General features: G+C 40.3%; 3 protein-coding genes and 1 long non-coding RNA gene across 9 annotated transcripts; 1 reads left to right on the top strand and 3 right to left on the bottom strand.

The window, feature by feature from the left end:
* Positions 1-42,137: 42,137 nt before the first annotated feature.
* LOC110342149 lies at positions 42,138-43,567 on the bottom strand. 2 transcript variants are annotated; one of them, XR_002384158.2, is made up of 2 exons: positions 43,469-43,567; positions 42,138-43,068 (listed from the first exon to the last, which is right to left on the bottom strand). It is a non-coding gene; the product is annotated as an uncharacterized LOC110342149 (long non-coding RNA). The 2 variants fall into 2 exon arrangements; XR_005878894.1 differs by lacking the exon at positions 43,469-43,567 and adding an exon at positions 43,280-43,399.
* Positions 43,541-75,201, top strand: Tomm70 (translocase of outer mitochondrial membrane 70). Its single transcript, XM_040750639.1, has 12 exons — positions 43,541-44,023; positions 57,690-57,863; positions 58,656-58,782; positions 60,496-60,605; positions 61,711-61,859; positions 64,529-64,736; positions 66,276-66,410; positions 67,420-67,527; positions 68,553-68,669; positions 71,149-71,246; positions 72,130-72,252; positions 73,221-75,201. The coding sequence occupies exons 1-12, from the start codon at positions 43,691-43,693 to the stop codon at positions 73,372-73,374; spliced, it is 1,836 nt and encodes a 611-aa protein (XP_040606573.1). The 5' UTR covers positions 43,541-43,690; the 3' UTR covers positions 73,375-75,201.
* A 2,403-nt stretch (positions 75,202-77,604) lies between these two features.
* Positions 77,605-91,759, bottom strand: Nit2 (nitrilase family member 2). Its single transcript, XM_040750371.1, has 11 exons — positions 91,688-91,759; positions 89,548-89,689; positions 88,338-88,456; positions 86,964-87,084; positions 85,967-86,055; positions 83,975-84,068; positions 83,433-83,507; positions 82,157-82,235; positions 80,391-80,489; positions 78,145-78,200; positions 77,605-77,837 (listed from the first exon to the last, which is right to left on the bottom strand). Exons 1-11 carry the CDS (start codon positions 91,757-91,759, stop codon positions 77,746-77,748), a joined length of 1,038 nt encoding a protein of 345 aa, XP_040606305.1. The 3' UTR covers positions 77,605-77,745.
* On the bottom strand, positions 90,756-143,946 carry Tbc1d23 (TBC1 domain family member 23). Of its 5 annotated transcripts, XM_040750634.1 has the most exons (19): positions 143,755-143,946; positions 128,852-128,963; positions 126,670-126,775; positions 124,935-125,139; positions 120,701-120,824; positions 119,073-119,197; positions 118,938-118,984; positions 118,346-118,449; positions 114,183-114,305; positions 112,983-113,075; positions 110,625-110,795; positions 107,421-107,463; positions 105,765-105,871; positions 103,194-103,333; positions 101,868-101,912; positions 98,884-98,972; positions 96,166-96,301; positions 94,582-94,776; positions 90,756-92,352 (listed from the first exon to the last, which is right to left on the bottom strand). In XM_040750634.1, the coding sequence occupies exons 1-19, from the start codon at positions 143,805-143,807 to the stop codon at positions 92,271-92,273; spliced, it is 2,100 nt and encodes a 699-aa protein (XP_040606568.1). In that variant the 5' UTR covers positions 143,808-143,946; the 3' UTR covers positions 90,756-92,270. The 5 variants fall into 5 exon arrangements, with proteins under 5 accessions (XP_040606568.1, XP_040606569.1, XP_040606570.1 ...); XM_040750635.1 differs by lacking the exon at positions 101,868-101,912; XM_040750636.1 differs by lacking the exons at positions 128,852-128,963; positions 143,755-143,946 and having other exon boundaries at positions 124,935-125,134.
* Positions 143,947-144,179: the final 233 nt, after the last annotated feature.

Raw genomic sequence — 144,179 nt, 5'->3', positions numbered from 1 at the left:
AAAATATCCAGGAAATATGGGACACCGTGAAGAAGCCAAACCTGAGAATAATAGGTATAGAGAAAGGAAAAGAAATTAAGCTCAAAGGTACAGAAAACATATTCAACAAAATCATAGAAGAAAACTGCCCTAACCTAAAGAAGGATATGCCTATGAAAATACAAGAATCTTACAGAACACCAAATAGGCTGGACCAGAAAAAGAAGTCACCTCACCACATAATAATCAAAACATCAAACCTTCAGAATAAAGAGAAAATATTAAGAGCAGCTAAAGAAAAGGGCCAAGTAACATATAAAGGCAGATCTATCTGAATTATACCTGACTTCTCAATGGAAACTATGAAATCCAGAAGATCCTGGACAGATGTCCTACAAATGCTAAGGGAAAAAGGATGCAGCCCAGACTACTATGTCCAGCAAAGCTTTCAATTACCATAGATGCAGAAAACAAAATATTCCATGACAACACCAGATTTAAACAATATGTATCCATTCCTGGTAGTGGTGGCACACGCCTTTAATCCCAGCACTTGGGAGGCAGAGGCAGGCAGATCTCTGTGAGTTTGAGGCTGGGCTGGACCAACGGCCTCCAAAACAATACAGAGAAACCCTGTCTCATAAAAACCAAAAAAAAAAAAAAAGGAGAGGAGGCTGGGAGTCCAGGGAAGCGGCGGTTCTTCCAGCAGCATCAGGTAAACAGGCCAGCTTCCCGGCCTGTGCTCCAGTGCCTGCAGATCGCCTGGGACCTGCACAGAGCTCCCAATCCCGGCGGGAGCCAAGCACCCCAGACTCCGGATCTTCGCTCCCACCAACGAGACCAGGAAAGGAGAGGAGGCTGGGAGTCCAGGAAAGCGGTGGTTCTTCCAGCAGCATCAGGTAAACAGGCCGGCTTCCCAGCCTGTGCTCCAGTGCCTACAGATCACCTGGGACCTGCACAGAGCTCCCAATCCCGGCAGGAGCCAAGCACCCAGACCCCAGGTCTTCTCTCCCACCAACGAGACCAGGAAACCAGAGGATCCAAGGAGACCAGGGGAGTAGCTGTTCTGGATCAAGTACAACAGGACCCAGCAGAGGGTCCAGGGGACCAGGTAAGAGGATAAGCGCCCCAGATTCCTGTTCTTCTTCTCCACCCACGGGACCACCATTCGGACAAGGAATAGAAGAACCACCAGATTATTGGACTTGCTAGCACCCACCAAAAGGGAACTCTGGTCCCCAGACCAGTAAGGGGCTCTTTCTGCACCCACTAGAAGAAGAGATGGGAAAGAGACAATACAAAAACACAGTCAGCAACAGAAAAACAAATATGACACCGCCAGATTCTAGAGACTCCACACCAGCAAGACCCCAACATTCCAATGCGGACGAAGCAGAAGAAAACGACCTTAAAAGCACTTTCATGAAAATGATAGAGGCCCTAAAAGAGGATATTGGAAAAATCCCTCAAAGAAATGGAAGAAAAAACAAACCAAAAAATGCAAGAATTGGAAGAAAAAACAAACCAAAAAAGGCAGAAAATGGAAGAAGAGATGAAGCAAAAAATGCAAGAAATGGAAGAAAAAACAAAGCAAAAAATGCAAGAATTGGAAGAAGAATCATACCAAAAAAGGCAGGAAATGGAAGAAGAAACAAAGCAAAAAATGCAAGAAATGGTAGAAAAAACAAAGGAAAAAATGAAAAAAATGCAAGAAGAAACAAACCAAAAAAGGCAGGAAATGGAAGAAGAAACAAAGCACAAAATGCGAGAAATGGAACAAAGAACAAACCAAAAAAATGCAAGAAATGGAAGAAAGAACAAACCAAAAAATTCATAAAAGGCAACAAACGGACGAACAGATAAACAAAAAATTGCAAGAAGCAATGCAAACACTGCAAGGGTTGAAAACTGAAATAGAGTCATTAAAAAAAACACAATATGAAGAAAGGCAGAAAATAGAAAAGCTGGACAAACAGACAGGCACTACCAATACAAGCATTACCAACAGAATAGAAGAGATGGAAGACAGAATCTCAAGTGTTGAAGATACGCTAGGAGAAATGGATTTATCAACCAAAGAAAACCTTAAATCCAACAAATCCTTAACACAAAACATCCAGGAAATATGGGACACCATGAAAAGACCAAACCTAAGAATAATAGGTATAGAAGAAGGAGAAGAAATCCAGCTCAAAGGGGCAGAAGGCATATTCAACAAAATCATAGAAGAAAACTTTCCCAACCTTAAGAAAGACATGCCAATGAAGGTACAAGAAGCCTACAGAACACCAAATAGAGTGGACCACAAAAAAAATCCCTCGCCACATAATAATCAAGACCCCAAACATACAGAATAAAGAAAGAATATTAAGAGCAGCTAAGGAAAAAGGTCAAGTAACATATAAAGGCAGACCTATCAGAATTACACCTGATTTCTCCATGGAAACGCTGAAAGCCAGAAGGTCCTGGATAGATATTCTACCTACACTAAGAGACCACGGATGCCAGCCCAGACTACTATACCCGGCAAAGCTCTCAATCACTATAGACGGAGAAAACAAGATATTCCATGACAAAACTAGATTCAAGCAATATGTGTCCACTGACCCAGCCCTACAGAAAATTTTGGAAGGAAAACTCCAACCCAAGGAAGCTAACTACAACCAGAAACACATAAGCATTAGAGAATCTCTCTCTACCAACAGCCAAAAGAACAAAGGGGTGAAACTCCACACATAATTCCACCAACAACAACCATCACAAATCGAAGAAGGATGAGCAATCATTGGTCATTAATATCCCTCAATATTAATGGCCTTAACTCACCCATAAAAAGACACAGACTAGCAGATTGGATTCGAAGACAGAACCCTTCCTTCTGCTGCATACAGGTAACACACCTCACCCTTAAAGACAGACATTACCTGAGAATTAAAGGTTGGGAAAAAATTTTTCAATCGAATGGGCCCAAGAAACAAGCCGGGGTAGCAATCCTAATATCTAACAAACTAGACTTTAAAATAAAATCAATCAAAAGAGATGAAGGAGGTCATTACATACTCATCACAGGTGAAACCCACCAAGAGGAAGTGTCTATCCTGAACATCTATGCCCCAAATACAAAGGCATCCACATTCGTTAAAAAAACATTATTAGAACTTAAATCTCATCTAAAGCCCCACACAGTTATAGTGGGAGATTTCAACACACCACTCTCACCACTAGACAGGAATACCAAACAGAAACTCAACAAAGAAGCAAAAGGGCTAATAGAAGTAATGACCCAACTGGGATTAACAGATATCTATAGAACATTTCATCCACATAAAAAAGAATATACCTTCTTCTCACCACCACATGGAACCTTCTCAAAAATCGACCACATACTTGGCAACATATCAAACCTCAGCAGCTACAAAAAAATTGGAATAACTCCATGCATCTTATCAGACCACCATGCTTTAAAATTAGAATTCAACAACAACACAAATTGCAGAAAACCTACAAACTCATGGAAATTGAATAATGCTCAACTGCACCATCCCTGGGTCAAAGAGGAAATAAAAAAAGAAATTAAAGACTTCCTCGAATTCAATGAGAATGAAGACACAGCATACCCAAACCTATGGGACACTTTGAAAGCAGTGCTACGGGGGAAGTTCATAGCGCTAAATGCTCACATGAAGAAACAGGAGAACAGTTACACCAGAGAATTAACATCACAGCTGAAAGCTCTAGAACACAAAGAAGCACACTCCCCCAGGAGGAGTAGACGCCAGGAAATAATCAAATTGAGGGCTGAAATCAATAAAGTAGAAACCAGGAAAACAATACAAAGAATCAACGCAACGAAGAGTTGGTTCTTTGAGAAAATCAACAAGATAGACAAACCTTTGTCCAAACTTACCAAACAGCAGAGAGTGAACACGCAAATTAACAAAATTAGAAATGAAAAGGGGGACATAACAACAGACTCTGAGGAAATCCAGAGAATCATTAGGTCATACTTTGAAAACCTGTACTCCACAAAATTTGAAAATTTAAAGGAAATGGATGACTTCCTGGACAGCTATCAATTGCCAAAACTAAATCAAGAACAGATAAGCAATTTAAATAGACCTATAACCCCTATGGAAATAGAAGCTGTCATCAAAAGTCTCCCAACCAAAAAAAGCCCAGGTCCAGATGGCCTCAGTGCAGAATTCTACCAGAAATTCAAAGAACAGCTTATACCAATTCTTCTCAAAGTGTTCCACACAATAGAAGCAGAAGGGTCTTTGCCAAACTCTTTCTATGAGGCTTCAATAACCTTGATCCCCAAGCCACACAAAGATACAACTAAGAAAGAGAACTTCAGACCAATATCCCTCATGAACATTGATGCAAAAATACTCAATAAAATACTGGCAAATCGGATCCAAGAACACATCAAAACAATCATTCACCACGATCAAGTAGGTTTCATCCCAGGAATGCAGGGATGGTTCAACATACGAAAATCCATCAACGTAATCCACCATATAAACAAGCTGAAAAACAAAAATCACATGATCATCTCACTAGATGCTGAAAAAGCCTTTGACAAAATCCAACACCCCTTCATGATAAAGGTCTTGGAGAGATCTGGGATAACAGGGACATACTTAAACATAATAAAAGCTATATACAGTAAACCAACAGCCAACATCAAACTAAATGGACAGAAACTCAACGCAATTCCTCTAAAATCAGGAACAAGACAAGGCTGTCCACTCTCTCCATACCTTTTCAACATGGTACTTGAAGTTCTAGCTATTGCCATACGACAACAAAGGGGGATCAAGGGGATACAAATTGGGAAGGAAGAGGTCAAACTTTCACTGTTTGCAGACGATATGATAGTTTACATCAATGACCCAAAGAACTCTACCAGGGAACTCTTACAGCTGATTAACACCTTCAGCAAAGTGGCAGGCTACAAGATCAACTCAAGAAAATCAGTAGCCCTACTATATACAGATGATAAAAGGGCTGAAAGAGAAATCAGAGAAACATCACCCTTTACAATTGCCACAAACAACATAAAATACCTTGGGGTAACGCTAACCAAACAAGTGAAAGACCTGTATCGTAAGAACTTTGAATCTTTAAAGAAAGAAATTAAAGAAGCCCTCAGAAAATGGAAAGATCTCCCATGCTCTTGGATAGGTAGGATCAATGTAGTAAAAATGGCAATCCTGCCAAAAGCAATCTACAGATTCAATGCAATCCCCATTAAAATCCCAGCACAGTTCTTCACAGACCTTGAAAGAACAATGGTCAATTTTGTATGGAAAAAACAAAAGACCCAGGATAGCCAAAACAACCCTGTTCAACAAGGCAACGTCCGGAGGCATCACCATCCCTGACCTCAAGCTCTATTATAGAGCTATAGTCCTGAAAACAGCTTGGTATTGGCACAAAAATAGACAGGTAGACCAATGGAATCGAATTGAAAACCCGGGTATTAACCCACACACGTACGAACATCTGATCTTTGACAAAGAAGCTAAAAATATACAATGGAATAAAGAAAGCATCTTCAACAAATGGTGCTGGCATAATTGGAGACTGGCATGTAGAAGAATGCAGATCGATCCATGTCTATCGCCATGCACAAAACTGAAGTCCAAATGGATCAAAGACCTCAACATAAATCCAGCCACACTGAACCTCTTAGAAGAGAAAGTGGGTGGTACCCTTGAACGAATTGGTACAGGAGACAGCTTCCTGAACATAACACCAGTAGCACAGGCAGTAAGATCAACAATTAATAAATGGGACCTACTGAAACTGAGAAGCTTCTGTAAGGCAAAGGACACAGTCAGCAAGACAAAAAGGCAGCCCACAGAATGGGAAAAAATATTCACTAATCCCACATCTGACAGAGGGTTGATCTCCAAAATTTACAAAGAACTCAAGAAGCAAGTCTCCAAAACACCAAAGGACCCTATTAAAAATTGGGCTGCAGAACTAAATAGAGAGTTTTCAATAGAGGAGTCTAAAATGGCTGAGAGGCACTTGAGAAAGTGCTCAACATCCTTAGCCATCCGGGAAATGCAAATCAAAACAACTCTGAGATACCATCTCACCCCTGTCAGAATGGCTAAAATCAAAAACACCAATGACAATTTATGCTGGAGAGGATGTGGTGAAAGGGGGACACTCCTCCATTGCTGGTGGGAGTGCCAACTGGTTCAGCCACTTTGGAAATCAGTGTGGAGATTCCTCAGAAAAATGGGAATAAACCTACCACAAGACCCAGCAACTCCACTCTTAGGCATATATCCAAAAGATGCCCATTCATACAACAAAGATGTCTGTTCCACTATGTTCATAGCAGCTTTATTTGTAATTGCCAGAACGTGGAAGCAACCTAGATGTCCCTCACCTGAAGAGTGGATAGAGAAAATGTGGTACATCTACACAATGGAGGACTATTCAGCAGAAAAAAATAATGGAATCATGAGATTCGCAGGCAAATGGATGACACTAGAAGAAACCATCCTGAGTGAGGTAACCCAGTCACAAAAAGAGAAACATGGCATGTACTCTCTCACATATGGATTTTAGACATAGATCTGGGGAGTGCCAGCCTACAATCCTATGGCCAGAGAGTCTGGGAAACAGAAACTTTATTTAGTGGCTGATCGAAGAAGAGGCAGACTCCCTTGGTTAAGTACTGAGCTGAACTCAAGAAAGCCAGTAACAGAGAGGGAGGACTGATGATCAAAGGGATTAAAACTGGGCTGGTTTAACCCCCAGAAACAGCTGACCAGACAAAGGTTAACTCTTGAATCCCAGGCATTAGCCTGGGAAGCCAGCATGGGACTGATCAAGACCCCCTGAATCTGGGTGTCAGTGAAGAGGCCTAGGGAATCTACTGAGCCTTGGGCAGCAGATCAGTACCCATCCCAAGTATACACACGGACTTTGGACTCCCATAGAACAATGTGAGGTGCACTCTCACCCTGAACTCTTGGGGAAGGGTCTAGGCCCTGCCCTATATGAAATGACAGACTATGGACACCCCCATGGAGGGCCTCACCCTCCCTGGAGAAATGAGGGGATAACGGGGGGGAGGGTACGGGAGGAAGGGAGGGAATGGGAGAGGGACCTGGAACTGACTTGTGAAGCAACCTTGTTTCTTATCTAAATTTAAACTGGAAAATAAAATAAAAAAAAACCCCCAAAAAAATTAAAAAAATAAAAAAGATATGTATCCATGAATCCAGCTCTACAGAAAGTGCTGGAAGGAAAACCTAGACCCAACAAAGATCAAGCACAAACAAGAACCATCAATCAATGGTCATTAACATCCCTCAATGTCAACGGTCTCAACTTGCCTATAAAAAGACATAGACTAGCAGAATGGATATAATGACAGAACCCATCCTTCTGCTGCATACAAGAAACACATCTCGGCTGGGCATTGGTGGCGCACGCCTTTAATCCCAGCACTCGGGAGGCAGAGGCAGGCGGATCTCTGTGAGTTCGAGACCAGCCTGGACTACCAAGTGAGTTCCAGGACAGCCTCCAAAGCCACAGAGAAACCCTGTCTCAAAAAACCAAAAAAAAGAAAAAAAAAGAAAAAAAGAAAAAAAAAGAAACACATCTCAACATCAAAGACAGACGTCACCTCAGAGTAAAGGGTTGGGAAAAGATTTTCCAATCAAACGGCTCCAAGAAACAAGCTGGTGTAGCAATCCTAATATCTAACAAATTAGACTTCAAACTAAAATCAATCAAAAGAGATGAAGAAGAATATTTCATATTCATCAAAGGAAAAGTCCATCAAGATGAAGTCTCAATTCTGAACATCTAGGCCCTGAACACAAAGGCACCCACATTCCTGAAAGAAATATTACTAAAGCTCAAATCGCACAAAAAAATCTCACACACTAGTAGTAGGAGATTTCAACACTCTGCTCTCACTGCTATACAGGACCTCCAGACAGAAACTTAACAAAGAAACAAAAGAACTAATAGAAGTTATTAACCAACTGGGTTTAACAGACATCTATAGAACATTCCACCTAAACACAAAGGGATATGCCTTCTTCTCGGTGCTACGTGGAACATTCTCTAAAATTGACCACATAATAGGAAACATAGCAAACCTCCACAGATACAAAAAAAATGGAATAACTCCCTGTAACTTATCAGACCACCATACATTAAAATTAGAATTCAACAATAACACAAATCGCAGAAATCCTACAAACTCATGGAATTTGAACAATGCACAACTGCACCATCCCTGGGAAGAAATAAAAAAAGAAATTAAAGGCTTCCTGGAATTCAATGAGAATAAAGACACAACATACCCAAACTTATGGAACACTCTGAAAGCAGTGCTGAGAGGAAAGTTCATAGCACTAAGTGCCCACATGAAAAAACTGGAGAACAGTCACACTAGAGAATTAATAGTACAGCTGAATGTTCTAGAACAAAAAGAAGCAAACTCCCCCAGGAGGAGCAGACGCCAGGATATAATCAAATTGAGGGCTGAAATCAATCAAGTAGAAACCAGGAAAACACTGAGAAGAATCAATGAAACAAAGAGTTGGTTCTTTGAGAAAATCAACAAAATAGACAAACCTCTGTCCAAAATAACCAAAAGACAGAGAGAGAGCATGCTAATTAACAAAATCAGAAATGAACAGGGGGACATAACAACTGACACTGAGAAAATCCAGAGAATCATCAGGGCATACTTTGAAAATCTATACTCCACATAATTTGAAAATTTAAAGGAAATGGACAATTTCCTGGATAGATATCACTTGCCAAAACTCAATCAAGAACAGATAAACAATCTAAACAGACCTATAACCCTTAATGAAATAGAAGAAGTCACCAAAAGTCTCCCAACCAAAAAAAAAAGCCCAGGCCCAGATGGTTTCAGTGCAGAATTTTACCAGAAATTCAAAGAAGAGCTCATTCCAATACTCCTCAATGTATTCCATACAATAGAAGTGAGAGGTTCACTAACAAACTCTTTTTATGAGGCTACAATTACCTTGATACCCAAGCCACACAAAGACACAACTAAGAAAGAGAACTATAGACCACTTTCCCTCATGAACATCGATGCAAAAATACTCAATAAAATACTAGCAAATCGGATTCAAGAACACATCAGAAAACTCATCCACCATGATGAAGTAGGTTTCATCCCTGGAATGCAGGGATGGTTCAACATTAGAAAATCTATCAATGTAATCCACCATATAAACAAACTGCAAAATAAAAACCACATGATCATCTCACTAGATGCTGAAAAAGCCTTTGACAAAATCCAGCACCCCTTCATGATTAAGGTCCTAGAGAGATCAGGGATAACAGGAACATACCTGAACATAATAAAAGCACTATACAGTAAACAAACAGCTAACATCAAACTAAATGGAGAGAAACTCAACGCAATTCCTCTAAAATCAGGAACAAGACAAAGCTGTCCACTCCATATCTCTTCAATATTGTACTTGAAGTTCTAGCTAGAGCAATTAGACAACAAAAGGAGATCAAAGGGATATAAATAGGAAAAGAAGAAGGCAAGCCTTCATTATTTGCAGATGATATGATAGTTTACATAAGTGACCCAAAAAACTCTGCAAGGGAACTCCTAGAGCTGATAAACACCTTCAGCAAAGTAGCAGGATACAAGGTTAACTCAAAAAATCAGTGGCCCTATTATATACAGATGATAAAGTGCCTGAGAAAGAAATCAGAGAAACATCACCCTTTACAATAGCCAAAAACAGCGTCAAATATCTGGAGATAATGTTAACCAAAGAAGTGAAAGACCTGTATATCAAGAACTTTGAGTATCTAAAGAAAGAAATCAAAGAGGATACCAGAAAATGGAAAGATCTCCCATGCTCTTGGATTGGTAGGATCAACATAATAAAAAAAATATCTTGCCAAAAGCAGTCTACAGATTCAATGCAATCCCATCAAAATTCTGGCACAATTCTTCACAGACCTTGAAAGAACAATAATGAACTTTATATGGAAAAACAAAAGGCCCAGGATAGCCAAAACATCCCTATACAATAAAGGAACTTCAGGAGGCATCACCATACCTGACTTCAAGCTCTATTACAGAGCTATAGCCCTGAAAACAGCTTGGTATTGTCACAAAAATAGACAGGTAGACCAATGGAACCAAATTGAAAACCCTGATTTTAACCCACACACCTATGAACACTTGATTTTCGACAAAGAAGCTAAAACTATACAATAGAAAAAAGAAAGCATCTTCAACAAATGGTGCTGGCATAACTGGGTATTGGCATGCAGAAGACTGCAGATAGATTCATGTCTATCACCTTGTACAAAACTTAAATCCAAATGGATCAAAGACCTCAACATAAATCTAACCACACTGAAACTCTTAGAAGAGAAAGTGGGAGATAGTCTTCAACGAATTGGTACAGGTGACTGCTTCCTGAACATAACACAGACACTAAGATTGACAAGTAACAAATGGGACCTCCTGAAACTAAGATGCTTCTGTAAGGCAAAGCACACAGTCAACAAGACAAAAAGGCAGTCCACAGAATTGGAAAAGATATTCACTAACCCCACATCTGACAGAGGGCTGATCTCCAAAATTGAAAAAGAACTCAACAGGCAAGTCTCCACAACACCAAAGGATCCAATTAAAAACTGGGGTACAGAACTAAATAGAGAATTCTCAATAGAGGAGACTAAAATGGCTGAGAGACACTTGAGAAAGTGCTCAATATCCTTAGCCATCAGGGAAATGCAAATCAAAACAACTCTGAGATACCATCTCAATCCTGTCAGAATAGCTAAAATCAAAAACACCTAAAACAATTTATGCTGGAGAGGATGTGGAGAGAGGGGAATACTCCTCCTCTGCTGGTGAGAGTGCCAACTCGTACAGCCACTTTGGAAATCAATATGGCGATTCCTCAGGAAAATGGGACTCAATCTACCACAAGACCCAGCAATTCCACTCTTAGGCATGTATCCAAAAGATGCAAATTCATACAACTAGGACATCTGCTCCACTATGCTCATAGCAGCATTATTTGTAGTAGCCAGAACCTGGAAGCAACCTAGATGCCCCTCAACTGAACAGTGGATAGAGAAAAATGTGGTACATTTACACAATGGAGTACTACTCAGCAGAAAAAAAAAACATTGGAATCTTGAAATTCGCAGGTAAATGGATGGCACTAGAAGAAACCATACTGAGTGAGGTAACCCAGTCACAAAAAGACAAACATGATATGTACTCACTCATGTATGGATTTTATACATGGATCAGGATAGAGCTAGTCTGCACTTCCACTGGCAGAAAGTCTGGGAAACAGGAAAGAACCTAAGAGAGATATGCATGGTACCCCAGAGTAGAAGAATGAGGCAGATCTTCTGAACAGATTGGGAACATGGCGAGAGGTGGGGGGAGGGTGGGAGCTGGGAAGAAGAGAGGGGAAGAAGAGGAAGACAGAGTAGGTCATGGGGGAACAGGAAGGTTGAGTTGGGGGTAGGATAGGGGGAGAACAGGATGAGAAATACCATAATAGAGGGAGTCATAGGTTAGAAGAGAGATCTGGCACCAGTGATACCTCTAGCGATCTAAAGGGATGACACCAACTGGCAAGCTAAGCAATAGTGGAGAGACTACCTTAAATGCCCATTCCTGATAATGAACTTGACGTCTACCCTATATGCCATCCTAGAACCTTCATCCAGTGACTGATGAAAGCAGAGGCAAACACCCACAGTTAAACACTGAACTGAACCCATGGAAGCCAATGACAGAGAGAAAGGAACAATGAGCAAATTAGCAAAGAATGGGCTGGCAAAACCAGCAGAGACAGCTGATCTGAACAAGGGGGAGTTCTTGGACCCCAGACTGACAGCTGTGAGGCCAGCATGGGACTGATCCAGACCTCCTGAGTGTGAGAGTCAATGAGGAGGCCTGGACAACCTATGGGGCCCTGGGCAGTGGATCAGTGTTTATCCCTGGCATGCAAACGGACTTCATGTGTCCATAACACAAAGATGGATGCTCTCTCAGCCTGGACTCTTAGGGGAGTGCCTGGACCCTGCCCTGAGCGAAATTACAGACTCTGAATATCCCCTATGTGGAAGGAAGTGGGGATAGGGTGGGAGGTTGGGGGGGATGGTGGAGGGTGCGGGAGGAGAGGTGGGAGAGGGAACTGGGATTGACATGTGAAGCAAGCTATTTAAAATTAAAGTAACAAAACCCTGTCTCGTAAAACCAAATAAATAAATAAACAAATAAATAAATAAAACCAAAACAATTCTTTCAAATAACTTATAAACAGACTGGATAAAATTAAATAAAGAAATTGTTATATCCATAAAAACTTTTAAAAGACTTATATTTAAATGAAATTGCCTATCTTCTTCATCAATAAGAACTTCCCTTTACAGAGTAATTGGTTAAAATATTTAACGGAACATTTCAAAACTAGTTTTTTTTTTATTGTTTCCCCATAATAGCACAGTAAAAAGAAAGGCTCCAACCCTTCAATTGATATGTCAAAATTAACTCTAATATAACTGTTTTCATTTAGTTAAACAACAAATATTTAAGAAGCAACCTAAAGATGAAATTTTGTTTTTTGTGAAGATGTATTTTTTTACGCGTATATGTATGTATGAATAAGCACCATGTGCATGCAGTTGCCCTCGGTGGCCAGAAGAGGGCATTAGGCTCCCTGGAACTAGAGTTATAGGGAGTCATGAGCCAGCTGATGTTGATGCTGGGAACCAAATCTGGGTCCCCTGAAACAACAGCAAATGTCCTTAACTGTTAAGTAGGCTCTCCAACCCTATCTAGTTTCCTTAAAAAGAGTAAAGGAAGAAGTTGTATGGAAAATTAATTTTACATAAAAAACGCATATCAAAAGAAACATATGGGCTGGGAAGACAATTCTCTTAGCAAGGTTTTTCCCTTTACAAGAACAAACACCTGAGTTCAATTCCCAGAACCCACATTTTAAAAAATCTTAAACTCTGCATAGTACATTTTAATGCCAGCTCTGGGAAGGTAGACACAACTACATTTCTGAGGCTCACTGATCAGCAGCCTAGCATACTTGGTAAGTTCCACACCTGTGAGAGCCCTTGTCCCTCACAAAAGTCGGGAGGGGTAGCAAGATAGCTCAGTGGGTAAAGCCACTTGCCACCAAGATTGATGTCATCATTCTACAGTCCAAGAAGGGAAGGAGGGTAGAACAAGGATTGGTGATTCCCAGTTTCTTGATGACCCTGCTGTGCCTACTTCCCAGACCTCTATGAGTTTTAACTATTCTGGGTCTGGCCAAGAACTGAATGTTTGACCGTTTATCCACATCACATCTTAGGACATAGAACTCATTTTTGCCAGATGAAACTCATTTCTGCTGTTAAAATAGAAAGCCTAAAAAACAGGTGCCTTAGAGACTTCCCTTCTATGGGAAAGAAACCCATTGGGACAATCAAACACGACTGTGGAGACAATGTGTAGCTAAAGCGTCTTTCCAGTACAGTGTCACTGAAATTCAAAATTTAGTGCTCGAGTGGTCAAGAAACCAAATTAGAGGTATTGAAGGGACCCCACAAACTAATGGGGAGGAATGGGTCAAAAGCTTTGCTGCTGATATGCAGCAAAGGGCTCTCAAACTTATCTTTGAAATTAGAGGCAGAAATACATTTAAAAAGGGAAAACTCATATTTTACCCATCACAAGAACATTTTATTGTCCTTTGAATTAAAATTATGAGAATTGTAATCTAGCCAATTTTGCGTCTATTGTTAACAATCATACTGGAATTATGACCTGTCAATGTTCGTAACTTTGTTTCACTTTGAAAATGTTAATAGATAAAAAGGGCAGGTCAGAGCTCAATCAAAGAGAAGTTTGACATAATGCAAATGAGTCTTTAAATTAGATGTTATTAACAAGACAAATTTGGATCTTAAACCAGCTAAAACTGCTGAAGACATCCTGGACCAGTTTAAAAGGGGCATTTCATCTTAGCAGGAAGTATTGTAGCCATAGGAGCATAAATATTACATGGCATTGTCAAGTTACTTGTGAACTTTCAATGGAAAACTAGCTCAAAGGTACATGGCAGTAAGCTATGCACTCTCCCTTAACTCTCTATAAACAGAGACTGATAGCCAATGCCAGGTAAGGTCTTTTTGCCTCTAGTCCACTGAAGGCAGGACAGTCATGATGGAATATATGTTCTAATGACAGTAAGTATAATGGGTCAAAAAAGGCAACCTAAGACAGACCCAATTGTCTGGCCTGTGACAGTAGCACAGGCATTATAAAAATTAAAAAGGAGGAATTATGGAAGCCCACAGAATTGACTCCTTCTTGACATAAGGTCAGAAACTTTGAGTCTATATTGCTCCTTCATGATTAATCCACAGAATGTTTAGCCTAAGGTGTGGCTATTGTGTCTCTTACCTAGACAACAGGATGTCTGGCCTAAGATGTGAATGCAACAGGATGTTTGACCTAGAATGTGGTCACTGCATGTCCTGCCTGAACAACAGGATGCTTAACTTAGGACATGGTTACTTGATGTTCTGGGTGTTGGAAAGGTAATTATCCTTGCTTCTTCTTTGTATCTTGGTAAGGAAGTCTTTTGCCATCTCCCTCTTTTGATGGGGGGCTATGAAAAGACTTTGAACAATAAACATGGGTAATTCAGTATTCACTAAATGCCCTCCTGACTCTATCTCCTGTTTATTGTCTAACTCTTTCCTCAATCCACACTCCTCCTTCCAACCACGGACTAAAGAGACTCACCAGCAGGACCTGACAAACCCCCCAAACACAGGTTACTATAGTCAAGCAAACTCCAGGCTGACTTCTCTCTCTGTCATGTAGGCCTTAACTTTCTACAGTTGTGTGCATCAGAAAATGAGACCCAGAAGCATTTGTCCAACTACACTGTGTGCTCACATGCACATGCACACAGAGAAGGAACATGACAAGCCAGGGTGCTACCTGTCCCTATCACCTGACACACACCAGGCCTGGTGAAGCTTTCAGGGGTCATCGTCTTGACCCTGGGTCCCCTCATGCTTTTTGGAGTGTGCTCTTTCAAGGTCATCTGTACTCCACCCTCCTGGGACAGTAGATTGGGTGTTCAAGTAGCAAAACTCACCAAAAGTTAGCATAACCTTTACCCTGCCTGTCACTTGTAGCTCAAATGGCGGAGCCCTACACAACCACTTTAAACAGGTAATGTTCACAGCCTCCATTTCCCTCACAGTCATATGTGTGTTCCCGTACAGCCTGATGTGTTCCTTGGCACCATACAGCCACCCACTGTATTTCAGACATACATAGCAATGCCATGCTCTGGTTAAAGATCTTCATAACTACCAGAGATGCCAACATCAATAAGCTCGTGAACCAGCAGGATGTCTTAGTGGGTAAAAGTGCTTGTCCTTCAACCCTGACAACTTGAGTTCATTCCATGGAATTCACAGTGAAAGGAGAAAACAACTCCAAAAAGTTAATGTCTGATCTCCAAACACATACCATGGAGCCCCTGTACTTCACATGTATGTACATACACATACACACTCACAGAAACACATACAACACACACACACAAAGACACTCATAACATACATGTGTATACACACATAAACAAAGTCATGCACACACATTCCCACACAAACTTACATATACATACACACTCCAAACATATATCATGGCAGGAGCACCTGCACTTCACATACACATAGACACACACAGAGACACATACACGCACACAAAGACACACATGCACATGAATGCACACACATATGTAAACATAAACACACATACATATATATGCATACACACAAACATGCACATACATGATATATAAATATACACATGCATACATACACACACATGCACACACAAATACACACAAACATACACATAAACACACACATGCAATAGAAATAAGTAAAATCATTTTCTAAAATGGATTTGAGTCTACAACCCTTTCCAGTGTTATAATGTGGGTGATCAGAAAATTCCAACACATTTTTAATCCCTAACTCACTATTATTATTCCATTCATTAATAAATTTGCATATCATGCTCACTAATTAGTCCCTTTTCATGATGGTGATAAAAATGTTTTTATATACTGTTATCAAAGACAGACCCAGAAAAGTGTATCAGATCATTCCTGAATTTTGTCCAGAGAAAATGGTTTTGAGGAAGCCTAATCCCACAACTCTCCATTTTCCGGGACTGAGAATCATATTCACTGACTACAGAGCCAACCAGGGCCTTGCCATTACGTGAATACTTCATCTTGAAATACTGGGTTATTCTAGCCAAGGCATTTCAAGTGCCTGGCTGATCTGTATATATACTTATAAAAACTTATCTGGAAATCAGTCTAGTGATGCAAGTGCTTTGCTTTGGATACACCCTGAACCCTCCCAGGGCTGTAGGGTGGGTGGGGACGGCAGACAAAGCGTTCTTCTGAGTGGGGCTGGGGGCATTGCAAGATAGGTATAAGCTCAGGGGCGCGCGCGCGCGCGCGTGTGTGTGTGTGTGTGTGTGTGTGTGTGCGTGTGTGTGTGTGATATGAATTCTTAGATTGTAGAAATCGCTAACTTGATTTTTAGTTTTCTCTTTAGAGACCTTCAGACTCTCATGATAAGATAGAGAAAAGAGCCATTAGAAACACGTCACCGGGACCACCAGATTTCAGATTAAGCTGCTGCTACAGTGCAAATACAGTCCCAGTGAAGGGACTAGAGAGATAGCCTGGCAATTTATTTTAAAGGTGCACAGTGCTCTAGCAGAGGAACTAGTTTAGTTTCTTTTTTCTTTTCTTTCTTTCTTTCTTTTTTTTTTTAGGTTAGAAACAATCTTGTTCCACGTGTCAATCCCAGCTCCCTCTCCTTCCCCTCCTCCCCCGCCCTTGCCACCAGGTCCCCCAGTCCCCACCCAGTATCCACTCCGATCCCAAGGGAGGGTGAGGCTCTCCATGGTGGATCTCCAGAGTCTGTCATTTCATCTAGGGCAGGGCCTAGGCCCTCCCACAAGAGTCCTGGCAGAGAGAGCCGCCCATATTGTGGCATGGGCACTCAAAGTCTATTTGTACACCAGGGATAAATACTACCCAAGGTTTAGTTTCTAAAGCCTGCATCACAAAAGCATAACTCCACTTCTAGATCTATTGTCCTCTTCTGCCCTCTTCAGGCTCTACTCTCAAATGCACTCTTAAAATCTTAATGAAGTGAAGTTACAAGACTAGACCTGAGGCAGGCAGAGTGTTAAGAGGAAAAAGACAAGCAAGGAGAGTCACTTTCACTGGATGGTTGAGTCCAGTGTGTTGCTGTTAATCAGCCTTGTTTGAAATCACGGGAAATGACTGGAATCCATAGTCAGCAGGAGAGACATGGTAGGCCTGAGGAGAGGATGAGCCAAAAGTGCTCAAACAGTAAGATGTACGAACTCACACACACATTGAACAGCATTCACCACGCAGTGAAAGATGGAGATCAAGGTCAATGGACTCCAGGAGCTAAGGAGGACTGAACACCTGCTGCTTACCATTTAGCTGGTGAAAAGCAATTGTGAATTTTACATTGTCAAATGTGCTGTTTGGTATTAGAATACATTCTTTTTTTGTTTGTTTATTTGTTTGTTTTGTTTTGTTTTTTTACGAGACAGGGTTTCTCTGTTTTGGAGGCTGTCGGTCCAGCCTGGCCTCGAACTCACAGAGATCCGCCTGCCTCTGCCTCCCGCGTGCTGGGATTAAAGGCGTGCGCCACCAACGCCCGGCTTAGAATACATTCTTAACAAATAGGACTTCGCTTTACATCATTTTAGTGCACATTTCTTGCTTTGCATTTGGGCTATATTTATTGGCTGTATACTTACCATAATTCTTTTGTAGTGTGCTAGTAATATTAGACAAAAAGAAAATCTGAGCTATTTTCTTCTTTGAGTTAGAAGTGGACTGTAAAACATTAGTGACAACTCTCAGCATCAACAACACATGTGGCCCAGGAACTGCTAACGGCTCTGTACAGTGGTGGCGGATCAAGTTCTGCAAAGGAAAAAGGCACCTTGAAGATGGGGATCATAACTTCTGGCTGTGGGATACCCACAATGAACACTTAAGAGCAATCGTCGCAGATGATCTTTTACAACTACATGAGAAGTCACCGAAGAACTCAACATAGACCATCCAAAGGTGGTTAGCATTAAAGTTCAGTAAGTGTGTGTCTCGTGAGCTGACCAAATATTTCTTAAATAGTCATTCTGAGCTGTCTTCTTCCGATGTTCTATGAAACCATAATGAGCCATTTGGATTGTGGATTGTCAGTTGGATTGTGATGTGTGACAAAAGTGGGTTGCAAAGGATAACCAGTAACAACCAGGTCAGCAGTCGGATTGGGGAAAGCTCCAAAGTTGTCCTAAGACTGAACGTGTACCCAGAAAAGTCACAGTCACTGTTGACAGTATTCTGCCAGCCTGAGCCATCACAGATCCCAATAGAACTGTTATGTCTGAGAACTGTGCTCAGCCAATAGCTGTGGCCAGCATCAGTCAACAGGAAAGGCTGAATTCTTCCTCTGATCAAACACTGCACAACCAGTACTTCAAAAGGTGAACAAGATAGACTACAGAGTTTTGTCTTTGTCTTTTTTTTTTTTTCGGTTTTTCCAGACAGGGTTTCTCTGTGTATCCTTAGAGGCTGTCCTGGAACTCGCTCTGTAGATCAGGCTGGCCTTGAACTCACAGAGATCTGCCTGCATCTGCCTCCCAAGTGCTGGGTTTAAAGACATGTTTCACAACCACCCAGCTCAAAGTTTTGTCTTATCACCATGTCCACCTGACCACTACTGAATACTATTTCTTCAAGTATTTGGACAACTGTTTCCAGGAAAATCGCTTCCACAACCAACAGGATACAAAATGTTTTCAAGAGTTCATTGAGTTTCAAAACATGGATTTTTAAATTCCATGAATAAACAAACTTATTTGGTAGTGATGGTTGTTGTTGTTGTTTAGTTTTTTTTGTTTTTGTTTTTCAAGACAGGATTTCTCTGTGTAGCTTTGTTAACCCAGACTGGCCTTGAACTCACAGATATCCACCTGCCTTTGCCTCCAGAGTGCTGGGATTAAAGGCGTGCACAGCCACCACCCAGCCAAAAATGTGTTCATTGACAGCTGAAGAGATGGTTCAGCAATTAAGAGTAATTGTTGCTTTTACAGAGGACCTGGGTTTGATGTTGCATTGCCTTTGATTCTAAGTGTTTCTCATCGCAGAACCTGCCAGTTTTGTTGTGTTTTCCACAGCAGTGAGTAGTACTCAGGTTCCTTGTAGGCACTGTGAAGTCCTGAGGTAGCCCGCCCATCTCTTGTCTCCTTACTGCATTGTAGCACTAGTAATAAAAATGACAGACCGATACTGGGGTTCAAGCTGAACATCAGAAAAGTAAATCAGCCAGCCACTAGACAGTTCTCACCTCTACCAATACTCAGACCAAAGGGGCGATCTACTGAACCTCAGATTGCATCTCCAGACTGCCCTGCTCTCCACCAAGCCTCAGAATCCTAGACTGCACTCGCATTCACTTATATGCATTCCCACCACTAGTTGCTCTATGATGATATTCCCACTCTTCCCCATTCCCCATGTTGAAGTATTTGTATATGCATTTTACAGAATAAAACATGCCGTGCCCACTGCGCAGACTATATCCGAGAATGTGCGGAGGGTGTCGGGACTGATGCCACAGAGACCAGTCAATGATGTAAAGAAAACTTTAAGCAGGCCCCAAAAAGGCTCAAGAAGACTTCCCAAGAAAGGCTTCCCTCCAGAAAAGCTTCTGCTCCCTGTCTTACCCCTGGCTGGTTCTGCTCTGACACCAGAGACTGACTTCCGTGGGTCAGAAGAGGCAGTTAGTCTTTGGAAAAGGTCGAGGTCAGGGGGTTCCCATGGGCAAGCCCTTTTCAGGAACTTATTGCCCCGGGCATTGTATTGTTTTTAGTAAACATGTTTTTAGTAAACATTGTCTTACAGCTGCCTGGTCCCAGGCTGCTGGGGAAGTGGGTCTCTGGCCAAGGTCTGTTGTCCCCACAAAAACATCTGGATTAAAAAAAAAAAGGTTTGTGCATAGCAGTGCATATGCATTCAAAAACCTTACCTTCTGGGTTAAGCTATAAAAAAAATTGTGTCTTTTTTTTTCTTTATGTTTTGTGATGAGTTTTACTTTCATAAGATGACCTCAAACTCCTGTACTCAATCTGCCCATTTCAGTCTTCCAAGGACCACACCGATGAAAAGTTCTTTAATGATGTCAGCACAGTAACGAGTATAGGGAAACAGGAGCTACCATCCTTCACTGGTGGGACTATAAATATGTACAACATTCACAAAAGGTCTGGCCGTAGATGTCAACAAACTTAAAATTCCCACCCGCTTAAATCTGCCCGCTGGACATTGCCGTGAGCAGAGTTGTAGTCCCTGAAGCCTCCAGTAATGAAGGCCCAATAGCACCGAATGTGAGTGTGCTTAGCAGTAATTTCTTTACAGACATTAAGTGAAAATGAGGCATTCTGAGGGGTTTACCTGAAATGTACCTACGTTTTAGAAGAAAAGGAAATCTGCATGACAGAGAAACACCATGTATGTGCTCCCAATGGAAAGACAGTCTGAAGACAGCAAGTCAATATCATCTGTGAACCAAATAGGGAGAGTTCAGAATTGGGGGATTCTCAGGCTGCAGAATTTTAGGATGCTAATTTCTGTTGCTTCAGCAACCCATTCTTTGGTAGTTATGGCAACCCTAGCTAGCATACAGATATAGACAACAGAGAGAGAGAGAGAGAGAGAGAGAGAGAGAGAGAGAGATCTTTTATCAATAAGAAAACAAATGGTTGAAGATTTGTAAAACTGCTGCAATCCCTACAATCTGTTAGTCCAGTTACCATTGGTGAGTCATAGTACTGGGTCTTGTGAACAATGGGAGAGCAAAGCAGGCTCAGGTCCGCCTCTTACACTGGCATTTTCACAGGAGACAGATGTGTGCCAGGGGAGTTCTGTGAAGAAATAATGATTGAATTCCAAGGGGGCTCAGTAGGGGAGGCAGGCTCCCTGCGGAGCAGAGGCCCTGCCACAGAAGGAACTTGCTGCCAGGAAAAGAGGACCTGGTGGACTAGAGTGGAGAGGATCTAAGAAAAGGGAGGAGGATTAGAACGGGGAGACGCAGGGGTCTCCAGAAGAGTCATACCACAGATCGACAGTGTTAGTGCAAACCACACCATCTAAGGTTTTTCTCTGTCCCATAAGAATATTTTCTTCTTTCTCCTTTTTAATTTCTCAGTTCTCTGCAGTGATCTAGTACCAGGGGTGGCCGGGAGATACCTTAAATATCGAGACTGGGGGTAAAATAGAGATATTTATATAAATGTGCTCTTCCATCAAGAATCATGAAAATATATGCCAAGAGTTTTGGTCACAGTATAAAGTATATACTTAATACCACCTTATATCACTGAGTTTTCTAGTTTTGTGCTTTGGCATGTGATTTGGGGGGGTGGGCATAAAAAAATAGCTCTAATGGGTGACTAGGAAACACTTCCTTCTTAAAAAATATTCGCTTGCTAGCAAGACATGTTGGAATTTTTATTCTCTCCAAATATACACCTCCAAAATGTCATAAGGCCATATTCAAAATAGCTTTAAACAGCTTCACCCAGCTTTCCTTCACACCAAGAAAGGGTCCCAGTGTTCAGGTCACCATCTTCCCACACTCTGAGTTGCCCCTGGCCACTAGGATCCCTGTACCCAGTACATAATGGCCATTGCTATTGGCTCAGTAACTACATAGTTGCACTGACTCTCAACAGAGGAGTGTTCACACAACAGCAGAGAATCTACAAAAAAGAAAAAAGAAAAGTTTACACTACAGAATAGTGGTCACACTATAGCAAAGTACACATACATACACATACACACACACACACACACACGCACGCACATGCACATGCACTCATACACACCAGAAGAGTACTTATGCCACAGAAAAGTGCTGCTTGCATGGTGTATTCCCAACAACCCCCAATCAAAGTCCTGCTCACTCCCTGGCTCCTGTCACAGCTTCTCAATGAAACAGTATTCAGTTTCCATACTGCTTTGTGGACATGATATGTCCATTGCAGCTGTGGCCACCTTACCAAGACCTTCCCAAGACTATGCCAATCAACATTCCATTATGTATAAGACAGGGATTTGTGAGGTCCCACGCCCTCCCTGAGTACCTACTGAAAGTTAATGGTTGCTAGGGAGAAAGGAATCATTTTTCTCAGTGGTTGCACCATCAAGGAGTTGTCCATGCTCTAATAAGTAATAATACTAAGTAAATAATCCCCTTCCCATGGTCATGTAACCTTAAGTAAACTAAATGGATTACACAAAAACATGAACTGCTTTGTTGGAAAAGACGGGGGTTTAGGAGGAATGGAAGGATAAGGGAAAATAATAAGAGGTAGGAATTGTCAAAATACATTATGCTACATGAACAAAATTGCCAAAGAATTTTCTAAAGTAGAAATCCATTTCTTGGCATGGAAACCATCCTGCATGCTGTGTCAATAGCAGGCATGTGTACTTGTACATTTGTCTAAACTAAAAGCTCTACAAAAGTGAAGTCTAAGGTAAAATATTGACTGAAGGTGAAAAGGATTGGGGAGATTTTGGTTATTTAATATCTTCACCTTTTAATGTATTGTACTCCTGCTTTAATTATAATTACGCTTCAGTTGTATCACTTCTGTCCTTGAGTAGATGATTAATAGAAAGGTGAGACTCAACAAAGGCAAAATTCCAGGTCCTAGGAAAATAAAAGATGAAGCAAGCCAGAGTGCCCTGTGTACCAGGCACTGAGGGAACTGCTTCTTTGTTATCTAACCTCAAAGAGAAAAATCCTGCAGTGGAGTTGTTGCTCCCACTTAACACAGGGAAAATGAATCTCCTATGAAAACCAAGTACCTTCGCTGAGCTTTGTGACTAATGGCTCTATTATGATGGTAAAGTGACATACCTAAGCATATGACACCTTATTCCTGAATTAGCAATCCTGAACCTTTTATATTTAACATCAGCAACAACTTAAGTCTAGCTCTGTGTGAAACTGCCTACAGTGTGACTTTTAACAAGATGCCAATTTTAACAACTTTATTACAAAAGCATAATAATAATAGGTAGGTGTTTAGGAATTTGTCTAAAATGATTATGTGATGAAAATTTTATAGCATAGTTTCATGCTGTCATTAGAGTCAAGGAGGCTATAAATGAGTCACCTTGTCATATATGGAAACAGCATCAGGAATAATGAGTTTAAGTGTTCAAAGTGTTAAGCAGTAACTTTTCCATAATTAATAAAGATAAGCTTAACACCATGCACTGGACATCCTTTTGGGAAGCAACATGTGTTTTCAAATAATCAGAATTCTTTTTCTAATTCAGGAAATGAATGACTCCTGCTCTAACTGCTGTTTCATAATAAACCAACACAAAATAGTCATCAAGATTCAATCATAAAATATAAACTAGCTAAACAAAGAATTGTAAGGTAGAACTCCTTGCATGTTATGGTATTCCAATTTTTAAGTATCATTGAGTCTTCTACAGTACAGCTTCTTAAACAATGGGTTATGATCCCATACATAGTCATGAAACAATATAAAGTTCATGAGAGCATTGAAAATAGTAAAAAAAAAAAAAGGTTTCTGGTACACAATGACCAAAAGTGAATAAAAAATAACGCATGAAATGAATCTGAAATATTTTTGGTGGTGCTCACATGTGTTGTATCACACAACTTCACTACAGCCTTGGTTCTTTTTTTTTTTCTGCAATCCATTTCCATGCTTTAATCCCACTGGTTTGCCATATGGTCTTGGTCTGATTGTGGTCCCCACTAGGGCTTCACTAAGGGAATGCCATCACGAATGTGGCTCCAACATCAGAAAGTCCCCCAAATGTGTCTTTTCCACACCCTCCTCACTCGAGGGCATCCTCTGTGTTCGCAGCAGGACCAGCGAGGTTGGACTAAGGGGCTCTGTCCCTTTGTTTTCAGCCCCTGTTCTTGTTAGGCTGTGGGGCTTTTCCCCAGGTGATTCCAGTCGGGCTTCTTGAATTCCTCCAAACAAAGGTGAACAATCACATTTCGAGGGCAGCATAGGCGGCTCCATTGATCCACCTGTCCTCTCCAGTGCGACACTGCAGTCTATTTGTTCGTTCTCTCGGAGAATAGTTCCGGGCTTCCTACCCCATGGCGTTATATCTTGACTCTCTGTGTTTCTCCTTCCCAGAGTCCTCCTGGACTCCTAGTTCCACCTATCTAGATTCCTATTGGCCAGCAGTGCTTTATTGACACAGAACTTCCTCAACATCTCCTTCTTTCTGTGTAAGTCCTTATTTTCAGTGTTTGTAAAGCTCCATCATCTTAGCTATTTCAGTTGTTGGAACACGTGATCCACTGCTTCCGGGGGTCTTGGTTCGTCAAACCACAGAAGCCTGGAAGGAATCCTCAGCTTTTCATTTTTGGAGAATAGTTCCGGACTTCCTACCCCATGGCTTTACATCTTGACTCCCAGTCTTGGTTCTTAACACACAAGTACACATTACACCATACATGCCATCATGCCTGCACTACCAACAAGAACTACTAGAAACACCCCAATTTACATACTGACTGGCAGGAATATGTAAAAAAGGATAATGTGTTTTTATATTCAGTGTTTTATATTTTATATAGTCTCATGGAAAGGGTGTAAATCCCTAACAAGATGGGGAAGTCAATAGAAATATGTGTGCAGAGATACTGCTAAATAGCTGGGTAGGCATTTGAAATCTAAGAGTTAAGCGATGTCAACACTAATAGTCTTCTGAGGACCAAGTTGTGATATTTAAGGAGATATTTGATCTCTGTAAATAGAAGTGGCTCTGGTGGCTGAGAACAAGAAAAGTAGGATAACAAAAGATGTAATAGTTAAGTGGCACTACAGAGTGACGTTTGGGCATAGGTTAAAAAAAAAAAAGGACCAGCCGGGCGTTGGTGGCGCACGCCTTTAATCCCAGCACTCAGGAGGCAGAGGCAGGTGGATCTCTGAGTTCGAGGCCAGCCTGATCTACAAAGCGAGTTCCGGGACAGTCTCCAAAACAATACAGAGAAACCCTGTCTGGAAAAACCAAAAAAAAAAAAAAAAGGACCATGATACAGAAAATCAGATTAATATAATCTCACGCCCAACACAGAAGCCCAACACTGTTGAAGAAGATGAGTAAAAGCAGGGACCATAGCCTTAAGTAAGTATTGTCCTCAACACGGGAACAGTTTAACAAGTTTGTCTAAGGAAACAGACTGAGGATTAATTCCCTGAAATAGGCTTGGTCCTGTAGGATCTTGAGTCAGTAGAGGAAGCTTGTATTGTATCTACAAACTGAGAAAGGGAAGAAAGAATCATCTACTCACTGGGGTCTGGAAATGTTTGAGGGTGGCTTTCAACTGGATCTCACTAGAAAAGGAAACGGCATCTCCAAGAAGTTCACAGGAATGGGTTGTTTGTGTGTAAAAAAAATTTAAGCCTTTTTCTTTATTTTAAAATTGTTTTCATAAAATATATTTTGATCATATTTTCTCACATCCCCAAACTCTCCAAGATCCTCTCCACCTTCCTACCCATCCAGCTTCATGTGTTTTCTTCCTTTCTTTCTTTCTCTCCTTCTTTCTTTCTTTCTTTCTTTCCTTCTTCCTTCCTTCCTTCCTTTCTCTGAAAAAGAAAATGAAAAAAAAAAAAAAAACAAAAGTAATAGGACAAAGTTAATAAAACAGAACAAAAAGTGTACATACAAACAAAAAATGGAATCCTTTGTTGTTGCCCAACTACTTCTGGATATGAGACCTGCCCTGGATGGATATGCCCAATGACACTCCATTGAACGAAACCAATTTCCCCTTTCTCAGAAGGTACTAATTACAAATAGATTTGTGTTTAGTGCTTGGGATTTTTGTCCACTTCTCTTTCTCTGTGCTGAAATTTTGTTCAGTTTGAACCTGTTCAGGTGTTGTTCATGCTCTCATAGTCTCTGTGAGTTCATATGTGTGTCCATTTGGTTGTGTCTACAAGACATCATCTCCTAGAATTTATGCACAACCTCTGACTTTTACAGTCTTTATGCTTCCTCTTCTGCATAGTTCCGTGAGCCTTGAGGAGAGGGGTTTGATGAAGACTTATAGCTGAGTGCCCCAAAGTCTCTCAGTCTCTGCACATTGTCCAGTTGTAGATCTCCGTGTTAGCCACCATCTACTACAAGAAGAAACTTCTCTGATGGAGGCTGACTGAGGCACTGATCTGTGGGTACAGCAATGTGCCATTAGAACCCATCTTATTGTGATGCTCCTATAGCAGAATAATAGTAGTCAGTTTTCTGTAGGGCTCATGGCCTATCCAGCTTCAGGTTTTTGTCAACTTTAGCAGTATTGTGTATAGGTTCCACTTAACTGGGTGACCCTTAAAATCCAATCAAAGAGTGATTGGTTACCCCATAACATTTGTGCCACAATTGCACTGGTGTATCTTGCTTGCACATCACTGTTGTAAGTTGCAGGCTTTGTGGCTGGGAGATATTGCTAATTGCCTTTTTTCCTCCTATATCATACAGAATACCTTCAAGTACCATGAATGCTAGTCAGTAAAGGTGAAGCTTCTAGTTGGGAAACAGCTCTATAGCTCTGCATTCAGTGACACAAGTAAGCGGCGTATTCAGCAATAGGGCCTTACTATTAGGTTGTGGAGGGTAACCAATAGCTTGTGGTGTTTGGGGAATCAGGTGTATGGAACGATTTTGGCCAATTACTCAACAAACTGTGACCCATTGCTGGCACTGAAGTTTTAAGATGTCTACTTGGGGCCTTGTCTCCTCTATTAGATGATGACATTATTTAAATCCCTTTCATATATGTATATATTTCAGGAAGCTTCTACAGTAGTGACATGTCTTTTCAGAAGGACTTCAGTGTCGGCTGCCCTTGCCCACCTTCCCTCTTTTACCCTTCCCTCTCTGCCCTAGCCATTTAATACACCTAGTTTCTCTTTATCTCTTTATAACACCTTAGTCCTTCCGTGAGAGATCCCCTCCCAAACTCTTTCCTGGGGCCATATCAGCTACCTAACCTCCATGGTTATTCTGACTGAAACATACATATCAAAAATTTAAAAGCTAACATGGGCATATGAGAAAAAATGCAATATTTTTCTTTGTGGGGAGTATGGATTACTTCACTCTGAATAATTGTTTCAAGTTCCATTCATTTTTGAGAAATTTTCAAAACTTCATTTTTCTTTTTTTAATATTTTTTTATTTATTTATGTATTATATATACAGTCTTCAGCCTGCATGCCAGCAGAGGGCACCAGATCTCATCCAAGGTGGTTATGAGCCACCATGTGGTTGCTGGGAATTAAACTCAAGATCTCTGGAAGAACAGTCAGTGCTCTTAACCACTGAGCTATCTCTCCAGCCCCAAAACTTCATTTTTCTTAACAGCTGAATAATATTTGAGTGAATGAACCACATTTTTATTATCCATTCATCAGTTCATTGATATTTTAGCTGTTTCCAATGTCTGGATATTATTAAGAGAGCAATAATAAACACAGATGAGCAGCCGGGCGTTGGTGGCGCACGCCTTTAATCCCAGCACTCAGGAGGCAGAGGCAGGCGGATCTCTGTGAGTTCGAGGCCGGGCTGGTCTACAAGAGCTAGTTCCAGGACAGCCTCCAAAAGCCTTGGAGAAACCCTGCCTCAAAAATAAATAAATAATAAAATAAACACAGATGAGCAAGGACTTTCTGATCAGGAATCTGAGAGCACAGGCATTAGGACCAACAATGAATAAATGTGACTTCATGAATTTAAAAACATTCAGGACAGAAAAAAAATTTCACTGTTCTGATTGCTAAGAGTATTGAAATTTTCTTAGTGTTTATCAGTAATTTATGTTTCATCTTTTGAGAACTTTCTGTTTAGTTCTATACCCTGTCTTTAATGGGGTTACTTCCCCCACCCGATGTTCATTAGTTTTTTTTGGTTCTTTTTTTTAATGAGACAGGGTTTCTCTGTATTGTTTTCGAGGCTGTCAGTCCAACCTGGCCTCGAACTCACAGAGATCCGCCTGCCTCTGCCTCCTGAGTGCTGGGATTAAAGGCGTGCGCCACCGCCGCCCGGCAGTTCTTTATATATTCTAGAGGTTAACCCTCTATCATGTGTATAATTGGTAAGTCTTCTTTACAATTCTGTAGGCTATCACTTTGCTTGAATGATGGTGCCATTTGCTATAAGAAGGTTTTTAACTTCATGAAGTACCATTTATTAATTGTTGACCTGATCCTGTGCTATCAGTGTCCTGTTCAGAAAGCCCTCTCCTGTGCCAATGAGTTTACACCTATTCTCTGTTTTCTGTTCTGTCAGATACAGGGTATGTGAGGTCTTTGACCCATATGCAGTTGAGTTTTGTGTAGGGTGATCAAAATGGATCTTTTTTTATTCTTCTGCATGCAACTATCCAGTTTGACCCACACTATTTGTTGGGGACACTATTTTTTCTCCATTGTTCATTTTTGGCTACTATGTAAAAAAAAATCAGGTGTCCATAGTATATAGGGTTATGTCTGGGTCTTCAATTTGATTCCATTGATCACCATATCTGTTTTTATGCCAATGCTATTCTGTTTATATTACCATGGCTCTTTAATACAAATTACAATCTGGAATGATGATACCTCCAGCAGTTCTTTTATTATTCAGGAATGTTTTAGTGATCCCGGGTTTTTTCATTTCCATGTGAAGTTGAAGATCATATTTTGCAATTTCTATAAAGAATTATGTTGGACTTTTGATAGGGATTACATTGAATCTGTAGATTGCTTTTGGTAGAATTGCCATTTTCACAATAGTAACCCCACTAACCCATAAGCATGGAGGATCTTTCCATTTTCTGGTGTCTTCTTCAATTTCTTTTTTCAGTGTCTTAAAGGTTTTATTATACAAGTCTTTCGCTTGCTTGTTTAGAGTTACTCCAAGATGCTTTTGACTATTGTCAAAAGTACTTTTTATGATTTCTTTCTCAGTTTGTCATCATAGAAGAAGGCTAACGATTTTTGTGTTAATGTTTTATTTTACTACTTTGTTGAAGGTGTTTATCAACTGTAGAACTTTTCCTGGTGGCATTCTTAGGGTCTTTTATTTTTAAAGCATATCATCTGCAAATAAGGACAATCTACTTCTTCCTTTTTGTATCCCCTTGATCTCCATCAGCTGTCTTATTGTTCTAGCTAAGACATCAAATACTATATTGAATAGGCATGGAGAAAGTGAACATGCTTTTCTTGCTCCTGATTTTGGTGGAAATTCTTTGGGTTTTTCTCCGTTTAGATTGATGTTGGCTGTGGGCTTGCTATAAATTACCTTAATCATGTTGAGGTATATTCCTAGTCTCTCCATAAATTTCATCATGAAGGAACTTTATATTTTTGTCAAAGACCTTTTCTGCGTCTTATGAGATGATCATGTGTAATTTTGGTCTTTCAGTTTGCTTATGTGGTGGGTTACATTTATTGATTTATGTATGTCAAATCATTCCTGACTCTCTGAGATGAAGCCAACTTCATCTTGGTCATGGGGGATGATCTTTTTTATGTCTTCTTGTATGTAGATTGTATTCTATTGAGAAGTTTTGTATCTAAGTTCATAAAAGATATTCGTCAATAATTTTCATTGTGTTGGATTTTTTTGTGTGTTTTTGGTATCAGCATAGTAGATGGTGCCATAAAAGCAATTAGGAAATGTTCCTTCAGCTTTTATTTTGAGAAATAGCTTGTAAGTCTGGTAGAATTCTGAACTGAATTCATCTCTCCCTGAGCTTTTCTTGGTTGGAAGATTTTTAATTACTGTTTCTGTTTCACTAGGGATTATGGGTTTGTTCAAATTCTTTAATTCATCTTGATTTAACCTATATACCATATATACATCAAGAAATTTATTCACTTCTTTTAGGTTTTTCCAATTTGGTGTGGTACAGATTTTTAAATTATGTCCTTATGATTATCTGAATTTCCTTGGTGTCCATTGTAACAACTCTCTTTTCATCCCTAGTTTTATTGATTTAGTTGTTCTTTCTCCAACTTTTTGTAAATTTGACTAAGGAAAATCTTGTTGATTTTCTCAAAGAACCAACTCTTTGTTCATTGATTCTTTGTATTTTTTGTTGTTGTTTATTTATTTCAATTTTGCTGAATTCATTCCTGAGTTTGGTTATTTCTTCACATTTACTCCTTTGAGTTATTATTTCTTCTTTCTCTTATAGTTTTCAATGTTATTGTTAAGTTGCTAATATGAGCTCTCTCTAGGTTTTTTTGTTTCTTAACGTAGGCAGTGCCGTGAACTTGCCTCCTTGAACTGCATTTACGTGTCCTATAGGTTTGGGTATGTTGTGTTTTCATTTTTATTCAATTCTTTGAAAGTCTTGAATTTTCTTCTTTTTTTCTGTTTTGACCAAATTTTCATTCAGTGGTCAGTTGTTCAGCTTCCATGTGTTTGTATACTTTGTACTTCTATTGTTATAGATATCCAGCTCTAATCCATGGAAATCATAGGATGCAGGGTGGTATTTCAATTTTCTTTTATCTGTTGAGAATTCCTTTGTGTAATATGTGTTCAGTTTTTGATAAAGTTCCATAGACTGTGAGAACAAAGTACATTGTTGCACCCTTCCCCCATGGGGGTCTGTTGACCACTTGTTACTAGGAGCTTTTAGCAAAACACTTCTTGTCCCCTCCTCCCAGTAAGGCCTGCATGCAAGTTCCTGTTTATTGTCTAAATGCTAATTCCTGTTTTGGGCCCATGGAGGGCCCTGGGAACATAGGCTTCTGATCTTGGTGTTTTTCCACCATACCTGACTTTGGTATATAAGGCTCCACTCTTGTAATAATAAATGCCATTCTCCTTGTAAGAATGAGCCACTGTCTTTGTCTTTATTTTCATCCTAAGCCCTTAACCTCGGATCGTTGTGAAGTATGGTAGCACTGTAGCTGCAAACACACTGGCAGCTTGATACAGTACATTGCTTAATGTTTCTTGGAATGTTATATAAATGTCTGTTAGTTCCATTTAACTTATAGCTTTCTTTGTTCTATAAAAAAAAAAACTTCATGAAACTGCCTCCGCTGGGACATAGAATTTGGGGCAACCTAAATCTGTATTCCTGGGCCATGCTCACTCAGAATTACTCCAAAATAAGCAAACTCTTATCCCCTTTAAGATGAAAGCTGTGGCATTTACATCAACAGGTACCAGAGTAAAAAGTGGCCAAGAGAGATTCCCTTTTCCAGAACACCAAAATATCCTGTGGGATAGTGTTAATGAGCAGGGAGAAAAAAATTCATCACGACACAAAAAGGTGGTTTATTAGATATATTGTGGTATATACACAGGCAAGACAGTGAAGATAAAATGCACAGTGAATTCTAAGGGAATGCTCTTATTTTAAGGGTTACTATCAGGTAGTGTCTCAATGTCATATTGCCCTAGAACAACTGAAGTAACTCTTCTGATGACATAAGAAGATAAGGGTCCTTCTTGGAGGAAGCAGTGTCCTTGTTCTGAGCCCAGCCTTTTCCAAAGAAAAACAACTTTGATCTATAGTTAGAACAGCTTACAATAGCTGCCTTTGAGAGGCTTTCACATACAACATCAAGTTTCTTTCTGTTCGTCTGAATTTTGTTGCTCAGTATGACGATTTGTCTTATCTAGAGCTGTATGAACATTAATTAAAGGTAATTTTGATTACTAAAAATGAAGAAGTCGGCCGGGTGTTGGTGGCACACGCCTTTAATCCCAGCACTCAGGAGGCAGAGGCAGGCGGATCTCTGTGAGTTCAGGGCCAGCCTGGTCTACAGAGTGAGTTCCAGGACAGCCTCCAAAACAATACAGAGAAACCCTGCCTCGAAAAAACCAAAAAAAAAAAAAAAAAAAAAAAAAAAAGAAGAAGTCATTACCTAGTAAACAGAAGTTGGGACCTTTAAAGGACAACATAAAAAGTCTTAAAGGTATTTCACAGGAATGAAGAGAGGGAGGAATTAGAAGTACTGATTTTTAAACCATTACAGTCTCTAAGCCTCCTGCCCATTCTTTCTCCAGTTTCATAGCTCTTTGGTTTGGGCAGCATTCCCTGAAACTGGCATCTTGTGGTTTGGTAGACCATGCTGTGATTCCAAAGTTTTCTGTCACCACTGTCCTTGGGGCTATGACTACAGTAGCTTCTTGTCTAATCAGCAAAAGGCATATAATCATCATCACCTTTATACTCTTTGCAACAACAAATTAAAATATTAAAGGCCTGTGCCTAAATCTGACAAAGAGAAATATCACTCAGCAAATATGACTTGAGAAAACTCAAGATCTCCTCCAGAGATTCAAATAAATCACTGTATTTTTAAATGATTTCAGATAATGAAATTCTTGTTTGTTTGTGACAGGGTCTCTCTAGCTATTTCAGGCTGATCTTGATCTTGTGATCCCCCTGCCTCTGCTTCCCAAATGCTAGGACTACAGGCATGCACCACCATGCCTAGCTGATAAATTCTTTTAGCCTCCTTGAGGAGAAAGATCTACAAAACAACCATTTCATCACCAGTCAGCCTTCAACAGTGTCTAATTATAAACTGCGCAACCCACACTCAAAGACAAACTGCCTTTGTCTATTTGAGTTGAGAAACTTTAAAAATTTCTTCCAGAGCTTGTGGCTTGCAGCTTAAGGGTAGAAATAACAGCCTACTGCCTGGATTGCCCTGTACCTTGCTGCCAACAACATGTGGTGGCATCTCCGGCTGTCAATAATGAAGGAGTGTGACTCTCATATTAACCCTACCAGATGAAGACCAGTTATGAAGTGACCACAGATAAACGGCAGACTGCAATTTGAAAGCTGTTATACTGTATATAGAAGTGAATGCTCTTCTTGTAGGGAAAAGGGACCAGTCAAAGAAACACACCCTGAGCAGAGCCAAAGAAACACACTTTGGCCCTGTAACCAGAACCAAAGAAATGTACCCTGACCCTAAAATTGGAGCCAAAAGGCTAAAAAGGACCAGAGAGAGAAACACACTTTGGCCCTGAAACCAGAGCCAAATCTGACCCTAATCCTGTGTAAAAAAGTAACCAACCCCGGAGCAGAGCTCTAGCCAATCTGAGCTCAGCACTGAAATCGGACCAATTCCTACTCTGGAAAAACCTCCCCAACCCCAAGATTCCCTATATAAACCCTGTGTATGTTCAGCTTGGCTGGTCCAGCTGCCTTCCAACAAACCCCTTGGATGAGCTTCGGGTGAAGATCTTCTTTTGCGGCGGCGACAGAGCAGAGGCGACCCTGGGCAGAGCAGAGCAGAGCAAGCAGTGCTGTAACACTTGCCCGGGAAACCTTCTTTGGCAGAGCAGAGTTGTTACACTCTGCTCCTGGCAGAGCTGAACTGTAGAAACTTCGCCCGAGAAACCTCCTGCCTAGCAAAACTGCTACACTAGGCAAGCATCCCCAGCTGGAAGACCCTGTCCTGCCGGAGCGGAGCTGATACACTGGAGAAGCCTTTCTCTGAGGCAAGGCTGTAAGCTGCCAAGCTTACTGCAACCTGTGGTGGTCCTTGGCTCCCGAGCTCCAGGATACCTTTCCACCTGAGCTGTGTAGCACTCAGTATTCTGTGACTCCCGAGTGCCAGAATACCTGACCCACTCCTGTTCCATCCTGTCCCGACCCATCCCGAAATGCTTACACTTCTAATAGTGTCAGAGAATCCAGATCTTGGGTCAAAGGCAACTTTTAATTGAAATATTTCATATATATACATACATATGTGTATATATATGCAAAGGCAAAATATGTATTTCTTAAGCACAGTTTGATGAGTTTTGTGTGTGCATGTTCTTGCATTACCAACCGCTATAGGTTGTAAGGATTGAGGCATTATGCTGGCCTGCCCCGTCACCTGGCAGAATGCAGTCAGGCAGTACCCTGGTCACCCCAGGGTTCCATGGGTTTCATAGTCTTCACTCAGGTGCAAATGACCCCTTTAAAATAAAGACCCTGCCCACTTAAGCTCTCTTCCCCCTCTCTCTTTCCTGCTCTTCCCCTGGGGCAGACAGGAGTTTTCCTGTTTCCCTCTTCTGACCTCTCTCTGTCTCTACCTCTTTACTTTCTCTTCCCTCTCCCTCCCCTTTCTAATAAAGCTCCTCACTAAGCTCTGTCTGTCTGGCATGTTTGTCCCTCCACCTGGGTCACCCTCCCCTGCCAGGGTCCCCCCCATGCAAGGTTCCCCTAGGTGAAGACAACTTTGCAGCGTCGAATGAGGCTTCCTCTATCTTTTATCTAACTCATTGAACCTTATATTACCACTTATGACCTCAGCCCCACACATCAAATTTGCTGGCACTTGAAGTTTCTTGAAATGGCATTGTGGATGATAATGATAATAGTGATGATGATGATGATGATGGTGATGATGATGTTGATGATGATGCTTAGTGAATTATCCACAGTAGGTCTATGAGAACTATTCATAGTTCTTCAGTAGTCGTAACTCATGCTGTGTAGTATTGTACTGCATGGGTACCCCACTTTTTAAAATCCCAGTCTGTGGTTATTTGGGGCATTCATTTGGGTTGTTTCAAGTTGGGGCTAGTCTTTCTTAAAACAAACAAACAAAAAAAACTTCTGTGAATAAAATAGTCCCTGTCTTAGTTATTTCTCAGTGTTTGTAAATGCTGCTTTAGTTATACTCATCTTGTAACTGGGCTCTTGGTGTTGTTTCTTGAAGGTGGAAGGCTGAGATTCAAGTAGATCATTACTTGTCCAAGGAAAATTATTACTAAGCTGTTAGAATTCAGGCATTATGCTGGCCTGGCCCCTGTCACCTGACAGGATGCACTGAGGCAGTACACTGGTCAGCCCAGCGTCCTATGGCTGCTATGTCACTATGTAGTCTGCATGTAGGTGCAAGGATTTCTTTAAGAGGCACACCCCATCCTCCCACCCCACCCCTCTCTCTCCACCACCTGAGGAGGCAGATGGATCTCTGTCTCTTCCCCCTCTCTCTTTTCTCTCTGCCCTTCTCTCTCTCTTTTTCTTCTCTCTTCCTTCCCCCACTCCCTTCCCTTCCCAATGAAACTTCCTTCCCACGTAAGTTCTGCTTGATGGCGTGTTTGTCCCCCATCATGGGATCCATAGTGGTCTCACCTCTGGCTGTATTATAACATAAGCATCACACCCAAGTTTGAAGCAAGGTTCTTTCTACCATTCTGCCAGCGTCCAAGAGATCTTTTTCAAACAGGTGAATTACTGGCTATTTATCATTGGGAAATTCCTTTTGGAGATAGGTTTGAAAACCATGTCAGTGTTCCTACAGCATGCTGCCATGGTTATGTTAGAAGACAATTAAAGCATCGGATTGCTTACAGTACTTTTATTTTGTGTGTAGAGGAAAATGCATGCTTCCTACTTCATAGCATTGGTGGAAAGCTGCTTCTCGGTGACCCAGGAGAGGTCACAGCTATGTCTTCACCGCTGGTTGTCTACCTCCCTAAAGAAGGCAGGTGAGATCTCCTGGGAAGGCAAAACCAGCCCTGTCTATGAAACTGCTATGGATAAGCCTTTTTTACAACTCTTCCTAAGACAGGAGTGTCTTTCTAATTTATGAAAGAAAATAAATGAATGAGGAGATGGCATCTAATTGTTACTTTAACGGGCTTTCCAGAAAATAGGCAGGTGCTTATACTTCTAACCAGCAGCTCAGCTGAGCCTGTTCATTTTCCTGGGTCCTAAGTCCGAAAACTATAACTTTTCTCTGTTCTTATTTCTTTTTCTTATGGATACTGACCAAAAGCCTAGGAATCATTTCCCTGTGTCCTGGCTTTCTTGTTCTTTCTCTGAAGTGTGACATTCTCCACACCTCTGTCGCATGGCTGCTTGTCACCTTCCATTTCCAAAGGCTTGACTTTCACTTTCCTTGCTCCATCTCCCTCCAGCAGCTGCCAAGATTTCCAGCTCCTGCCCTGTTGTTTTTCTCGCAAATTACAATTAAGATGTTCTCAAGGTTCAAAACTAATTTTTTAAAGAAAATAAATAGTGCTTTATCTTAGGATTTCTTTCCATGATACTCATTTCTTGGCACTCCACACCCTTCCTTTAAAAAAAGAAAAACTAATAATTTAGGTTTGGGCAAACGTGCAGGCCAGCATCACTAACTTGAGGCTGTATTCGTCATATAAGGCCCTGTCTGTAATGTTGGCCCTTGGGTGGAATTTGGAACCTTGTGTGGTAAACATGTGGAGTTAAAATCTTCTCTAAGTGAGGAGTGGCTCCTAAAATTGTTCACACACTGTGGTTTATGCTGAACAGCCCCTTGTTTCTGAGAATTTGGTATGTACTAGGCAGGTGTGTCTTAGCTGAGGCCAGTAAGTAAAACCACTGGGGGCAAACCAAGGGTTAAACAACAAGCTAGCATTTTTCATAGTTATGGTTGCTGTGAGGTCCAGGAGAACAGCATCGAAAGAATGCATTTCTGGTGGGCCTGTGCTCCCTGGCCTGCAGAGAGACACCCTCCTGGCTTGCAGAGAGCTGGCTGTCCTCTCACTGCATCACCCTAAGCCAGAGATCACTGCTCTGTTGCTTTTTCTAGGGGCAAAAGTACAAGTCAGGTTTTTTCTAGAGTATAAAACCAAACTACTGAATGTCATTGTGTGATCCTTCCAAAATCAAGCACTCAACTGAATTAACTGGACAGGGAACAGTCAAGTAGCATAGTTCCAAAACACACACACACACACACACACACACACACACACACACAAAGGGGAAATATGAACAAATGTGGAAAATTGACTCATGCAATTACGGAATTTCAGAAGTCTCACAATCTACCATCTGCACAGTCTACTATCTCCAATCAAAACAGTTGGTGGAGTAATTTAATCTGGCTTCAAAGCCATGAAAACCAGGGAAATCAATGGTGTAAATGCTAATTCAAAGTTGGAGAGCATTAGATGAGGTGTTTTGGGTCAAACAATGAGACAAATGGGTAGGGTATTATTGCCCCTTCCTCAACTTTACACCTTTGGTGTATTCAAGCCTCCGGTGGATGAATGATGTGAATGTAGACCTGGAAGAAGGATTTAATTGTGTGTCTTTTGTGACTGGAAGAGGGCCCTTGGAAACACGAGGCTGTTTTCTCGTGACTTTGCCTATATATCTGTTCAGTTTGATAATTTTTCCTTGTATCCTTTTATTGTAATAATTATTAGTCATGAGTTTAACAAATGCCGAGTACTTTGAGTCTTTTCAAGGAGTCACCAAACATAGGGTAGTCTTGGAAACCCTGACTGAGGAAGTAAAGGGAATAACTTATGTCTTTGGCTTGTGAATTATTTAAAGTTAATTATTTCCCAAAGCAACTAGATTTTTACCCTAGAAAGAAAAATATTTAGCAACAATAAAGCCAAGAGGAGGATGAGGAAGAGGAAAGAAAAAAGAAAGGAAGGAAAGAGAGGAGAATAAGATTTGGTCTACATGATAGAAAATCCTCCAACACATTAGTTTCCTAGCTAAGCCCATTTCATTTGTTAGAAAATACATATAAATATATGAGAAAGATGATTCCTGCCCTCTTTGCCTGACCTAAGGTTTCTGTAACAGGCCTGGAAGGGTGAGGCACAAGAGCAGCAGTAGTTAGGTCTCTGCACTGGGAGAATGGCTCTCCCAGCCTATCTTGAAATCCAGAGGACACATTACCCTTAATACGCTGTCACCAGCTTTCTCATACTGGGGCCCTGGACACTTGCATGGCAGATGCTATCAGGGACACAAGATTCAGAAGAGATGCCCCTTTGGCTCTTCAGCTAGTAAGAAGATAGATGTGTAGACTAATGAAGTAGAAATATACATATATACATATATATATATGAATTTTGAAAAGGGCACAAAACCAATCAACGGAAAAATATCAGATTTTCATCGAAAGCTACCAAATCAGTGTGTTTGCCCAGTTTAAGAGGAGGAGGAAGAGGAGAAGACAATTCAAATAATTTAAATTAGGTGGCCTATATTCTGGTCCATTGGTCCATATATCCATGGTGGCAGCATCATGCTCTTTATCTTTGTATATCATGGTACCTCCGTAGCATAAAATGAGGTCGGATATTATGATATTTTTAGCAGCATTCTTTCTGCTAAGGGTTGATTTCACTATGTTATTGGAATTTTGATGAAGATTCTATTGAATACCTATATTATTTTCACATTCTGCCAATAAAGGAGCATGGAAGGTCATTCTACTCTATACTCTTATCTTAATTTCTTTTCCCAGTCTCCTCATGTTTTCATTGTAAATATCTTTCACTCTTTTGGCAAGTTTATTCCTGTTTTGTGTTTTGTTTGGTTTGGGTCTTTTGAACTATTGTAACATGATAGTTTCCCAATTTCTTTCTCAGAATTTATTTGGTATGTATGAATGCCACTGACTTTTTGCTTTGTTTTGTTTGTTTTGGTTTGCTTTGTTTTTTTTTTTTTTTTTTTTTTTTAGACAACTTCTCAGTGTATACCTCTGTCTGGGATGGAACTCACTCTGTAGACCAGGCTGGCCTCAAACTCACAGAGCCCCATCTGCCTTTGCCTCCTTCTGCAGAAATTAAAGATGTGTAGCACTGCACCTGACCAAAGCCACTGATTTTCATATGTTGATTTAGTATCCTGCAACTTTTTACTGAAAGTCTCAGGTTTTTTTAATTGTTATTTAAGAGTTATCTGGTAGAGTTGTAGTATCTTTTAAATATGCTATTTGTAAATAGGGATACTTCAACTTATTTCTTTTCTGTCTTATTTTACATCTGTGTCTTATGTTATTTCTCTAGCTAAGACTTCAATTTCAAGCACTATAGTAAGGGAGGAGAGCCTTAATATCCATCAGTAGAAGAAAGAAATTAGTTGCATATCTTTTGGCCTATATGAAAATCAATTAAAAGTAAAGCAAAGATTTTAATTTAAAGCCTGAAGTGCTAAAACTATGGGAGACACAGAGAATTCACTTCAAGTTATAAGTCTAGGTATAGGCAATAGGACTGCAGCAGCACAGGAAATGTCCAAAGAATTAACAAACAGAACTTCACAAAATTAAACACTTTCTGCCCAGCAAAGAATCAACAAAGCAATCAGACTGCCTATAGAATGGGAGAAAAAATGCCAAGTATACTTCAAATAAGGGATTAACACTTAGAATATCTTACAAAATTAAACCTTCATCAAAACAACAAGCAAACAAACATAAACATGTTCAACATCAAAGAAATGCAATTAAAAGCTACTCTGTGGTTCTACCTCACCCCTCTCAGAATAGCTGCCATAAAGAGAGCGCACAACATCCAGTGTGGTGAGAATATGGGGAAAGAGGAACTCTTATTCACTGTTAGCAGAAGTGTAAGTAAATGTAGCCACTACAACAATACAGAGAAACCCTGTCTCGTAAACCCCCCCCCCCCAAAAATGTAGCCACTATGGGAATCGGTATGGCTGTTTCTGTAAAAAAAAAATTAAAGCCTATATGACCAGCTTTATCACGTCTGGCCATAGATCCAAAGAACTTGTAGACACATTTGCATATTCATATTTATCTTTGCTTTACTTAAATAGTTAGGAAAAGGTAGCAGCTGGACATCCATAACAGATGAGTGGTTAATGAAAATGTAGTAGGATATTCATATACACAATATCATTTTATTCATCTGCAAAGAAAAATGAAATTTGCAGGGAATGGATAGATCTAGAAAGCATATTATAAGCAAGGAAACACAGACTGAAAAAGACAATGTTGTCTCCCATACACGGCTCACAGCTTATAATGTTTCTATGTACGTGTGGAGAGTCAGAGGACAGCCTAGGCATAGGTTATGAAACTAGTGCAGAGACCAACAGAGGAGAGCATAGAGATTGAGGAAAGGTGGAAGGCAACAAGACTCAGAACATCAAATGGAAAAGAGGCTGTGGAAGACGCCACGATGGTCACTTGCATGGGAGAGAAGACGGGAGGCGAATAAATAAACACATAAATTTTGTTTGAAAAAATTTATAATGAAACCCAGTATTCTAATTTTTAAACTTCTAAATAAAAAATCAAAAAGAAATTTATTTAGATGGATACACAAAACAAAGACAAGCAAAAATACCCACAAACCATGCATTCAGGAAAGGACTGGTTCCTAGAATCTGTAAGTTTTCGAGAGTCAACATTGAAAACACAAAGAATCTAATTATAAAATAAGCCAAAACCATGAAAGGCAGTTATTTTATCCAGAAAGATTAAATAGAATATCAGTTCATGAAAAGGTAGCTATCTATAGTAGCTATTAAATAAAAGAGAATTAAAACTATAAAGTGGAGCCGGGCGTTGGTGGCACACGCCTTTAATCCCAGCACTCGGGAGGCGGGTCTCTGTGAGTTCGAGGCCATCCTGGTCTACAAAACAAGTTCCAGGAGAGCCTCCAAAACAATACAGAGAAACCCTGTCTCGAAACCCCCCCCAAAAAGAAACCATAAAGTGGCCTGAAGAGATGGCCCACCCATTAGAGAGTTTAGTATACAGCATGAGAACCTGGATTTGGGCCGTTGGCACCTTTGTAGTGATACAAAGCGAGGCATGCATGCTGTAATTCTAGTGCTGGAAAAGCAGAGGCAGGAGGATGTCTGAGTCTTGTTAGCTAGCCAATCTAGCTGAATTGAAAAGCTCCAGGTTTATTGAGAGATGCTGTATCAAAACACAAGCTGGATAACTTCTGAGGAATAACCCCCAAACTTGACCTTTGCCTTCCACACACAAGCCTGACAACCGGAGTTTGAAGTCAATCCATCTGGTAGAAAGAGAAAACCAACTCCAGCAAGTTGTTCTCTGACCTACACACATGTGCCATGGCTCCTGAATGTCCACACACTTGCAAACTTAACAAAAAATGTAATTAATTTTTTCCAAAATTACAGTGAAGTATAAGGCTGTATTCCTACATTTCCAAAAGGTACGAATTCTTGTGAAATGAACTAAGTCAACAGGAATGAAAAGATCTTCTGAACCATGAGTGGGCATAGAGGTGGCAAATGAGAGCACAAATTTTACATGAGCTATCAGTCATAGTGAAAGAGGGGAAGTGGGTTACTATACATGGCTCCTTGCAGATGGATGCAGAGGCTGCATCTGACAGCAGAATGAGCCACACGTTGATTGAATCAAGACATGACATTCCCCTGACAAGTAAAGCAGTACCACCCACTCAACTGAAGATTTGATGGAAGTTTAACAGGGCAGAAACCATCAGGATCGAGGGACGATGATCATCAGGAAGGCTCAGGAAAATGGGGATCCTTCATATCCCAAGTAGGATATGAAACACAATGCAAATCAGGTCCTACTGGAAGCAGCAGTAGGGAAGGTGAGGGCCAAGGACCACAGCACAATAAAGTCTGGATCTAGCGGTGGTGGTGGTGTTGGTGAGGGAAGAGGGCTGGCGGGGTACAGACATAGTAACTGAGTTGGTACCTAGCTGATACCAATGTTAATGGTGGTCAGCAATATTGGGGTTGGACTGGCAAGGATCATAGAAAACCTGGGACAGCCAAGAGTTTGTTCATTAAATATTTTATCAGCTCTTTATCCTGCATTAACTGTCTCAGGCATTGTGTTGGGTGGATATAAACTGAAGAGTACCCACCATATATCTAATTTAGTGACAGGTTCAGGAGTACAAAGGTTACTGTATTATGATTCCTAATCCTCAAGAAATCAGAATGAGCTGAGTATCTAAGAAGAAATAACCATGGCAGTATGGTATTAGAGGGAAAGAAGCATAAACTGTCATCTGATGGTATAGTCATGTTGCTGGTGCTATAGGAGATCTCCAAGACCCACATGGCTGAAAGACGGAAGTGACTCCCAAAGGTTCCTACCGTGATGCATGGCACGTGTGCGCACACACACCCACACACACACCATAAAGGGGAAAACTTTCAAATATGTTTTAATTCCAATAGTTTATTCAAATTGGGAGCCTGTAATCCTCCAAGGTATCACAGAAAAAATGATGTTATAGGAGGAGAATACTTTTGTTGTCGTTGTTCTGAGAGTCAAGATTACTTAGAGCCAAGAGATTCCTCTTTTGAAGTTGTGGGATCAGAAAACTGCCCACAGCAATATCTACTTGATCTATTCGATGACACTACCATTTCTAACTTGTTGCAGCATTTCCCTAGTGAGGACCAACACGAATCGAGAGAGAGGGCATGGCCCTGAAGTTTCAGATGCGGCCATCCTATTTTAATCAGTCCTTGTTGGCACCTTCATGCAAAGTGCTGTTACGTTGAGCATTCCGAGGTACGTAAAAGCCAAATGACCATCTATAATTGTTTTTTGGACACAAGGGTGTTCAAAGCTGAAATGAAGAACCATATATAGGGTGGAACATTTGTTTATTCATGCTTCTCTTTTCTTCTTGAAAACAATGTGAATTCCAAACACCTCGAAATGTAATTTCCATCTTTTGAGACCTGATCAAGAGTTCATGAAGGAGAAAAACAAATGATGTGACAAAGTTATTACAGATAAAAGAGTTGAATTAAAATATACTCTTGGAACGAGGGAGGAGGGTTTAAAGAAGCTATTTCAAATAAGTGAGCAAACCAGAGTTCTGTGACAGGCACGTGTGCTCCAGGGAAGATTGTATGGGCTGGGATGGCAGGTGGAATCCCGCCAGAGATACAGACGTAAAGATGACTGGATCCGCGGCCCTGGGAGAAAGCTTCCTAACAAGACACATCGCCTTTATAACTATTGCGGCTGGAGCACAAGGGCACCTTCGTGTCACTTTGATTAGTCGACCTATCTTCCCCAGTTTCCATCTCGTCTTCGCCATTACCCCGGTCACTATAACTCGTCCAAACTACAATCTGGAGAGTGCAGAGAGAAGAAGCCGGTTACACAGCACCGCGTTCTCAGCTTTTCCTCTCACAAGTTTTAGTGTCTAGCAGGCACCGACGTAGACACAGTCTCAATCAGCTGGGCGGCCGTCCCCACCGGGCGGCCAATCACTTCCCAGCGCTGCTCTCCCGCCCGCTCTCACCGCCCCTGGGAGCTGTCCCTCTGCTGATCCCGGCGCACCCCAATCTCGCTGCGCCGGCGACAGTGCCCCGGTCTCCCTCCGCCCTGCAGGAGGAGGAGGAGAGGTCAGCTGTCACGCAAGACCCCCAAGAGAGTCTCAGCAGGCGCCGGGCGCGAGGGAAAGGTCAACCCTGAACGGCAGGCGCGCACCCGGCCTCCTGACCCCGGAAGTGATTCTCCCCGACTCACTCGATAGGGGCGGGCACAGCCGCGGGTCTAGCCCGGCATGCCCTGGGCTTCCGGTGACCTCTGGCCCTTTTCAGTCGTCCGCTCCTGCTGCCTGGCGTGCTCGCTCGCTCGCTCGCTCGCTGCCTCGCGCGTTTCTCTCCTCCACGCTCCGGGCGACCTCCCCACGCTGCCCGGTGACCGTGGCGCCCGCGACCGGCGCGGCGGCGGCGGAGGACAGTCGTCATGGCCGCCTCTAAGCCCGTGGAGGCGGCGATGGCGGCGGCGCCCGGCTCTGGAAATGGAGTGGGCGGTGGCGGTGGCGGCGGGACTGCGGGCCCCGGCTCGGGCGCGGGGACCCTGTCGCGATGGCACGTGGCTCTGGCCATCGGGGCGCCCCTGCTGCTGGGTGCCGGGGCCTTGTACCTGTGGAGCCGAAGGCGGAGGCGCCGGGAGGCGGGGGGCCGGGGCGACGCCGGCGGCCTGAAGCGCAACAGCGAACGGAAGACCCCGGAGGGCAGGGCCAGCCCGGCCCTGGGCAGCGGCCACCCCGACGGTTCTGGAGACTCGCTGGAAATGGTGAGAAGCCGCCCGGGCCATAGCGGGGGGGAACGAGCGGATGCAGCTTCTCCTTCACCCGTTGCGCGGGTGAGGGGCCCTCCCACCGGTCGGAAACTGCCGAGTGGCCGCAGAGGACTTTGGAGTCGGTGCTGGTGGCCTTTGTAGGGAATGGAGTAGCAGCTCCCGGCAGACTGGCGTAGAGGTTTTTCTTTACCAGTTTCCTCTGGGAACCCACGGAATCTTGTGCTTTTATCCTCAGTGACACAGCATTTATCCCTCGTGGTGTAGGTACGGGAAACACGAACAGATGTAATAGTTTTCTTAGGCGAAGGAAGGCAAATGTCACGAGCGATTGGACTTGGGACGTGCGTTGTTGTTGTGATTTCCCCAGGGCAAGCACTTACTAAGAACCGTTTAATAGCTAACGAGCCATTCCTCTTTGAGGTGAGCAGCTACAGGAAAAAATGGGAAAACTCATTATGTAGCGTTGTATGTAGGAAAAAAGTCAGCTTCTGAAGAGTAAAGTAGTGGTGGCTCCCCCACAGCCGCACACTTTGTCCGAAAGCATCTTAAAATTCTCTATTTCACTTGGACACTTGTATACATGTGTCCAAGGCTCATGTGTCTGATAGTCTCTGATGTTAGAACAGGCATTGGCGTGATGAATTGCTTTGTCTGATCTGGTGATCTATTAAATCTTGACAAATCTGACAGCTGTGTGGAGAGTTGGCATGCCTGCGACTGAGTGAGGTAAGGGAAGTTATCTGCGTCTGTAGCTGTATGGTGGTCTTAGCAGAGTAAATCGAGTTCAGAGAGACTTACCGGTAAATAATTCCAGGTACATACGCAAGTGAATTCTTTGTAAACGTGCAACACTTATGTTCATGAGGGAAAAAATGAATGGCAGTCATTTTCATTTCATCGGTCCTGAAGGCCCGTTCGTTTGTCTGTTTGCTTGTTTGTACTGAGTAGCTTCAGAAGCTGTGATTTATGACTATAGGGATAGTGCTTACCGTGTGAGAGTCACTGTACTGGCCCGAAAGGAAGCCGCTTGTTCCTATGGGGAAATTAGATACCTATTTCTAACTAGAAACTCATGATGGCAGGAACCGAGGTGTTAGGAATTGAGATGTCATTGTAGATTGGCCTGTGAAGCATTGTTGTTGGTGAGCCCACCTTATCTCACTGTCTTCCTAGCAAGCTAAGAGGATTAAGATAATAATCTTATCCAGCCATAAAATGTTAGACCAAAGCCAGGCGTTGGTGGCGCACGCCTTTAATCCCAGCACTTGGGAGGCAGAGGCAGGCGGATTTCTGTGAGTTGGAGGCCGGGCTTGGCTACAGAGCGAGTTCCAGGACAGCCTCCAAAACGAGAATCCCTGTCTCAAAAAACAAAAAAACAAAAAAAAAAAATGTTAAACCAACCAAAGTTTAACATTTAGGATGAAAACCTGGGCACTGGCAGCGCCAGCAGACTATGCTGGGCCACCCGACCCCAAGAAGCCAGTTTCACAGATAAGTAATGGTAAAGAGCAGAGATTGATTTAGTGTGGCCACACTGGAAAGAGGGACAAATAGAAGGTTCCAGTGACCCCTAAGTTTGTCTTTATGCTGTGCTCACGAACTTAAGGCTTAAGTAGAGGCAGACTCAGGCAGGTGGTGTACATAATTAAGCTTCCCTGGTTAAGAAGTGATGTGTTTGGCTTTTGTCTCCATCTGATCCTGTTAGGGGGTGGTGGGAGAGCTGAGTGAAGGCTTCCTAGAGGGATTAATCTGGTTCCGACAAGGTGATTACTTGTATTCCAGGGCGTGGACTCGGCATCCAGGATAATTACCCTCATCTGAAGGGTGCTCTGCCCTCTGAAGTTTTATTCTAACTGGAGTCCAAGGTGACTCAAGGAAAAAGGTTAAGGACAACCAAACCTCTGTGTTTAGTTGAACTGAATGTGACAGACAATGAGTGCAGAGATGTTGGGCTTTTATCGTATTTTCAGTCCCCTTTGGGCCAAAGTGAAGTTTTAAGTGTATTTTTAGCAAAAAGCAAATGTAAGTGCTTGTTTCTGGTTTGATTGTGAGTGCCAATGAAAGTGGTTGTCAAGGAGCTTCTTTGACTTGGTTATCCATCTGTATATATGAAATTTTATACATGCAAAAATTTCATATATAAAATTTCTGTTTAATTGTAATCTGGCATCGTAGATAAATGAAAGTTACATAAAAGTTTTTGGTTCTGTAGTAATCATAAATGAAACTAAGTTAAAAATAAGGGAGCTGGCCTGGAGAAGGGGCTTAATGGGAAGAGTGCATGCTGCTCTTGCAGAGTACAGGAGTTGATTCCCAGCCCCCAGCCTAACAGCTCAAGCCTGTAATTTCAGCTCCGAGGGGATTCAGTGCTCCAGCCTTAGGGGCACCTGCACTTGGGTGCACATAGGTGAGCATGCACATACACACTTAACAATGAAATGAGTGGTTTTACATGTAAAACTGTTTAGCATCACACTAGTTTTGGCCACATCCTCTATTCCAGGCATGCTTTTACTATTGGTTTTGAAAGAATTAGTAAATTCTCCTTCAGAATTTACATTTCTTTAAATTCTCTTTTTAGTTTTGCAGCATTGTCTACAGCAGTACTAATGATTTTCATATTTTGCAGGTGGTTTATAGTTTTTAATCAAGAGTAATTATAATTGACGTGACTTCTGTTGAATTCCCTGTGTAACTTGAACTGCTTTAAGATGATTATTGCATTTTTTACCATAGAATTTAGGAATGTGGCCGGGCGTTGGTGGTGCACGCCTTTAATCCCAGCACTCGGGAGGCAGAGGCAGGCGGATCTCTTGAGTTCGAGGCCAGCCTGGTCTACAGAGCTAGTTCCAGGACAGTCCCCAAAACAATACAGAGAAACCCTGTCTTCAAAAAAAAAAAAAAAAAAAGAATTTAGGAATGTGTTCCTGAAATCTTGCTTGGAATTATTGTTCAGCAAGGCAACATAAAAAACCTTCGTATTTTCTAATGGAAATGTATGCTCTTAGCTGTTGGTAAACAATAAGTATTGAAGACTATTTTTGCCTTTCAAAACTTATTTTCCTTAGAGTCATTATGAGTGTCAGAGTCTAACTTGGCTGCTCATCTAACTTGTGTATTACCTATGGTTGGAGGAATTGCTCAGTATTTGAATAGATGAGCATTCATTTCAGCTGAAGGAAAACTAGAAGGTTTCTAATGCCATGTTATTTCTCCAGCTGAGCAATAGTGACATTTTAAAGAGAATTAAGGAACCAGCAAATATCTGTTCAGGGTTCAGTATTGGAATGAATGGAAAGCCTGTTTAGTTTTGTCTTGGGACTTTGTTTGCCCAAATGTAAAATGAACTAGAGATATTATAGTGTTTCTGTCTATTGGGTTAGATGTTTGTGTGTGTGTGTGTGTGTGTGTGTGTGTGTGTGTGTTGTGGACCATATCCAAGTATCACTTTTATAAGGTAGCAAAAACTTGGAAGAAAAATGCAAAGCTACTACTCATGTTGGTTTTAAGTAATCAGAATTTCAAAGTATCTTTAAAGAAAACATCTGAGGGTTGATAGTTTCTAAGATTGAAACCATATTCCATTTAAACAGTTGTAAAATTTACCAGTGTTCCATCTTGCCCCAGTAGTTTTTTCAAACTTGAATTAGAGTTTTCAAAATTGGGAGATCTCTTTTATCCATAACGCTTCACTCTAGATTTGAACTACATCAGAGGACTAACAAGGACACACTAAGCATGGTATCCAAGTTGCACTAGTGAATGTGCATTAGTTGATTTCATGACTTTAAATCCAAAGGTAAGAAAAAGTAGCCATTGTGATGTTCAAGATTTTTAGTCATACAACTACTATATTACATGAAGTGATTGGAACCACAGGTCTATGCCAGAAATAATATTTAACATGTTAGTGAAAAGGTTATGATTATTTGCTGTGATTACCTTCCTTGAATGAAATTATTCTCTTTTCCTAAATGTTGTTTTTTCTAGTTTATTTCTCTAGTCTCTTTTACTTATATGTTTGTGTGTGTGCAAGTATGGTTATGTGCACCTGAGTGAAGGTGCATGCCCCTAGAGACCAGAGGCATCAGATTCCCTGGGGCTGGGGTTAGAGGCCTTTGTGAGCCCCCAGCATGGATGCTTGGGATAGAACTCAGGTTCATCCTTTGCAAGAGAGGTCTGTATGTGCTCTTCACTAAGCTGTCTCCTCCAGTACACCATTCTTTTTTTTTTTTTTTTTTTCTTTTAAGGCAATGTCTCACTGTGTAACCCTGGCTGGCCTCAGACTCAGAGCTGTCTGATTCTGCTTCCCAAATACTGGGATTAAAGGCATATACTCTCTGGCTTAGCTCTAGTCATTTGTTGAAGACAATCACCTTGGGTTACTGGTGACATAAGTAATATTTGTTTTACCATTAATATTTTATTCTGCCTTTTAGTAATTCTATTGATGAGACACATTTTCCTGATTTTGTTTTTTTAAGTATCACTGATTATTAGTATTTTTCCAGTCTCTTCTGCTTTTTCCTTTTAATAGTCTTCACAGTTCTGTTATGAGAATTACTCTACCAATTCCAATCTTCTCAGAAGGTCTAATTTGAAAAGAATCTTCATTTGTCTCACAAGTATTTCATAGACTCCTCTTTTTTCTTATCGTACCTCTTCTTAATTAGGTGTGCCTCATAAATTGTACCAAGCATGACCTTACCTCTTTTTACCACTTTTATATTCTCCATGTCTAACCAGAAAATAACATCAGAATATTTTGCATCGTGCCATAAATAGCTGACTACTCCCACTGCTGCTGAATGGTTACTATCTTTTATTATTTTTATTACAGTTAACTCTATCCCTGTTTCCTTTATCCATGGATTCCACAGATGGATGATCAAAAATATTTGGGGGGGACTTGTACAATTATTAAACATGTACAGATTATTTTTCTTACCATTTCCTAGATAACCCAATAATGATTTATGTAGCCCTTACATTGTGCTACATTCAATCTAGCAATGATTGAAAGTACACAGGAGAGGACTGGACATTGTAGCTTAGTTGGTAGAGGGCTTGGCTAACTTAGCTTACAGAAAGCTTTGATCCCCAGCACTTCGTAAAACCAGGTGCGATACATGCTTGTGATCCTAGCACTCAAGAGGAAGAGGAAGGAGGATCAGAGGTCCAGGATTATCCTCCACTACACAGAAAGAGCTATAGTCTTAGCTGTTTGGGAGGATCACTTAAGCCCACAAGTTTGAAACCAGTCTGGGCAGAAAAGCACGACTGCCACTGAAACTAAACAGTTACACTAGAGGATATGGCCAGGCAATATGCAAATAATGTACAGGAGATTTTAACACCCGTAGATTTTGGTGTGGGATAAGGAGGTTCTAGAATTAGTCCTGGATATTGAAGGATAACTGTAGATGTCTGTTTCATTGTCACTATTTGATTAAATCCCATGAGCCCTGTTCTTAAAATGGTAAAAGTCTCCAGTGCAGATAAAGTTCTGTTTATCTTGAATGATGTCCCTCCATGCAGTTAATTCATCTTTAACCTTATTACTCTATCCTGACCCACTACTGGAATTACAGGAATGTGTCACCCCACTTAGCTGCCATTTGCTGTTAATTCTGGTCTTTGGATAGTCTATGAACATTGGCCAATGTCTGACTCTCACATTCTCCTTGTAAAAGACCTAACAGTGAAGTCATCTCTCCTTTTTTGAAATCCCTGTCTCTGTGATTCCATAATTCCCCGGGCTATAGCACATATCACATGGTACTAGAGTTTCTTATTCCTGCCTTTACTCCTGTAATCTTGATCTGAATACTGGGAAAACTATAATTTGAATTGTCTGTCTTGTTCCAGGCTAGGTGATGTGCCTGTAAGACAATCTTTTGCAATTAGGGGCAGCAGAATTGTGTGGATATTTTACTGTGATGCTAAACTATGTGATATTTACTAGCTTAGGCTCACTAAATACATTTTCACTTAGGATATTTCAATTAAAGTGGACATAAAATACTTACAGTGAAAACACTCATGCCTCAAACCCAGAAAGACAAGTATAATATGTACTCACTCCTAAGTGGATATTAGACATAAAGCAAAGGATAAACAGCATACAGTCCACAATCCCAGAGAACCTAGGCGACAAAGAGGACCTTAAGAGACATATATACATGGATCAGCCTAGGAATGGGAAAAAACAAGATCTGAGGGAACATGAGGAGTGTGGGAGATGATGGAAGGGGAGAGGGGAGGAGGGAAGGTGAGTGGGGGGAAATGATAGCTCAATAAAAACAAGGTAATAAAAAACACAAAAATCTCATGCATAAAATAAATGCTTATTTATTTTGGGTTTTGGAGACAGGTTTTCTCTGTGTTCTGGAATTCACTCGGTAGATCAGGCTGACCTCAAACTTATGAGATCTATCTGCTTCTACCTCCCAGGTGCTGGGATTAAAGGATTAAAGTAGAGCACCATCACTGCCTAAAAAAAACTTTCAAAAACAATTACAACATAATTGTACATGTTTGTTAAGAATTTATAGTAGTTTGTTATTGCCAATTGTTTATCACTTTGCATACACTCTATAACATAATCTTGATTTCAAGAGACTTGTTTTAAGATATCAGTCCTTTTCTGGGGTCTCATACATTTTATGTCTGTTAATTCATTTTGTATTTGCTTGTTTAGTCAAAGTTTCTCTGTATCCCTGGCTGTCCTGAAACTTACTATGTAGACCAGGCTGGCCTCAAACTCACAGAAATCTGCCTGCCACTGCCTTCCAAGTGTTGGGATTAAAGTCTCTCTATTGATTCTTTTGAGTTGATGTTTTTCCTCCCTGAAATACTGTTTTGACTGTTCATTAGTCATTTTGGTTTCAGAGAAGATTATAAGCAACTTTCACTAACAGTTTACTGGCACTGAAACTTAATGCCTGCTCAAGACATAGTGGGCAGCTTTTACCTCTTATTTGACAAGTTGTAGCACAGAGTAATAGTGTTTGTTGAATAGAGAAAAGACATGTTTAATGCTTTTCATTGTTTCCTAATGTATAGCAGGAGATACTTCCTTTTGATTGTTTTACCCCATATATTTGGATTTATGTGCTTATGTAGTTGGTAATCTTTGAACTAGTAATTTTCTTGTCACATGTATGATTTACTACTGATCGAATGTATTGCTTATGTAGATTGAGATTTCAGTATTTGATTAGTAGTAATTCATTTGAAAAGTGGTCATTTACTTGTTTTCTATACTAGCATGTAGCATGTTCCTTTGGGATTAAGACTACACCCTGTTGGCTGTTTTATAGCTGTGTCTCTGTGTCTACCAAGGATTAGTGCCAGGGATGCCCAAATCTATGATACTTGAGTACCATGTGTGTGAGTGTGTGTGTTAGTGTTGTATTTTTGTATAAAGTTTATATCATACTTTATATGAATACTCATGCTGATATCTTGACATTTCTGTAGTACCTAATACAAGGTAGGTATTAGGGAAATAGTTTATTTATTTACTAGTTTTAGAATAAAACAAAGAAGTGTATTATAGTACAGATTCAAGATCTGATACAAATTCATTGATGCCTAGTTACAATATGACAAATGTGTAGTGATGGATTTAGAGCTTCGGGATATGGCTTAGAAAGTAATGTACTCACTGATCAAGTATTGAGGACCTAAGTTCATTCAGTTCCCTAGTACCCACATAAATGGCAGTTGTAGAACCCTAACCCTAGCACTGAGAGAACAGAGGCATGTGCATCCTAAAGACTCACTGGCCAGCCAATTTAGACAAAAGTGTCATCAGGTTCAGTGAGAGACACTGTCTCAGAAAATAAGGCTGGAAAGCAATTGAAGAAGATAATCCCAACATCAACCTCTGACTGCCACACACAAACAACATGGACCAAATTATGCTTTCTTGGCAGAAAGGAAAAGATCTGTTTGTGTGGAATAAGTCTGTAGTGAGCATCATACTTGAGTGTTTCCAGAATTTTAGTTGGTTTGGTTTTTTTGTTTGTTTGTTTTGGAGTTTGGGTTTGTTGTTATTGGCTTGTGTGTCCAGGCAAGTGGAGCAGGTATGGTGAGTGGTGTTCTGTTGATGAAGATTTTTAATTTCCTTAGAGCATCCTCCATAAATACAAGCCAGCTATGCCATGGAATATAGAAGTAACATAGTTAAGTCAGATCCATGGAGCTTTAATTCCATCTTGGGCATATTTTAGTTCTTTTGAGACTTTATGCATAAAACGGAATGAGGTACACCTCTTATGTCTTCAGTATGAAGCTCTTGAATGTCTTGTAAGTGGGCTGGAGAGATGGCTCAGTTTTTAAAGGCTAATCTCACAACCAAAAATACCATAATATCTCATAAGCAATTTTGACAGTAACTGAACTTGCTTCATGCAGTGTTTTTATGATCCTCCAGTTTTGGATCCAGATATTTGTTACATTGATTTATTAGAGTCACGTGGGCACAACTGCTGCTGAAGAGAAGGAACTTACTTAAATCTGGAGCAGAAAATGTTAAATTTTATAATTTTAAGTCATTGATAGTATAGCATAATGGTCTGGAAGGAACATCTTTATTTATGTTCTTTTCCAATATTCAGAGATTAAATTTATCGGCTTGTTTTGGCTTCTTTGAGGAAAACGAACACAGGAGACTTAGTCTTTTCAAACTGCATTCCACAGAGAGACTAAGGGGATTTTTATGTTGTTTTAATATTAAACAAACCTTCCCAAGGTTGCCAGGCTGCCCAGCATTTTTCTAGTATCAAGTGATCTTGTCTGAGCTTCCCTACCGCATGTGGTAAGAGCAGTGTTTGTGTGTGCATCTGCACACACATGGGTGTGAAGCTTAGAGATTAGCTTCGGGTATCATTTCTCAGAAGCCAGTCTACCTTGTTTCTTGAGACAGGTTCTCTCGCTGGGACCTGGGGCTCTGATTATGCTAAACTGGCTGACTAGCCAGGCAGCCCCAGGGATTCACCTGTCTCTAACTGCCTGGTTCTGGGATTACGAAAGTGCCGGTATGCTCAGTTTTTTATATGGGATCAGACTTAGGTCACCATGCTTATACAGCATGCACACTGTGGACTGAGTCACCAAGATTAATGTTCTTTAAACCCACCAAACTTACATGTATGTAGCCAGCATGTAATAGAAAACTAATTGTGGTAAAAGACTCGGAGAAATAGCTTCATAAAATTTAATTATACAGTTTATAGTACTCTAAAAAGACTACCAAAATCAGGTTGCTTCCAGTAATGTTAAATGGTGTTATGATTCTTTTAGTAGCTTTTGAATAGACCAGTAGACTACATGAAAAGATCGAACTGGCTTTTCATGATGTTCCCATTATGTTTGATATCTTCTTGTCTTCAGTCCTCATTTGTGAAAATGAGGTGGTTTTTTTGTTTGTTGTTGGTTTGTTTTTTTTTGCTATTCTAAAGATTCTTGTAACTTGAAAGGGTAGACTTTTGAAAAGCAGTATAAAAAGATTTCTATGGGCTGGAATTAAAACCCCTTATTTAAAAAAAAGTCTAGCCGGGCGTTGGTGGCGCATGCCTTTAATCCCAGCACTTGGGAGGCAGAGGCAGGCGGATATCTGTGAGTTTGAGGCCAGCCTGGTCTACAAGAGCTAGTTCCAGGACAGCCTCCAAAGCCACAGAGAAACCCTGTCTCGAAAAACCAAAAAAATAAAAAATAAAAAAATAAAAAAGTCTATGGTCTTCCCTCAATAACATTTAATTTTTGCCTGAAAAGCCTGGCTTTGGGTATAACAGAAGGCGAGTGCTTGTTGATAACCAACTTTTTGTGATAAAGTCCATCATGTGCAAAAAGATTCCTTATCATTAGTATCCTTGTTGTGTCGCCATTTTTTCTCTGCATTTCTGTCAGAGAAGCTATGGGCCAGAAAATATTGGGAGTCCAGGGAATCAGCAGGTAAGGTGGTGAACATTGGGATACATTGTAGTTAAGTGACTCTCCACAGTTGTGAAGTAGAGGAATCGTTATGGAAGAGAGTTTTTGCCAGTTCGTTGTTTGTCTATGTAATTGAATTCTTTTTCAACTGTCTTCGGACCACCAGTTATTTTCAGTAGTAAAATAAGGAAGTTAAGTAGACTTACGAAATCAGAATACTTTTAAAAGGAAATTGTTATAAAAATTGAGGGAATGGAGAGATGTCTCAGGGATAAAGAATACTTGTTGCTCTTGTAATAGGACCTGAGTTGGATTCCCAGCACCCAAATAATGACTAATCACCACATATTATTGCGGTTCTAGAAGATCTGATGCTTTTTTTGGCCTCATGTGGTACACGGACATTCATGCACGCAACTCACCATATGTATAAAAATAAATTAAAAAGTAAGTAGTTAGTTGAGATTCAGTGTGTTGGCCTTTGCACGTTTAGACGTTGCTAAATGAAAAATGCTGTCCTGTTTCTTAAATCTTGTATCCTTTACTCCAGATTCCCCACCATCCTCTTTCATTTGTCTATCCTAGCTCCAGCTGCTTAAGTTCTTGTGATTTATGTAGACTTAGCCCTAGTAGTAGAAAGAGTCCATTGCCTGTTTGTGCCAATGAAACAAGGTCTGTACTTTGGCCAGTCAGTGTCTTTTTTATTTAGTCAAATCATGTAATAGACTGTTGGGGGAGGGCCTAGACCCTGCCCTGAAGGAAATGACAGACTCTGGAGATCCCCTGTGGGGAAGAGAGTGAGGAGCTGGGAGGACTGGCAGGAGGGGAGGGAGAGGGAGCTGGGATTGCTGTATGAAGCAAGCTTGTTTCTAACTTTACAAAAATGTAATAAAATAAAAAATAGTTGTCTGTTAAAAGTTTTATTGGATAAAAACCATTTCAGCCATCAAAAAAAGAAAAAAACATGGAATAACTGAAATAATGACACTAATGCCACGTTATTTTCAACATAAATGTTTTAGGTTAGTGGGCGGGCTTCCAATGACTCAGAAACAATGAATATTTACTGTGCTAAATAAAATGTTTTTCTTTTGCTTTTTACATACTATCAAAGGCAGTCAGACTTGTTTATTTTAAAGTTTTATTAAGCAAAAGGTCAATAATACTTTTGAGCAGATAGACCCTTATCAATAGAACTATGTTGTGGTCCATCTATAGCTTTTAAGAGTGGTCGTTGGAGCCCGGCAGTGGTGACGCACGCCTTTAATCCCAGCACTCAGGAGGCAGAGGCAGGCGGGTCTCTGTGAGTTCGAGACCAGCCTGGCCTACAAGATCTAGTTCCAGGACAGCCTCCAAAGCCACAGGGAAACCCTGTCTCGAAAAACCAAGCCAAAAAAAGAAAAGAAAAGAAAAAGTGGTCCTTGCAAGAAGTTGGAGCAAGGGCCTGGGGAGATGGCTCAGCGGTAAGAGTGGTCCTTGGATATTGCTTTTTGTGTTACGTGTACCTTTTATAATGTTTATTTTTCCCTTAAATGTTTCTGTGTTGTTTTGCTTTAAGTCGTATCTGCTTAGGCAGCATTTAGTTGTACTTTTAAACAACTTGAAAGTGTTTTAATCAAAGACTCACCTATTCACATTTATCAGATAGGTGTAACTAATGATTATTGTCATACTTTTTGTTCTTAGGTCATTCTTTCTGCTTTCAATACATTGGTCATTCATCTGCTCTGTATTCATTTTAGTATTAAAACTGTTATATATGTCTATGTTGTGTTTAATTTCAAGCACTGTTTGTCAAATTACAGACTTTTAAGTTGAGATTCTTCCTTCAGAGTTTAGTGATGGTTAATTATCTGTCAGGACCTGTTGACAGTTTGTACCTGAGTTTGTTCTTTTGTAGTTAGTCTGACTTTGTTTTCTACTAAAGGTTTGTGGGATTTTTGCTATAAACTTGAGCATAATGTATTTAAAAAGCGGGTGGTGTTTTCCAATTTTTTTATGCCCTCTTTCCTTCTGGAAGTTGCTAGATGGATGTTTTTTGGAACTTATTTACTTTTCTTCAAGCATCTTACCCCTATCCTCTGTTTCCATCGCGTTCTGGAAGTTTCCTTGATCACAACTTATACTTATTTGTTCCTCAACTGTGCTTATTGTAATATAGACACTCTATTAAGCTAATTATTTTAATTCTTTTGTTGTTTTTAAGATGTCTGGCTGTGGATTCTAAACATTTTATACTTAGGTAGTAGAGCTTGTGCTTTGCATGTAAGAGGCCCTGAGTTTGAGCTCTAGCAGCTTCTCCCGATTACCTTCTCTTGCTACTCAATTTCTTTATCAGATAGAAGTTTTCCTTTGGAGTTAGGTGCTTCTTGTGTGCATTGGCTTTCTTTCAGTGCTAGCACTTGCTCTGTTCTGTGTGTGCTTTCTTGGAAAAAGAACCATTCTCCCTTCTGGATGACACAGTCCTGTTGCAGTTTGTATGACTTGTGCTTTTTTTCCAGTTGAGAAAGGCAATGAGTTTATCCTAAATGTAAGCTGTCCAACTATTACCCTGATGGTTGTCGGTTGTCTTCCTAATGCCACACAGGGGTTCTCATTTGTCCTTTTCTTTTATCTCCCCTCCCCCCACCCGCAAACACGGTTTCCCTGTGTTTTCCTGGCTATCTTGGAACTCACTTTGTAGACTAGGTTGGCCTTGAACTCAGAGATTCACCTGCCTTTGCCTCCCAAGTGCTGGGATTCCATTTGTCTTTTTTTCACCCTATTTTCATAGACCCATGGATGTAACCCCTGCCCCCCAAAAATGTTGTGAAGTTTTGAGTAAGTTTCTATACAGTTTTGTGCTCGGCTGTATTCATAGTTAGCCTGGGACACATGAAGCCTTGGCTGTAGGTGGGACATTCTTGTAATCTATTTATTCTTGAATTATGTTTCATGGTTGCTATTTGACTTGTATTGGAAGGATTAAGAAGATGAATAAATCTGTTGACAAATGGAAGATCTTCATTCATCTTTTGATTTGTGTTCTTAGCTCCTTTTATTCCACACCTTGGTTTTATAAATCCATATGTTTCTTGTTAGCACTGTTCAGCTTAAACTGTCTAGGTTATATCTCTGTGTATAATAGATAGTAAGAAGTAGTACATGTTTCCAGCCATTATCAAGATCCTCTGGGGGTTATGAGGGATCAGTTTGACATGACCCTGTCATCTTTGTCATAACTACCCTTTGCTTGCCAGAGAGTTGCCTTGACAGTGTCTTAACTGATAGTATACATAATAATCATTTTGAGAGAGGCCAGGTACTCTCCTGTTGGTGAGAGTCTGCCTTTGTCTACCCTTTCTGCCTTGGTGTAAGGACCCTTCTTGCTGCTGCCTAAAGAGTTCAAGGTAGCCTTGAACTCCTGCCTTCGACTTTCTAGTGCTGGGATTACAGGTTTGTGCTTTCAAATACTGGGATTAGATTTTTCCAAAACAAGGGGTTTAAATTGGCTGAGAAACATGTCTTTATAGCCATTTGGTTGACAAACATTAAAGTTGTCGATTCTGATGTTGGCAGAAATTGATAAATGATACTTTAACTTGTCAGCCTTGGAGGGGCGGGGAGTCTGAGTAAACAACCATCCTATATTCCATTTTGTTTCATCAGCTTGTTTAATCACTATGGTCTGAATTTATTTACGATGTCCGTTCTTAATAATAATTGTTTTCTCTCATTTCAGAATTCTCTGGATAGAGCCCAAGCAGCCAAAAACAAAGGCAACAAATATTTCAAAGCAGGAAAATATGAACAAGCTATTCAGTGCTATACTGAGGCTATTAGTTTGTGCCCTACTGAGAAGAATGTAGACCTTTCTACATTTTATCAGAACAGAGCTGCTGCCTTTGAACAGTTGGTATGTATTCAGTGTTGTTTCTTCTCTTGTTTTTCCTCTAAAGTTAGAAGAATTTTTCATTTCAGTTTTGCTAGCGGAGAAGTGAGCCAGCTAAGTAGGTAGTTGACCACACATCTATAATTTAGCAGCGTAGTGTAGCTTGAGATAACTTGGTGAATCACCTGATTTTGGATGTTAAATAGTGCCAGACAAGTCACCTGAGGAGAAGGGAGAGGCGAGTTCTTGAAGATTGCAGCATGTAGCAGTCAAGTCGAAGGAAGGAATTCAGCCAAATTGAGAGTGAGCAGCCAATAATGTAATAGATAGCAAGTCAGAGTGGCAATGTGGACTGATGACAAATGCTGTAAGTGGGAAAATAACACAATCTGGGCATGTGCCCATGTCATGGGATGGTTCAGAAGAGAGGTGGATGTCTGCAGAGAAGGAATAACTGAAAGTAAAGATCTTGGCATGGGGAAGGTGTGGATTCCCATCCCCAGTGAGAAAAGGGCTGATTTCCTCATTTTAGCAGGAGTGAAATCGTGCTGTGCAAACACAGCCACAGGTGGGTCTAAGGTAGGAAACCTAAATATCTTCACTGCCTATTTGTAGAAATCTAGTGTATTGTCTTAATTTCGTGTGTGTGTGTGTGTGTGTGTGTGTGTGTGTGTGTGTGTGTGTGTGTGTGTGCATGTGTTTGCAAATACATTTTTGAGAAATTTAACACTTGGTCTGTTAGGTTTGGAAACCTCGGTTCTGTTGAAAAGTACTGTTTTCAATGTTTCTTTTTCCTTTTCATGCTTCCAATTACAGCAAAAGTGGAAAGAGGTGGCACAGGATTGTACAAAGGCTGTTGAACTTAATCCCAAATATGTGAAAGCTCTCTTTAGACGTGCAAAAGCCCACGAGAAGCTGGACAATAAGAAGGAGTGTTTAGAAGGTGAGGTTGTTTCTGTGTTTTCACAGGAAAATAACAGGACACTTTGTAGTTGTTAGTAGATGTATATGAAACTGCCTGTGAGTGTAGAAGTCAGCTAATTGTCTCTGTGTGAAACTCTTTCCCAGTTGAGATTCTGTTCTCAGCTGTGGAATTATTTATTTTTTTATTGGCTATTTTGAGACAGGCTCTACATGACCCTGGCTGTCCTGTAACTCACAATATAGAACAGCTGACATGAAACAGAGATCCACCTGCCTCTGCTCTGCCATACCCAACCTCAACTGAGGAATTACTAAGGACTATTAAGACTCTTTGAACAACTCTTTGACTGAGGAAGTCAGAAAGGTAGTTTTAGTAGGTTAGTTTTGACATATTTTGAGCTACTTTCTGGTATAAATGTGAGGTAACTTGGAGATGACTCATTAAGGAGAATGCTTTTTGCCCTTTTTATTTTCAAACATTATTTTTTACACAATTGCAGAGTGTGTCATTCTCGGAAAATGTTACAAATGTTCTTTTGCCTCTAATTGGCCATGTCTTCTTCCAAAACTGCAATTAAAGTACAGGTCACAGGCTTTTAAAGTTCATTTTTCTAAGTAACGTGACGCTAACCCAGAATATAATTTCTGCAGTCTAAAAGTACTTTCAGTACATGTTCACAGGTCCTTTCAAAACATCAGTAATAAAATGTAGCCACAATTACTCTTTTAATAACTTTCTGGGGTTGGTACTGGGGGATAAAAACTCAGGATCTCACTCCCAGACACTAAGCATACTTTCTGCCTCTGAGCTGAGCCTAAAATGCTTTTTTATTCTGTTTTGCTTTTTTTAAAGGAGTAAGTCCTTTAAAAGAATGAGGCTATTTTAGATTGTGTTAGAAAATTTAAAAGTTTTGTGATGTCATGTGATGGTTGAAAGAATGATGTTTTTAAAATGGGAATTCTGTTTTGAGCTAGACCTTAAAGTTGCTAGCAGATAGTAATTGGCAGAGAAGTGATTGATTGGAGTTTAGATCAAGGAAAAGGAGTGAGAAATGAAGAACAGTGTTAGAGGTAGCTAAAGTTAGCAGGGAAATGTAATGTTGTATTGACTTGTTTGGAAGAATTAGAGTGAGGACTTGTGAAAAGTGGAACATTAGAAAGAGAAGTAGCAGCTGCTGAATACTTTGAGTCAAAGGATCAACAACTTCTGTTCTTTCACATTTCAGACCACTTTTTGTGAGCTGTGACATAACCAGTTGAAAGTGGTGTTTCCAGGCAGATTTTGAGTTCTTCGACAAAGTAGCTATGGAGGCAGAGTATCTCAGAGGAGTTTTAAAACTACTTACTTAAAAAGCTACTTAGGAGTTGAGGGAGGAGGATTAATTGTATGGAGAAGTTTGATAGCAGTCTGGGCAGCGTAGCAAGATGTGAGAGCATCTACTATGTTCACTTGCCTTGTGTTAATAGTTAAAAGAGAAGATTCTGGATTCCTTGTTTTCTTTACTATCTACAGAATGTTAGAGCATTGAGAGCCATAAGAAATTAAACAGGATAAGCCCATTCATTTCACAGGTGAGAAAAAAACCCCAGAGGAATACAATATTGACACTTTTTGAAAATTGAACAGTCCCACCTTGCTTTGAGTTGAGTTTGGCTTTTTGTAGTTTAGTTGTATCTATTTGATGCTGCTTCACAGTAATTCCATAATTCCACTTTTATATATCATTTCCAGATGTCACTGCTGTGTGTATATTAGAAGGATTCCAAAATGAGCAGAGCATGCTGTTAGCTGATAAAGTTCTTAAACTTCTCGGGAAAGAGAACGCCAAAGAAAAATATAAGGTAAGTTACTATAGTTGGGAATAGTTGGATACTGCCTGAGACTGGACAGTGTTCCTGATAGCAGCTGAAACTAGAGCTGGGTTACATTTCTTTTTCCTATACTCAGTAAGCCCAAAACTGACTATAATTCACTTTATGTATTAGGAATTACCATGCAATAGCCCAAAGACCAAATCCAATTTGCTTCCTATATGTTAGCTACTTGCATATTGTTTGGGACTACTTTTGTGCTGCTCAACATATTTCAGTGGTTGTTAAAGTATGCAGAATCTATGTAGTCTACAGTGCCTGTCTGTGTATCACCTGATTTTTTTATAGAAAAATATATGCCAACTCCTGCTGTGCATCATTAGTTTTTAAAGGTAAACTGTATCAATGGACATTAGTTAGTGACATAATTATTTAACAGTTAAACAAGGGTCTGGGCTAGAGCAGTGGATACAAGCACATGGTTCCAGATCCAGGCTGGTAGCTCTTACATGTAATTGAGTCCAGTGTATGCTACAAAATGAGACCCTATCTTTGGGGAGTGGAGGACGGACAGTCTCTTCCCTTACAAGGTTTCACTTTATTGGAACAGATACTTGGAGGAGAAAGGTATACTGCTAATTTCAGGATTTCAGGGCAGTTATTCCCTTTTTCTTTACTGACAACTCCATTTTCTTCTAAAGTGATCTTTGTAATTAACCTATATAGCTAAACTTAGGTGACACATGTCTATAGTTCTAGTACTTGGGAGGCAAAGCAAGGGAAGGTAAGCTAGTCTGTATAGAGTGAGACCTTTTCTCAGAACAGCAAACACCAGGTTCCTGTAGCATAGGCTTTCATGTATTAACATGTGCTGTTAATCCAAGAGCTTTATAAGTAACTGTACTAGAGCCCACGACTTCTTTGCCTTTCAGCAATTTATAATGGGATTTTTAAAAATCATCTCTGAGGCGTGTTAGATTCCTACTCTTATCCTAAGGCTTAGAACTTAATATTGTCTATTAATTTGAAAGTGCGAATACACTGTTTATAAGTCATTCTTACTCTGCAGTGTACTTGCTTCTTTGATTAGTGTTTTCTCATTTTAAAACAAAGCTTAAACATGGTTGAATTTTAGAACCGTGAACCTCTGATGCCATCGCCACAATTTATTAAGTCTTACTTCAGTTCTTTCACGGATGATATCATTTCTCAACCAATGCTTAAGGGAGAGAAGTCTGATGAAGATAAAGACAAGGAAGGAGAAGCTTTAGAAGTAAAAGAAAAGTAAGTATGCTAAACTTTGTGGGCTAGAGGGGCTTTGGGGCCTGCAGCACAGATAGGTTCACAGTCACCTTTAAAGGAAAGCTGTGTACAGATGGTTAAATACAACTAAGTTCTATATTATTATAGAGATACCTCCTTTTCTAGCAGTTATCTGTTATTTCTCTGGTACTTAGATTTTGTCACTTTACTGCTTTTGCGGCCATAGTGAGGTTATCAAGAAAATACCCATTACGTCAAGGGGCATGGTTTAGGTGATTTGAACAGAGATGCTACATTAAATTATATGTAGCTCAAATGCCAAATGTTTGAGTGCAGGGTAGCCCTTAATTTATGCTAATGAACACTTAAGAATGCTGTAAATTTAAGTTTTTTCTACTTGTCCAGAACAGTGGCATTCCTAATGACATCTTGTTTTTGATAACTATAGAAAGTTGAAATCAAAGGACAAGTGCCTTTATGACTGGAGACCTTATGATGTCATATATATGCCATCTAGCCTGCTTATTCATTCATATTTATTGATGCTTGTGTTTTCCAGTTGGACTAACTCTTCCCTGAGAGTTACTAGTTGGGTATTTATTCATGTGTGTGGGAGGGGGAGTAATGTTGTTCCCTATAGTAAAACATAACTGAGTTTTTAGGAAGTCTGCCTAATTACACAAGATTTATAAATGTTAGTTAGTACACAGTCTTTGAGAAAGTCACAGTTGGGAAGTAAGTTTCAGATATCATAACTTTAGTAACAGTGATACGGATAATGTCCTCTTCTGTTAAGCAAATAGTCCTCATCCCATAAAAACTAGAGCAAAGTTAGTCATATTCTGTGAGCCATGGTGAGGTTGACAGGATGTGAATCATAAACTCACAAGAGCTCTCAGCTGGATCAGCTACTGCAATTGTAGTTGGGTCTCTGAGCCTTTACCTCATCTTTTTTTTTTTTTTTTTTTGATGAAGCTAGTATTTCTAACTCTTAACTTTAGGACTATTTTAAGGTTTAGAGACCTATGAAAATACTTACCATGTTTTCAGTAAGTGGGAACTTATTACTTTCATTCTGATTTTAATATAATCGCTCCTATTTTCTTATCCTGGTAACCTAAGCAGCAAAATAGAAAATAAATGGTAAGAGTGAAGTTAGAAGAATCTGGTAGAAGTTTTCTTGTAAATCACATACCAGTTTTCTCAGTCTAGAGCAGTGGCTCTCCGCCTTCCTAATGCTGCAATCCTTTAATTCAGTTCTTCATATTGTGGTGACCCTGACCATGGAATTATTTTGTTGCTACCTCATAACTACAGTTTTGCTACAGTTAGGAATCATAATGCCCAATCCACAGGTTGAGAACCACTGAGCTAAAATATAACAACTGAAATGAGAAATTGCACTCAGTTTACAATGCTCTTTAATACAGATGCTCTTTAACATGTGAGGGGTTAAACCCCTATAAATACATTGTAAGTTGAAACTATAGTAAGTCAAATATGTGTTTCCTTTATGTAGCCCACTGAACAACATGATAACTGTCATTTATTTACCCTTGTAATCCTGTGGGTGATTGTGAGCTGTAGCTTGCTGTCCCTGTCAGCATCGTTTCCTAGTATTCTACCACATGTCTCAGTCCAAGGCAAGATAGAAATCCCAAGTATGTACTTCCAAAGTCTTTCATTTTTCACACCACGTTAGTGTTCAGCTTTTATATAAATCAGATGCCTTCATTAAGCAATCATCTTAGAACAAGAATGTTGTATCCAGACGGTAGTGGTGCACACCTTTAATCCCAGCACAAAGGAGACAGAGGCAGGCGGATCTCACAACCAGGGATACACAGAGAAACCCTGTCTAGAAAAACAAAACACACACACACACAAAGAAGAGAAATGTTGAATTTGCTGTGTTTTTGAAAGAGAGGTCATTCTAGGGGTTCTGCAAGATAACTTGTTGGGTAAAGGTGCTTGCTCATAAGTCTGAAGACCTGAGCTAATTCTAGATCTACTTTTTTTTAAAGATCTATTTATTATGTATACAGTATTCCTCCCACGTGTACACTTGCGTACCAGAAGAGGGCACCAGATCTCATTACAGATGGTCGTGAGCCACCATGTGGTTGCTGGGAATTGAACTCAGGACCTCTGGAAGAACAGTCAGTGCTCTTAACCTCTGAGCCATTTCTCCAGCTCTAGATGTACTTTTTAAGGTGGCACAATAAATCTACTTTTGAGGTACTTCAGTGTTTTTACTCACTCCATCCTCCACAAAGCAATAATCTGTATAAAACGCAGGTCTGACCACTCCTCTTGGTTACTGTTTCCTTCCTTGTTCTTCTCTTAGCCGTTAGTAAGTGTTGAGTGCACTACTGATATGCCCAGACAGGAAGTAAGACAGGGTCCTCATCCGTATTACAGAAGAGTGTCTTCTTTCTCATTACCTCACCTCACATTGCCTAATATTAGAACTGGGGTACTAGCCTAAGGATTCTGCCAGTGACCATGCTGCCTCGGCTTGAAACAGGTAAATCTCTGCTGGTGAAGAAATCCTAGTCAGTTTAATCTCCCATATTGACTGGTTAATATATATGTAGGAGAAAAAGACAGTTCAGCGTACCGTGTGTGGCAAGTTTTAGCATTTGGTCTTTCCTTAGTAATTAACTTCTTATGTTTGCTTTCATCTTCAGTTCTGGATATTTAAAAGCTAAACAGTATATGGAAGAAGAAAACTATGACAAAATCATAAGTGAATGCTCAAAGGAAATAGATGCTCAAGGCAAATACATGGCGGAAGCCTTACTACTGCGAGCCACCTTCTACCTGCTTATTGGCAGTGCCAATGCGGCCAAACCTGACTTGGATAAGGTCATCAGTTTGAAGGAAGCTAGCGTGAAGGTACAGTTTGAAACACGTGTGCATGTGGGAAGTTCGAAAGTGGCGGGATTTCTTCTGCAGTTGTGTTGCTCATACCTTTGCTTTGCGCTAGCAGCTCTCTGAAAGGCTACTTTGATTTTGAGGACAGTGTTGTTGACATCCTTTTGATATTATTACCCTACAGAATTTTCCTGAGCTGCCATGCTGATTTCCTAATTGCTAAAACTTGTATTCTGCTGTAAAGTACATGCATTATTGATTAAGGAAGAAACATGTATTTACGATCATGACTTTCAGCTTTAACAGCTAGGAACAATAATATCTACTCTATATCATGTATAAAAATTAACTCAAAAGGAACCAGAAACCTAAATGTTAAGAACTAAAAAAAAACTCGTAGGAAAAATATAGGAATAAGTATTTGTTATCTTGCATTAGGAAGGAGTTTCTGAAATATGACACCTAAATAAAATATAACTTCAGAAGAGAAAAAAAAAAAGATGGCTTAGTAGGTAAAGAACTTGCTGCCAAAACTGACAGCTTAAGTTCCATCCCTGGAGCCCACATGGTAGAAGACAGCATGGATTCAAGCAAGTTGTCCTCTGACTTACACACACACACACACACACACACACACACACACACACACACACACACACACACACACACACACACCACGGTAAATCAATGAATGTAAAAAGAGAAAAAGAACCGCTTTTGAGTTGAGCATCATGGCCTGTACTTGGGTGACTGAGATTGAAGGATAGCTTAAGGTAAGCCTGTGCTTGAAAGGACAATATCAGGAAACTGAAAACACCTTCCAGAGAATGGAGCAAAATATTCAGGAAGCATTCATATGATAAAAGCTTTGTAATCAAGAATGAAAGTTAGAATCCAACAGTAAACAGGGAGCCTAACCTGAAAATGTACAAAAAATTTAGACAAATCACAAAAGAATATTCTATATAAATGGCAGATGACAGCATGAAAAAGGTGTTTCAGCACCACGACCTACTAGGACAGTGTCAACCAAAACTTCATTGAAGTACCTCTTCTTCCCTATTCCTAGTTGCCATGTAATCTATGAATGCTGCTTCCAGGGAATTTAAGATATACATACATACCTGAATGTTCACAGCAGTATTAATCATGACAGTCAAAAGATAAAAATAACCCATATGTCCAGTATCATCTATGTGCTTAAATAATACTGCCATAAGAAGGAATGCTAATACGTGCCACACCAATGATAATTGTAAATGAAAGCCAGAAAAGGAGCCATATAGTATATGAAACATTCCAAATGTACAAGCATGAGGATAATAGACTAGAGGTAAGTGGTTTCTGGACATTTGGATTGGAGGCTTTGTTCTGTGTGTGTTCTTTGGGTACAATAAAAATGCTTTGAAATTTGTAGTGATCTTCTGTTTAATGTACCAGCAAGCTTGCATATAGTCTTTAAAAAGGGTGAACTTTATAGTAGGCACTGCAGATTTTTTTTTTGAAATCTGAATGGGTTTTTAAATTAACCAGGAACTTTTTCTTACTTTGGGTGTATAGCTTCGAGCAAATGCCCTCATCAAAAGAGGCACCATGTGCATGCAACAGCAGCAGCCTATGCTGTCTACTCAGGATTTCAACATGGCTGCCGAGATCGACCCTCAGAACTCCGATGTTTATCACCACCGAGGACAGGTAGAGCTGGTCTCAGCTAGAATTGGTGCTGTAACTTGATAACTGCCTCCAGGATTTATTGAAGTTTAAGTGTTTTGCAGATTGGGTTGGCTTTTATTTACTTACATCTTGAACATTTATTATAGTTTTGGTATTGTGGAAGAAAGGGAAAGCAAAAAAAAAAAAATGAGGGCTTGGCAGATCGGCTAGTTTATTGGGTATACCTAGTTTATAAGTTTTCAGTGAGTAAACACTAATCTGACCTAGTAAACATTGTAATGATATGTATGTGTCTGTAGAAGTTTGTGCAGATGAGCGCAGGCTTCCAGGGTGGCCGAAGGTGCCAGATCCACTAGAGCTGGAAGTGATGTAGGCAGTTATAAGCTACCCAGCATTATCCAGGGTACCAAACACCCACAGCACACCTAGTCTAATTTGCTTAACTTGGCATCTTACAGTACAGTGTAATAGAAAGGAGGAACAAACTAAAAGTATGAGCATTTGTTTATTTTAGACCTAAGTCTCTGCTGTAGTGCGAGTTCATTTGAGCAAGCGCACAGTCCTCCAGCCTCGGCAGCCTGAGCACTGGGATTACAGATGTACCTGACTTGAAATTCTTTCTACGGGAGAATTCTGTTCAGTGGTTCTGAAAGGTGTTACACAGTGTTGAAATAACACTTTAAAAATTCTTGTTATTTCCATCTTTAAATGTCTTGAAATTAATTGAATGGTAATTATATAAAGCGTAACCTGCTTTGAAATTAAGCAGAGAGGCACTTAGTTTTGATTTTTGTGTTTTCTTTTTTTTTATATTTCTTATTTTTTTTATCAAAACTGCAGTGAAAAAAATCAGATACCAGTTTTGAGATTTTAGAGTCATGACTTTTTCCTGAAAAGTAATTTTATATTGCATAATTAATAAATGCTAAGCATTAACTGTGGTAGTAGGAAAGAAATAGAGAAATGTGGTGCAAGCTTAAACATTGAGCCTCTTATTTTGATTGCATTTAATTATGTATTCTTTCCCTAGCTGAAAATTCTGCTGGATCTAGTTGAAGAAGCAGTGGCAGACTTTGATGCCTGCATTAGATTAAGACCCAAGTTTGCTCTGGCTCAAGCTCAGAAATGTTTTGCATTGGTAGGTGCCGTTTTCATTTGTGACTTCATAAGCACCATCTGTGTTTCGTAGTATTCAGCAAAGTGAGCATTGCATTGTCTACAGTCATGTTTTTCTCAAATGGTGATTTCAGGGAGGTAGGATGAATGAAGCATTTTAATCTATATAGCTGGCCTTGGACTCACAAGCCTCCTGCCTCAGCTTCTCATGCTAGTGCCGTAGATTGCTGCTCTACCAGAAGCTAGTATGAAGGATTCCAAAACAATCTGAGGAAATAATTTATAGTCATGGCATGATTTAACTGCTTCCCGATGACCAGTCCTAAAATAATTTTCCCTCTAAAGAAAGTTGTCATTAAGTATTTATATTATAGGTTTAAGATGAAAATAATAGAATTGTGACATTAAAAGGTTGGTAAATGGGATACAGTTTGGTGATAGGCTGTGTGAAGGCCTAACATGTGTAAGGTCGTTGTTTTGAATTTTGGCACTGCAGAAAATTAAATAAATCAAATTATGCCATCTATATGCTCTGTTGACATCTTAGTTTTCTATTGCTGTGAAGATACATCATTACCAAAGGCAGTTTAGAAAAGAAAGCATTTAATTGGGTGCTACAGTTTGAAAGGGCTAGTCCATTAGCATCATGTAAGGAACATGGCATGGTACTGGAATAGTCATTGAGAGCTGACATCTGATCCATGAGGAAGAGTAACTGGGCTTTTGAAACCTCAAAGCCCACCTCTAGTGACAAACCTTTTAATGGTTCCCACAAAAAAGCTGAGAACAGAGCGTTCAAATGTATGACCCTATGAGGCCATTCTCATTCAAACCACCGCAAGGCCTTAAAAATACATAGTGGCCTTGAAGTCTTGACATTGTGTTTGGCATTGTGTTTGACCCTCTGCTGCTGAGTTGTTCCTTGACGTCCTTTTGGATTAACAAGTCATCTGCTTTTCCGGAAACATTTTTGTAGTATTCTGTAATACGTTAAGATTTCAGAAGTGTTTTTAACTCTTTGACTGGAGTGTTCTGATTTTTAAACAGTATCGCCAGGCATATACAGCAAACAATTCTTCACAAGTCCAGGCTGCTATGAAAGGTTTTGAAGAAGTCATAAAGAAATTTCCCAGGTGTGCTGAAGGCTATGCACTTTATGCCCAGGTAAGTGTAAACACATTTCTTAGGAGCTGCACTTGTAAACTTGATCCCAGTAGGGAATTGTGCTGACCTGACCACATTTCTGTGGATGCAGGCAATGTTGTTTCTGCTTTGATTATCAAGGCCCATGGCATGGTCCTGAACAGCTTCAGGAGAAGCTCCTGACATCCAATCTGGAAACTGACACTAAGCTCAGAAGGTGTGGAAGCTCTGGGCAAGAGTTTTCTCAGGCTTTTAGTAGGATTGGATTGTCAAAAGTAATTTCCTTCAGAAAATTTACTCTTCACTTAACTGATAGGGAAAACATCCATGATATGAAGGTCTTTTTGCTTGCTCAAAGCCCTCTTTAAATGGTTATCTACGTTATAACAGCTTATTTTCTCTTTGGTTAGTTTAAAATTCTTATTAATTAGCATACAAAGTAACGTTTCTTTCTATCATCTTCATGGGTAATTTCTTTCTCTTAAACTTTTTCCACTCATTCTTCCCTGGCACCTTCTTGGTTGCTTTTTTCTTTTATGTTACATGTATTCTGTCACCCACTTGTCTCCCTTAGAACCTCTTTTACACACTAGCTTCATGACCTGTACCTGCATTTACACCCATGTATAAACCCCAAAAGTTCAATGTTTGCAGGTACACATGAGATAGATATGTGATATGTCTTCCTGAATTTAGGTTACCTTGCTTAATAAAATAGCTTTCAGAGCTGTTTACTTAATAAAATTGCCTGTCATCCTTGCACAGGAAAAAATATTAATCTTTCTTAAAATATCCTAAATTAATATATGTGCTGCCAAAGTGAGAACTTTAACCCCCCGACCCCAGCCAGAATTCCCTGGTGTTAGAGTTGCAGGTAGTTGTTAGCTACTGTGTGGGTGTTGGGAATCAAACCTGTGTTCTCTGGAAAAGTGGCCAGGGCTTTTAACCACTGAGCTGTCTAAAATTCCCTTTTTTAATTTTTCTTTCTTTATGGTGTAGCTTTGGCTGTTCTAGAACTCACTATATATAGACCATGATAGCTTTGCATTCATAAAGATCCATTCCTTCTGCCCCCTGAGTGCTGAGTTTAAAGGCATGAGCCACAAAGCTTTGCTGAAAATTCATGAAACTTTTAGATTGAAATTCTTAAAAACATTGATTTTTGTGTCATCTGTATTAGTGAATGACTCTCTTCCCTTTGTCTTTTAATTGAAATTTGCCTTTTCTGTATTCTTTTTTTTTTTTCTTTCCTTTTGTGAGACAAGTACTTACTATGCAACCCAGGGTGTCCTTAAACTCATGGTCTTCCTGACTTGGCCCCTAAGTGCTGAGGCTGTGAGCCTTTGTCACCATACCCAGATTTCTTTTTTCTTAATTACAAAAAAAAAAAAACCTAAGGGCTTTTCCCGAAATTCCCATAGAAATAGAAAACATTAAAAAGCTGCTATCTTTGGAGGCTCTTTTCCTAATCCCATCTTAAGTTTATCTTATTTAGTTGCAATGTAAAAATTTGGAGGGTTTATTGAAGGATGGAGGCCTGTGAAAAGGTTGATTTGTGTGGGGCTAATCCAGTGTGTCCTATACACCACTGGGCAACAACTGGTAATCTGGGACATGAAGCAGCCTAGAAGTTGTTGTCTCTTTAGTCATAGTTCTTTCCAGTTCTTTATAAAATACCATGCAAATTAACTATAAAAGCATGCACTAGCCAGGCTGTAGTGGCAAACCTATAGTACCAGTCTAGGGAGACAAAGGCAGGCAGATCTGAGTTTGAAGACAACTAGGGCAACACAGAGAAACTCCCTATCTTAGAAAAGAGAAAAACAAAACAAAACAAAATCATGCACTGTATAAAGCTAAACTAAAATGAACATTTCTAATGTAACAGTGGACAGTAACCATCCTTTGTCGTAGAATTCAGAACTCTTTTGGATACAGATTTTTAGACCCTTTAGTGGAACTAGCACCAGGAAGATCTTCTGCAGCGTGTCTCCAAATCACACACTTCCCCTTTCTTTCCCTTTTAAGTGGGTTTGATTTGTAGGAGGTCTCTTCACAGCTGCACTAGCATTAACTCACTGAGGATTTTAGTGTGACTTTACATATATGCATATATAAATCTAAAATTCGTTAAGCAGTATGAGTTTTTTGTTTTAACTCTCAAAGCTTGGGCTTAGGTACTGCCAGCACATCTTCAAGTTAAAGCCTTGATACTCTCTGGTATCCATGGAAATCTTATAATAGTTCACTCACACATCTATAGTACACCCTTTGAAATGAGTCTAACCCTTAGACTAGTTCCTTTATTATCAGTATGATAAATAATAAGTACAGGTATAGACTTATGAAAATGTGATGACGTGGCTGTCATTAAAAGTAAACTCTTCTGTATTCTTTAGTTTCCCAAACTCCTTGATTTAAAAATTAATAAGCAGTGTACTTTTAATTTTCAGGTTAGCAGTTACATTGCTATATATAACTGAAGTTTCTCTTCACATAGGCATTAACAGATCAACAACAATTTGGTAAAGCTGATGAAATGTATGACAAATGTATTGATTTGGAACCAGATAATGCTACAACTTATGTTCATAAAGGGTATGTATGTTTCTTGTTCTGTTTGTTCCAATAAGACACTAAATTTCTTTCACAGTAATAGAATATTTCTTTTAGCCTTACAGAAATGATTCAGAGTAGACATATCAATGAATTGATTGATTCTTAGAGTTTACGTTTTTATTTAATCTTTATGAGTTTGTGCATGTGTGAACATGGACACACTTGCCACAGTAGACATAAAAAGACAATCTGGGTGTCAGCCCTCACTTTGTGCCTTGTCTAAGAGAGGGTATAATATCTGTGTCTACCTCCCCAACTAAAAAGGGAGTTTCTTAATAAACAGTATTTGAAAACAGTGATCATAGATTGTTCTGTGAAACACAGCTTAATGGTGTCATTTAGATTAACATTTTTATTTTTCAAATTTACCAATAGTTTGTAAGTTAATAATATTTCTGCTATAGCTAATTATATGAAACTAGTCATTTTAATTATAAAACGTCGTTGTGGAAAACTCTTAAGAATGCAATCCTTGCTGACTATGAATGCATAAAAATCATCTCCTTTTGCCTTGCAAGTGCTGGGATTAAAGTGTATACCATCATGGCCATCTGCAAAACTAATTTGTAATATGTATGTGTATCTATACATTTTGTTGCAGATTAAAATATTGACAAGCTGATCAGATAAATAACTCTTGGTATTTACATACAAAATAGTTGTCTTTGTTTCTTAGAAATACAGAGTTAAAAAGACTGGACCATGATTTTATCAATCAGTGGCTGTGCAGTTCAACATCAGAAATGGGTACCACAAGTCTCCAGTGTAGTGGTGTGTTCTACTTTAGTCTTTGCTATTTTTGAGGACAGATAAACCAAATCATATACTGGGTCCATCTAACTGCCCATTTTTGCATTTCCAGTTTACTTCAACTTCAGTGGAAGCAAGATCTGGATAAAGGTTTGGAGCTCATCAGCAAAGCCATTGAAATTGACAACAAATGTGATTTTGCATATGAAACCATGGGAACCATTGAAGTGCAGAGGTAATTTCTAGAGTTTCTTACTAGAAATGTAGTAAAGCACCATAGATTTTGGGGTTTTGTTCTCATTACATTCATTTGATTATCAATTGATAGCCATTAAATTTTTAAAGCTTGCTTGACTTTTGTACACAATTCCCCCAAAATTAAGGAAATTTGGATTTGCCTCATTTCATACTTTTTCCAAATTAAAAGTTACGCTTATAAAAGCTATCATGCTTGTGCCTTAAAGAGTGAGACTAGGTCTTTATGTCTTTATGTATTGTGTATGGTTTCCTTTTTCCACTTTTATTGTTCCTGTGGGAAGACTAGAAACACTTGAAACATGGTTTAATCAGTGTCAGTAACAAGAAATATCCAGGCCACAATGAATTCTGGATCCTGCCGAAAAGAAGCAACCAGCCAAGAAACTGGACAAGTTGTAACTTGTTTTGAATTTTCATAAAAACTGGTTTGGTTGGATTTTTTCTTTTACAATTCTGATTTCCCACAAATTTTTTTTTTTTGTGTAAATGTTTACCTAGAGTTGCACTGAAGATTTACATTTCATCTTGAAAGCTATGTATGTAGTGGACTATACCATCTTAATATTGGTATTTCCTCCAGTACGTATTCTAGACCAACTACTGAAGTTGAGTATCTTCCACATTGAAGTCAGGGTTTCTCTGTGTAGCTTTGGATCCTGTCCTGGCACTCTCTCTGTAGACCAGGCTGGCCTTGAACTCACATAGATCCACCTACCACTACCTCCCAACTGCTGATAGTACACCACCACGACCGGGCTAGAATAGTATTTTTTAAAATAGTTAGAACTCATTGGTGCTTTCAGTGTGCTGTCCTAGACACTCTTGTTTTTTATGAAGAAAACATTTTTATTAGAAATATAGTTGAAGGCTTCATGCAGCGCAGTTAAACTTTATTGGTTATGGAAAAGTGCTTGTTAAAGAATCTTTGAAATTTTTTCTCTTTAGAGGAAACATGGAGAAAGCCATTGACATGTTCAACAAAGCTATCAACCTGGCCAAGTCGGAAATGGAGATGGCTCATCTGTATTCACTTTGCGATGCTGCCCATGCCCAGACAGAAGTAGCAAAGAAATATGGATTAAAACCACCGACATTATAAAACCAAGGGGAAAGCAGACTGACTCTTTTTAAAAGAAGTTTACCCCCTCTTCAACTGAACCCTGAAGACACTGTCATGAACTGTGTTGAATGGTGGAACTTAGTAGTCCCTTTGTGATGTTGTCATTCATTACATCTGTTTCATGTTTGGGTGTTGTGGGCGTGGCTGTTGAAGGAAGTTTGCAGTCTTGCAGCTTTTATTCCCTGTGCAACAAAAGCTTAAAACCTGTTAAAGGAATATTAAAACAAACTTGTAGAGTACAAACAGTAATTGGCCATGCAAATAAAAACTTTGATTTATTGATTTGTTTTTTTATATTGGGGTGGGGATTATGTTTGAATGATTTTGTTTTTATAGCTGTTTGTATAATATGAGTGTTTTATAGTATGTTGGTTGGTCTTTAATATAGTAAGTGCTGTAATATAGACTTCTTTTATATTCAATTAATCCTTTTTAATTTTTTTGAAGGATGAAAGGCTTCAATGTGGATTTCAGTAAAATTGAAAGACTTTAAGCTATGTCAGCATGCACAGAGCCTCTGATTCTGTAGTACTTTAGTAAATTATGCAGAAGCAAAATATTCTGATACTTGTACGGGACGACTGTTAATGAGGGACTGACAAGGTAAGGTGAAAGAGACGTGTATATACTTGCCCGTGCGTTCCATATTAAGTACTATTTAATAGTATGCTTTTTAAAGAAAGCGGGTAGTGTGAACAAGCCACGTACAGATGGAGTACATGTGATGATATATAGGAATATTTAATTACTTTAAATTTTCTAGTTGCAGAAATACAGTAAAGGTTTAAAAAGGATGTCAGTCCTGGAGCCAGAGCAAAGTTTAGTGCTTTATTTAGCTGTGGCAGTATCAACTTTAAGGGATTTTGAGCCTGTATTTTCAGAGATGTTCAATACATGAGTACTTTTTTATTGAGGTAACCTTGACCTCTAAGGACTGATGGTCCATGTCCACATCTCCAGAGATACTGACAGCTAGCTGACTTTACTTTCGTTCTGTTCATCTTCATCTGTACCTCATCCTTTCTTTGGAATTGCTAAGGTTGTTTCCATTCATCACTTTCACAGACGATCCTTTTGCTTATTTATATGCTGGATTTTTCCTGTGTGGGGGGAGGTGTAGTTCTTACTGAGTCTGTTTCCAAGATCCAGGACAGGTAGATGGTTATTTACATGAAATGAAAATATGAAAAATTTACATGAAAAGTAAGTCTGTTAAGACATAGACAGGAAGTCTAATTATAGTTTACATTGTTGAGAGTAAAGGAGCATTTTACACTCTTATTTAAAAAGGGTGCTTTATCCACTGAAACCAAAATGTTTTTGTCTATACATTCTGTCTTTTTAGAAACTATTAGAAATGACTCCTCTTACAAAGTTTGTCTTTGGACAATTTGGAAAGCATGGCTGATTTCAGTAGGGGCAGTTAATATAATTTAAGGTGATTGATGGGATAATGGAAAGTTGGAGAGCTCTTCATTTTGTTCGGAAATAATTCTCCAATGATAACCCTTAAATACAGAAATGTCCTACATCTCTGAATGAGACTTCTTTGCTTAAAAAGTTTTTTTTTATTTGCATGGCTGTATTTACATTAATACTGACATTTTCTACTCTGCTCCCTTCTTTCTTGGGGCTGGGTAGTAAACAAAGAAGCATGTGCCATTCACTACTGTCATTCCAAATAGTCATCAACTATTTTGCCTGTTGTGAACATATTTGAAACTGCACTAAAAGCTGCATCTGTCTGTATCTTTTCTTTTGTAAATGGCTTCACATGTAAATTCACAAAATAAATACTACATTCAAGCTTTTCTATCTATTCTTGTAACAGAAAGATAGGTAGTTTGTTCATGTATTAACTCATACCCTGTTTAGTCAGTCTGTTCATTCAGACTAACTTTGGAGATGGGTATATGCAAGTTTTTATTGGTGTGGTTGGGAATATCCTGAGACTATTCACCCCTTTAACAATGAAGCACAGCTCTATGGAGAACAGTAGTTCTCCTTTGTCCTTTATCTTATACTTGAAGAAGCAGCCTAGAAAACCATCTGTTAAATGCTATAGGGGGCTCAGTTCTTCATACTGTTTCCACAAGGAAGTTTAATCATGGTTCTCAACCATGGAAAGAACTTATGAATGTAATCTAAAGCCATAAATGTCAGAGGATCTGAATAGTCTTGTGACTTTGGAAGAACTTAAAAAGGAAATAAATAAGCGAGAGCTAGAGAGATTTGGTTCCAAAGACTGCACCCATGTGGCAGCTCACAAGCTGCCTGTAACTCTAGTTCCATGAAAACATACATGCAGGCAAAATAACCAAACACATGAAAGTAATCATTTTAAAAGAATAAATGGTAACTTGGCCTTCATGAAAATGTGCAATGTTTGTTCTTTAAGTAAAACTTCTTTTACAAATGAAAATTAGTTGGCATGGTAGCAGAAGCCGGCATTCTCAACACTCAGGCAGGGATAGGAAGGTCACATTATAGGACACAAAATAATGAAATACTAAGAGATTGGGTGATGTTACAACTGTATGGAAAGGAGCTTGTTTAGCATGTGGTCTGTGACTAAGCCCCAGTATGGGGTGTGTAGGGGTAGATGTCATTTCCCCCTCAGAGTGGAAGAATATAAAACAATATTTGAAGAGGATTTACATAAAAATATATAAACCACTTACCACTTGAGGATAAATGAAACCATAAATATAGGAGCAAAAGGTATCAACAGGTACTTTACCAAAGACATATGTGAAAAGATGTTAGTATTTTTCAAAGACATTTCTTATATGTAGAAGAGTGGAAGGCAACTTTCCAGAATAGGCTCCTTCCTTCATAGGTTCCAAGGTTGAACTTAGTTTATCAGGCCCACAAAGCAAGTGCTTTTACCCACAGAGCCATCTTACCAGCCCAAGAAATAAATATCAAACTTACAGTGAAGAAAAGCTGGTCCTGATATTGTGCCTATAATCCCAGCCCAGGGGAAGCTAATGTAAGGGAATCCCAAATTTAAGGCCAGTATAGGCTACATAGGAGGAAGACACCATCTCCAAATAGGAAAAGCATAATAAAAATTTAACCACACTGAGTATGTAATATTCAGTGTAAAATGATATGACTACTTTGGAGAAGTTTCGACAGTGAAATTGATACTTGAGCCAGCCATTCCACTCCTACCAACATGAAAAACTCAGATATCCATCAAGTAAGACATCACAGAAGCACAGGTAAGATAAACTGTACCAATACAAATTATTGTGTTGAGGCTCACTTGTTAGATAACTCTAGAAACCTCAAAGTACTGTATGGTGGTAAAGCTATTCAGTGATTGAATAGCTAGAGAACTTAGAAGATTATAGGGAGGGACTGAAGAGATGATCCAAGGGTCAGGAGTGCTTCCTGCTCTCTGTTCTCTGGGAAAGCCTGAATTCAGTTCCTGTCACCCACATTGGGCAGCTCATGAATACCTCTACCTCCAGTCCTGGGGGATTACCTCTGGCCTCTGAGAGCACCTGCACATACCCAGACACGGACATGAATAATAGGTTAGTTTTGGTTCTTTTGCTGTTTTGTTTTTAAGTTTTTAGGGTGGTAATACCTATTCACTTTGACTGGTATTTCATAGTTGTGTATCAATCACATTTTTTTTTGTCACTTGATTTTGTTACTCTTCAGTGACTAACCACAGTAGTAAAACTATATACTTATAATATATTGAATCAGTTGTATGCTTATATTTACAGGCCATGTAGCCTAAACTGCACATCTATTACTGTTTAGAAGTGGTGTGTTAAACTCCATTGTTTTCTTTTTTTGTGAACTTTTTTTCTATTCGTCTTATTGGTCTTTTGCCTGTTAGTTTTGATTTTCACTTTTGTAGGGTATTTTTTGTTTGCTTGCTTGTTTTTGAAAGAGAGAACAAAGTTGGATAGTGGGAAGGGATAAAAACATGATTAAAATATATTGTATGGAAACAATTTTAATAAAAATGTTTTTGAAACTGTCATTATCACCCTGAAAGTCAGTGTTCCTACAAAAGTACATTTTCTCTGACAGTGGAGTATCACATTACCAGTCCACCACTAGCTACACATACAAACAAAAATGCGTAGTCTTCAGTTTTTAATTGTGCAAAGGGATCTTAAGACTGAAGTGCCTCAGAACCAACAGTTATTTATCAGAGGAGCTAGAACATCAGTACCAAGCAAATGTAAAGAAAAGTTTTAATTCGATAAGGCTTGTGATTGGTAGAATTACATGTGTAAGACTGGGTCCATTTCCCAAAAAGATTTAGTAAAGCTGACCATCTTACAGAGTGTCACCCTGCTTGTGACATGTCAGAAACTAGCTTCAGAGCTTCTTTGTCTCCACTGCATAAAGATCTGCTCTTTTCTGTTTTAAAATGGGGATTTGCTGACGAACTTCAGCCAGCTTCTTCAGGTCTGAAAAACAGAAATGTGCATGATAAGTAATCTGCGACTCCTTACCAACCAACGAGATTCTTTCCCTAACTGAAAACTGGTCACTGCAAGTGACTCAGTAAGTAACATGTGCCTTGTCTGGATGCTGCTGACCTGGCAGTCCTGGGGACAATTCAAACAAAGCCCATTGAGACAGAGCCCCAAAGCTCATCCTCAGAACCAGATCCAGAATATGGACCAGGATAGAAGACACAAAAACTCTTCCAAGAGACCAGTTAGAGAGTTGTGGAGATACCAGAAACCGGAACCACAACAGTGCAGATCTTACCTATGTCTGAGTACAGGATCGTTTCCTCAGTGCCAGCTTTGGTTACTACCTGTCCCCTGAAGGAGATGGAGACAATGGATTAAGATTCGCTGACACGCGGTGACAGTGAAGTTCTCAATATTTTCTTCTTGGTCTAACAGGCCAAAAGAAAGATTCTAAGATCTACAACAACAAAACAGTATAAATTCAGGGCTTATTATTTATGTTGTGAATGCATGGCACATCATGTGGAAATGAGCCCTGTGAGGCTTGGTGAGAAAAGTATGGAATATGCTTATTAGCTACACACTACTAGAAAATAGCCATCTTATGATTATAAATCTCTGGGAATAGAGTTACCGGTATCAACAGGGAGTGCCAGTACTCCTTCCTGGTGAAGCCCCTTCAAGGAGGCTCTCCATCACTTCCTCACTCTCTCAGCTGCTACCACCCCTGTGAGTAGTATGCCTGGGCCTGTGCACGACCCAGGTCTTGTAACAGTGGGTCCTTCTCAACCTATGGGTCCTTCACCCTTTGGGAACTGAATGGCTCTTTCACAGGGGTCATCTAAGACCATAGGGAAACACAGATAAAATTACAGTTGAGAAGTAGCAATGAAAGTAATTTTATGGTTGGGGGTCACCAGAGCCCCTGTACTAGAGTCTCTACCTGTGTAACATCCCTGGCTCCCTATGCTAAAGAGTTGCGGTTTCAGATTGGAAAGAAAGGTTAGTTCCCAGAGTCTGAATAAAATTAAGGGTCTATATCCTGACAGGAGCAACAGTCCTTCACAAGTCCAGGAGAAGGCTAATCTGGGAAACTTTGCAGTACTCAGCCTTTTGACCCAGTGCAGGGGCTCAAAAAACACATGTAGAGAAATGATTAATTTCCAGAATAATATGTCATAACAAACCATGTGGCTAAACTGATTCTACTTATCAGACAACCACAAACTCCTGGAAAGGATGAACTACCAATACCATTAATGCCATTTGATTAAATCCTTTTCTGTTCTAATTCACACCCATCTGTCCTGCCAAATTAAAATCAGGAGATATAAAAGAGTAGAGAGAGCATATAGCACATGTAATTATTCTGCAAGAAACAGCCACTCTAGGTAGCAGCCAAGAGAATTGGCTGAAGAGCCTGTCACCAGCATCTGGAGACAGGAATATGACAGAAGCCAGCCTAACCCTTCCAGCTCTCCAGTGCCCATTAACTCTGGTGTGTGCAACTCCTGAGATCAGTTATCACATCTTGCAAAGCTTCTCTGCACACACACTCTCTCTGTTTCTCCCTCCCTCCCTTTCCTCCCTCCTCTCTGTCTGTCTGTCTCCCTCCCTCCCTCCCTCCCTCCTCTGGGACCCATTTAAACTTCAAACTCTTAGTTTGATGAGCGGTCTGTTTATTCTGAAATTGCAGGAATGCTTTTATGTATGAGTATGTACATGTGCAGAAGTCCTATGGACTAAAGCCAGCTTTTGAAGTCCAAAGTTCTAGTGAGGATGCATGTCTGAGTAAATCTTATGTGTGAACATACACTGTAAACCTACACTTGCAGTTGCCAACCATGTGATTTGTCCATGGAGAAACAACCGTGCTACTGTACAGATATAAGTAGTTCACATAGTGGTAAAATGCTTTACCTTTCACGGGGATAGCTAGTTTCCTCTAACCCAGTGGTTCTCAACCTTCCTAATGCTGTGACCCTTTTATATGGTTCCTCGTGCTGTGGTGACCCCAACAACAAAATTATTTTCGTTGCCACTTTATAACTAATTTTCTACTGTTATGAATCATAGTGTAAATGTTGAAATGCAGAATATCTGATGTGAGACCCCTATGAAAGGGTCACCACCTACAGGTTGAGAATCATTGCATTAACTCATTGCCCTGTGCAGTCATTACATGAGGAATAAGGTTTTTGCCTTGTTCGCCATTCCTATCCTGGGACCAGTCACTCAGTCTAAATTTTAGCTAAAAGCTAAGAATTCTGGAATCTCTTTTACTAAGACCAACTGCCTGCCTCATTACTATTGCCTTCTTTATTTTGTGTGACTGCCAAGATGGGGGCTTAACCAAGCAGAAGAGGACAAAGGCCAGCAACTCAATCTGGCAAGCGGATGGTTTCTTTCCCATGTGGATTGCCAGTGAAAGCTTCCCTTACGGTGTTAGGATAGGTGAGTAAAAGACAGGCAGAGTTGTGGGGTAGATGATCCTGTGTCATCCTTCAACCTCCAGCTGAGCTCAACCTAAGATGAACTTACCAAGGATCCACAACAGTGCTGTGTCCCCAGACCACATATGAGGCTTTGTCATCACGGGCAGGAGAGGCTGTAGCCACGTACACCTGATTATCAACAGCCCTGTAGTCGACAGACAGCAAATACCTTACACTGTGGATTTGCAATATGTTTCTATCCAACTGTATACGGTTATTTTTAAGAAGACAAACTGTAGCCGGGCGTTGGTGGCGCACGCCTTTAATCCCAGCACTTGGGAGGCAGAGGCAGGCGGATCTCTGTGAGTTCGAGACCAGCCTAGTCTACAGAGCTAGTTCCAGGACAGCCTCCAAAGCCACAGAGAAACCCTGTCTCGAAAAACCAAAAAAGAAAAAAAAAAAAGAAGACAAACTAGAAAACACAGGGAAAGGCTTCTGGACATTGGAATGAGCAATGATTTTGGGGAATAAGACAAAACACATCAGATCATGATCAAACTAAGATGCTTCTGTACATCAAATGAAGGTACCAAGAGTGGAAAGAAACCCTCCAGAATGGAGAAATAGATACAAATATGTATGTAACAACTCTAAAGTCTCAATATCACAAAACAACCCAATTTAAAAATTGCAAGAAATCTAAGTATGGCAACGCATGTCTGTAATGCCACCAGTCAGGAGGCTGAAGCAAAAGGAATCAAAGTTCAAAGTCAGCCTGGGCTACTTATTGAGCCTGTCAGGGAAGAGCAACAGAGCTAAATAGGTATTAAAAAGAAGCCCAGCAAATGGTGCTATAATTCGGAGCCTGAATATCCTCCAAAGGACTATCTGAGGCTGGGTCCTCAGCCCACAGCACTACTGGGAGCGGAGGTTGGCAGTAAGTCACAGAAGGAAGAAATTAGGCTATTAGGGGATGCCCTTGAAGAACACCCCCAGCACCTCCTTCCTTTTTTTTCATGTCTGGAGTGAGAAGGCCAAGAGTAAAAATGAAGCCTCTGAAAGTAGAGCCAAGATAAACTTTCCATCCTTATGTGTTCTTTATCTAGGCATTCTGTCACCATGATAGGCAGCTGACAAACACAAATGGCCAATACAAATATTTTTAAAATGCTCAGTATCACTAATCATGCAGATGCAACCTGAAACCATGATGGTCAACCACACACTGCCTCACTCTAGTTCCAATGGCTGTTATCAAGAAGGGTAACAAATCCTAGTGAGGGTGTAGAGAAAAAAAACCACTATAGTGAGACTGTAAGTAAGTATAGTGTTGTGGAAAGCATTAGAGTTTCCTCCAAAAGTTAAAAACAAAACATGTAGTCTAGAAATCCTATTAAGAGGTGTAAATCCAAAGGAAACAACAGCACATGAGAAAAATCACCTGAACCTCACCCAGCATTGCTGGACTGTTCTCAACAGCCAAGAAAGGGGAACATCCTGTGTCTATTGACAGATTAGATAATGGTCACACCTATGTATGACACAATGGCATTTAGCCATTACAAAATGGATGGAACTGGAAGTCACTAGGTTGGTGAAATAGTCCAGATATATACTCACACAAAGAAAAAGGCATATGTACAATCTAAAATAAACTCATCTTAAAAGCCAGGCATGACAATGGTAGCACAGGTCTTTAACCCTTGCATCTTTTGAGGTCACTGTTATGGCATTGGAGATGGTACCCAATAGAGTTCTCTGTTCAGATTCATCCTAAGTGCATCTGGATGCCATGGCAGGCAAAGGCAGGGGTAGAATTCTATTTAAGGCTGATACTCCCATCAACATGGAGATGCTTGGTTCCTTTCTTACCGGGCTCGCTGGAGCAACTCCCAGTGGGCTGGTCCAGTGGTCAGATTGAAAGCTCCAGGATACACCAAGAGCTGGCAGCCTCCAGACATGAAAGACAAAATGCAATGGTGAGCATTTAGTGATTCTTGTCCCTTCCTTTATTCTTTATCCAACAGAGCCAAACTCAAACTTCTACACACCCAAAAAAGGTCAGTCTATCAAGACACAGACAGATAGGGACCTGAATTTAAGTTTTTTAGAGCTATTCCTTATAAAACACAGCCACAAGAAAAATGAGATAGATGTCTCATTCAGAACTGTTCCTTCACTTTTAAAAAAGTAGAGAGCTGTAATCAAAGTGTTGCTCGGCACCAGATGCTCAGCACTCACAGTGAAGAAGTGTCTGATGTGACTTTTGAACCGACTGGGGCAACACAGCTCCAGACACCGTTAAGTCCAGGATGCATGCACCTCATCTGCTAAACAGCTGTCAGGCCATCCGTACCACTTCCCTTAGTTAAGTGGCAGTGGTCTCGCTGGCCGTATAAGGACACTGGCATGTGTTGAATGGCATCAGCAGTGCTTCCTAAGGTGTCTCCTTAACCCTCCATCAGAGCACTCTCTGAGAGAACTAGAAACTACACCTCTTTAGAGAGGTAAAATGATTGATCAAGGTGCTTTGCCAACTACGAGGCAGAGCTAGAACCAGAACTCGGATCTCCTGACTTGGCTCAGAGTAAGTCTAATCTATGTCAAAATATTACTATCTATGTGAGTATTGAAATCCAAGACAGCATAGACTATTGCTCCATTTTCAGTGGGCCCCATGTAACTTAACACAGTGATGGGAGGGACCCAAAAGGTAGAGAGGACATTTGGGAACATAGCTTCTGCCTTAGACACAGTGTATGAAATGACATCCCCACAAACCATCTCGGAAGCCTTTTTAGCAGGCTGGTGTGGAAGAGCTGGTCATGAATACATTAATACTCTACCTCTGAGATTTTTGCATATGTATAATTTTTTTTTTTTTTGGTTTTTCGAGACAGTTTCTCTGTATTGTTTTGGAGGCTGTCCTGGAATTAGCTGTTGTAGACCAGGCTGGCCTTGAACTCACAGAGATCCGCCTACCTCTGCCTCCTGAGTGCTGGGATTAAAGGCGTGCACCACCAATGCCTGGCTGTATAATTTTTTTTAGCAACTTTGTGTGTTAAGGGCTCCCTCCCTTCGTGTCACAGGACCATCCCAGAATCAAACCTCCACGTGGCTTCCTAACCCATCTGTAGTATTACCTCACCTCTTTGTGCATAGATTTGTGCAAGCTCAGCGAAGCGCATATCATAGCAGATGCCCAGGCCCACTCTGCAGTAAGCTGTTTCCAAACAGAAATACACACATGAGAAGTGAATCTCCTGTAACATGGAGCAGAGGAGTAAACTTCTGATCACAAAACACTGACAGGGAAGAATTCACGGGACTTCTATATACAGACAATTCGTATGTTCAAACCTATTGGGACATCATCTCAAAGACATCATTCACCACCTCCACTATGAGAAGTTCCTGTGAGTAGTGCCCATTATCTAAGTAGGATGAGTCAATTGTGGCCCAGTAGGAACACTCTGGACGCTATGGGCAGGAGGTTGTAACCCAGAGGGAAAGAAATGCCATGTCAAAACCCTGGTTTCCGTACCGTTCTAGACCTCTGAATGCTTACCTCCCACAATTCTGAACTTTTAGTAAGACTATGTGAGAACATTGGGGACAGACATAAAAAGGAAAAATACCGGCTCTTCTTTACTGGGATTACTGTAAGAGGCAAACTTATCTGATACGTACGAGTATCAAACGTGGAGAGGCTATCACCAGGACTCAGTGTTTTAGATTCTTGAAACGTAATTTTCCCAGGAACATCAATGTCAAACAGGTGGATCTGCATCGCAAATAATTGATTTGGTTACCTCTTCTCCCATAGTCTCACAGGTAGTGGCAGACATCTCCAGTGGTCAGATATGGAAATACTCTTAAGATCGACAATCCAAAGTCATCCCCAGTTTGCCCACACTGCACCCACAAGCTGGCTGACATGCAATCCCTATCTTATTGCTCTGTGTGATATCAGGCATAGTACTAAATAACAGGTTTAAGTAATCTTGTGTTTAAATTATAGTACTAAATTACCTTGTTTCCAATCTCTGAAGGAACAGATTCACTATTTTACCTACTCCATCTACTACAGGAAAATGGGGAAATGATGCAGGTGGCTTTTACTCACTACGAATACTGAGATTTCTCAATCAGAATCATACTGATGAAACTGGCAAAGAGGAAGAGACACTTGGGAGGCAGAGACCGGTGTTTTCTCTGTCAGTTTGAGGTCAGCCTGGTCTACAAGAATAGCCAGGGCTATGTAGAGACCATAAATCAAAAAACCACCACCAACAGCAAAGAAAACAAAAAGAATGAGCAGCATTTAAGCTGGCATGGTGGCACATGCCTGTAATCCTAGAACTAAGGAGGCTAAGACATGGGGATTTCCACAAGTTCAAAGCCAGTCTGGATCACTGGAGTTTAATTTAAAGCCAGCCTAGGTTACACAGAAAGACCCTGTCTCAAAACAAAACAAAAACAAAATTCAGGTAAAAATTTGCAAAGTCTGCAATGCATATATAATAATGCATTTCTTCCAAATAAGATTTTTTCTTTCTTTTTTTTTTTTTTTCTTTTTCAAGACAGGGTTTTCTGTGTAGCCTGGCTGTCCTGGAATTTACTCTGTAGACTAGGTTGGCCTTGAACTCTCAGAGATCAGCCTGCCTCTGCCTCCCAAGTGCTGGGATTAAAGGTGTGTGCTACCATCACCTGCTAAAATGGGTTTGTTTGTTTTTTTTTAAAGGAAAACAAATGTGGCTTGATATCAGAAAATCAACTGATGTAATTTATCACATTAGTAAAAGAAAAAGACACATGATCCCAAGGATGTATGCTGAGTGTTAGTAAACTTATGTTTATGTTTCGGGGTGGTGGCAGTGACAATGACTAAAGCCAGACATTCCCCATGCTAAAAAAGCACTCCACCATGGAGGTATACCCAGTCTGTACCTAGTACATGTCTACAACTAACCATGATTTTAAAAACAAAATAGCAAGACTCTTCCATGAAGGGGACTCTCTTCATCTAATAGATACTAAACAATCCTAAAGCAATCGTCATATTTAGGAGAAAAATGGTGAATGTGTTCCTTCTGATACCTACTACTTAATGGTATTCTTGAGATCCCATATGGATCAACAAGTAAAATGAGAAATATAAAGTAGAAGAAAGGATGAAGATGTCTTTCTCAGATTATATAAGGGCACTCAAAATTATATTAGAATTAGTAAGTTCATCATTGTTGCTACATACATAACCAGTAGTTTAAAGATTAGTATTTCTACATCCTAGCAAGAAACAAAATGAAAGATGATGAGATTTGTACATCCCCCATTAGTATTCAGGCATCTGTATTGGCCTGTCCTTGGGGTTCCAGCAGGATACGACCTCAGCTGCAGCCACTAAGAGTACCACCTGTGCACATTCACTATATTCCCTTTAAAAAGGGCCCTGCCCTCCTCCCATTCTCCTCTCTCTCTCTCTTTTCTCTCTCTGTCCTGCTCTCTCCACTTTCCTTGCCTGTCTGCTGCTGCTCCTGTCTCAGGAGGCCAGTCTTCCCCCCTTCCCTTTCTCCTTTTACATCCCTTTCCTTAATAAAACAAAGCCTCTGCTTGAACCCTGTAGCATGGCGTCTTTCTCTGGCATGCTGCTTTTCTTAAACTGCAACATCCCCTACTTACCTTTCGGTGCTTTACCAATAAACTTCCATCAGGCCCAAACACAGCACAGGTGTTATACAGTTTCCCAGCATCCTCTTCAGGGATGGAGCCTTCATGGAGAGAAATACATAGTTACATCAAACAGCAACAAAAAGGAATGGGCCAATAGTTGTGTAGTACTAGGTAAAAGCCTGGGAAATAGCCATTTGGACCCAATAATAAACTACTCTAAGCATTCTCCCCCACTTGAATATATCTTTCAGTGACTGAACTCCAAATTGTTGATACGGTATAATTAGGCCAGATGTCAGAGGAAGGTTTAAAAAATAACCAAACTGCCCCTGAACTTCAGCCTTGACATTGTGCAATAGTTAATATGTAACATTAAAGTGAAACCTGCAATTCCTCATTGCTCAAATTCATTATCTTACAACAAAACTGAGTCCCAGAAGCCCTATGATGAGAATGCTAAGACACAGCTTTTCTCTGTCACAGACCAATCCCATACACACCCTATCCATTCCTAATCCTTAATTATCACGATAATCATGTTCATTATATATATATTGAACCTCTAGAGGGTGTGTGCTTTTTTTTTTCCTCAATCAGCACACAGTGCACAGGTAAGGTTTCTCTTGCCACATTCTATCTAGTGACCCTCATTTTACAGGGAAAGCCATCAGTGATTCTTTCTATGGTATTTACTAAGCCTTTTACATAGTAACTCCTGTGAAGGTATACAGACATCTTTTGGGGGGGGAGATTAATCTAAATGGGCAAATTATGTTTATAATCATGCTGAACTTCTATTTTTCTTTACACTTAGTGTAAAGAAGTGTATCCCAAACTGTATTTGAATTTCCAATCCCCCTGCCTCTGTGTTCCAAGGGCTGCGATTAGAGGTGTATGCCACCACCCCTGGCAACCTGATTCAAGGGCTGAAATGTGTCATTTAAATGTAACAAAAGTCACTCTAATGTTTTGACTGTTTTGATGTTACACACATGGAAGGAATTACCTCCAATGAGATAAATGCTACTCTCCTTTGCTACTTCAGCCAGCTTCTGGGTGGACTCGCCAGGAATCTTCTCCGCATATTCCGGAAAGTAGTTTGTCCCATATGGAGAATTAAAGCATTCCTAAATTAATGTTAGAGGAGAAGAAAGGGGGCAAACCATTGAAGATTCTGCAGAAAGTAAAGACACACTACTTCCAACTCTGGTCCTGTGTGAACAGATAAAACACCACTAGGAAAAGACCCAGGGCTAAACAATGTGCAGTCAAAGGCAGACAGACAGTTACCCCTGGTGAGGACAGAGGAAAGGAAGCGTCCTGCCGGCCTGGCAGAAGGCTAGACCTTGAACCTGTGGAATGACCAGTTCTTGGACATCAGGCCCACCACAAATCAGGTTTATTCTGTGATTTTGAATACTGAGATGAATTCTGGAGTTCAAAATTATACTATGCAAAGGAACAAAACCTATACATAAAAAGTTCTGAAAGCCAGAGGAGTGAAGATGCTTTCTTAGTGTAAACAAGCTGTTTCTAGTCCCACTTTAGCACTCTCCTTATGACCCTATGGTGCCCCACACCGACAGGAAAAGTGGGGGAGGATGAAACGAAGACAGGGATGGGACACAGACACCAAGAGAGACAATGACACACATTGGACACGCATCTGCCTTCAACAGTGCTCTGACAACTTTAATCCCAGCACTGAGGAGGCAGAGGCAGGTGGGTCTCTGAGTTCGAGGCCAGCCTGGTCTACAGACTTTCAAGACAGGCAGGGCTACAGAGAGAAAGCCTGTCTCCAAAAAGAAAAAGGAAGGAAGGAAGGAAGGAAGGAAGGAAGGAAGGAAGGAAGGAAGGAAGGAAGGAAGGAAGGAAGGACTCCTGTAGAATGACATGCAAGGCCAACCTCTCAGGGTATACACACACACACACACACACACACCATGAGATTAACAATAAGATTCCCTTTGTTAAAGATTCCTGGTCATCTAGGAACTCCAAGGCTGACCCTGTACTTCCTGACCACCAAATATGATAGAACCTTCAGCCAAAGCCTCCAAAACAATTTTTCAAAACAGTGCTAAAACAAAATGGTCTGACCTTAAACATAACAACTGAAAGCCTTAACTTCATAAGCAACAAAGTAAGCATACAGGCCCTGAGAGCGTTATCTTTAGGTAATTCCCCTGAAATTTTCTATTCCTCATCTGAATAGAGGAGGTGATCCTTTAGATCTGTAGCCGTGTTAAACACCCTATGTCAAAGAACCCTGCTGGTCTTTGCGACAGATGAGACAAACACGGGATACCAGGGTTCCAAAAGACAAATGGACGTGGGGCACAGGGCCACCACTGGCAAGCACCACCGCCGCCATACTTACCGGCAGGGAGACTACTTTGGCACCTTGCTTTGCTGCCTCCCGGATTAGGCTACAAGCCCGGGTAATGTTATCTGATTTAATGGAAGAAACGTGAAGCTGGATGAGGGCCAATCGGAAAGCTGAGGACAAAGACAAAAGGAGACAGTTGTCAGACCTGCCCACTAAGTTCAGCCAGAACCAGGCTTCTCACACCACACGGCGCTTCTGGCAATGCGTGGACACGGTCTTGATTGTCACAGCTACTGACAATCTAAAGGATAGGTTACATCACCAACACCGACAAAACTTGGCTTCTGATTAAAGCAAAAATTATCATTAAAGGTATAAAATCTACGATCTCTCATTCCTTGGTTTATCCTAATTATGGTAAGAAAAACTACATTTAACCCTAATACCTCTTATTGAACAGTGCCAGACTTTGGATAAAAACAAAAGAAACCAAAACCCGGCGTTACTTTCAGGTTAACACACCTTGAGCTGTCACCAGATTTCACACAGACTCACCAAGGTCCCCCTTAACCCTAAGAAGCTGGCTGGCTGCTTCTGAGGTAAGGGAGGCTAAAACTCACTAAGGTTTTGCTTCTGGTTCCACTCTCCCTAGGGATAAAGTCCGGACCCCAACTTGGGACTGGTGCAAAGCGCCCTCTGCAGGCTGACGTGGGGAAACCTCCACTGGGATCCCCCCGTATGCAGGACTTGTTGCTTCACCTTCTCAAGGAAAGAGAAAAATGACTTTGAAAATCCCTGGCTGCCCTAATAACCATTATAAATGGGCATTGGCGATAAGCCTTGGGGGAAGGACACAAAACAGTGCCAGTGAAGGGCCCAACATGGGAACAGCATTTAAGTGAGCATGCCAGGTCACTGTACCTATAAGCATTTACAGGAAGCTTGCTGGGAGAAATCCGCACCACGTCACTGAACGAAGCGGCACGAGGCTAACATATGAACTGTGAAGTGAGATGCGACTAACAGGGAGTTAGGGCCACCAGCACCACCCACCCCACAGCTCGGGGACCCGCAGGGGGAGCAGCTCCTACAGCGCAGGACGCCTGGCATGGAGGCCCGTGCTCGCACGGCCGGCGCGGCCTCACTAGCCCGGGCTTCCCCGAGCAGCCCTGCCTGGCTCCGAGCCGCGGCCACCAGCGACCTGAGCACTGAAGGCTCCGCTCCCGCGGGGAGCTCGACGACCAGGCCCCGTGCCACTTACTAGCCATGGCTCGTCTTCCGAGCACCAAGCGCCAGGGTAACGCCACGGGAACCAGACCAGTCAATCCCTTAGGCGAGCGCGGGAGGCGGGGCCGAGCAGCGCGCAGAGGGGCGTGGCCATGAGTAGGGCCGAGGGGCGGGGTCTTGTTGAGTTTTGGGCCTTAGATGCTTGGTTTTGCTGTTTGTTGTTTGTGCTGTTTTGCAGGACTGGTGAGTAAGCCTCGGGCTTTGAATGTGTTCAGTATCTGTGCATCACTAGGACATCCTTGCCTCGACTCTACACTAAAAACGACTCGCTCTTGGATACATCAAAGAGAAAAGAATAGTTGCAAATTCTTTAAATAAGGCCTTCAGAGGCAAGGGCAAAGAGGAGCAGCCTACATTATGGTGGTGTGCCATAAATGGTTATGGAGTGGTCCCTTTGGGGTAGAAAGGCTCTTTATGTGGCAAAGATGGCTGCAATTTCAGGTTGGATCACAGCAGTGGCCAGGGTAATGAATGCTACGTGCTGACAGCCCAAGGAAGCGCACCTGGCTGATTTAGGCTAAGGGACTCCAGAAGCTTGCTCCTAAGGGGCAAGGAAAGAGATGGGGAGAGCAGGTGCTAGGCAGTAGCCGGTTTTTGACAAAGGACTGCCACTGGATAGAGGAAACAGATGAGGTACATAGGAAAATAGCAGTTTATAAAGGCACAAGGGGGACTCTTGTATAAGGATGAGGTGTTTGATTTTAACTGGGCATGTTAATGAGGGGAGGGAGAGGGGCTTTTGATTGCTGGACTTCAATACTATGACAGCTGGCCCGTGGTAGTCAGCCTCATGAGGAGGAAGTGGCCAAATAAGGGAACAGACCTTGTGTGCCAGCTTTAGGAATGCAATCTAAAGGTTTTTAGCAAGGCAGGAATGGGGGAAAAGGGCAAGGCCTGCCAGAGTCATGCCTGCCACACTCAAGCTGGCCAGAGTCCCTGTAGATCTACTGACCTGCCCTAGGAAAAAAGAGGGATAGGTCACAGGACCTTACTTCCTGAGCGCAAGTGATTCTCCTGCCTCAGTCTTCTTTAATAGCTGGGACTATGAGCTCACGAGCACCCAGATGGCATCATTAATTTTAAGCTACCTAACAACATGAACAGAAATACGAATAGAACAGAAATGTTTAATCTGGAGATAAAATACAAACAAAAGAGAATGGACAGCTTTGAGGACACAAGTTTTGAGCAAACTGTATCAGTTTATTTACAATTGTAATTTATAAACAGTAACACAAACATCTTTACATTAGTATTATGAAAAAAGTCCCATAGCTGAGATGGTTGAAAAATGAGACTTCAGGACACTTTAAAGAGGGTGTCAAGAAAATGGAAAAAATGCAATACAACAGTTTGGAGAAGAGTTATAAATATCAAGTACTGCACAGGTGCAATTTCATGCAAATGTCTTCAACCACTCAAATAAACTTTTTATTTAGATATCAGAATAAAGTTCTTTTAATTGTGTTATCTTTTATTCACTTGATTTCCATTAAGCAAATTAAAACAACTGGCTACTAGTGGGGTACATCTGGATATTTCTACTAACCAACCCCTTAGAGAAAACCTATTACATCTTATGACATGGCAGGTTAGAGTTACTATTTTTCAAACAGATTTTATGAAAATCATCCCATGGTTCAAAAGATGTTTCTGGATCTCTCACCACATGTGACTAATACAGGCCACAGAAATTAATCTGAACAAGCTGCAAAGCAAAGCAGACAGCTTCAGTTTTGTCAAAATAAAAAAATAAAAAGTTTCAACTACTGAAATTTTTACCAAATAGACAAAACCAAAAGAAAATTTTTAGAAAGTGATATAAAAACACTGAAATTTCTATGGCTCTCTGGTTACGTCTTTTTTAAAACTAGACATTAGTGTGGTCATCTCAAGGAGGATAAACTAGAGTGTTCAAACATTCTGAAATAGCCTAGACCAAATGATCCATGGAATAAAGAGCAGTGACACTTTACAGATGCAGTTCTGTCCCCGAAAGGCTAGTCTGAACCTTAACATGCCTACTTACTTCTAATGCTGTTAACTGTTCCTTAGCAACTGCTGGGATGGAGCTTAGAATCTCTGAGGCAATTGGTCCCCAAATAATTGCCTACTGGAGTGGAGAAAGAGTGAAAATGATGTTTCTCTATGGGCTGGATTTTGAGTTGGCTATGATCTCCATCCATTCCGTTAAACAGACTTCAATGTTTTTAAGAACAGAAACAGTGAGCTAATTACTAATCTATACTTTTAATTTTCTGATATTGCTCATTGCAGCAAAACTCAATGTAGCAATTAACTCTCTTTAACTAATTCTATTTCTAAATTTCGTGAAGACATCGCAAATATGTATGTGTAAGTTGTTTTAAAACCTGAAAATAATGCATGTCCATTAAAACAGCTCTTCAAAACAGAACTGCATTCTGTGCCCTTGATCCATAGGGCACAAGGCCAGTTAATTCAAAGTCATTTAATAACTGACCTTTATAATAAATCATTTTATAAAACCAAAGATGCAAAAGAAATTTTTAGAAAAGTATACCCATCCCAAGATTGGTTACAATAATTTGCACTTAGACCCTCTACTCAGGCACCCCCATGAGCAAATGAAAGGTCTCTGGCTAGTATTGAGTCAGGAAATATATTTTCATGTTTCTCTTGGTTGCCTTAATTTCACTTAAATAACTTTCTTTTACATTAACTTTCCAAAGCATCCAACACTTTCATGATTTGCTGTTTTATGGCTCTGGTAGCATCTCCTGCATTTGGAATCAAATACCTATGGGAGAAAAGACAGATATGTATTAATACAGCCACTTTCCCTTCAGGGTTCTGCTGAGATGTCACCTCTGATAAACTTTCCTTGACCCATGATGCTAGCAGAGATGCCCTCCTGTGTACTTCCATAAACTTACCTCAACAGACAATCAAAACCTTACTTGAAAACCTAAAAGTCAAAGTGATGGGACTTTTCATATAATGCACAGCAAGATTCTCTAAACTACCAATAAGTATGTATAATGTCCAAAGAAAACATAGGTAAGACTTGCTGTGGTGGATTGAAAGAAAATGGTTCCCAAAGGGAGTAGCACTATTGGGAGTGTGTCCTTGCTGGAGGAAGTGTGTCACTCTGGGGGCGGGCTTTAAGGATTCCTATGCCCAAGCTACTCCCAGTGGCACAGTTCACTTCCTGTTGTCTGTGGGTCAAGATGCAGAACTCTCAGCTCCTTTTCCAGCACCATGTCTGCCTGCACACTGCCATGTTCTGCCATGATGATGGACTAAACCTCTGAAACTGTTAACTCCAATTAAATGTTGTCCTATTAAGAGTTGCTGTGGTCATGGTGTCTCTTCACAGCAATAGAAGCTCTGAGACACTTGTTGTCTAGTACAGATGTAATTTAATTGGCTACAGTTATAATTTGATAGCATCTAATTCCAATGACAACTCCAGTACTTGCTAGTTGGACCTTACGCAAAACATTAAGTTGTCTAAAACAGATTCAAACCACCCTCAGTTTATGAAGTTTTTTTTGTTTGTATTTTTAGCTTATGAAGTTTTGATGATGGAAAAATAAGATATCAACTAAGCATTCTAAGACAAATTTGGTTCACCAAAAATCAGCATTTAGTATAGCACTTGTATAATTCTTTTCCTGAAAAGTGTTCATTTGTGCCGGGAGACTGTGGTGCATGCCTTTAATCCCAGCACTTGGAAAGCAGAGTCAGTCAGATCTCTGTGAGTTTAAGGCCAGCCTGGTCAACAGAGCAAGTTCCAGGACAGGCTCCAAAGCTACAGAGAAATCCTGTCTTGAAAAATCAAAAAAGAAAAAAAAAAGTTCATTTGTATATGTGCATGTGTGTATACACATATGGGCAGGCACACACACGTGATGAGTAATGTTCTTCTGTGTGTATGTTTGTCTTATAGGTTGATAAATAAAACACTGATTGGCCAGTGTGATAGGTAGGACTAGGAGACAAGGAGGATTCTAGGAAGTGTAGGCTGAGGGGGAGTCGTCATATGCTCCCAGGAACACCGATGGACAGAAACTGCCACTAGCTAATCATAGAGGTCTGGAGGTCTGCATAGACAGGCAGGGAGTGATGTAGCTCTGCAGAATCAGGATATGATCAGGGACAAATAGGAAACTTCCCTCTTCTCTGGGGAGATGCTGAGCAGTCATCATGTAGCAGGCAAAGGAGCTGCAGGTACGGCATTAGATCTGGCATTCCCCAGTAAGCAAAGACCACGTGGAAATACATGGATTAGTAGTTATGGGTTAATAATTTAGACAGAACTAGCCAAATAAGAAACCCTAGTCATTGACCAACAGATGTATAACTAATATAGCATCCATGTGCTTCTTTGGGGCAGAGAAGAGGGATGGGACCTGCCAGGCCAGAAAACTCATGTAACACACATGCATGGTTTGTCTGTGTGCATGTATGAATCTGTGTGTGTCTGTGTGCACAGACACCAGAAGAGGGTGCTGGATGTCTTGCAGGTGGAGATACAGCATCTGTGAGCCACTGGACATGTCTTCTGAGTGCATGGGACCGAGCTCTAGGCCTCAAGCACAGAGCAAAGTCTCTCTTGCTATAGTATTTCTTAAGAGTTTGTTTTGTGTGTGTTGAGGGGGTGCTCATGCTACGGAGTGTTAAGGGGAAGTCTGGGGAGTTGGTTTTCTTCTACCACGTGGATCCCAGGGATTTAACTCGGGTTGTCAGGTTTGGTGACAAATGCCAGCCATCTCTCCTAACCTCTAGATTATTCTTAATGATCCTGGTGTCAAGAAGTTCATGAAATTTGCTCCAGCATTACTGAAGTTGTGTGTCAACACTGAAGCCACACATGAACAGATATTAGGAAGAAGACAAAGTGTGCCGTCACTAGAGGGGCATGCTTCAAGATCCTATGCCAACACCCACTCCCCCAAGTCAAGAAGGAAACTGTTCAATGATTTACATTCATTCAGATAACACACATATATACATAAAATCTTACCTTTCAATAGCCAAGATTTCTATCCCGGAAGCACTGCTGTTCCCGTACTTGAAGGTAATTAGCTCAGGATGCTTTTTTTTGGATGTAATTTTAACTACAGAATTTAATGCTTGTCGAGACTGGATGTAAGCCAGTCCTTTCCGAGAAAGAATCTCCCTTAAGCAGTACATATGTGTTGCAGTGACCAACAGGTGACTTGAAAGAAAGAAGGTTCAAAGCAGACATGTTACTTCAACAGCTCCAGTACAGGAAAAATCAACTTTCAAAGAAATCATTTTTGGCCAGGCCTTAGTGGCACACGCCTTTCAATCCCAATTGGGAGGCAGAGGCAGGCGGATCTCTGTGAGTTCGAGACCAGCCTGGTCTACAGAGTGAGTTCAAGGACAGCCTCCAAAACAATACAGAGAAACCCTGTCTCGAAAACCAAAAAAAAAAAAAAAAGAAAAGAAAAGAAATTGTTTTGTTAACAGGTAAAACCACAACTACTTAAGAATTTTATAGTAAGAAGTCCAGTAGAACATATAAATAATTTTTAACTTCCATTCTCAAGATTTTTAAAACAATTATCTATACCAAAAGTATTTTTGCCTACACACCATAGTCTCATATCAAAAGCCACTAGGCAATTGCTGGATTTCCTTACATATTTTTATAATATTCTGCAACTAAATCCTGAAGGCAAAATGGGCATAGATTTAAACAAACAAACAAACAACAACAAAAAACTCTGATTAACCAGAGGCACTGTAACTCCTTTTTCTTACAGTAGAAAAACAAACTTAGGATGCTGTGGGGTTTCTTTCATGAAAACTCTTTTTCCGATGTAATGCAGGTTGAATTTAGTGTTATTTTCTATTTGAAATCAGAAACTGACAAAGGGAACATGGCCTCCTTTGCCTCAAAAGAGATAGATGCTTATTGCTGACAGGACTCTTCAATATGTGTGCTTTTCTTTCTTCCCAGATGAAATGGACAGTTCTTCCATGTCAGATGACATCACTTCTAACATAATAAGGCAAATTATCAGACATGTCTAGAATGTGAAACACTGTGAGATGAGTGGTCGGGACTCATGAAGAGACCAGGATGTGGGAGAGAAGGGAAAGCCCTCCCAAGCCTTGGGTGAGGAAGAGCAGTGACTGGCAATGCAATCAGGAGACTGAAACTTCTGGGATCTCGGTGCTGGTCAACAGTAATTTACTATCAGTCTGGTGAAGTAATAACATTGGAGTTATGTCAACAAATGCTCTCCTTCTCAGGATATCTATGCTGTATCATTCAGGGTGAACCAGCAGGTGTAGAAGCTGCTTCTGAATGAGCTGAGTGTGTGCTACGCTCATGGGGACTTAAAGGGATACCAACAGCTGGCATGTCCAGGAGAGGCATATCAAAGTATGCAATGTATATGCCAATGTTTTGTCTCAAATTTTCAGAATACTTAAGAACTTTAAAAACTGAGACACTTGACACAAGTTCACAGTGGGAAATTATGTCTGTTTGCACGTGAACAAAAGTCCTTTGTAATTTCTTTTATATTAGCTTCACGCAATTCAAGTTTACTTCTAAAGACATTTTCAAAAGTACCTGGGAAACATATGTCCACTTTCTTTTACTTCTTTACAGGGAAAATGATGCTTGATGTCTGGCTTGTTTATCCAGGTCTGAATGTTTACGATTTCTTTCCTGTCGTCATCTGACATGGAAGAACTGTCAATTTCATCTAGGAAGAAAGAAAAGCACACATATTGAAGAGTTTTGATAAGGATAACACAGCCATGCTCTGACCTGTCAGCAATAAGCATCTATCGCTTGAGGCTAAGGAGGCCACGTCCCCTTTGTCAGTTTCTGATTTCAAATAGAAAGTAACACTAACCTGCATCACATCGGGAAGACTTCTCATGAAAGAAACCCCCCAACATCCTAAGTTTGTTTTTCTACTGTAAGAAAAAGGAGTTACAGTGCCTCTGGTTAATAATTACAAGTGTTCCTCCCTTCTTGTTTGCAAGCACCTGTGGAGGCCAGAAAAGAACCTCTGCTATCAATCTTCAGAAGCCAACTCTTTTTTAAATTTGTCATTCTTATATACATTTATTTCCTTATTATTAAAATGTTTTTATTTTTATTTATGCGCATGTTGTGTGTCAGTGTATGCCATGTGTGGGGATGCCTGGAGAGGACAGGAGAGGACACTTGATTCCTCTAAGAGTGGAATCCTTTCTTTTCTTTTTTCTTTCCTTTCCTTTCTTTTCTTTTCTTTTCTTTTTGAGACAGGGTTTCTCTGGGTATCTCTGGCTGTTCTGTAGACCAGGCTGGTCTCGAACTCAGAGATCTACCTGCCCCTGCCTCTTGATAAAAGGTGTACAGCACCATACCAAGTACAACCACCTTTCTTTTGGAGAGAGGATTTTCACTGGCCTGGTTCTCAGTAAGCAGACCAGGCAGGCTAGTCAGTAGACAAACTCAGGCATCCATCTGTCTGCATTCTGGAGGCTGGGATTACCAGCATATGCTGACTAGTTTTATAACAGAGTAATTCTGAAAGAAAAAAACCTCATTGAGAAAAGATCCCAGAAGACTGGTCTGAGCACTGTGTGGTGAGTTTTCTCATTGATGATTGATGTGGGAAGGCCACATCACTATATGCAGGGCCTCCCCTGGGCTGCTGGTCCTGGGTGCTATAAGAAAGCAGGCGAGCAAGCCATGAAAGCAAGCAGGAAGCAGCACCCCCACGGCTTCCGCTTTAGTTCCTGTCCCAGAGTTCCTGCCCTCAGTGATGGAGCATGGCCTGAGAGCTGTAAGCTGAAATGAACCCTTTCCTCCCCAAGTGTCTTTGATCATGGTGTTTTACCCCGGCAATGCAGACGGTAACTAAGACAGCCACCACAGTAACTTTCGTGAGTGGCAGAGGGAACTAAACTCAGGCAAGTTTTTTACTGACTGGGTTATTTCCCCAGTCCCTTCCCTTTGCTTTTCAGTAACTAGTTGAAAATACAGACAATACAAAAGAAAGTGCCTTGTGTCAACAGTCCAGCCTAAATAGTAGTGGAGCCCTCAGGTTACCACTGGCAAATAGTGACTACCTCGTGTGAAGAGTTGTACATGTGTCTCTTCTGTCATCAATATGCTCATCTTAACGGTGTGGGAGTGTTTGTGCTTATGGGGGAGGCGACGTAATTACAGCACATTCTTCTGTGGCTTTACTCTTCCCCTAATACTGCTGCGCTTATGCACCCTGGCAAATACACTCCTAGTTACCTCGTTTTGCTGTGGCCCACTCGCATATTACAAATGTGCGTGTGCCGGGTGTGTGAAACAGACTACAATCTGCTCATCCACTTACTGCTCTCTCTTGCCATGAAGGGAGTTAGACAATCAGAAGGACAAATGCATAGCATCAGGAAGATGGCAACAGAGAGGGAACAAGAAAAGAAAAAGAAACAACTCGAAATATATTTACTTCAATGCAAGGTTTCTAGCAGTCAATTTTGTACTATTTACTGAATCATGAAATATGCTTCTCTTAAGCAATCTTACTGATAAGAGTTAACGCTCTAGATATGCTTTCAAAGTTCATCTTGATACATACATACATATATATATATATATATATATATGTAGTCATTTAAAACTGACAAAAATCAGAAAACTACCAGACTTGAACTCTAAACTAGGCAAATAGGTGATTATTATCCACTATAGAGAATAAACAGATAATAGGGAGTAAACATCAAGTATTACTAAGTGGAAAGGACATTAGGAGTCTTTTCCTCACTTTCCTATACATTAACATAACCTTTTCTAACTCAATATGAATACCAACTCTGGTTACTTAATCACATAATTTGGGCTGTGGAATTATAAGTAAAAGTAATAAACTGATTTTTTTTTTAAAACACAAAGCCAATCCTAGGTGAGCTAGCTCTTCCTGATACCGCAGTGCCATCTTGTGGCCCTTAAAGACCTTTGCAGCTTCCTCCAATCCCACGGATCTCAGGCTCCAGGTGTGTGGGTGTGAGCTTGAATACAACCAAACTGCTCCTCAGCCGAAGACTCCCGCTAATCTAGACCTATGCAAAACTTCTGCTTCGATTTCTAGTAGGCACAATTCAAGAATTCTAAAACCAAAGCATTACTAGAACTGTGGACCAGCGGTTCTCAACCACTGGTTGTGACCCTTTCAGAAGGTTCACACATAAAGTATCCTGTAGGTCAGGAATTTACATTACAATTCATAACAGTAGCAAAATTACAGTTAAGAAGTAGCAATGCATAAAAGAGGCGCAGGCTACTGAATTACTCAACCTGTGTCATATTCCTCTTCATCCCCAATGCTGAACACAGGCTTTACTCCACGGTAAGGCTTGCCCACTCTGTCGCTGCTGCTCACATGCCTGCGTTTAAACAGTTTTAGGAAGGAATCAAAGATTTTTAACTATTCAAACAAAATGGAAATGCTCTTTGCCCCTCACAGACCACTCATAGCTTTCGGACAACTACTCTAAGAAAACTGAAAGAAGATAAATTATGTAGGTGAGAAGGCACTATACAAGCCCACCCAAGTTAAACAATTTCAGTGCTCTTATTTAAGCCAGTGGTTAGATGCTTCTGTGTCCGGGGAAGTTACCCTGTGCGCTGTTCCCTCATTTGTAAAACAGTAGTAACAAAAGATTCTGGCCTTTAGGTTTAGGATAACTGTGGAAACTAACCTTGCTGTCTATCCCTCTCCTTTCCGAATCTCTCAGAACAACATCCTGTCTAGAGTGGATGCTGTGTACTCTGCACCAACAACCCAACAGGAAGGCTTGAGGCTCCCTTGGAAGCTGCAAGTTTCTCCATTTTTCCTGTTTTTATCACTGCTGCTTCTGTTTTAGTCCAGACCCAGCGAGATTCTACTTCTTTTGTATAAGTTAAAGTGTTTCAGTAAAATACTACATAGTTCTGGGCAACTGTTTCCTTTGTAGGGTAACTACCCACTACAAAGAAGACTAGATGTTCTTCATCTAACATGAAAACACTCAATCTTCTGTTTTTCAACAGTCTTAATCTGGGCAAAAATCATCAATAAAAATCATCACTTAAATAAACTTAAATATTTACTTTTAAATCAAGTCTCCTCCACGCAAACAAACAAGCAAACACTAATTGAGTTTAGTATGACAATCCTCTTAGAATTACAAGTTAGGTTAACCTGTACTTAAAATTTCATTAATTTAGCAATCAAACTTTTGTTAAAACATTTTTTATTATTATTTTGTGTGCATTGGTGGTTTTGCCCGATGTATGTCTGTGGGAGGATGTTGGATCCCCTGGAACTGGATCTACAGACAGTGGTGAGTTGCCATGTGGGGGCTGGGAATTGAACCCAGGTCCTCCAAAGGAGCAGTCAGGGCTCTTAAATGCTGAGCTAGCTCTCCAGTTAGTTAAAACATTCCTAATGCAAAATTACCCTGTAAGCTATCAAACCATGTTCATTAGGGAGCATCCGGGCTTAGACCTAGACATTCCCAGAGAAGCACGTGGGAGGTGGCAGGGACTACAAGATGTTTCTAATGTAAGTTTCTGGGGTTGAGCTCAGGTTTTCATGCTGACAGGGCAAACATTTTGCTAAGTTCCTCACCCTACAGTGACAAGTTTTATGAACAAGAATAATAAAGATTTCTGTGATGTTTCCTCAAATTCTCACAAATTTAATGAAATTCAATAGTTTTTATTTACACTGGTTTATTTGGACTATTTTTAAAGGTAGTATATTGCTACTTTTATCAGAAATAACAAATATCTACAGAAATAATTTTCACAAATTTTAATTTGCTGAGCTCAGATTCATTCAAATTGCTAATTAAATTTCAAAACAAATACACTCGTATGTGAACCATAGAAGATATAAGTAAAATTAAGATCCTAGGAGAAAATCAAATTTAAACTGCCCCAGAGGCCAACTCAATGATCGTACAGAAGGAAGATTCACAATTAGATTATAATTCCCCAAAAGAACAATTTTCTTTAAAATAGGTTAAGGTAAGATTAAACAGTTGTCCTATAATTACCTTGTGTAGGAACAATAAAAAAATATTCAAGTTATTCCACTTATTTTTTAAATGCTTTTCCAGTTACTAAAAATACTGAAATGATGAGAAAGTAAACCCACAATGGCTTAATTTCTATCCAGATTCTTTAAACGTTACAGAGACTTGCACACGTGTCATGGAGTGCAAGCGGATTGGAGGACAATCTGTAGCCTTGGTTTTCTCCCTCCACCACGCTGGTCCAGGGATCACATTCAGGAAGCCAGCCTTGGCAACAAGTGTCTTTACTTGCTCAGCCATCTCACCAGCCTAACCCTTCCTTTTGTCAATGTCCAGTTACTGCTATATTAGTATCCTACTATTATCTATATTAATATTTAGACAGAAGAAAAGTCTACCAGAACGAAAATTATAATGCTACAAAGTTATTAAGTTGATAGTGTTCACTTGCTTAACCTAATTTAAAGACTCCAAGTTTTAAATCTTAAATCAAATCTTTTTATCAACCATCAACTGCCATCTTATTAGGGACAGAGAAGAAAACTGAACAGATGGTAAAATGTCTCCCATGGTCTCCTTCAGGGAAAATTCAAACGCAGAACCCTAGAACTATAGTTCTTTTCAACAGATTTATGTATGTTAATTCATCAGCCTAAATGCATACGACTTATTAAGAAAAATCAGAAAATACGTATTTATGTAAAGTATGTGAGTTAAAAACTTGATGCTGAAGATCTGGCTCACGGGAAAAGAGCATGCATCCGCATGTTTGAAACCCCTGAATTCACTCCAGCATCAGGTTTCAGACCAGGAATTGTTTCTAAATTTAGGTGCTGTAATTTTATGTAAGGGCAGGAGAGAATGGGAAATGACTGAAACACTAATGCTCTGCTAACTCCTGACCCCAAGGATACTGTCCTGTTTCACCTTTCCCTGCTTCAGAATAAAAACTGCAGAATTTATAAAGTCCTTGGGTTCAGCAAGTTTGATTTTCATCTGAGGAATGGGAGATGGAAACATGCAAAGGAAAAAAAATCAAGTGCAAAACAAAACGGGCAGCACAACGTCAGAGTGGTAACTGCCACAAACACTGAAAAGGTTAGCTTGGGAAAGAGCAGTGAGGAACTTTAGCTAAGTCAGCACAAGGTTCAAAGACAGCAGGAGGTGCAGACAGCAGGGGGCGCACAGACAGCGGGAGGCATGCTAGAGGGAACCCAGGGTAAGGATGGCTCAATTGAGCTGCTCTACTCATTGGCTTACCGCTCTGTACATGATCTGTCTGGCCAAGGAAGATTGAAAGACATTCTACAGCAAATCAAGGCAGAGGATAGAACAAAATGATTATAAAGAAATGCAGCCACTTTAGAAAATAAATAATAAAACCAGCTTCTCAACCCAGCACACACATTATAAGGACAATATTTCAACCATCTCAAGCACAGAGGAAAATGAAGAGAAGTCAGTTTTACTTGATACTTCACCAGGCAATGGTTTTTCCAACTTATAGTCATCACTAGTTGATCTTAAAGTAAACTAGTGTACTTTAAAACAAATTTTAATGTTCAGACACAAAATGGAGCAGCTGAAGACCAGGAACTCAGAAGCACTGCAAGTCTGGCCTTTGAGAGACAAATGTTTCCGGCTTGATCAATACTTTAATATTGGCTATCCTAGATGAGGCACAATTGTTAGATTATTGAAGATAACCTACTCATTACCTTTGTACTTCATGTCATCGTCCTCAAAGTTCACACCTGAGAACCGTGCTGCCGAGTTACACACATCACAAGAGTATCTCATAATGTTTTAAGTTCCCCATTTGGGGTTTAGCCACACTCATAGCTATCCTGGGCTGCAGAATGTGCACACGTGAATTAGACTAACACACAAAAAAGTGTATCCTGTACTCAGAACAAATAGCAAGACAAATATCCTCAAATTTGCTTGCCCATTGTTCATCATGCCCCTTTTTAATTCATGGAAAATGGAGTTTGTTTCTATTTTTAAACAAATTCCTACAAAGATTTGAACTTAGTCAAGTGAGATTCCATTGTACTAAGCATGGCTAAATTATCTAGGTTTAAAATTCTTGGAGCAGAGCCGGGCGGTGGTGGCGCACGCCTTTAATCCCAGCACTCAGGAGGCAGAGGCAGGCAGATCTCTGTGAGTTCGAGGCCAGGCTGGACCGACAGCCTCCAAAACAATACAGAGAAACCCTGTCTCGTAAAACCAAAAAAAAAAAAAAAAAAAATTCTTGGAGCAGAAGTTCCTGCTGTGAGATAACTATGCTTGGTAGCATTTGGAAGGCAGCTGCTCTATGAACTATTAACTATGAACACAGGGACATGGGAATTTTTTTTAATGAATGAAATGAAGGGGCAAATTCAGCTGCCTCTTCCTCTGGAAATGGGGAAGCAATCTATAGAGCTAACATACGCAGTAAAGCTCAACCCTGCAGTTATGAAATCAGATCCAACAGAAAATGTACCATCCCATTCTACAATACTTTCAGAATTCATTTACTGTGAGATACATTTCTTCAGTTTTAATTACCCATCATAATTCCATACTATATAAGAAACTCACCTGTCTACAGGAGTTGATGTATTCTCAATGAAACTGATCACCTTTTCCCTGACATTAACAGATTTCGTCTTTAGAGCCACAGTCATTTTATTTACAAGGGACTTCATTCCTCTATCATTTGAGCCATTACAAGATTCACCCTGAAAAACAAGAACATCAATGAACTACTCTCCAAGTAATTAACACATACATGACTGTTAAAGGTTATTTAACTGTAGACAGAATTGTATCCCCACCAAATTCATACTGAAGTACTAAAATCCAGTGCATCTCAGAAAGACACTGTATGTAGACAAAGGACCTTTACAGAAACAATTAAAATTAAAATCTATTTATTGGAGGAGAGCCTATATTTGAGTATTTTCAGGTATGGGCAGATGCTTACTGTAGATATTAGTTTCTGTCCTGCCCCATCCCACAGCTACTTAGTCCCAAATAAACAAACGGAGGCTTATATTAATTATAAACTATTTAGCTGATGGCTCAGGCTTTTTTTTTTTTTTTTTTTTTTTTTTTTTGGTTTTTCGAGACAGGGTTTCTCTGTGGCTTTGGAGGCTGTCGTGGAACTCGCTTGGTAGTCCAGGCTGGTCTCGAACTCACAGAGATCCGCCTGCCTCTGCCTCCCGAGTGCTGGGATTAAAGGCGTGCGCCACCAACGCCCGGCTGGCTCAGGCTTCTTATTGGCTAGCTCTCTCTTAATTATTAACCCATTTCTATTAATCTGTGTATCTCCACGTGGTCTTTGCTTACTGGTGATGCCTGGACCTCTTTCTTTCTCATCAGTTACATGGCATCTCACTGGTGACTCACTCCCTGCGTTCCTCTTCCCAGAATTCTCCTAGTCTGGTAGCTCCACCTATACTTCCTGCCTGGCTACATCCTGCCAGTCCATTGGCTGAAACAGCTTTATTTATCAGCACACAGAAGTTTACCTCTCCACTTATCCTCATATGGCCTTTACTCTGTACACACATTCCCACGTCTCTTTTGTGAAGGGAGGGTCAGAGGCTGGGGAGATGGTTCAGTTGGTAAGGTGCTTGCCATGCAAGCTGGATGATCTGCTTTGGATTCCCCAACACCCTTGTGGAACTGAGGCACAGCTGTACACATCTGTAACCCAGAACTGGGATAAGAAGAAACAGGGACCATAGGAGGATACCTGTCATTGGCATCCAATCTATTCGAACTGGTAAGCCCCAAGTTCATTAAGAGGCCTTGTCTCAAAAATAATAAGGTAACTTGCTACAAGTGGCAAGATCACACAGTAATTAATCAGCCTCCTTTCACAAGAGCAATCCGTAAGGATAAAGAATTCTTCTGAAGGATTAAACCAGGACACAAGGCATATTGGACTGTAATCTTGTGAATGAATTGACTGTTTCTTGCTGTAGATTCTCCCTGTAGCTTATGCCTTTCTGTAACAAACTTGGGATTTACTTCCCACAGTTCAGCACTATCTGATCATTTACTGGGCATAATTTCTCCCTGCATTTGGAGTTTAGCTATGTGTGAGTCCTGTTTCCCACTATCAGGTCTTGTTCCCCTCTCCTATGAATCATACAGATCTGCCTTCCTGCAATTATCCTTATTGACAGGCATTTACTACACACCCAAAGCTGTTGAATCATAGCAACCTGGATGGATAGAAAAAAATTAGCACACTCTATCTAGTTTTAACTCACTGGCAGATACAGAAGTGATAACCTAAACGAACCCGGCACTAAAGATTCTCAAACTTCTTTACCTTCCTCCCAGTTTACTAACCCAAGATCTTACTCAGGGATTCACTGCTTGTGTTTCCCCTGAGAAGATAACAACAAAGGTAATAAAGTAACTCTCCTGCCGCCTCAGAGCACTGGAAGATGCCAGGTTCTGCTGCTTGTGCTTCTTGACTTAGAGCCCTAAGCAACTGATGCTAAAAGCTTCTCTTAGCAAGAAGCCATAGTAAATGTGCCCCTGCAATGCACTTTTTCGGTCTCTATTTTACAAAATAAGCATTTGTAAATGACTACTATTTGTTAAGAAGATGATATAATGGCCGGGCACTAGGGAGGCAGAGGCAGCTGGATCTCTGTGAGTTCGAGGCCGGGCTGAACCAACAGCCTCCAAAACAATACAGAGAAACCCTGTCTCATAAAACCAAAAAAAGGAAAAAAAAAGATGATATAATGATATCTAATTCAACTGACAAGACTTTCAACCGACAAGGTAGTTCCAAAGAAGAACACATATAATTACCCCTACAACTAAGCATCAAGTATACTAGGAGGGCCAACTTCCTACTTTCTCTACTTGGACCATTCACACATGGGGACAGACTGAAGTCTTTTTTAATCATGCAAGCTCACAGAGAGGAAGGATTCAGAAACACCATGCAGGAGGCGTGCACATGAGTGTAGTACTCTGCTAGCCCAGACAAAATGAGCTCACTGAAGAGAGTTCTAAACAGTTCAGCTGCACAGACCCACTCCATCACTTCATTAACCTCATTGCAAGCGAAGTATTTTTGCCATCTTTTCTGCTATGCTATAGGTTTGACAGTTAAGCACCTTTTCTGGATACTGAACTTACATCAACAGAACTGATGCTGCTCCTTGAGCCTGAGGTACTGGCAATCCAATGGCCATATCCATTTTCTGGTCCCTCCACATTAATGTCCGCCAGGTGCTGTTGCAGGGCTTATGATAAACAAGACAAAAAAAATGCTGAAATAGGAGACTCTCTGGAAAGATGAAAATATAACAAACACCACAGCTAAATGAAAAGCCACTCAAGAACATAATCAACAAATGCGGGTCTTGCACCTTTACTAAGAACTCGAGGCCACAACACACCTTCCTCGCCCACTGTCTAAAGTCCTATGCAAGTCCCAAGAGTGAAGATTAGGAAGGCTCTATGTCTCCTTGCTAAGCAATCTTTCACTTGCTAACAGGCAATGTATGCCAAATTCAGACATGAAGAATTAAAGCTGGGAGACATAGACCTATTTTCCTATAATAATGCAAACTTAGGCATTAATGGTCAGAGGAGGATTAATGGAAGGAAAAAAAGCCTTTAAATAGCTTTCTAAAACGCTTAGACTGGCGGATCATGGTGATACACAGCAATAATCAGCACTCAGGAGTCTGAGTTACATGGAATACCTGGGATATGTCACAAACTCCAGGCCATCTTCGACTGGAAACACAGCAACAATTATGACTAGTAGCCAGCTTTTGTATTGTACGAGGGTTTCTAGTAACAGCGGGTAAAGCGGCAATACGTGTCTACTAATACCTTTCCGCTTTTTTTTTTTTTTTTTTTTGAGACAGGGTCTCACTATGTAGCCCTGACTAGCCTCAAACTCACAGAGATTCACCAGCCTCTGACTTCTGAGTGATGCACTGACGTGTCCTACCTTGCCTGGAAACAATGTATTTTTAAAAACTTTTTGGGAAAGGGTCTTATTTGTCCCAAGCTTGTCTCAAATTTGCTAGGTAGCTGAGGATAACCTTGAACTCTTATCCTCTTATCTCCTCCTCGAGATCTGGGATTACAGGTGGGTTGGAGAGTAAATGCAAGGGTCTGTGCATGCTAAGCAAGCATTCCACAAAGTGAGCTATAACTCCAACTCTTACTTACTTACACACACACACACACACACACACACACACACACACACACACACACACACACACACACACACATTTTATGGTTGACGGTGGGGATTTTGTTTGCTTTGCTATTTATTTACCTATCTTTTTATTTATTTGAGATGGGGTTTTATATATAGCTCAGGCTAGCCTGGAATTTACTATATTAAGTGGACAGTCAAACTCCTGGTCCACTTAAAAGGCTGAGGCAGGAGGATCAGGAGTTAGAGGATGTAGCTTGGTTATAAAATGTTTGCCTTGCATGCAGGAGCTCCTGGGTTCAATACCAAGCACCTTGCAAAATAAAAACAAAGAGATTTTGAAACAGCAGCTAAGTAAGTACATTTATTTATCTAAATAGTTTATGATCACTCATTTCAATTGCCTTGGTTATTTGTTATCTGTGTATGTTCTGCTTGCCTTCTCTTTCCTGAAAATGTATGTATGTTCTGCTTGCCTTCTCTTTCCTGAAAATACTAAATGACTGGAGACAGAAGACACACGTTAACTAGTTTTGTAACTCTAAATCACTACTGATAATCACTATATTTTTTGTCTGAAAAGTAGAAGCAAAATTAATGCATTAAAGGCTTACCCATAAATCCCCCACTGGCAATACTAACATATTCTTTGTTTTTCTGTAATAAAAGACAAAATTTAAATTATTATAGAATGCAGATAGTTAAAGCTCCAGATAGTCCTAAAGCACCAGAAAATGCAATATACATATATATATACATTTCCAGCATGCCACTTTTCCTTGACAGTCTGGACTTTAGCACAGAGTTTCACATACTGATCTTACATGTTGCAGGGGTTGGTGCTGAGCAAAAGATAGGGAGTGCTTCATGGCTATTAAGACAGAGGTTTTGTATTATAGTCTCCACAGCACAAGAGTCAAGTGGAATAGAATGAAATGGCATTTTAGAGTGCAATCAAAGTAGCTTTTCAAAGTTTCAAATCTTTTTTTGTCCTTTACTAAAAGGTAATATAAAAATATTTTAGCTGGTTATAAAAACAGAAATGACAGAATTACCATTGTGCAAACTACTAAAAACTTTTAAACAGTCAGATGTGTTGCTTTCCAGGCTAAGCCCTCAAAGTTTCAAAGCTGAGGCAGCCTGGGCTACATAAGAGAAAAAAAAACCAAAACAACAACAACAAAACCACTAGGACCAGAAAGATGACTCAGCAGGTAAAGACACTTGACCCCAAGCCTGACCACATAAGTTCAACCTCCAGAACCGAACGGTAGCAGGAGAGAGTGATCTCATGAGCTGTTCTCTGCTCCACTTGTGCACGATGTCATGCGTGTATGTGCACACTTGTACACACACACAAGTAAATTAACTAAAATGTCCTATTTTTCATTAGAAACAACAAAAACAAAAATATATAATGGATCTAAGTAATGGAAAAACAAAGGAGAGATGGAGAAAGAAACAACATCAGGTGAACGAATGTAAGCAGCAAAACTAGTATTGGGAAGCTACAAAGACAAATTAATTGGGTGTTTTCTTTTTCTTTTTCTTTTTTTTTGGTTTTACGAGACAGGGTTTCTCTGTTTTGGAGGCTGTCGGTCCAGCCTGGCCTCGAACTCACAGAGATCCACCTGGCTCTGCCTCCCGAGTGCTGGGATTAAAGGCGTGCGCCACCACCGCCCGACGGGTGTTTTCAATAAATACATGCAAAAATAAAATTAAAATCTGGGAACCCATAAGCTACACAATGCCATGTTTTAAAACCTAGGAAAAACAAGAAAATGTGAATACTAATTAGACTTTTTTATATTACAGTATGATTATGCTATAAAGATCTTATAACAACCTGTTCCTCCACTTAAAAAAAAATAGCGGGGAGTGGTGGCATACACCTTTATACCAAGCATGTGGAAGGCAGAGGCAGGAAGATGGATATCTGTGAGTTTGAGGCCAGTCTGGTCTACATAGTGAGTTCAGAACAGTCAGAGCAAGGTAGAGACTAACTCAAAACGAAATAAACTATCACCACCACCAACAACAAAACATTTAAAGATTTAAAAAAACTTATAAATATTTGTGTAGGTATATGCATGTGAGTGCAGTTGCCTTCAAAGACACCAGATCCCCTGAAACTGGAATTACAGAAAGATGCGAGTTGTTTTTAGTGGATGCTGGTAAGCAAACCTGTCCTCTGCAGGAGCAGTCCTCACTCCTTACTGCTAAAGCCGTCTCTCCAGCCCCCTACTTTCTATTTTTATTGATTTTCATTCATGTCTACAGACATTCATGTGTGTGCATGTGTGATGGGGGTGTACATGTACACATGTATGTGTGTGGGTGTGTGCACATGCAGGTAAAAGCCAGAAATCAAGGGCTTGCAATCTCTTTTGAGACAAGGTCATTCATTGGACCTGGAGCGAGCTGAGAGTTCCAGAGACCCTCCTAGCTCTGTCTGTATCTCCACCATTCTGGGGTTACAGATACACACCACTGCACCCAGCTTTTTATGTGGTTGTGGGGATTGAACTCAGATCCTCAAGACTCTGTGTCAAGCACTTTACTAAGCCATTGCCCCAAACCCCCAGTTCTTTACCTTACAATTTCTTAAAAAAATTTTTGATGAAAATTAGGGGGAATTGTAAAACTCAACTGTGAATAATAAATGTAAAGTTCATTATAGCCCAAACTCCTGCCATATGACAACTTTTACAGCATAGTTTATACTGGACATTTTACAATGGGCCAGTTAGGTTTATGGGTGGGGTGAGTCTGGAACTCTGCACTCTTCCAAATAAACTTCCAGTTCTTTCCTTGAACAATGTGTAGACACTGGATTAAACCCTCTGCCAAAAACCTTTGTTTCTCTGCCTTTTTTTTTTTTTCAGACTTAAGTGTTAGAAGAATTTTCTCAAACCAAAGTCCTCAGAAAATGCAAGAGAACTAGAGAGGCATCAAGATGGAGTGGCTGTCGAGGATCACCACTGTCTTCCTGTGGGTGGACTTAAGGGTGGGACCACAGAAGGACTGACTTTATAAAGAGCCATCCATGGCTAAGACAGTGAGGCCAGGGTCAAACTGTATAAAATCACCAATGCACTTTAGCTGTGCTAGAGGGAGTCAGCTCAAGGGGGAAAATGGCAAAATAATATATATTATTTACATATAAAATTATATATAATATATAATCAAAACAAGTAAAAGCACTCAAATACACCAGATATATACTATTAAAAGTTCTAGAACATGAAGAGACAAAGATTAATACAGCAGAGTAATCTGGGGACACATTCTGAGCACAGAGAAATCCAGTATATTAAAGAAAACTCATCTACAAAGTGTTAGATGGCACAGTTTTTTCCTATCTGGAAAAAATAATCAATTCCTACCTCACTTCAACACAAAAGTTGATTCCATATGGTTTATAGCTTAAAATAAAAAAAAATCATATAAGCATATAAGAAAAATATTGAGGTATTTCTTTTTTTTTAATTTATTTATTTATTATGAATACAACATCCTGCCTCCATGTATGTATGCACGCCACAAGAGGGCACCAGATCTCATTATGGATGGTTGTGAGCTACCATGTGGTTGCTGGGAATTGAACTCATAACCTCTGGAAGAGCAGACAGTGTTCTTAACCTCTGAACCATCTCTCCAGCCCGAGGTATTTCTTAATAAGATATCAAATCAAGAAGCTGTTACAAAGAATATGGACAAATCTGATAGAGTATTCAAAAGTAAAAGAACATTAGCCATGGGTTTCTTCAAGGTGTCAGCAATGACCAATCAAGATGGGACAGTCTACATCAGCGTACCTGTAAGAAGTGTGCCAGGACCATGTTCATATACATGTCTTCTTCCTCGCGGCCACTGCCCATAAAACAGAGGTGCTCCCCACCCGCTATGGAGCCAGACTCAAGGGACTGCTTCTGTGCTTCCAGCAAGGACTTTACTGACTGTGCAAACTCAGATGGATTCTGGAGCATCTAGATAATTTTAAAAGTCAGAAATTTGGCAAGCATATATTTGTACAATTTCCAAGCAAACTACCAATATTAAAAACCAAGCATAAAGGGGGTAGAAGACAAAAAAAGATGTATATATTGGAGCAAAGATTGAGAAAAATACTGTTACATTAAGGGGAAATTTTATTTCATCTATAACCAAGCTCAGCTACAGTAATCCTAAGACATGACTAACAAAGTTAAACAAAAATAGTTTGACTTTGAATAGAACAAGTGAAAATTACAGATGAAAACAGTTCTGTTTTTCAGTTTCCACTTACAAGACAGTCCATGTATTTCTTAGAAGACATTAGAAACATGAGACCATTTACTGATCATTTACTTCAGGTACTGGCAAAACAAAGATTTAAAAACTCATTTCTTTATTCACAATGAACTAAAAATGCCTATAGCTACAAAAAAATTAAGCTGTTATTACTGAAATTACAAAGCACAGTAAAAAAAAATCCAATAGAAGAATGGACAGATAGAAAAGAGCAACTTCTTACATTAGTTTTAATGATCTATTTATTGTAACATGTATGTGTGTGCGTGCATGAGTGTGTGTGAATGCACCAATATGCGCCGGTGTTTATGGAGGCCCGAACAGGGGTCAGGTCTCCTGGAAGTGGACTTATAGGCAGGTGAGAGCTGCCATGTGGGAGCTGGGAAACAAACTCGGGTCCTCTACAAGAGCAGCATGTGCTCTTAAGCTCTTAGCCATCTCTCCTGCTCTATGGGAAAGAAACTTTACAAAGAGAGAAAAAGGGTGTCTGCACCTTGTTGGCGTCTATTTTCAGCCATCATTCTAGAAAACAAACAAAAACCCATGGCTGATAATGCCCAAGAATGCTGATGACACAGCATTGAGGTATAAGGTCCTTCAGATTTTTAAAGAGCAATAAAGTTTGCATGTCCGTATCCCTCAACCCAATAATTTTACTTGGAATAGCCTTACAGAACTATTAGCAAAATATGTGTAATATTTTCAACAGCAGCTTTGTTATACCAAAACTGAAAGTAATTTAAATGTACATTAATCGAGCAATAAAGTATGGTAATAACTGCACCATGGACCTCTAAGAAACAGTAAAGGAAATGTGTTTAAATGAAATGTCTCCAAGAGACTGTTAAGCAAAAGTGGCAAAAGAAGGAATATGTACACATGTATTAAAGGTGAAGACTGGGCAAGCTGATAATAGGGCTTATTCAGAATATTCTTTGAAAACAATGTTAACTGATGAAAATGAAGGTACCTGTGAATCATGAATTAAGAATAAGCATGAAAGGAATCAGAGGGGGAGGCACAGCATCCATGCAGAGGACACCCACAGGCTAGCATGTCCTTTCTCACCCATGATGTCAAAACTCTGTCCTGCCTTCACTTTCTGTCACTTTCTGCTGAGCACCACCTAGCCCTTACACATGTCCTCGGGCCCCAGGACCAACATTTCCAGACAACATGAGGAAGAGAATAGGAGGCGGCGGCTGTGTGGGAGTGGGGTGCCTCCCTACTCCTATGTCTGCTCCCCACCTCTGAGGCTCTAACAACCTCAGAGTGGCTTGCATGGTGCCAGCTTCAACAGCTCTAAGCACCTCCCACCAACCATATTTAATTTACCTTCTTCTCCACCAGAAAGCTCCCAAGGACAGGGAATTTAACATGCGAGCACATACATGTCAGCTAGTCCCGTGCCTGCGTATCAGCTTGTTCTATACATACAGGGAATTTAACATGTGAGCACACACATGTCAGCTACTCCTGTGTCTGGCATCAGCTTGTTAAATACATACTCACAAACTTAAAAATGGCTGCCATCACTACCACCCAGGAGTCTTATCCAATTACGCTAAGAGCTCACATTTCCACAGTACTTACTAGGTGCAAGGCACAATGGTAAGTGATCTACCTTTGGGACAGCTCACAGTGACTGCAGAATTTGCTGACATAACAAAGGGAAGGAACAGTGGGCGACAGTTAACAGCTGTCACTGACTCTTTATGATGACATTGACCCTAGGAGAAAGGGGACCTCTAGCCCTTCCCACAGGGCAGAAACTCTGCCTTAAGCAAAATGAAACCATCCCCATGGAGTTGTGTAAACTAGTTATGAGCCACAGGAAACAACCACTCTGTGCGATAAAACATTTGATCTGTACTTGTACTAACCAGGTCTGAGTCTAAGTGGAATGCCGTTGACAAGTGTCCAGCATTATACTGTTCTGCAGGACGGCAGTCCACCACAAAGAACCGGACTCCTTCCTAAAAGAGAAACAACATTTAACGTTCTGAAATTTGTCAGACGTTCACATCACATGACAGAACAGTAAAAGGAAACCAAAACATGGAACAAGTCGATTGTAAATGGATCTCACAGGGAGTTAGGAGACCCAATTTGTACGGACACAAAATTAACTTTTAGGATCTAATATACTTGTGTCCATTTTAAATAGTTGACACATTTTTTATGCATTGAGCTTGAAAGTCTCACTATGGAGTAGGGGTCTGGCAATTTCAGCTGAAATACTAAAGATACTGTGAATCAACACATTTTATTAAACGCAGTGCCAGAGAAACTGTCCTTTTCAGGGTCCACAAACTTCCGAGAAATCCAATTCAAAGCATGAGACGTTTTCTCATCTATGGAGGAGCGAGATTCATGAGTCTTTTTATTTCCTTTTTAATGTTACTTATGAAAAGAGACATTTGAGTGATTGTTTAAAAGCCCCCACAAAAGACAGAGATGCAGTAGAAAGTTTAACTACAAGTGCTATAAAGGCCCCATCTTCCCATATCTAAGCCTCTTGCAGGCACAATCTTGGAAACACAGCACATATTACACAGCTTAGCCAAGGCCCTTTAATTTCGACACATACTCAGAAGGCTTACTCATTAAACTGACTCACATTTTTATGAAGGCCACAATAGAAAACCATGACATATTTTCATAATTCTCTTTTGCTTGCTTTATGGCATTAAGCCATATAATTCAGCAAGCTGTATAGCTGCCAAGAATGTAAGTGTCAAAGGCTAACTCCCCTGCTAAGTTCTTCATACAATGCCATGTTCATTTGCTTTAATGACATGTAAAAAAGGGCAATTCATTAAATTGGTGTCAAGAGAGAAAAAAAATAATTGTTGCCAATCAAAATAACCCACAAGCCACATGGACAGGAGACAGTATACTCATCTACAAAGACAATGTGATGGTACTTTAATTTTGTGGGAATTTTGATTTTTTTTTGGTGGCAGGCATTGAACTCAGGTCCTCAGCATTCAAAGCACATGCTAACACACAGCTGTAACCGCAGCCCCAGCCCCTTACATTTGGAGGGCACAGCTCTTGGCAGGTGGGTTTGCTTTGCTTACCCTTTGCAGCTGGTTTGCTTGAAGGATCTCTGACACTGAGACAGCCAGGCACAGAGCCTGGCTCAAATCTGCCTCATCGTCCTTGATTCCCAACAGCGTACTACCAAAGAGATGATGATTATCCTACACAGAGAGAAAACTGTAAACATTACAAAGAAAATCAAAATGTTCTTCCTAAATAGATTTCTATTAAACTATGACAAAATGTAAAATAACTGCTACCACCTTGGGTCTAACTGATGTTTAAAAACTTAATATCATATAATCTCAAGTTTTACTGGATGTGTGTATGTGTGTCACAGTCAACTTCTCTGTCAGAGTTCACACAAAATAAAAGACTAAGAAAATAATTCCACACAATTCTGTACCAATACCCGCACTAAATATTAACTGCTGGGGCCGAAGAAGTCAGTAGTAGAATAAGCTTCCCCAGTCTGCTATGTCTGCCTGGGAAACGGTGCACACTGTTAACTGGGAAGGTGAAACAGAAGTATTGCATCAATTACACGCCAGCCTGGGCTACAGAGCAAGTATCAGACTATACAGCAAGACCTGTCCAAAAGAGGGTAAAAAGGGCTGTGGGATAGAAACCCAGTCCTGGGGGATGAGGGCAAAGATGAATGCATCAAGGAAGAAATCAAAAATTCCTTGAAAATACAACACAACAAAACCTCTGGGACATGGAAAAGAAGTCCTATGAGGGAAATTTACAGTTCTAACTGCCTATACTTAAAAAATCAGAAAAATCACAAATAAATGACTTAATACTGCTCTTTTAAAATTGAAAAAAACAAGAACAAACTAAATCTAAACCCAGTAATTAGCAAGAAATTATTTTTTAAAATTGGAGCAGAAATGAATGAAACAGAAATAAAGAAAACAATACAAAGAGTCACTGAGTCTCAGAGCTGATTCTTTGTGAAGATAAACAAGATAGACAGATCCTTGGCCCAACTAACCAACATTTCTTGCTCAAAGCACTAGCTGGAGCAATAAGGTAAGAGAAGGAAATGAAAGGGATACAAACAGAAAAGAAGTCAAATCATCCCTATCTGGAGATGACATACAAAAAGAGATCCCCAAAATTCTACCACAAAACTTCTGGAAATGGTGAGCAAATTCAACGACATGTCTGGATACAGAATCACCTTGTAGAAGTCAGTTTCCTATACATCAACAACAAACGCAGGAAGCACAGAGCCTAGTGTGCTCACAGACAAGAATCAGAGGAGCCAGGAATGTTAAACACACGGTTGTCTCTTCAAAGCAGAGATGTATGGACCTGTTTTCCACCCTGAAGACTGGAAGAGGAAGTGGTTAAAAGCCTAGGTATGACCAAGACTACCCTGAATCCTCCCCCAGACCCTTATAGTGAGTCTGTCAATCTATGGACCCTATCTTTATAGAAGGTGCCACATGTAGTCAATCTATAGATCCCATCTTTATGGAAGTTGTTACCATGTACTTTACAAAGAGTTTTGATATAGTCACATCTTAAGATTTATTGTGCACAGGATTGAGTTAATCATCATCAGGAATTTTTTTCACTAAATTGTGCTGTGTTTAAATATGCTTAAACTACAGGAGATCAGACTCCTGAACTTTGAACCAACACTGGCTACTGAGTTGTGTTGAACCAAACTGCCTTCTTGCCTTCCCACAGGTCATTACTCTGCTGGCTATGGCGGTCACAGAGACTCCTGCATGCAAACACAGAGAAAAGGAGATCATGGACTACTCTCATTCACAACATCAAGAAAATACCTATGAATAAACCTAACCAAGGAAGTGAAAGAACTCTATAATGAAAACTTTAAACCTCTGAAGGAAGAGATAAAGACACTAGAAAACAGAAAGACATCTGTCCAATGCTCATGGATTAGTAGAATGTTATAAAAAAAACCATTCTACCAAAAGCCATTTACAGATTCAACATAATCACAATCAAAATCCCCATTTCATTCTTCACAGAATAGAAAAACTATTATAAAATTCATACAGAACTGCAAAAGACCCTGGATACTCAAAATTACCCTGAGCAAAAAGGACAATGCTGGAGGGACTACCATCCCAGATCTCAACATATATTAGAAAGCTACAATAATAGAAACAACATGGTACTGGCACAAAACAAACAAACACGTAGACCAATGGAACAAAATCAAAGACCCAAACATGAGTGCATGTAGCTTCAACCATTTAGAATTCACAAAGATGCTAAAAACATGCTGGAGAAAAGAAAGTATTTTTAGGAAATGATATAATAGATAAATGGTACTGGGAAAACATGCAGAAGAATTTAATTATACATATATCCACTACCTTGGATAAAAACTAACTTCAAATGTATCAAAGACCTAACCGTGAAACCTAGACACCAAAACTGCTAGAAGAAAACATGGGTGTACAAAAAAAACTGTCTGGATAGGACTCCATTTGCCTAAGAATTAAGGTTAAAAACTGACAAGTGGACTTCATAAACTAAAAAGCTCTGCATGGCTAAAGAAACAATTAGCTGAGTGAAGGAGCCCATAGAATGGGAAAGAACTTGCCAGTTAAACATCTAACAGAGGATTAACATAATATATAAATATTCTGGAGAGATGGCTCAGTGGTTAAGAGCACTAACTGCTTTTCCAAAGGTCCTGAGTTCAATTCCCAGCAACCACATGGTGGCTAACAGACACCTTGAATGAGATCTGGTGCCCTCTAGCTCATAAGGTCTCAACTCAAAAAGAACTACAGGCAATTAAGGAATGCTGAGCATGGGAGAAATAATGTTCCCCAAGGAAGAGGACACCCATTAGTTATCTAACACCAAGTAATCAGCCCTGGAAACACAGACACACAACTAACCTTATACGGACAGATCAGGTTCTATTTATACAATTAGTTCTATCTATCTATCTATCTATCTATCTATCTATCTATCTATCTATAGATATAGATATGGTAAAGTGACCCCAATAAGGCAGCTCTGCATATCTATGGCCCAAGGATCAACTCCACATAAAGGAGACCCACCATTGGTTCTTTGAATTTCAAAAGTTACAAAAGAATTAATTTAAGAAGTAATCTCCACGTGACTAGAAACTAACAAAGAAACAGAACAAATGCAAGATGCTTCCTGTCATTATTTTTGTCAAGTCTAAAGGAAATTCCATTCCCCCAAATTCTGGCAATTAGACAAAAGCCAGCATTCCTCAGGAACTTGTGAAGCCAGCTGCCCTCTACCACTATCTGTAATGGCTATTAGCATACTAAAGTGCATGCCGGCCTCCAGGGTCCCTCAGTATCACAAGTACCTGTGACACATTTCAAAGTTCATGCTAGCATCCTAGCTCTGCTCACCTCCTCCCTTACCCTAAACTCCCTGGCACTCAGCTTCCTTCCCCTATAACCCTGCTGTCTTCTTATGCTCTCCCCCTTCTGTCTCTAATCTTCCTCTCTGCCCTCTCTCTGTCACTCTCTCCCATCCTCTGTGTGTGTGTGTGTGTGTGTGTGTGTGTGTGTCAGAGTACGTGTGAGTGTGTGTGTATGTGTGTCAGAGTATGTGTGTGACTGTGTATGTGTGTGTCAGAGTGTGTGTGTATTGTGTGAGAGTGTGTGTATGTGTGTGTGTCAGAGTATATTGTGAGTGTATATGTGTGAGTGTGTGTGTTGGAGTGTGTGTGTTGGAGTGTGTGTGTGTGTGTGTTGGAGTGTGTGTGTGTGTGTGTGTGTGTGCACTTCCCTCCTCCCCTCCCCCTTTCTACTCTCTCACACTCTTCCTCTCTCTATGCGCCCTCTCTTCTCTGCACCTGCTTCTCTTATGGCCAAGTCTAGTCCGTGGGCCGTTCCTTCTACTACTTCCTCTCTCTGTTCTGGACTCTTCCAGATATTTCTGGCTGTTTTCTCTCTCTCATACCTATGATGATAAAGTCTTCCTGTTAACCATACCACTGAGCAGCATTCTTGTCAAAAATTGGTAGAACCGTTTATGAAGTCTATTTCTCTACTAGGGAGAGAATTTGTAGTAAGAGATCACAAAAATGACACACATGTTTTTGAAAAAGTAGAAAAGAACCATAATTGAAATATTTTAACTGAAGAAAATACACTGTAAGCAAGAAAAGAACACAAAACATCCAGCACAGGTCAGTTTGCTGTTTCTCATCTTTTACCTTCCTAAAAGAAGCTGGTGTTTTACTACAGTAATACTGCGCCAACGAGAAGAGGTCTTCTATATCTTCCAGATTCAAGCTGGATGGAGTATTTTCCAAGAAATCTGAAATGTAGATATAGACACGACAACAATTAATCATTTGTGAAAAATGTAACTAGCACTATTTAAGTTTAAAGGTAAGACAGTTCCAACATAAGCAACATACACACGCAAAAAAAAATCTCAGCTCATCTTTGATTAGTTGTTTTCATTCTTTACACAATGCTGGGAACTGGACCCAGGGCCTTGTGTAAACTAGAGTGTTTAAGAACATGAGACCTGAGGGCAGTGGTGGCGCACGCCTTTAATCCCAGCACTCGGGAGGCAGAGGCAGGTAGATCTCTGTGAGTTTGAGGCTGGGCTGGACCGATAGCCTCCAAAACAATACAGGGAAACCCTGTCTCGAAAAACCAAAAAAAAAAAAAAAAAAAAAAGAACACAAGACCTGAAGAACCTCAGAACTCTGCCACACCTATCTTGTAATGCTCTGGATGAGGTGTCTATGGGAGAGGCTGGTCACGTGACCTCGTGTGTTATTTCACACTACTTACGGCTAATTTCTTCTTTGCTGTCAGACTCTTGTGCTGAAATAACGTCTCTGTAAAAAGAAACCAAGTGAACTTGAGTTCAATATTAAAGCACTGTATCCAAAGTTGAAAAAAAAGAATAGCATACTTGATACTTACTTTGTATTAACAAGGATAATTAACATTAAAAAATAAATAAAAAACGGATCTGCTTGCTGTAGATATCCATCCCATATCGCCTGGGTGACTTCAATGGAACAGTAATGTGCAAAAAGGCTCCCGAGCTGCGGTCAGAAGAGAGAGACATAAACCACTGGAGCTCACTCGGCTTTTTCAGGTGACTGGAGCAAGCGAGTCAGCAGCATCAGAACAAGTCATCTGCACCTAGTATCTAATGTGCGCCTTAACTTTAGCATATGAAACCCAAAGGCGGGACACCGGGGTCACTTAACTAGCAGTGTGGCTTAACCCCATTAAAGCTTCCGTTTCTACTTCTGTGAAAAACAAACAACATAAAAGAATACTTGTTTTCTCCAGTACTGAGAAGAGATAATTAACTCTAGAGTGATCAACATATCCCTCTGCCATGGATGCTTGGATTATCATTTATGATTTCTAAGTGCATCCCACTGACTCCTGAGACGTTATATTATTATTCCCATTTTACAGATAAAGGAACTGGAGCTCTGAGCCAAGTGCCTAGGCTCACACAGTTACCAGGAGGCAGAATGGGAATCTCCCTAAAGAAATGATAGGTAGGACGATCAAGGAATGTTTAGTTTCTCAGTCATCTTCTAGCACTACTGAGGAATACTGCATGTCAGCCTAGTAGAGTATTCTTGGAGTTGGAGTATGATCTGATCATCCTAAAATCTCCAAGATTCTGTAGTGGGAAATTCATAATTCACCACTATTTCACAAAAATTCTTAAGACTTTTACTTCCTATTTCACGCTCATTCCCTTACTAATGAGCAGAATTCTCAGACCACTACAAGATAACATTACAAAGTGAATAAATTTAGAAGCAATTACATGAGCCCATCCACCTTTGATTTAAATGAACAATAATAAGACATGAAAATATAAAATAATTGAATTATTCTCACTACTTTCTTTGGGAAATGTAGTCATTTTCACTGTAATATAGACTAGTTATGTTAGCATATAATAAATTAGGCATTACTTTTGATAAACTAAAAGCAAATAATAAAATTCCTTAGTTTTACCTCCTAATCAACATAATTCATATGAGCAATGGATCATCAAGAAATTCTAAGAGCATATGGGGTTCTGAGGCTCAAAGACTTGAGAAAACATGAGATCGAGAATGAGACATCCCACTGAAAATATAAATACAGAAGGAAAAGCACTCAACTGTACTTTATAATCTTTTATATTAACCATTTGGTAATTTTAGTTCCTCATGATTATTTACCAATTCATATATACACTATCAACAGTTTCAACACCTAAAGTTTTCAGCAGAACTCATATATACAGGTATGCTTATATTATATATATATATATATTTATAAAAATATAGGAATTAATTTTGATACATGTTATATATAATATTTACTAATACATATAAAATATATTTTGCTATTTCTCTCTATATATGTAAAATAACAAAAGACTAATGTCCTGGCTTTTGGGAGGGAAGGGGAATTCAGCAATTTACTATGTAGCCCAGCCTAACCCTGAACCAACAATTTTCCTGCCTCTAGCTAACTACAGTTTTACATAAACTATTTTTCATTAAATGTTCCTACTTTCACTTTATTACCCAGTTGAGTGCATAGGAGTCTGGAGTAATTTTCTTTGTATCAAGAAAAGAGCAAAGCTCAGGCTCATGGTACTGGATGAGCAATCGGAAGAGATGAAATGGCCTCCCCTTCAGGGAACAATCCCTACGAGAAAGAAGAGCAAAGTTTCTCATTACTAGGTCAGACACGATCACACTAGTATCCAGTCCCATTTCCTCCCTTCATCCTCAGAGCATCCCAGCACTCACAGCAGGCCCTCTGAGAGCCAGGCAGAGCTCTCTAGTGTCTTTCAAAGACTTGCCATAGCTATGCTGACACACAGCCACTTGAGGGAGGTTTTCCAGGCAAACCCAGGGGCTCTCAAGTGAGAGGACTTCAGGGATGCTAAAAATAGTATTTAGCTTCCTGTGATACAGGTAGGGTACCCAAAGTTCCAGAAGGCCCTGAATCAGTCCAGTCTCCTCCTTCCTTGCCAAGTAGGTAGGAACTCCTTAGACTGCTTCGAGTTTGCACCACAGTTTATATATTCAGAGTAGAAGTCTGAGAAGACCAGAGATGACATTTCAGAATATGACCTCTGAGCCTCAGAAACATCAAAGTGGCCTAGGTACCAGGTGTCCAGAGTAATCCAGACATTACTAAATGCCCAGCTTCAGAGTTGTTGTATAAGTAAGATGAAAAACTTAAATTTATACTGTTTCAAAGTAAGTCACCATTTTTATTATCACAAGGCCTTTTCTCAAAGAAACATCACATTCCTGTACAGATACTTTAGAAAAAGAATTGCAAAAGAACAGAAGCATGTTTTGATGCCTGAGTTCCCTGTGGCCTCTGGCTTATAACTCAGGTAGCATCTCATCCAGAGTTCAATTCACAACCATCTATAATGAGATTTGGTGCCGTCTTCTGGCATTTGGGTATACATGCAGGCAGAGCACTCACTGGTCATAATAAATAAATATGCAGAATTTTTAAAAAAAGCTCATCTTCCTACAGTGGTCATGGGAGCACCCTGACTTCCAACAGTAACCACACATCTGCTCCATCTGGAGCAGGTACAGACCGGTCATGCCAGCTCAGTGTTAGCTCAGTACTGAGGAGACAGCTGTTTCTTCCTGCTGTCTCTGATGGGAACACAGAAGCCCCATCTTTAGGTCTGACCTGGGGAGCATCCATGGAAATCATTTGTGTGCTGAAGATTTGGTGATACTACTGTCACCACACTTTATTTAATGTACCTGTGTACTTAACACCTCAAAACTCAACACTTATTTCACCGCAAAATAATCTACCTAAGACAGGAGATTTTCAGTAGATTTTCATCTTACTGACTGAAGGGACCTCATTACTTTTAATCACTGTATCTAAAAGCAAACAATCAAAAAGGACCAAAACTATGGCTACTCCACTCAGTGGTTTGTTAAAGTCGGGAGATACTATGAACAGTGATGACGAACTCTCTTCATTTGGGCCTGTAAGTTTCACTCAAGGGCCAGTCTCCACAAACTACAGCGTTTGTACTGATATGCACCCTACTCATTACAAAGGAACGAGGCAAGACTATTCTCTGATGTATTAGTGGCACATTTAAAGCCCAGGCCATCATAATAAAAGCTAATTACTTATTGAAGAAATACTACCAAACACTGTAACAAACATTTCACAAACTTACTTCATTTTCTCTTCACAAACAACCTACTGACCCCCATACCCATTTTACAAATGAGAATACCAAGGTTCAAGTACATCACTGAAGGCCACAGCACTAGCAATAACAAATTATGGAACCATGACTTGAACACAGAAACTGGGTCTTAATTCATGCAACACTACCATCTTCCCATATGTAAAACTTTTTTTTTAACAGGGAAGAGCACAATATGTAAAACTTAGTGCATAAATTCAACAAACTATTTTTGCAGGGTACAGCCTTAAAAAGCAAAATTTTTTAAAAATGAAGCAAAAAAAAAAAAAAAAACCAAACAGCTGCACTTGCAACAGTCCACTAAATTATCACAGCTTCCATCTGAAAGCATCATTAGGGCCAGCGAGATGGAGATGGCTCAAGAGGTGGAGGGGTTTGCCACCAAGCTTCATGACCTAAGTTCAATTCCAGGAACCCACTCCCACAGATGGTCCCCTGACCTCCACACATACACTGTGGCATGCATACATACACAATAAAGAAATAAATGTAATTTAAAAATGTTTAAAAGCATCATTAAAGAATATTTTTAAATATTATTTAGAGATAGGAGTTTAGTTCAGTGATAGAACATACATTTGACATGTGTAAGGACATAGATTCAATTCTCAATCCTACAAAAATAAAAATAAACAAAAATGCCACTCACAGGGAATAAATGAAAATTATGTATATAAATACAATATTTTATATAAATGCAATGGTTTGCTATAACTTAACTATCACTGCCTTGTTATTTTCATCTTTTGAGACAATGTCTCACTCTGACTGACTGTGCAGTCCAAGCTCACCTTGAGTTCACAGCAATCCTCCCATCAGTCCTCCCAAGTGCTGGATTGCAGGTGAGTCACCATGCACAGCTGTTTGCTTGTTTTGTTTTGTTTTTTATTTTAATTTTAAAATTTATTTTTCTGTGTTGAGAGTTTTGCCAGAATATACATCTGTGTATTATGTTTATGCAGTTCAGGACCAGCCTGGTCTGCAGAGCAATTTCCAGGACAGTCAGGGTTGTTAGACAGAGAAACCCTATCTTAAAAATAACAACAAACAAATAAAAAGGAACAGGGAGGATGTGACAAGATGACGCATGACATATCTCAATATAACAGCCCCTTCCTCTATACCTGTCACTGCATCAATTTTAGAGACAGTGCTGGGACATCATGTCTCTTGCTGTGACTAGCTGTGTTACACTGAGACATGGCCATGAGAAGTAACAAAACTCAGGCAGCTGACAGGTATAGTGTGATAGGATTATTCCTAACCAGGCATTGCAATTTCAGTTCTGCCATGACCATGGCCTTCTTCTTCAGTATCTTTGGACCGTTCTCTTTATATAGAGAAGCACAGAGGTTCACCACTCTGATCTAACTATAATCTCCCAAGGGCTTTAAAAACACATGTACAAATAGGTCTAGTGCACTTAAACTCCTGGGACTTCTGGCTGAATCGGTATTGTTTTGTTTTGTTTTCTTCTTCTTCTTTAGATGTTTTTTGCCTATAGATTTGTTTTTTGGCTAAACATTCCTCTAAAGAAGATAAATTACCAATAAACATGTAAAAAGATGTGTAACATCATCAGCCAGCAGTGAAATCTAAATCAAAAACTCCAACAAGGGACTGGAGTGCAGCTTAGTGTGAGCATATTCCCAGCATGTGTATCTGCAGTTGCACAGCCAAGTCACTGGGCTCTGAAAATCTGACTATCCAAACCATGGCACTACAACCTTTTTCAGCCTTATGAAGGCCTTCCAACCCTCCCCACCACCATGGCCCCTTCCATAAGCAGCTGTATGTCTGTCTAGTCTCAGCTAAAGCATCATTTGGCTGGGCAAGCCATCCTTGATTCTGAGGGTAAACAAGGTCACCCACAGTATATTCCTATAACATTCTATAGTTCACCTTCCTAAGACTGCACATTTCAATTGACTTGTTCAACATCTGTGTATGTAGAACTATGTTCCGAAGTGAAGTCCTAGCAGTCCAGTAAGGCAGTACTGTACATGCAGGATGATATTCCTAACTGCAACCCTAGCATCTCACATAAAGAAGTACTTACAAAATCCTGTTTACTTTCAGGTTAAGATATTAATTAAGGTAAAAATAACATCAAAAATAACCCTGAAGTTAAGCTACAGATATACACTCTAGTAGCACAACTTCCTAATAAGAAGAGTCCCTTTAAAAATCCTTATAATGGGGGCTGGGGAGATGGCTCAGCACTTCACTGCACTGGCTGTTCTTCCAGGGGACCTAGGTTGAATTCCCAGCACCCACATGGTGGCTCGTAACCATCTGTAAATTCAGTTCCAGAAATCAGATGCCCCATTCTGGCCTCCACAGGCACCAGGCACTCATGTGGCACACATACACACATGCAAGCAAAATACTCAGACACATAATAAATAAATTTTCCTAAGTGTCATAATAACAAAGTCAAATACAATTATATCTCTACAACCTTAAGAATTACTTGACCCTTTTACTTTACCATCACTTTATTTCAAAGTGAAATGGACTTTCATAACTACTACCAAGTCACATTTTACCTGGGAATGTACTTATTCATGATGGCATAAAAGCAGTTGTATAGGTCGCTGCGAGGCAGCTGGAGATACACCAGTGGTTTCAGTAGATGAGTCCAGCTCAAGGATGTGCTGTATTTAACACTGCGTGATTTACAGTAAAAAGTAATTACAGATTCAATATCCAGAAGTAATTCTGCTGCCTTCTCCTCTGGCACTGAGAGCTGCTCTAGAAATAAAGCATCAAACTGAGGTTATCAGGGAACTACCAGAGGCTCAGTGGCAGGGCATGCTACTTGTTCACAAATATGTTACGTGAGTGTATTAAACGATGATGAAAAGCAGGAAAGCTGTAACAGTATTTTTCTCATAATTTTCTTTTTTTTGTAGTAGTAAAATAGAACCATCTTTGCATGTGCTAAGTAAATGCTTTATCACTGAGCTATCTAGCTAGCAATTTGCATATTTAAAAGACACTGCCTCACAGATGCAAAACCGAAGAAAAAAGTCAACATTCGAATTTTAATTTTTAAAGCTGTCCTCATGTATATTCATTGTACATGGTACTGTGTCACCTAAGGACATCGTCATACAATGATGTATTTATGTTGAACATGCTAATCTTCTTTCTAACTTAAAGCAAAACAGTTGTTATTGAACGATTATCAGAGTCACCTGAAACGTGTGTTTTCTTACCTAGCCCTCAGAGAAAAGGGAAGAGAGAAGACAGTTTGCTAACAAACAGTATTTATGTTAAACATAAGATGCCCAATTTGAAGCAGAGTAGCGGGGCAATGACAGACATAACCCATGTTGCTGGAAAGCCAAAGAACATTTTCTAACAAGACTATTCATTGCTCTACAATGTGAAGCTTTGGCTCTACCAGAAAATCTAATACTTCATTCCTTCTCTTCCCTTGCTTTAAATCTTAAGTTTTTATTTTGTAATAAAGCTAATCGAACATACACAAGGAAGATTACCTATGACTTCTCATACTGGTATTCTCATACAGAAGAAAGAAATATAAAATGCAAATTAAATACGAACAAAACTATAACCATTATTATTAAAATCAAGGTAATGTCAGATATATGTAATGTACATCATGTGAAGTCTTCAAATCTCTGGTCCAAATTCCCTTTCTTTTGCTCACACTAGCAATACAGTCTTTCTGCCTGCCCGCCCGCCTGTTTGTAGTGCTGGTGACAGAACCCAGGCTCTTAGGTATGTCAGACAAGCCTCTACCACTGAGCTACATCCCACATATAGTTTCTCAATGGTTAGTACACTGAAGCCTATTTAACCAATGCATTAACTAAGATGTAACAGAAAGAAAAACAAAAGATTACAACATACTATAAATAATTAGAAAAGACAGGCATAAACTACATTAGCTTAATATGTATCATGAATTAACATAGATTTTGTAGAGTGGTTGGAAACCTATCCACCCATGATTTGGAATAATTTGAAAATAGTAGATTATGATCTGATATTCATAGATAAAACTTTCAGGACACAGTCTTTATTTGAAGGCTACATATAATTATGTGGACCTACAATTATATGAAGAGCACAACAAAACTGTAAATGTGAAAAAAATCAATAATATAAAATAAACAGTAAAAACTGGACTCTTTCTCAAAACTATGTCTCAAGATTCTTTTTTAAAAGGGCCAAACTATATACAAGACTTTTACAAATCCAGCATATTCCAAATTATAACAAGATATCTTTTTTTCACAGTTATCAACTTACCAATAAACTCTAGGCAATCTTTATGAATGGTGTTCTGCTCAGGCAAGTCTAAAACACCATCCCATGATGCCAAGCTATCGCCTTTTCCTGCCACATTCAGAGCAATCTGGAAGAAAGATGTTAAAAGCAACTGGCATCATTATTATTGCTCCTTCCTGTAAAATATGCTGTACTAAGGAGAGCAAGAACTTAGGAGTAATACAAAAGACTACAAGCTTAAGCATCTGCACACCACCAAGTGCCACCACCACCAAGGTACAGACTGCTCCTACATTAGATTTTCCCACTTCATGTTGATTCAGTGGACAGAATGAATTACACAATATTTGTATACTTACAAACATGGCTTTATTTATTTATTTATTTATTTTTGGTTTTTCGAGACAGGGTTTCTCTGTGGCTTTGGAGGCTGTCCTGGAACTCGCTTGGTAGTCCAAGCTGGTCTCGAACTCACAGAGATCCGCCTGCCTCTGCCTCCCGAGTGCTGGGATTAAAGGCGTGCGCCACCAACGCCCGGCAATATGGCTTTATTTAAAGCCAACTTTTTTTGAAATGTAAAAACTAAGAATATAATATTGCCAATTAAAAAATACACCAATGCCATGTATGACTAAACATTATGAAAAAATACTTAATGGATTGAGATGTTATTTTTTAAGTTTTTCCAAGTATGTGTAAAAACTTATTTATTTATTTGAGACAAAATAAACACACCTTAAGTTAATATTCTAGAACAGTTGGGCTATAGACACATGATAGTTCATTGCACAAGTCTCCATTCTTTTCAGTGGCAAGGCACACACAGCATCTGTACATTCTGCTTTAGGAGACAGATTTCTGCCCTCACAGACATCAGATTAGAGGAACTATTAAATAAAGAATGACACAAGCAGGTTGATGACACTGAAATTGTGAAAACAAGTCACGGTAACTTATCCATGGAAGTAAGAATGGCTGATGCTAATACAGCACTCACCATGCGCCACACACTATTCTATGTATTTAAATTCCTGCAACAAGTCATTCAGAATGTTAAATGCAGTTACAATTCCAATTGTGTTAAATATATGCACTTGGGAAAAAAGGGAAGGACATGCACCTAGACATTATTGTGTGGTTAATCTATTGGTAGTAACATGATTTTTACTTCATCCTTTATGCTTACCACTTTCCACAGCATGTAAATTTTTACTCAATTTTCTTGTTTTTCAATCTCCTGCCCCTCATCAAGCCTGCATCCTTCCCTATCTGCCCCTTTCCCAGATCCATGACTTTTGTTTCTGCTGGAGGGTCGCTGTGTGCCCACACCGCTGAGCACATGTGAGGAAGAATAAGACACATCTATGAGGAGTGACGGTGCCCCCTGCCACCCCAGCACGACGTCACAGAGGCTGAGGAAAGTGGACTGCAAGGCGAGGCAGTGAAACATAGCAAGACCCTGTCTCAAACAAAACAAAGGAAAAACCCACAACCCCCCCCCATACATTAGAGAACAGCTGGAAAGAAAGAAAAACTATAACCCAACACTCACAGACATATGAACTTTAATATGCCATGGTGTCTGCATGTATTCTATTTTACTTGCTGCTTATGTTTCCAATTAGTTAACATTCATTAACAATCTACGTAAGGATTACAGCCATTTCTAGTGGCTATAAAAATATCACCATTGCAAATATCATTAAGTATAGAAAACACTACAGAAACATTTATTTTGATGCAGGGTCTCATTAAGTATTCCTGGCCGGCCTAGAATTCACTATACAGGGCAGGCGAGCCTCGAGCTCACAGAGATCTATCTGCCTGTCTCTGTCTCCCAGGGCAGACGGGGATTAAAGGCATGTGCCATTCCATTCCACCTGGCTCAGAAACATACTTCTAGTTAGTTACTCAGGTCAATTTTCTAGATGCAGCATATTCATAAACAGTCTTTTTCAGAGAGACGAAAACCAATGATTAAAAATTCTGTTAAGTGAGCCGGGCGTTGGTGGCGCACGCCTTTAATCCCAGCACTCGGGAGGCAGAGGCAGGTGGATCTCTGTGAGTTCGAGACCAGCCTGGACTACCAAGCGAGTTCCAGGACAGTCTCCAAAGCCACAGAGAAACCCTGTCTCGAAAAACCAAAAAAAAAAAAAAAAAATTCTGTTAAGTGACTACAGTTTACTCATAGGTTTCAAGTTACCTTCCAAACCTGGGCCCTCAGTTCAGCAGGCAGTGGTCTCCCTTGAATTATATTTCTCAAAGTTTCAAGATCACAACCTCCTGCTTCCAGGGCTTCTTCAAGATCGTTTTCCCTAAAAGAAAAGAAGAAAGAAAAGTTCTATTCATTAAAACTACTCTTGAATCACCTTCTTTTCTTGTATAAGATTCACTCATAAGAATGGCCAGCTACAGGCTACATCTCAGACGAACAGGTTTTCATCAGTCAAAACAAACAAGGCACATGAAGCAACCAGACATTCTGTTTTGGAACAGAATTCTACCTTCACAGGAATGATTTATCTGAACTGTTAAACAGAAGATGACACAAGCATGACAGTCAACTCGAAGACAAATTGCAGTGCTGCATTTATTCATGGCAGTAGGGATGGCTTGATGCAGCATACAGCAAAGGGGGCAATGTTGTAAAATTCTACACATAGTCACTTATTGTTTGCTTAGAAACAGAATCTCATATACTCCAGGCTGGCCTGAAACTTAAGCGTCTGTTCCTCCTCCCTCCACCTTCTAAGAGCTGGGACTACAGAACACACAACCATCCCAATCTACAGTTATGATGAAAAATGAGGCAAAGATGGTTATGAACACTTGTGACACTACTGAAGTAACAATCCTGTGACATCAAAAATAATTGTTCTTGTGTTTGATGTGATATCAACGCATGGCTATAATTGATAGCAAAGCCAGGAGACAAATTTTAGCGGTCGGGATTCCAAATTCATACCCATAACAGTATGCAAACCTAAAATCCCACCAAGACATCCAAAGCACTGCAGTCAGGACTTTTCTGCACACTTCTATCAATGCTATTCACAGAGCAGAGCCTGACTTACAAGAAGTGTTTGATAAATGTCAGCAGAACAAAACAAGTGATAACATTATCAGGCAAAGTAGGAGGCAATTATATTCAATCTACTAAGTCCGAGGAGAAAAGTATGAAGTTAATTTTTGTTTCTACTGTAATGATTAAGATAGTAAGTTAAGGCCAGGCGTTGGTGGCGCATGCCTTTAATCCCAGCACTCGGGAGGCAGAGGCAGGCGGATCTCTTGTGAGTTTGAGGCCGGCCTGGTCTACACAGCAAGTTCCAGGACAGCCTCCAAAATAATACAGAGAAACCCTGTCTCGAAAAAACAAACAAACAAACAAACAAACAAAAAGGATAGTAAGTTAAGAACTTCCACAAGGCATGAACTGCTTTGTAGCTAGAACTACCACTTTAATCAATTCTTAGGAATTTCAGACGTTTCAGTCATTTATTTTTTTTTTATTTTATTTTCCAGTTTAAATTTAGATAAGAATCAAGGTTGCTTCACAAGTCAGTTCCAGGTCCCTCTCCCATTCCCTCCCTTCCTCCCGTGCCCTCCCCTCCCCCACCCCCACCCCCGTTATCCTCTCATTTCTCCAGGGAGGGTGAGGCCCTCCATGGGGGTGTCCATAGTGGTTTCAGTCATTTATTATTTTAGCATTTACTAGAATCTGTAAAAAAATGTAAAAAAAAAAACCATAAGTCAGTCATAATTTCCAGCATTTGTGGGGGGGGTTTCAAGACAGGGTTTCTCTGTATTGTTTTGAAGGCTGTCCTGGAACTCGCTCTGTAGACCAGGCTGGCCTTGAACTCACAGAGATCCTCCTGCCTCTGCCTCCCAAGTACTGAGATTAAAGGTGTGCACCACCGATACCCGGCAATTTCCAGCATTCTTGAAGCAATTTAAGAAAGGCAGGGTTGAGCTGGGAGGTGGTGGTGCATGCCTTTAATCCCAGCACTCGGGAGGAAGAGGCAGGCGGATCCCTGTGAGTTTGAGGCCGGGCTGGACCGACAGCCTCCAAAACAATACAGAGAAACCCTGTCTCGTAAAACCAAAAAAAAAAAAAAAAAAAAAAAAAAGGTAGGGTTGCTAGGATCAGGAAATCGGGGTGCTGTCTCACTTCTGTAGTTTTAGAAAAATCAATGACTGAATAATTTAAACCTCCCCATCCTGATACGATTCTAAGACTACTGTTTAAATGTTCACATGTCAATAGGCTGTTCTCTTAACAGAAAGGAATTAAATGAAAATGGAACCATTCAGGTACAAAAACAGAAACAGCACAGGTCATGTGCAGTGTCCCTCAACAAAGTCCAAATTCACATGGACTCACTGGGATCACAGAAGGCATAGTTTGGTCTCTTGCAAATAATCACTACCAAGCTGGAAGAAAAGGAAGTGGGATGGGAGTTTTCAAGCTTGGTACAGGACTAGTGAAGGGTGATGTCTGTCTAGTTCATGCTACCAAGCTGTATAAGACAGTTCAGAATTTGAAATATGCTTTTTAGCTATGAAACTAAGAAAAGGTAATGTATGTACGGTGAATAACCACCATATGTTTATCAAATATCTAAATGAAATGAGGGAAATATCCTTTAATTGAGATGGAATTTTATAACATAAATGAACTAGAATTTTTCTAATTTTCTAGTGTCAAACCTTATTTTCTTTTTCAAGTAGCTCTGCTGAATACCTTACTGTTCTAGACAGCAAAACTAGTATTTGGTCAAAATGCCGACTCTTTAAGAACTTTCAGGATCACCGTAGTATACAAGCATACCTATTAATGTAGCTGAGGCTGGTTCTGTGGTGCTGTGCTCAGGGGACCGCCATCTATGGAGGCGGTTCAACTGTAAGCAAGTACCACAGGGATCAGAAGAGACTGTACTTGAAGTGGTAAAGACACTTTCCACAAACCTAAATAATTAAAACAACAGAGCCTTTTGAGGAAGCCAAGGGTTCAGCTTTCACACTTTAAACACCACCATTTGTCACTGTAGCAAAGAGTTGCAAACACTTCAGTTGAAGATGGAACAGAGGGAGGAGCAGAGACGGGACCTTCACACATCGTTCAGCCCTCAAAGAGGCTCAACCCTCAGCCTTGGAACACAGGATGCCTACAAATCTAACTGGTGCTGCCGAGGTTTGAGTAGGCAAGCTGTAGTTTCTTCAGTCTTCTTTGACTACACGAAACTTTGAACTGACCTTACAAGCTAAAAGCTCCATACAAATGTACTAGACAGGCAGACAAAGTCCCAAAATAGTAAGTACAAGCTTTATTCATAAAAATAAGTAATGATGCCCTTTTCTCAGCAAGTTCAGCACTGCAAATACAAAGCCTTGTGGTTGGAAATACAGAGAAAAACCACCTTCCTCCTGGCTCTGTAACTCTAAACCTGTAACATATGTTACTACACAGCAGGATGCTTCAATGATCTACCAATAACATAATTACAAATAAAAGTCCAACACTGGGTTCCACACCTGCCATCCCAGGAATCATGAGGCTAAAAAGCAAGGGGATTGTAAAAGTTCAAGGCCACCTTGGACTACAGAGTAAGACCCTGTCTCAAAAACAAACACCCTAAAAACAGAAAGAAAGTAGTGACTATCTACAAAATAAAATGCAATAAAATTTCCTCTCATCAGAAGTTTTGGCAAAATCATCAAAGCACTCTAACCCAAGCTGCTTTAGAATTATAGCCAGGCAGACACAGCTCATACCCCAGCTATTAACTGAGTTGGATCCTCTTCTATCAGACAGGAACTGGAACACACAGAATACATACACAGTTGTATAGGAGACAAAAGCATGAACTCCATCCACTTCCAAACTTAAGATGAATTCCCAATGCTTTTAGGATTAGTAAATACAACTGGAAAAAAACTATAATCATTTTTAAATAAACCACTCAATGAATCACTGAAAACATGACTTCCAAAACAATAAAGATTACCAATGTAGCCCTTGGTTACCTCTGCAGAATTGAGGATGAGCCCTTGTTGCTGGAGGCACCATTCACTTAAGACACAGGATGGGGATGGCTTGAGCTCAATCTGACCTGAAGGTCTTTTTCCTGTAATCCCTTTCATGGTTCTGGAAAATACTATGCAAACTTCCATCAGAGGGAAGCAACTAAAGTCCTACTCAGCTGCAACACCTACGAAGCATGAGAATGACCAGAGTGACAAGATATACATAAAGGTGCTATATGTGACACTCATATGTCAACCGCTGTCTAACTGAACTTGAAGCCTGGTACTGGAACCTAACCAACTTCCTGAGGCTAGTAAGATCAGGGATCTTAGAAAGGAATCTATCTCCACCATGATTCCTTATTACCCTCTAAATCTTATCCTTATACTCAAAGAAAAATGTAGCAATCACCCCTCAGCAAAGAAGCCTCTCTTTACAACAAATGGAGACCCTCACAGAAAACCACAACATGATAAATACTAAGATCAACAGATTGTGGGGAGCCCAGCCCCAACAGACAGAACTACATCACAGTTCCTGTGTCTATGGCTTAGACACATCATAGAAGAGTGTGTGGAAGACTGTAAGAACCAGGAAGTCATATTTGTTTGCCCATATGATGATGGGCATTTGAGTTGTTTCGGGATGGATATTATGACTATCTACTAAACTTAAAGAGCTCTGGAAGAATTAAGAAGCAAATCTACTAAAGAGATGGGAGCAGCTCTTACTGGCTTGCCATTCATTCAGATTTGTCTAGATGTAAGCCACTGTGTGCTCACATTAAGGCATGACGGCTCCATATGTGTGTCTCGTATGTATACATCACTGCTAGCTTTAAGCCTGACCGATTGTTTCTGCCTCTAAAATAACCAGCCAGCCAGCTGCACGCACTGGCCAACAGTATGACAGGAGTATGCTGCAAGCTGTTTCAAGGTTTCACTCGTGCCCTGTACTTCTGATGCTCCCTACTGCACAGCTCATGGGACAGCAGCACCAAACTCTTCTAGACTTATTTTGCTGTGATTGTCAGCATGCTGGTTATAAATTACTGTCCCTGAATGACAGCTGGTAGAGACACAAATAGACAGCTTTGTTACAGATTCATCTGCACAATAGCTATGGATAGTTTGTGACCATAAGGTGCTTTGTGTAGCTTGCTACTTTTAGATGCAATCTCAAACCACCAACACCTTCTAGGAATTTCAACAAAATCAAAGCATGGGACATTCAGAAAGCCCTGGACAAGTCACAGTCATTTGAGAGCTTAACTTATTTATAAAATCTTGTCATCTGGGTTAGTGTCAGAATAGGTATGACTGTCCTAAGTATTTTACTGGATTGTATATTTATAAGCCATAGGGGAACACACCACACTGTTAGCTTAAAACTTAATAAAACTATGATTAGGATTATGTCTATAAAAGCAGCCCTGAGAGACTCTTTTATCAAATAATGCAATCCTTTCTTGAATATGTGTGTTAACCAGAACCCTGTATCAAGTAAAGACGATGCTAAACATACTTCTTTTGGTCAGACATCCCACAAAAATGTGACAGCGACAGGATTTCTTCACTACACAACAGGAAAAGGATAGAGAGACTACAGAAATTCAGTTCTGTAAAAGCTAAAATTAACTATAAATGGAACAAATGCCCATAAGTCTTTTTTTAAGATTTCTTTTTTTACTCACAAGCTATGGAAATCAAGTTGCACCAAATGGTACCCATGGTAGCCCTTGCTCATCTAAGGGAAAACTCAGGGAGTTACTATGCAACTAACAGTTGCATGTGTGAAGCTGAGCTGTGATTGCTCTAACGTTTTCCATAGAGAACTGCAAAGGAGTTTCTCCACTGGTGAACGGTAACCTCCAACTGCTCTAACTTCTTTTCCCCATGCTTTCTCAAGATAAAGTCCTCAGCAGCTTCCTAGCCGGCGTGCAGCTTCCTGTCCACCTGGGTTTACTTACTGGTTTGCTTGCGTGTGAGAGCGTGTGCGCATGCCACAGCACATACGCAGAGGCAACAGGACAACTTCCAGGGTCAGTTTTCTCCCTCCACCACATAGGTCCTGGGGAACTCAGGAAGTCAGGCGTGGCAGCAGGCATCCTTATCTGCTAAGCCATCTCACCAGCCCACTTTCCATAAAGAAATATGTTTTCAGTAAGAGCAATTTACTTGGGAATTAAAAACCCAGAAAACTGTTTGCTTAAAACGAAGAGTGGGATGGAAATAGCAAGGTCTGTCAAAGACATTTCCTGTATCCGTTACAAATTTCTTTTTCTTTTTCATTTTTCAGGAAAGGATTTTTCTGTGCAATATCCCTGGCTGTCCTGGAACCCATTTTGTAGATCAGGCAGGCCTCAAACTCAGAGATTATCTGCTTCTGCCTCCCAAGTGCTGGGATTAAAAGTGTGCGCTGGGAAATGCAAACCAAAACAACTCTGAGATACCATCTCACTCCTGTCAGAATGGCTAAAATCAAAAACACCAATGACAATTTATGCTGGAGAGGATGTGGTGAAAGGGGAACACTCCTCCATTGCTGGTGGGAGTGCCAACTGGTTCAGCCACTTTGGAAATCAGTATGGAGATTCCTCAGAAAAATGGGAATAAACCTACCACAAGACCCAGCAACTCCACTCTTAGGCATATACCCAAAAGATGCCCATTCATATAACAAGGATGTCTGTTTCACTATGTTCATAGCAGCATTATTTGTAATAGCCAGAACTTGGAAGCAACCTAGATGCCCCTCAACCGAAAAGTGGATAGAGAAAATGTGGTACATTTACACAATGGAGTACTATTCAGCAGAAAAAAACAATGGAATCCTGAGATTTGCAGGCAAATGGATGGCACTAGAAGAAACCATCCTGAGCGAGGTAACGCAGTCACAAAAAGAGAAACATGGCATGTACTCTCTCATATGTAGATTTTAGACATAGATCTGGGGAGTGCCAGCCTACAATCCCATGGCCAGAGAGTCTGAGAAACAGAACTTTCATTCAGTGGCTGATGGAAGCAGAGGCAGACTCCCACGGCTAAGCACTGAGCTGAACTCAAGAAATCTAGTGACAGAGAGGGAGGACTGATGACCAAAGGGGTTAAGACTGGGCTGTTGCCGGGCGGTGGTGGCGCATGCCTTTAATCCCAGCACTCGGGAGGCAGAGGCAGGCAGATCTCTGTGAGTTCAAGGCCGGACTGGTCCGACAGCCTCCAAAACAATATAGAGAAACCCTGTGTTGTAAAACCAAAAAAAAAAAAAAAAAAAAAAAAAAAAAGACTGGGCTGTTTTAACTCCCAGAAACAGCTGACCTGACAAGGGTTAGCTCTTGAATCCCAGACTGATGCCTGGGAATCCAGCATGGGACTGATCAAGACCCCCTGAATGTGGGTGCCAGTGAGGAGGTCTAGGTAATCTATTGAGCCTTGGGCAGTAGATCAGTATTTATCCCGAGTATACACATGGACTTTGGGCTCCCATCCAACAATGAGAGTTGCACTCTCACTCTGAACTCTTGGGGGAGGGTCTAGGCTCTGCCCTGGATGAAATGACAGACTATGGATACCCCCATGGAGGGCCTCACCCTCCCTGGGGAAATGAGAGGATGGGGGGGGGGAGGGTTGGTGGGAAGGCACGGGAGGAGGGGAGGAAAAGGGAGAGGGACCTGAAATTGACATGTGAAGCAACCTTGTTTCTAATTTAAATTTAAAAATAAAATATAAAAAAAATATGCACCAACCATACCCAGCTCCATTACAAATTTCTAATTCACCCGAAGTACAATCACTAAAAAGTGAACAACAACAAAACAGTATTATTTTCCTTGAAGATACTGTCTTGGAAAAAAATAGACCAAAGGGGGAAAATGATCATTTTGCAACATCTAGGTAATCTTTTACAAAAGCACTTTACTGATTTAAAAAAAAATTCTACTTTGGCAAGGAATGTATATGCTAGATTCACTTTTTAAAACTGGATTCCAAGCACTGATCAAGGTTTACTTGATAAGAGAGGCTTTCACGTATCTTCATGTTGGTAGTTAAATCTTGATGGAATTTATAAAACAAATCTCAAGAAGTTCTGGTATTCGCTGGTTGTCTTGGTTCCCATATCATCCTAGTACTGGGGCAGGAGGACTGCCACAAACTCAAGGCCAGCCGGGCCTACATACTGGGCTCTAGACCAGTCTAAACCCTGTTACAAACCAAGAAGGATTTCTGGTATTCACCTGAATATTCATATTCTCCTAAGGAGCATTTTCATAACTTTTATCCTTTAAAACAAAGGAGAAGGCCAGTGAGATGACTCAGCAGGTAAAGGTGCTTGCTGCTCACACCTGCTGACCTGAGTCAACCCCAGCATCCACATGAAGGCAGAAGAAGCAAGCCAGTTACACACACACACACACACACACACTAAAAACAACAGACACTCTTTACAGGGGAAATAATACACAGTTTCCTATGTATTTAAAGCAAGTAAGTTACTTATTTCTCCATCACGGAATAAAAGCAACAGAAAAATTGTTGAGTTGTTAAGGTTATCAAAATAGTGTTAATTGTGCACATGTCCTAAGTAGTACCACAATTAAAAATAAACTAACATTTTAATATATGACAGATTTCTTATTAAGTTTAATGTACATATTATATGCATAATATATAATATTAAATATTAATATATAACATCAAATAAATTTATTTTCTATTTAGATGATACATGTAACCATACTTTAAGGCTAAAAACACACAAAAAAAAATTCCCCTGTGATCTGGAGCAGGGATATGAGAACATAATATCATGAGACTAAAAGGCCTATAGAGATATATGTACACATACATATATATATTAATAGTATACTTATACATAAATTTCTCCTTATTGTCCTATCACGTCATGAATTGTCTCTTCTCTAGATATTAGAGAGTTAGTGATGTACATGGCTCACAAAGGTGTCCTTACATGTATACAGGTCCACATTTAGTTAACATATACCTTTGAATACTGATTGTCTCTTCTATAGATATTAGAGAGTTAGTGATGTACACGGCTCACAGGTGTCCTTACATGTATACAGGTCCACATTTAGTTAACATATACCTTTGAATACTGTGCCTTCCAAGACACACAGCCAATTCAACATTTGATCCACGTTTTTATGAGGGCTTTCTTGAGGGGGTCTCTTAGAAGATACGGGAAACAGCTAAGACAAACGCAGTCAGTATAAGAACAGGGCTTACAGGAAGGAGACATTAACTAAGCACAAATCTTCCCTTAACAGGATTTGCCACATGACCTCTATGTCCACCCTCTCACCTCCAAGAAGGCATTAACAGTAATTCTTAGCTTCCTGTCTAAAACTCTACTGTAAGATGCATACCGTCTGTAGGTGTGCACGTTAGTATGTAGCAGGAAAAGCTCCACACAAATGCTATAAACTTTGCTTGCATTTCCTTTCTAAAATTCTTAACTATCACCTGGTATGGTTTGAATCTGAAATAACCTCCTCACAGGCTCCCATGAGAACAACTGGCCTCACACTGCGGCACTACTTTTTATGATTCCTTCTGACAAAACGATGGGTTGAGGCAACCAGAACATGGCACTACAGTGACCACCTCTGGCTTTAATACTGCACTTTCCCCCTGAAACTTGACCCAGCAGCCTGATATAAAGCGTACTCAGTGGATATTGTCGAGCCATGAATGCTTTGCTAAACGATTTTGCTTTCTGATATGTAAGGCTGGGTATTGTCTTTGGGTGACACCAAACAGATGCCACATTTCAGCACTGTGTGGCAGAAATGCTCTACCAAGCACAGTTTTATCAACTCTCTTCACAACTGTCCCCTTCATAAACTGGCTGTACATAACAGATGTACATTAAATTGTGGGTGCTTCTTTATAGAGCTGATTCTTTTACAACTAAAAAAGTTTAATACTTGAAGAGTCCAGCAACACCTTAGAATCACGAATTAAAGAACATATTGAGTAAAGTTTTTTGGATTAAATAAGTTCAGGATGCCAATAATCATATAATTAAAAGAAAAAAGTTTGGTTATAGATTTGGATCTCTAAGGAATATTTAATAAAGAAATACTCAGAAAATAAAAGTATATGAGTCAGGCAATGGTGGCATATACCTTTAATCTCAGGAGGAAGAAACAAGTGATCTCTGTGAGTTCGAGGCCAGCCTGGTCTACAGATCGAGTTCCAGGTCAGGCTCCAAAGCAATACAGAGAAATCCTGTCTCAAAAAAAAAACAAAAAACAAAAAAAAAACAAACAAAAAAAGAAATCAAAAGAAAAAGAATTTAACTTTGATTTTATCTGTTCAAACTCTAGACTAGTTTTTTAAATTACCTTTAAATCATCTTAAGTTGTAAACATTTTGTGAAGGATTTCACTTTGCATGACTACTTCTAGAGAAGTGGGAAGCTTAAACAAATTGTCTTCTTTTCCAAGAGGAATGAGCATTATACCAGCCAGAAACTAGCTCAAGGGAACATGAACATTAAAATGTATATGAAACAATAGCTTGGTATGCATTGCTCATGGGTCACATATGTTCATCCAGCAAACATTTACTGCGCTACCTGCTACCAGGCATTCCCCTTGAGAAGTTCCCTACCTATAAAGTAGTAAGTGAGATGGCTCAGTGGTTAATGTGCTCTCTGCTGAGCCTCATTACCCGTGTTCAATAACCAGAACACACATGATGGGAAATGGACTCCTGACAGACCTCTACATGTCTCTCACACACATAATAAATTAAACACATGAACACACATATGTACACAAAAATGTTAAATAAATAATAGAGCTATGTGATTAGATAAAATAATATAGAAATAACATAATAGAGAAAATAAATTCCTCTGACTTACTCATTCCGAGATATATTTTATCCATATCTAGTAAACTGAAGTGCATGCAGTTCATGAACAAACAGAACTGATATCACACAGGAACTACTCAGAAATGAAGAATCTCAGATCCCACCTAAGAGCTACTAAATGGGCCTGCATTTTTAATAAGCTCCAAGGGAATTCCAATATATGTTTAAATTTAGGAAGAACTGGTGATTTAAAACATAATTAAGCCGGGTAGTAGTGTCACACGCCTTTAATCCCAGCACTCCAAAGGCAGAGGCAGGTGGATCTCTGTGAGTCTGAGGTCAGCCTGGTCTACAGAGCTAGTTCTAGGACAGCCAGAGCTGTTATACAGAGAAACACTGTCTGGAAAAAAAAACAAAACAAAACAAAACCTAAAACCCAGTAAATACACACAAGTGTATCCCTGGCTGGCCTGGAACTCACTTTGGCTTCAAACTCTCTTCAAGAGTGGCATGTCCAATCAGGCCCACTGTAGTTTATGTTCTTAAATTTATGATCATAAATTCCTTAAGGACAGGGACCTATGTTTTTTTCTCTCCTCTCTTCCCCCTGCATCCTTCCTTCCTCTCTTCCCCCTCCCTCCCCTTTCACCTCTTTCTTCCTCATACTCTGGCTATTTCATGCTCTGTGGTTTCTGAGACAAGGTCTCACTCTGTAGCTTAGGCTGCCCTAAAACTTACTGTGTAGCTCAGGTTAGCCTTGAACTTTCACCAATTCCCCTGCACCAGTCTCCTGAGTGAATAGTGCTAGGATTAGGAGTAAGCCACCATGTCCAGCCTAGTTTGATATGTACTCATAAGGATGAGTTTGGTGGTAATATGCACAATACACTTTGGAAAACTTTACACGTGACAAAGAAAAATTAAAACAGGAAAGCTAAACTAAAAACAATTCTGTAGCAATGTTGGGTCCCAGCCCCCACAGATTTCTGTGCTTTGCTTGTCAGCTGATAGCCACAGGTGCATCCGGTTCTCTAGTCCTGGCTTACAGCCCCAGCCTTGCCCAACTGCCATCCATATCAAGCACAAGGAAAACAAGAGCTCTTACACCTGGGGTTTCTTCACTGCGTTGTAAGTCTGTATATAAGGCTGCTCACTCCTTACGGCAGACACACACACTCTCTCTCTCTCTCTCTCTCTCTCTCTCTCTCTCTCTCTCTCTCTCTCTCTCACTCCTTACGGCAGACACACACACACACTCTCTCTCTCTCTCTCTCTCTCTCTCTCTCTCTCTCTCTCTCTCTCTCTCTCTCTCCCCCCCCGCAATAAAGGCGACAGATGCATTCTCTTAGCACAAACAGTCGGATGTCTTGTCTTTCACTTCCCAATATCTCACCCTGTTCAGATGCCACATAACAATCTATTTACCAAGCACTCGAGGAAAAGTGGGTTTACTTACATATGACTCCCAATCCCAAAGTCTTTCCTTACTCTATGGGAATTTGTGGGGGGAGGGGCCTGGAGAGAAGAAAGGGTAGAAGAGATGGAGGGAGACTACAAATCATAACAAGCATTCATGGAAATAAAATAAGTAACAGTGGGAACCCATTCCAAATATACGATGCTGGCTAGCTTTATGTCAACATGACACAAGGTAAAGTCATCCAAGTCGAGGAAACCTCAATTGAGAAAATGCCTTCATAAAATCAGGCTGGAGGCAAGCCTGTAGGGCATTTCTTAGTGATTGATGTGGAAAGGCCTAGCCTATTGTGGGTGCTGCCATCCCTGGGCTGGTGGTCCTGAGTTCTATAAGGAAGCAGGCTGAGCAAGCCATCAGGAGCAAGCTGGTAAGCAGCACCCCTCCAAGACCTCCGCATCAGCTCCTGCCCTGTGTGAGTCCATGACCTCACTTCCTTTAATGACTGCAATATGGAAATGTAGTCAAATAAACTCTTTCCTCCCCAAGTTGCTTTGGTCATGGCATTTCATTATAGCAAAAGTAATGCTAACTAAGACACAGACTATAAAGGAAATTTTAAGAGAATAAATGCAGCGGGGAGGTGGTGCTGCATGTCTTTAATCCCAGCAGGTGGATCTCTGTCAGTTCAAGGCCAGCCTGGTCTACAGAGTGAGTTTACAGGACAGCCAGGGATGTAACACAGAGAAAAACTATCTTGAAAAAAGCCAAAACAAACAAAAAACACCTCAACCTAAGAACTTTCCTCCTTACATTGCTTTAACTCAGAAAAATCCACCCCTATAGTCCTCAATCAGTTGACTAAAGGCAGTTTATAATACAATTCAATCTTTCCAAACTGTAAACTTAAGGCTATAACAAGAAAGGCCACGTTCGAGAAATTTCTGTATCACTGATTTTTAAAAAGTTTCCATTATGTGTTAAAATCTCCTCACTAAGCTGGCAATATAGCTCAGTGTGTTTACAATGTACGAGGCCCTCTGGTGGGTTTCCAGCGTCATCCCCAGACTGATTTTCTATACCTGTCTTCTCTTAAGCAGTTGTAGTTACCACTCTCCCAACAAATCATTAGTTTTCTTGCCTAAGCCCCTGCTTCTGCCATTTTTCTATTATCTTAATGGCACGATACTATTTAGTACTTACACTAGTCATGTAGTGTGGTATTTAATATTTGACATGTGGCTAGAGCAACTGAAATTCAGTATAAGTGTAAAGTGTATTGATCTTCTTCATATGGGTAAAAATGGAAAACTGAAGCTGGGCATAATGGTGCACACCTTTAATCCTAGCACTTGGGAGGCAGAGGTCAGTGGATCCCTGTGAGTCCCGCCAAGGCTACATAGATTGTTACAGCCAGCTAGGGCTACACAATGAGACCCTGCCATAAATGAAAAAAATTTTAAATAATGAGTACATGTTAAATAACACATTGGATATGTTTTTAAAAATACAGTAAAAGTTTTTATTTTTTTTTAGTTTTCAATGAGGCAAAAGGAAATTTTTTTTACTTCTGTAGCTCTATACTTATTTTGAACATCGTTAAGGTAAATCTTACTAAATCTTCAGAGTCTAACACAGACCAGTGCCTCCATGAAACTTCTGTAATGTATGTTGAGGTGGCTTCTGTCTCATCTGTCCACTAAAAGCTACTTGAAAGAAACAAGATTTACATTTTCCCCTACACTCAATAAAACCTGCACTAAAATACCGATGTCCACTAACTGGGGTGAAAGTCTCAATTACTGTATTATCTATCCCTTCCAACTATTCCCATTTTCCTCAGTTAGTAAAGTATATGTCTACCAATTCCTTGCATTGTGTTTAGGTAAACAGTAGCATAATCAATGTAAAAACAGTGTGAACAGAAAAAAAAATCCATGAGTATTACATGCGATCAATATACTTTGATCAACAGATCAAACTACTTCAATAGTAGAAACGTTTACCAATAAATTAATGATGCTGAGTGGAAAAAAATGCCTACCAAAAGGTTTTGGAAGGGTTTGGGTTTACATACAGTTGGTAGAGATTGAGACCTGGGTTCAGTCTCCAGCACTACATACACCCGGAAAGACGGAGCTTGCCTATAACTCAACATGAGAAAGCAAGCGTATCAGATAGATGTTCAGCCATCCTCAGCCACACAAAAAGTTACATGAGTCCCTTAAAACGCAAAATCGCCCCACAGTCCCAGTGGGGCAGACATGCAAACGCTTGGAAGAAACAATAACAAAATCTAATACGCCATCCAAAGGTATGAAATCAAGTTGTGAGCAAAGTGGTGGGAAGGAAAAATAACACTTGAGAAAGACAAATGTTGGAGACTGTCGGGAGACAAACAAAATTAATTAAAAAACAAAAACAAAACTGAATTCTGCTGGGTGTGTCTCCCAACCTCTGCACTGCCAAAGGTCTTGCTTCAGATGGTCTGAGCTCTTCATCAAGCAACTTCCTCCTTAGCGCGCCCACTCCAACTCCCTGGCTAGGCACTCGGAGAACCCAGCGTTGAAGCCACCCTCTCTGCTGGACCAAGAGGGAGGACCTGGCAGGCGCAGATCCGGGACGACCCAGGAATTCCCGGGATTCCGCCCCGGCTGCGGGAGCCCACGGGCAAAGGGACCCGGAGACGGAGGGGGCGGGGCAGGAGACCCGGAGCAGGACAGGTGCCTCGCTGCACGCCCGGCCAGCCGGCAGCTCCGGAACGTGCAGGACCGGGAAGAAGAAGGGAGGGGGCCGCTGGGAATTAAACCTGGGCTCGCACTCACCAGCTGTCCCCGCCCGACGTTGACAGTGGCAGAAGCTCTTCTCCTTCCGCCATTGCTGTTGACGTCCACGTCACTGTGCCGAAAAGTGGACCTGGAGCCGAGGCTGTCTCTGAGAGTCGGTGTCGTAAAAGGAGTTATGAAGTCTGAGACGGAGGCTCGCCCGAACGAAAGAGGAGGGTGGCAAGGAACGGGAGGGATGCGACGTCACCGCGTCCCGAGGGCGAAAGGCGGAGCCTGGCGCTTGCGGGAGGCCGCGCTCGCGGAAGACCACATATCCCAGGATGCCATGGGGCCGCGAACGAAGTGGGAGGGGCACGAAGTTTGTGGGCGGGACCTCGGGAAGTAGGCGGGGCGCGCAGAGAAGGCGTGGCTCAGAGGAGGAGGTTTGTGAATGAGAAGCATCCCTGCCTGGGCGTCTCCTCAGC

The sequence above is a fragment of the Mesocricetus auratus genome, unplaced genomic scaffold, assembly GCF_017639785.1.
Source record: "Mesocricetus auratus isolate SY011 unplaced genomic scaffold, BCM_Maur_2.0 Super-Scaffold_100008, whole genome shotgun sequence".
Lineage (NCBI taxonomy): Eukaryota > Metazoa > Chordata > Mammalia > Rodentia > Cricetidae > Mesocricetus > Mesocricetus auratus.
The sequence above is the reverse complement of the archived record's forward strand: the minus strand, read 5'-3'. Positions and strand labels throughout refer to the sequence as shown.

What these genes read in the sequence shown, in the direction of transcription:
- Tomm70 (XM_040750639.1), top strand. Translation starts at nt 43,691, where the DNA reads ATGGCCGCCTCTAAGCCCGTGGAGGCGGCGATGGCGGCGGCGCCCGGC. An exon ending in TGAAGGAAGCTAGCGTGAAG is followed by an intron (nt 64,737 to 66,275) that starts GTACAGTTTGAA and finishes TTGGGTGTATAG; the next exon opens with CTTCGAGCAAATGCCCTCAT. An exon ending in GGAACCATTGAAGTGCAGAG is followed by an intron (nt 72,253 to 73,220) that starts GTAATTTCTAGA and finishes TTTTCTCTTTAG; the next exon opens with AGGAAACATGGAGAAAGCCA.
- Nit2 (XM_040750371.1), bottom strand. Translation starts at nt 91,759, where the DNA reads ATGGATGGAGATCATAGCCAACTCAAAATCCAGCCCATAGAGAAACAT. An exon ending in TAGCATTTATCTCATTGGAG is followed by an intron (nt 86,056 to 86,963) that starts GTAATTCCTTCC and finishes CTCTCCATGAAG; the next exon opens with GCTCCATCCCTGAAGAGGAT. An exon ending in GATCCTGTACTCAGACATAG is followed by an intron (nt 77,838 to 78,144) that starts GTAAGATCTGCA and finishes TCTGTTTTTCAG; the next exon opens with ACCTGAAGAAGCTGGCTGAA.
- Tbc1d23 (XM_040750634.1), bottom strand. Translation starts at nt 143,807, where the DNA reads ATGGCGGAAGGAGAAGAGCTTCTGCCACTGTCAACGTCGGGCGGGGAC. An exon ending in ACGTCGGGCGGGGACAGCTG is followed by an intron (nt 128,964 to 143,754) that starts GTGAGTGCGAGC and finishes CTTTTCTTTTAG; the next exon opens with GGAAAACGATCTTGAAGAAG. An exon ending in TCCACTTAGACTCAGACCTG is followed by an intron (nt 110,796 to 112,982) that starts GTTAGTACAAGT and finishes AAAATTATCTAG; the next exon opens with ATGCTCCAGAATCCATCTGA.